This window comes from Gavia stellata, chromosome 27 (genome assembly GCF_030936135.1).
Source record: "Gavia stellata isolate bGavSte3 chromosome 27, bGavSte3.hap2, whole genome shotgun sequence".
Classification (NCBI taxonomy): domain Eukaryota; kingdom Metazoa; phylum Chordata; class Aves; order Gaviiformes; family Gaviidae; genus Gavia; species Gavia stellata.
In genome coordinates, this window is record NC_082620.1 from 2,953,712 (window position 1) to 3,057,812 (window position 104,101).

The 104,101-nt window shown below is 40.9% G+C and overlaps 1 protein-coding gene across 3 annotated transcripts; it reads right to left on the bottom strand.

Annotated features, from left to right (window-relative positions):
* Nucleotides 1-35,566: 35,566 nt before the first annotated feature.
* Nucleotides 35,567-98,149, bottom strand: PRDM2 (PR/SET domain 2). Of its 3 annotated transcripts, XM_059829939.1 has the most exons (9): nucleotides 98,119-98,149; nucleotides 89,359-89,476; nucleotides 88,412-88,515; nucleotides 84,693-84,845; nucleotides 78,369-78,495; nucleotides 56,293-56,403; nucleotides 50,464-54,838; nucleotides 36,996-37,131; nucleotides 35,567-35,689 (listed from the first exon to the last, which is right to left on the bottom strand). In XM_059829939.1, exons 1-8 carry the CDS (start codon nucleotides 98,125-98,127, stop codon nucleotides 37,023-37,025), a joined length of 5,106 nt encoding a protein of 1,701 aa, XP_059685922.1. In that variant the 5' UTR covers nucleotides 98,128-98,149; the 3' UTR covers nucleotides 35,567-35,689; nucleotides 36,996-37,022. The 3 variants fall into 3 exon arrangements, with proteins under 3 accessions (XP_059685922.1, XP_059685924.1, XP_059685923.1); XM_059829940.1 differs by lacking the exons at nucleotides 35,567-35,689; nucleotides 36,996-37,131 and adding an exon at nucleotides 47,335-48,523; XM_059829941.1 differs by lacking the exons at nucleotides 78,369-78,495; nucleotides 84,693-84,845; nucleotides 88,412-88,515; nucleotides 89,359-89,476; nucleotides 98,119-98,149 and adding an exon at nucleotides 59,847-59,875.
* Between the last annotated feature and the right edge of the window lie 5,952 nt (nucleotides 98,150-104,101).

Genomic DNA, 104,101 nt, shown 5'->3' on the forward strand with positions numbered 1-104,101 from the left:
GTTGATGCATTAATTTCATGCAGGCAGTAACAGGAGCCTTTTGCCTTTCTGAAGAAAGTCCTAAGTAGAGGGAAATTTAGTTTAGTTTGCTGAGCCGAACCTGACAAAGTGTAGATTTTCCTCTCTTCTTCCCTCGTGCCCTGCAGGTCCCGCAGCCGCTGGGCTACCAGCCAGCCCAGGTCTGCTATTCCCAGCCATTCCTCCTCTTTGTCTAAATCATTTAACGTTTGCTGCAGCCATGATTTGAACCTAGGTTGTTCTCCAATTAAGACGGGGAAAGAAGTTGCTGCTTCTCCCCAAAAGGACCCCCTCTCTGATCGCGCCAACGCTCTGCCGCTGAGGGTAACGACGGGCAGCGTGCTGTCCTGCTCTCCTGAACACCACTTATTGTCACAGAATCTGTGAAACAGAACGTATCCGTTCGGTACTGTGTTCATACACAGTGCGCGTTATTTCATTCCTCTTCCTTCTTAATTCAGTAAGGTCCAACCATTCATATTCTTGACTTCTATTCCCCAAGCTCAGCTATGCTTTAACTAGAAATGTGGCTTTAAAACTATGAATAAGGAATTAATTCACTACTTCTCACTGGCAGGCAGGTGTTTTGTCATTGTAATTATTCATGCATCATTATCATCTCATTCTGCCCTGCCTCGCACGTGCAAGGCAGAAGGGGGATGGACAATCATTAACCCTAATCTATTTTTCTTTTCTCTCCTGTCTACATTCAAGTCTGCAGTGCTGCTTCAACCATTCCCATTTCTCCCCCGGGACTGCCAAACAAGCCCCTTCTCCCTCCCACCTCCCTCACTCTCTGCCTTCTTATAACCCATTTTCACCTGTTTTAGAGAGATGACCCCAATCTACCTTTCATCCTCAGTAGGTGACTCTATCTGTTCTGGGACCTCTCCAGGACTTCCCCCAGGTCATCTTACTTTAAATGCTTTCTGCAGATAAAGCAGAAGAAGTGGTTTGATGAATTTATTTCTCCTGAACTCTGCCACTGCAGGGAGATGCTTAGGAAATGGTTTCTAAAAATATTAATTTGGGCGATTCTTGCTATCACATCCAAATTTCATAGTCCACAGAGTTTTTCAAACATTGCACTGGTCCTGCCTACTCTGCTTTTTTTCATCATACATAAAGTATACACCAGGATTAGGAATTACAATAGCTCAACTGCTTTTCTGAGAAAAGTTAAGCCTGAATTAAGCATCTCTAGGAGAAATTTCTCATCACTACAAGAGGGGCAAAATATAAGAAAGCACTGGAAGGTATGTACTAGTCTCAAGTCCTTCAAACATACTGAAATTACCTCACACCAAAGACTTGAGGTGTGCTTGTAACTTTTTTTTCCTGACTGTCCCTTTATACTGGCTCCCCAGCTACAGAAAGTATTTTTCCATGTAATATACACATTAGCTTCCAGCAGAGAAATGTAATTACCATAATAAGATTTCCTAAAACTTGGCTTTTATGTTGTCAACTGCATTAAAATTTAAATCTTGTGCCAAGTTCAGAAAATGGCTCTAAAAACGTAAGAAAAATATACAGTAAAATCAATATTATTAAGAGTGAAATGGACTAAACTGGAGGCAATCAAGCCTTTCATTCCATATGAAAAAAATACTGTAAAGTTATAATAAATTACTTTCATTTTATTGCTTGGTAAATTGCTACAATATCGGTGTTGCTGTAGCAGCATTGCTCTCACCAAAGGAGCATTTCACCACTTTGAGTACGAATCTGATATTTGCATTTCTTGACGATGCATCTCATGCGTAACTTATCCTACAATGTTAACACATGTTTTAAAACCTCTCCTATGATGTTTTTCCTGGTATCATTTATTATTTAGACACTCGACCACTTCTTCCTAAATCTTCAGGCCACTTCATCTCAGAACGCGTAAAATCCTGTTGTCTTGGCACGTTCCTACACCAGTTCAAAAGCAAAGCTAGAAAACTATGGGTAGGCCTGTTTCCTTTCTTAACAGCTTCACTTACGCTCGATTGCAGATCACGCTGATGGTACTAGCTTGATTTATCAACAGTTTATCAGGATGCATTTTAGGAATGATGAAAATTAAGACAAGTGATCAAACTACCAAGGTTTAAGGATGGCATTTGGTGCGATGTTGGTATCAGCCCCATGCTCTGTTGCACCAAAGCAACACAGAGAGCATTGCCCGCGGATTTATGTCCACAATTTCCTCCGCTCTCACTGCAAACCCATGCAATAGTTTACATTCTCGTTCTATTACGCTCATCACAGTGGCATTTGCACATGCACTGGTAGCTGTTTTCTGCCTCAAATTAAACTGGAATTTAATAGTTTTGTGTTTTATGCATTCTGGACAAAATTTCATCAGCCACATCGAACAGTAAGCTGGAGGGACAGGAATGAATTGAGCTTGGGAGGGAGGGATGTCCTACTTCCACCCAGGGACAAGCCTCTTCTTGCGCAGCTACCTCTTCTCTCTTGGTAAACACAGCACCCTTGCAGCGCTCCCAGGTTTAAGACCATTTATTCTTTCCAAAATCTGAGCCAGTTCTGCCATAAAATTAAGGTGGTAAGATGTTATTGTTCACCCTTAGAGCATTCCTTCCACTGCCTTTGCTGACGAGTGAATAACTATTTCCACACACCGACAGGTCAGCTGCATAGCACTCAATCCTAAAAGAAAATTGCAAGAGTTTTGCCTTGAGGTCAAGACAAGAAAAGGGCAGTTATTGCTAGCGAAACAGCAAAAGGTCCTGCCCAGGGGTACGCAAAGAGCTCATGGGATCACACCACTGTCTCCCAAAACCCCTCCGGCAGTTGCTGGGTTTTAGCAGTCGACCCTATGGCCAGAGGATGGCATGGGGCGGTGGAGCAGGACTTCTTGTTGAGAAAGATTTCATTTATCCACAATAAGTAGGCAAAAAGGGATTGACCACAAGATGAGAGAGGCTGAATTATTTTTTACCCCTGCATAAAAATACCAGGACTTAGTGACTGCCCGGACAAGCTTTTTCGCACCGTTTATGTGACCGGGCGGTTTGCCGACACAAGAGCCCTGCGCTGCTGGCGAAACGCATGCAGCCTGCCTTCCCGCTGCGGGCAAGCAAAAGAGAAGGGTTTTTTTTTTAAGTAACAACTTGTTGCATTCACTTCTTTCTCAAGCAACAGTAGCATTCCCTTAATTAACAAGAGAGCAAAGCAAATTGACTTGGCGCAAACACTGCAGGTTTATCAGCGAGCAGAGCTGCGGCGTTACCTACTGCTCCTCCGCAGGCGAACCTCGGGAGGCCACGCCACAATCCCTCCGCAAACCCCACAAAGCTCACGGCGGGTTTAGGCTCAAAACCCCGTCAGACAGGAACCCCCAGAGCAACCCCGAGCCTGGATCAGCCAGCTCCAGGCAGACCGCGACAGTGCGTAGCTGCCGCCTTCCAGGCACGCCGGCCCCAAGGAGGGGAACGTAAATGCAGATTTTCAAGATTCTCACACTGGGGAGGAGGATGCAATGGTAAAAACGTTTATGCAACAAAAAGATTCCACACGTACTGCAGATAAGAAATACAGTGCTACTGCCACATTGTTCTTTCCCTTTATGCATCTCAAAGTTATATATAAGAAGATTAAACAAATACAGAAACATTAACTTTGTCACCAATCTGTAAAATGGGACAATATAATCATCCTTATTTTGCCTACAGGACAGCAAGGTACATCAAGACGGAGGTAAAACAAAAAACAATCATTTTTTTCTGAAATATTTGGAAAATATCTGGCTTGTCTGAGACTATCAGGGCCTGCATTTTCCAAGGACTTCGCGTTAGACTGAGTGTTAACTGATTTCCAGGGCACAACCGCAAGGAACCTCAGGTGTCGCTGCAAATTTCTCAGCACTTCTGCAAATAAACCGCACTAAAACTGACTGTTGTGTTTGGATGGTGTTGTAGGTTTGATTACATTTTACTTCATACAAGGACATACAAGTTTTCTAGAGACAAGAATCTCCCTGTTTTACCCACAAATTTATAGCCAAGAGATAATGCAAAAAGCATACCCACTGAATTCTCCACTAAAGCTCTCACTGAACACAGCCACACCTGGATTTTAATCCCGCAGGCTTTTGGAAAATAAAGTGATGGCACAAGAATTCAGAGCTCCTGGCATTCTGTCCCCTAACAAACCCATTTTAAAATAAAAATAAAAGAACCTCTTAAGTGACAAACTTGCACTGTAGTTTCAATTGGTTTCAGACAGAGATAAATTGATGTTCTGCCCTTTCTCGGGGGTGCAAGATGGAGTGATTTCCTTTCCCCTTTAAACACCAGTAAGTGGATGTGACGTTCAGTCAAGATCTTGTTGACACGCAAATATTCCCCACGCAATTACAGATCCGGCTCGCTCAGCTGCTGCTCCTGCATGAGGGATAATGACAAACCGGGGCGGGTGAAACACTTCACATGCATTTAACTACCGAATAAAACTGCTACTTCACTTTTTAAATCCCAGTTGTATCGTAAATCTGGTCCTTTCCTTCCTCTCTTTTAAAAAGCACCAGCATCCGCTCAAGATACGGTTTTAAAAGGAAATTTTCGTCCTTGTGCCGCACTCGTTCATTAATTATTTACCAACACATTCAAAATACAGCAGCATTGATCACAAATTTGTGATTAAGGCTGGCTTGGATTTTGCACTTAAAGCAGACATTCACGTTCTTTGTGTGTCCCCCCCCATTTTATAATAGCAATCCTTCGAATATTTTAAGAATTTACTAGAATAGTCAGCAATTAGTTTAATGTGTGTGTCCTTCCCTGAGCGTGGCTGTTTCTTGGCTGCCTGATTTCAGTAACAGATCGACACAGACTCGGATATCAACGTTTTACTGAGAAAAACGCAGTTGATTTTAAATTAGCATTGTTCCCTCTAATGGCTATGATCATCCGCTGTGCGAAGGCTTCTCTACCCCATCATTGCATTCTCTAGAGATGATACTGCAGAAAGATAAAAGGCCAGAGGGTAATTATGCTGCTTTTCATTTCCACTGATCTCAAAGCAGTGTGTGAAATACATAAATGCCTCCTACACACAAACGTCAGATCTGAAGGATTACCTGGTAAATACAGAAAGAAAAATGTTTGGTTATTTTTCAAAGATTAATATTAGAAAAACTCCTTTTATCTTCTTCTGAAATGTTTTTCCTTTTGCAGCTAACCTATTAACTTGGATGTAGAAGCATTTGATACCAGATACAAGTGCCTGTCCTTAATGTATAGATACATTTGGAAGTACAGCCAGAATTACGATGGCCATTTTTGCATAGATTCTCCCCAACCTTCAGACAAAACTTGCTAAGTCTCCAAGCTAAAATAATTGACCTCAGAAATACCTTATTCTGACTTCCAAATCAGAAAGAAAGGTCCTAACGTTCAAAGCTCCTCAGACAAGGGCAGGTTTGGGGAGTTTTTTCCTGTTTTATCCATCACGTCAGTTAAAAAGAGTCCCAGCTTGCTCATCCACAGCTGTACGGCCGATGTTGCACCACCAGGAAAAAAAGCAGGGTTTGGTGGTAAACCAAGCAGCTCAGATCTCTAGCGAAGCTGACAGACTTTTGAATAAGGAGGTGCCTTTTCCCGTAGTTGTTTTGGGATTTACAACTCCACTTCGAGAAGCCAAAACGCAGCACTGCAATTCCCAGGCCAGCTGTCGAAATGAGAGAGGGGAATGTATGCAGAGGCACATACGCGGGGAGATCCATGCCCATAGTTTTAGCGCATCAACCAAAAGATATTGTTGTCTATTATACCATAATGGTCATAATGTTTTCATCCATAGTCACGCAGATGTTGTTCAGGCTTCTTACACCTGCTCCTCTGCAATTCAGAATTATTGAACAGCCCCTAAAAATAAAGTGCTCTTCCAGAGAGGGGAGAAAAGAGAATATTGCATCTTCCTGAAGAAACAAAAGTCAATCGGGTTTGCAACCAGGAATTGTAAAACTCTTCTTTTTTTATATAATGATTCTTTTACCGGCATATCTGGAGAGGATAAAGAATAGAAGAAAGTTTCTCTTTCCTGATCGCATTACCATATGGAGTAATTTTTCCTTGACATCAAGGGGATTTCTTCTGATAAGCTTCTGAGCAGAGTAACGGGCATTTGTGTCTTCGACAGCAAAGGACAAACTGAGTTTTTAAAATATGACTGATTTTTATTAATTGGCATCTCATTTGTTCCCTTGTAAAACAAAGTCATGAGCACATTTGCAAAGTCTCTCCAGGAGGACAAGAAGGTTAGACTGAAGAGCGTTTATTTTGGATTGGAAAATAGGTCACAGATAATTATTCCAGATCTTTCTTATTCCCTTTAATAACTAATGTCTGTTACAAGGCTACTACTGTCAACGTGACCAATATGTTTCTATTGTGATACATAGAACTAAAAAAAAATAAATAATTAGAAGTCCACATTTGGGTCAAGTAGGAAAAAAAACAAGATGGAAATTCAAAATTATCCACATTATCTGTAGTTCTTTACCTGGCAAAATGTACATTTGCATTTCTTGCTTGCAACATTTCAATTTCTTTTTCCTGGACTAGGAACACTGAAAACGTGGGGCTGGAATTTCGCTTTCAGTCATGGATCTTTCCCAAACATGCTAGAGACCCTGTGGTATGACCAAATTTAAGATGAGCAGCAGCTTCTAATCCCTGGCTAGGTAAGAGGAGAATGAAAAAGTGAAAATAGCAACCATGAAAGAATTATATTTAAGAAAAAATGAAAGTTGTATTGATTTTTCTTACAGTTATGTGAAATGATCTAGTGAATTAAGCAAAGATGACCCTGGAAGGCAAAATACATGTCTTTTATGCCATAGCACAAACCCCCTTGTTCAGCGTAATCTCTCTTTGACCTGGGGAGGGGGACAGGGGACGGAGCCGCTCCGCGGGCCCCGAAAAGCACACACACCTTTTCCAGCCACTGCCATGGCACTGCTGGTGAACTCTTCCAGGGATTTAATGGACCAGTGAGATCCCAGTGCTACAACTGGAGTGCCTACAGACATTGCAAGTAATTTCCAGAAGCATTAGAGAGAGTTTAGGATTCTCAGCGCTTCTAAAAATAAAACACGGTAACTAGATGCAACTCACTTTTTTTTCAGAAGAGGAAAAAAAAAAAATCTTCAGTTTTCCTGGTTCTATTCTTTAAAACATGAGATTTAACACTGTTTAGAAACCTCTACGCTGCAAATCATGTATGCAAATTATTACATAAATGCTAACTTCTCGTAACATCATCCCCTCCTCCTTTTTCGTGTGTAGTACGTTGAAAGACGGATTTAGATTCACATTAGCAAACTCCATTTGAATTTCCAATCAGATACAACGCCAAAGTTTCTGCAGTTTTACTGTTACGCATTCAAGCGTTTCTAATGTTATGTGTGTTCTAGACATTTTTAGGAAGAAAGATGGAGTGAAAAGTAATGAAATGAAATACTTCGCTACAGCTCAGAACTTCATGCTTGAACGGACTCCAAAACGGAGAAGGCTTTGCCTTGTCTTAAAGTAGGAAAAAGCATTTTAAATAAGCTCTTGAACTACGCAGCTTGCACATCCGCCACCCAAAGTAGCCTCCAAAAGCTACAAGACTCAGAGCTGCATGGTCACTGCCAGGAATCTTTACAACCACGTATATTTTTCCCATACGTATTTCCCGCGCAGCCCGTGGACGGGGTGTACAGCCATGGCAAAGGACAAGCAGCATCTGCTGGGCTAAATCTGCTGGGTAAGGAGGGAAGCGCTGTGGTTTACGCGGAAACAGAAGAGAGTGTCTCTCCACCCATGGTTGAGGATTTTTACCCACCGGTCTCCGAGTATTTACGGCTGCAAAGCGCAGCTGCGCTGGAGCCGGCTTGTCTGCACTGTCTCACCCTGAAACATCCCTCAAGACTTCGCGTCGTCTAGTTTATTCACACTTCAAAGAGGACACGCTACTCAAAACGCAAGTTGGTTTATACTAGACACTTGTACAGCCTCTCTTATTACAGTGTGAAATAGATGTAGCTCAGCACTGCAGATCCTATTTTGAACCTCAGGACCTGCAGCACACGGTAATTCAACAAACTGCAAAAAGGCATTCGGGAGAGCTGTGAACATGGAGTTCCCACGTCTCGAGCGGCTCTGAGTAAGTTATTCTGATGGTGTAGAAAGGGAAGGAGATGCACATCCACAGGTAACAGTACGCAGATGGCTGCACAGCAATACCGCACGGACGTAAAGCGCATTTTTTACCAGCATGGACTACATCTCCAAAACCCACTTTACTTCCAGGCAGCTTGTTTTCAGAGCATCGCTGCAAAAGCAGGAGTGTAAATTTCTCTAAGCAGGAAAGAGCCGTTCCTTCCAGAGCTCCGATTTTACGCGTCATTCAACAAATAACATCTCTGCTGCCTTCCCTGGCACCCCACCGTTGGTGTTCCCATAACAACAGAGGAGACGGCTCCACCAACACTCGCTCCGCTCACTGCTCATTTACAACCCAAGCAGCAAAGGGGAACCAGATCTGCTAAAATACTTTCAGGATCTTCAAGGACCAGAACCTTACCCAATAACTCAGTCTTGCAGAGGGTGAAATACATCTGCAATAACTCTTTTGTTCATCCGATATCCATTTAAGGGGGTTTTTTTTGTGTGAATGAAAACATAAGCCTGTAAAAGCCAACTAAAAAAATCTAGGTGCAAAGCTGGGGAAAAAAAAATATTCAGGCTGAAAAAAAAAAAATATCTAAAAGACCCCCAAAAGTTTTGTAGCCTTTAATTTCCCCTGAATCACAGTGAGCTTTACAGATTTAATTCCATCAAGTAGTTTTACAACTCTCTACGTCATTTTCTATGTGGAATAATACAGTACACAATAACACGGTGAAGCCTAAAGCATTGTACAGAAAAACATAAATCACGCCATACATGAGCTGTAGGGGTGAGCCAGAAGTGGTGAAACAACAAAGGATATTTGTAAAATAAATACAAACAAAGGATGACCTAGTAAAGTTAATTGGGAATTCAGCAAGGAAAACAGCTAATACTTGCTCAGAGAGTCTTGCTTTTCCATAAAGGTTTGGGATTTCCTCCAAGGGCTGATATATATGCCTTGACAAAAGGTCTGTCCAATTTGGTCATATGCCCACAGACTGAAGAGCTAATTATGTGTAAGTTTACTTAATTATTCATCCATTTACTAACGACACCAGCCCTAGAAAATATGGCAAGTGCTCTTCTTCACACACGTTACTCTCTACTATAATGCAACAACCCTAGCAACTTCTTTCTCATTGTATGCTTATTTCTTTTTATGAAAGGAAATAACGGCACCACAGCAGATACTTGAAAAACATTTCACAACACGTGCAAAAATACACCCTGAAGGGAAGTATCTTACGGTGGACACGCTTCTTTCCATGTAGCAAAACAAATGAAAGGAGCCATTCATCAACCTAACAACCCCCTCCTACACCCAAGAAAGTCCAGGGGATTTTGGGTTTCAGGTTGTAACAAGAGTGACTTCCAACAAACGCCTATCGTTCCTCGTTTTTGCTGTAGTCCATCACTAGGTCAGTTCACACTGTGCTGTGTTCCCTCCCCACAGCAGGCTGATAGGGGACTGTGGGTGCGTAAGGGGAATGCGGGCTGTGCACTGCTCCTTATCGCATTGACCTTTCAATTGCTTGGCACTTTGATTAGCTGTTCTTAGCACGAGAGACATAAAAATGCTGTCACGTCTCGGTGACAAGACTAGAGAGGGCTGAGTAGACCGCCAAGCCACAAAACATCATCATCTAGATGATGCGTTAGAATGCTAATGGTTTAGATTTGTAAAGGAAAAAAAAAACCAAACTGGTAAAGTAGGTAGAAAATAGCACATGGAGTTTGTTTCCTAACAAGAAATGTCATCACCAATTCTCAGGTTGCTTATGGAGAAAGGTTAGCCTGGCCTCAGGTGCGTGTGCTGACAAAAAATAATCAGGAGGTCAAAGAAGCACCAGCTGATCAGCTTGCTTCGCCCTCAGCCTGATCCCACCACGATCCCTCATGCTGCCGCCCAGGACGTCCAGCGGCCCCGGCGGATGTTGCGTGGACACCCCCAGCTCAGCCCGCGTGGCAGGAGTCGCCTGACGCTCAGCTTTGGAGTCAGGTTGCTGTGATTTTAAGGAATACGCCAGCTAGTTGGAAGAGTCCTTTCTTTGGAGGTGTTCAATACCACTCCTCGCTGGTCCAGACCCAGAAGACACCAAGGCCTCCTCACACACGAGAGTCACATTTCCCCTAATTCTTTTTTTCCAAAATAATAGTAATAATAGTAGTAGTAATTGTAAAATAATAATAATAATAATAATGATGATGATGATGATGATGGTGCTATCACAGCTAGCTAAATGCCTGAGTATCTCCTGCATGGATGGACAGAGCCCAGTGTTGGATGAGAAACTGCAAGAGATGCCATGCTCTGTGCTGGCAAAGGAGGGATGAGAGAAGAAGTTTCCAGATGAGCTATCAGTGTGAAAAACTTTCAGGCTGAGAGCTGGCGGCTCTGTCTGAAAAGTGGAACAGTACCTCTGTACCGACCAAAAATGAGAAACATCATTCCTCAGGTATGCCATGTGTAAAATGGGAATAAACAAATAACATTTCATCAAGAGTGTTGCGATATTTATTAATCCCTCATGTTAGTTGAACTAATTAATAATGTAAGAGTTACTGAGAGCAATTCCCCAACAGGATTACCACTGAATTATGGGAGTAATTGTTCACCAGAACTTTATTTAGCTAAACCCTCTTCTCTGGCAAGAAATTCTACGTGCAGCTCACCCTAAGCTTCAATCACATAATTATTTTAGGGTGACTTATTTCTGACCTGGGTAACTCCATGCTTCCTTGAGGTACTGCAAGCAACGCGAAGCAATAATTTCATTTTCCCTGCACTTACTCATGACACAAAGACTTTTGCCATTTCCTTGGTCACACTGTCCTTGCATCGATCCTAAATAGGCACCAGGCAAAACCCTGTAATAAGCACCGCGCATGTGCTCTGGGCCAATTTGAGATCATCTACTCTAATATGAAACTGAGTTAAATCAAACTGATGCACTCCAGAGCAATTTTCAAGGTTGCCTGGGACCTCAAATAAAACTTTTACACAGGGCACAATTATATAAAAACTCATTGATGAATTTGGACTGATCCCCAGAACATGAGAGGCCTTTGGTGTGACTTTGTAAGAGTTACAGTTTCCCAAAATATTTTTTATTTCCTTGAAACACCTTTTTTTACAGCAAAATGGCAGACAGCAGACCTATTGCTAAGAGAAGACTAATTTTTCTTTTGGATTTTGCTGTTCAGTTTGGGAGGCTTCGACACATGAAACTAGGTAAATTCTCAGAAAGGAAAAAGCCAGAGACGCAAAAGCTCTGATTTTCAAATTTTGATTTCCTTTTTTTTTTTTTTTCTAATTTTTTTCACTGCAGGTAAGATCACCACCCCATCATTCATACAGCTGAACGTTTCTTGGGCTTAAAATCTCAGGACACATTTGCTTTATACCAAATGTGGCCTAATTGATAAACCAAATGCTGCTGCTTGTAATCATCAAATTACATTAAATTAGCCTAATTAACCCAAAATGAACCAAAATCTGTACAGATTAGCTAACCTGAAACAGCTATCACATCATGGAATTAGATTTCAGCCTGTATCTGCCAGACTCCTTCTGCTCACGCCCTGAGCCCCCCATCTTTGGGATGACCATGGGTTACCAGCAAAGCGGAATTAAACGGACGGGCTGTGCAGCCGTATCACTGCAGGCTGAACGGGGGGATGAGAGGTAACCCGGAGCACGGAACAGCTTCACTCGATACCACAAATTACGGAGAACCACCAGCAAGCAGCTCGCGTTGAAGTGTATGGCCACCAGCAAGAGCCCGGCGACGGCCGGGAGATCGCGGGGCGCCCGGGAAAGCCCTGGCGCTGCTCGCGGCTGTGGGGTGGTGGGTTTGATGCAGTGCAAACATTTTTACATCCATAAACTCAGACACATTTGAAGTGGCCTAGAAGGGAGCTCTGCTTTGCAGCGTACTCTGCCTCCCTCTCCTGGCCTGTTCCCAGGCATTGTATACATGGAAAACTTCGGTGGGAAGTTAATTGAAAGCAGCGTTAGCCAGATTAGGGTATTTGTCCATTTAAGATGCCCAAAGCCTATAGATGAAAACAGTGGAGCCCCGAGGAAATCCTTTCCGTCATTAACCTACCGACCCCGCGCTGAGACTTGCAGAAAGCAGATTTTGCCATGGGCTGGCAGCTGTAACAAACGTCCGACAAAAGAAGAGATAACAGACAAGCCAAAACACCAATAATCCCTGCTCAAGATCACAAGCCCGGGTATCAAAGCCTAACAATTTCTGCTCAGCCTTTCTCAAAAGAAACGATTGCAATCGCACTCTCTCATTAATCATTTTAAACTTATTACAAAATGTACTCCTCAAGGGAAAGAGGAGGGGGAAAAAAGCATCAATCTTAAGCCACGATTCCCTAATTCAATCAACCAGAATGAAAGCAGGAAACCTCAAGTGAAACGTTATCAAGCACAGTGAAAGTTAAGCGTAACAAAATCCCTCTCTCCCCAGGGAAACCAGAACTTTCCAGGAGTGCAGTCAAACAGCACTGGGGCATTCCCAGGTAACAGGGCTCAACTGGGTTATAAAAGCTAAAGGGGAAGGGAAAAAAAGAAAAACCAACTAAAAAAACCTGTTCTCCTTACAAGGCAAAGCAGCAGCTCCAGCCTGCATTTGCATTTTTATGTCAATAGACATAAATGTATGCCTAACTGTTGGCAATGTTTGAAGTATCAAACTTCCAGATGTATCTGGAATAATGTAAAGTGCTCAGGATCAACAGGATAATTAGCATTAGATGCAATTAGATTCATGCAGTTGGATTCTTGGGAATTTTATTTGTTTTTTAAACTTGCCTGCATGTACTTTGCCATCAAAGCTGGAGGGTATGTTGTCTTTGTTTTTTCCCACATGGTGAACAATAACTATTAAATGGGAGAAAGACCCTCACGAAACGATGGCACTCATTTCAGCCACCTCTGCTTCTAAGGAATAGCAAATCTTAAATTAAAAAAAAAAAAAAATCTCATTTCTGAAATGTCTTTTCTGGGGTTCCTACATGTGTATAAATCTTTGCAGGAGTTAAGACAATTTAACCAATTGTGAATATTAAATTACCCTTCTAGCTCATTTACAGTTTGCCTTGAAGATAAAAGCTTTTCTGTACAGAAAACAGTTTTTACAGAAAACAAATCCTCGCTTATCAATCCAGGTAGCCGACATTTATAATTCTTGATGCATTTGCTATACTTACTTTATTTACTAAAGCCCTTGTTCTCGGGGCGGGGAGCAAGAAAATCTCAGCTTTCAGTTAAGAAATTGCATCTATTTATAGAGGACATTTGGAAACATAAATCCAAGCCCAAAAAGTCTTTTTCCTACTTTTTTTTGTTTTAAGCAACCAACTCAGCTGGGGCTGCCCATACCAGTAGGCTGACTCAAACCCATGGGAATTTGTGATGGTGGCTCACCGGGTTTCAAGTGAGCATGTTATCAGCATGTTAACAAACATCCAGCAAATTGAAAGATGAGCTCGTGAAAAACAAACCGCTCTCCAGTGCCGCAACAGGCCACTTGAAATGTATTCCCCAAGAGGAATATCAAAAAAGAAGCGAAAAAAAGGAAGGCAAGCTTTATGTTTCTTTGAGAACATTTGCGCTATCTCTCAGAATACATTCCAAGAAACAGATTTTTTTGGCCCAAAACTGCTTTTACTTAAGAACAGGCGCGTGATAGGAGCTGAGGACGCGTACAGCGGCGGCTCAAGGAGCTGCTTTCCCCCCGCACGGCAGCGGGAGACACCAGCCCAGCAGCCGCGGGGCTCAGCACCACAGCAGAAAGGACATGTATCAAAAAAATACCAGCTTCTCTAGAAAAACAGAATTCTTCCAGTTGTGGGTACCGGCCATAGCCACGCACAGATTGATGGAGAGCTGCGTCTGAGAGAGGGGCCGGATCATTTGGTGAGATTTAAAGTCATGGGCAGAGCCCTTCGAGCACACTGAGCCGGAGACCTTTACCACAGCAGGGAAAATAAGAGAACTCTTGGCAACCTGCTGATGGAACACCCAGCGAAGCTGAAAACCTTTTTAACGATTACTGGAAGGAATATGCCCAGAGAGACTTTGCTACCGCCAAATTAGGAGGGAACTTTGCAGACAGACCGCAATTCACTCGGAGTGCAAATCTGCACGTCGGGGCAGGGTAAATACCTGAGCTAGCGTGGGTGCTCAGAGCCCCAACTGCAGCAGCTGGGAAATAAGGATAAAAAGGCTAAATTAACCTGCCCAGAGCCCTGTGCTGCCGCAGCCAGGTCACTCTTGATATTTCCAATTCATTCAAGGGAACCGAAGTATCTTTGCACCACACTGCACCTGCCCCGCGTTCAGGAAAGCATTAAACCCTTATTTAAAGCCTATAGAAATTACACGTACGCTCCCAGTTAAGCACACAAGTACTGTTTGTCATGGAAACATGAGGTCTTTGCGTCAGACATTTGTCAAAGCAGCCTTGAGCATCGAACACAGAGCAATAAACCCAAGGGATCCTCCGCGTATTACAGCAACCCTGGCAACCACTGCTTTGGAAGATTTAAGCAGGGTTGGAGGGGCAGGGAGGATTTGTCCTGCCTTCCTCTGCTGTGGCAGACGGCAGCTGGAACAGAGAGCTGTCACCTGTAATTCCCAGCCCCTCCAGATATCGCTCTGGTCGGATCAAGCATTACGGAAAATACCACGTAACTGGGTCCTGGAGCGGCAGCGTGCAAAAATGAATTACATCCACCGGAGGCGTGGAACAGATGGAGAATGGTATAGGAAGAGAGAACAATCCATAGGAATCCTGCAGGCTTACTTTCCTTGTGCACAACTCGTGCTCGTGCTCGGAGGACGGGCAGAGCTGACCCTTTTTCCTCTCCCTGGCTGCCCAGAACAGAATATCCCCTTGCGCTGGGAAGCACTGGGAGGGCCTGATGCTCTGCAAGCTTTTGCGTTGCCCGCTCTTGCTGCTTCACCTTTCCCGGAGGTGTCACAGCCACCACGCCATCAGTCAGCAATCCTCAGGGCTATTTTTGGCAAATCTGAGGCTGAGCTGTTTAATTTTGCAGCCACTGAAGCACACTGTACCTTTGTTTCGGTGTCTGCAAAAATCAAGCTAATAATAAGCACCTCTAAGATAACCTGAACTGCTCAGATGAGGGGCAGAAACTATTTTTATCCATGCAGAAAGATGCCGCAGGGAGAATGAAGTTTCATTTTGCTGCAAGCCCTGCACACATTCAGAGCAGTAGATGCCTTTTTTTTTTTTGCCAAGTCTTAACAGACACATTCTGAATTTCCTGTAATTTACCTTAATTACTTTTTTAACCATTGAGATGAGCGCAGCAGTTTCGGCCTCCTCGGCGGATGACGGTCAGTACTGTGCACACAGAACGTAACACACCGTGCTGCGGACAGCAGGAACCAGATCCCTGGATCCAGCAGTGGGTCACAGCACCGCGCGCCGCTGCTGAATGTTAAGCACGCGTACAGCAGATCACGTAGCATAATCGCATTGCTCAAGTAATTGGGTGATGAGGAAAAAAAGGAATAGTAGAAATACAAATAAATTTGATTACCTGGAACTTACTCTCAACACAACAGGCGGCGAAGCCCAACTGGCAGAGCTTGTACCGGGATGAATGAATTGTATAATGAACCAGGCTTGCAGCAATTTGCTCCAAGGTCACCATCTCTAGCTGCTTTACCGGGAGCTGTTAAAAAGTGCTTTTTGGATCAAGTCTTACAGAATGATACTGCAAAAATGCCCAGATGTATCAGCTGATAAGACAGTCCTCATTTGCAACCCACGACCCTTGGGATGCAGCGATATTTTCTTTCTCTTCTGCAGAAAAACCATCGGTTTCTCTATCCTAACTCCTTTTCTCTTTACACAGAGGTTCAATGACACGAGGCTTTCATTCCCAAAACTAACGGAATTCAAACATAGTTCCCCATCTCATATAACTTCATATATTTTATTTCATTCAAAGTCAGGGTAACGTATATATATTTCAAGAGTATTGTATTTTGGCTCTGTAGGAATGTTTTGTTTTGGAAAGCCTCAAACATTTTTAATGTCATCACTGCAGCCATTGCATCAGTCAGGATGATGAAGTACAGAGGCAATACCTCAGCCCTGTTCGGCTGATTTCCAAATTAAAACGTTGATGGCCTGGACATGTTCTAGTAAAATGCTTCCATTATTTCATATCAGAATCTAGGCGACTTAAAAATATCCACTTACACAATTCTCAACTAGCTATATCAAAAATCCCCACCTTCCATAAAATAGGATAAAGCCACAGTAAAGGCAAATACCTTCCTTAATGCCTTTCATTCCACTTTCCTTTTAACAACCCATGGCCATTAAAATCACCTCCCAGACCTCCAAAGAAAGAAAGGATAACTAATTCATGTTTGTAGCTGCAAATCTCATCATATGCATGTTTTCAGTTCATTATTTTGGTGTCATAAAAATATGACGGCCGCTTCCAATTTGAAGGAATTATTATATCCTTACACTTTGCTATTCATGAACATTAATTGACAAAACCAAATTTGTCCGTCAGGAATGGAGATGAACACTACCCATAATTTAATCAGGAGGAAATCAGCTGGCAAGTGGTTAGTACGCAGATGCTGTAATAATTGAGTCTCTCTATTGAGATGACAGCAAACGATTTCTACTTAATTTATGCAAAGAGAAATATTTTCAGTGTTTTCTTTCTGATTGCTGTTGTTGGGTCGTGGGGTTTTTGTCAGGTACTGAATGGCGTACAGCAGTCCTAATGTTTTGGAAAAGCTTTTCCTCTCAGTTTGAAGAATAAACCCCTCCTGCTGTCTGTTTTATATCTATAGATGTAGGTATGTATACATAAGTTCATACTTATCAGTATGCCCCCAGTCACTGCCCCCTCCTCCCTCCAATGGCTTCTCTGGCCGTGGGCAGATGAACCACGTCTACGTGGATCCGCCCAGCCCAAGGGACTCTCCCGCGGGGCAGAAGTGACAGAGGAGTTACCCGGCCATGGGGAGGGTGGGAAGCTGACCCGCGGCACTGGGAGTCTCGCTCAGCTCCCAACCGCTGCTACTCGTGTGATCCGAGCCCAGAAGCCCAGAGTACTACTTTGGGGAGCGTAGCACCAGATCCAGCCCTGGAAATGTGGATTTAGCTGCAGCCGAAGTCCAGGTTTCCCCACTTCTTTAATACCCAGACACCCTACATTCCCACTTTCGGAAAACACTGGTTTTCTCCCCTCTTCCAAGCAGGTACGATCCGTCACCCTCAGGACACCACCCACTATTTGGCCATCGGAAACAGCTAAGCTGTAAGAGACCCCTGACCCATCGTCTCAGCCACGCGCCGCACTCCCAAGAGCTTGTCGTGTCTTTTAAAAACAAAAAAACAACCAAAAAACCCAACAAACCAGGAAAACCACTCACAGACAACAAACCCTCCAATCTCTTACACCCCATTTCGCTCACTGAAACGCGCCCTCCATCGATTTCTCGTGCGCTTCGCAATAACGTTGCTAAGGTATTAGCCCTTTGTGCCCCTGCCCTGCGGAGCCCCGGCAGCACCCCTGGGTCACCTGCGGCTTCCCAAGCAGAGTAGCAACAGCACAATATCTGTCATTAAAAGGAGAATATTGTAAAGCAGTAAAAGGTATGAACAGCAAGCGAACTCCATCCACAAGGCCCTGATCGCTGTTTTCCTCCTGGGGAGCACAGCGCTACCTAACAATGCGACGAGGGAGATAAATGTCACTTCTTTTTATCCCTAGTAACAGCTCATTCCACTGGGTGGGAACGAAAAATACTAGTGATCTTCCCATTTCATTTCTGGGGCCCCTTAATCTACTCAGCTCAGGCAGGAGCACGTCATCTGTCAAGGAGGATTTTTACTTATTGCTTTTCCGGGGAGAGGTAAATGACTTTTCCTCCTAGTGCTGGGGCTGGCCCCAGAGAGAACCAGATTATCCCGTTTTCCCCCAAAACACAAAACTCAAAGGGCTTTTGGAGCAGTTTGTTTCCGATACATTTCTCGTCATCTCAGAAAAACAGGGTTTTCATTTCAATAAAAATGACACCTCTTTCTACACCAACGCACACGGGGTTATTTAGCATGACAGCATCGCGCACGGGAAGTCGGCAGGGATCTCGGCTACATCTTCTCAAGCACCATAGCGATGAGCACAGATATTTATGCCGGCTGCTTTCCCGATGCTGAAGCCTGCCATAATACCAGGACGTAAACCCGGATGACAGCTCCACCCCGAGGGAACAGAAACCTTCAAGGGCGGGCAGATTTAGTAAAAGGCAAAAAAGCAACGTTCCCACCCTCGCTATTGAATTTCTATGAAATAACAGTCAGGCCCTAATTTTGTAACCCTGCAGTAATAATTTCCTATTCCAGGTGTCTGCGGGGCTGGCCAGCAGTCCAACAGCTTCTGGGACCTGCACGGAGCATCCCAAGTCTATCACCCAGGAGGAGCAGACCCTTGGGGATGACCGAATTCATCTCACCTCACTCACCTGGCGCTGCTCCTTATTTCCCCAAAACTAGGAAATCTGCTCCTGCACAGACCTAACTTGTGGCAGGCTAATTAACCCAGACTATTGCAATCATCTTTGGAAACAGAATTTCTTTGCTTTACACACACGTCTTCTCTTGGGAGAGCAAACAAAACAACTTGTTACCATGAAAAATTTATCACTGACTAATGCACGTAGGAAACCTAATGCGCTAAGTACCAAGGAACACGTTTCCAGCCCCGATTATATGTGGTCTCAAACCGACTGATCCAAGCAAATTTTATGCTGACTGTTTTCTCTTGTTGTCCATGGGAGGAAAGAGGAGCTGTCACAAAAGGTTTGCTCAAATGCTCTCGTCGCCGGAGCCTGAGCTCGCTGAAGTGTTGTACTTAAGGAAACCCAGGACCAGAAAGGATCGCAGTTTTGATGTGAACCCATTAACCCATCCTTCACCGTACATACATGGCAGAAAATAAGAGGGGGACACGGCTCCCTAAGTGCCTGATGGGCACTGCTGACCGCAGCTTTTGGGAAGAAGGTGAAACCGTATCACCTCTGCTCCGTTTCAGCTCCAAGGACAAGGTTTGAAAGCAGATCCTGTTTGGTTGGCGTTTAATTAAATCACGGAAAAATGCACGAGGGACTAAAGGACAAAAAATATGACAGCACAGATGGTAAACTTTCACCTCCTCAGCCTCATCTTGAAAGGTTAGAGACTTCCTTCAACATCTTATGAGGGGCTGAGATTTTCCCATAAATTCTTCCCCAATTGCCTGATGCATGCATTAGATCAGCAACAATATTAGTGACGCGTTCTTAACAAAGGACTTGGCTATAAAGGAGTTATTAGGCAGAGAAATGTCCCACATGGAAATGCAGTAACTTACAGACAAGCATTGATGTGTGGGTTTATTTTAAATACACTCCTTTCCCCTCCCATTTACCTACTCAGAGAAGCACCTCGCTGGTGCCGAGGAGGTGCTAAAGGAGACATTGCTGTGTTTTGAAGTTTTAAGATAAAGTTTCGCTCAATTTGTGCTTCACAGAAAAAAAAGAAAACCTTCGAGTGACAGGATATCTCCGTACAAACAGACACACAAATGCAATCTATAATTAGTCAGAGCCCCAGGTTTGGTTCACGGTTTAAGGCATATTTTTATTCAGATTCAACACATGTCAGATTTGCACTCTTTGCTACAAGGAGCCCAGTTCCAGAGGAAAACTTCATCCAAATCAGAGGGTATGTATCAGGCTTCTTTAAATGCTATTTTGTTTGTTTGAAAACCATATTCAGGCACCAGACGATGGAATCCTATGTTGCATATTCAATGTTTTGTTTGCAATAAGATGCTAGACCAGATGAGATTGCAGGGATTTCATGCTGCAGGACAAATGTATTGCATAGGTAATGCTGCATCTCTTTCCTTGCATTCCTCTTGAGAGGAACTGGATCAAAAGCTAAACTACAAATCTAGGGAGAAAAGGCAAAAGCTTTGAGTCACGTTACATAGATTTCCATAGAAGAACTCCTGTGAACTTTGCATCACGTCCTTAATTTTCTACTTGGTAGCCAATCCATTTGTGGAGCAACCATCAGAGTGGGATACGAAGTACACATACTGGATAATATATATGTAATTGAAAGATAATATGTAAAAGTTTCAGTGCAACATCTTAAAGTCTGGGTGATTTTCAAATTACTTAAGCTTTCTTATTCGTTCTGGTCACAGCTTGAACCGAGTTCCTTATTTCATAACCAATGAAAATTTAACTGGTAAGACAAAAGAAACTGGGAGCCTAAAAAATCAGCAGCATCTGTGAGCCAAAGGATTAATGGAAAATGACAATTAATTTAACGAAGCAGTGAGTTAGAGAATAATACATGGCAATAAGTCCAGAAAACTGCATTATGCTGAACAAGTTGCTTGGATTTCACCCACGTATAAAGAAAGTGGTTTCTCTGCTAAGCCTAATTCTTCAAGAGAGCCCTCAACTCTCCTTGAGATCAGGTCTCGCTCCATGTATTCAATATTTCATGGGAGGGCAGGGGGGAAATACCTTTCAAGTTCTCAGTCTCACTCATTTCTAAGTTGGGTAGTGCCAACCATAAATCTTTCAGACAATTTTTTAATTCAGAAACTGTCAAATGGAAAAAACCTAGAGCATTTCATTTTGGTTTTAGCAAAATTTATAGCATGGATCTGTGCCAGATTCAAATGCATGCTTCAACCAAGAAAAATCCTCCAGCATTGCCTGGCGGACGGGACTTTCAGCTGAGGTTGGGAAGATTTAGGGCCGGGTTATGAAGCCAGACTCTTTCTCAATGACTCCTTTTGGAAATCCCCAGCCTTGCAGTTAGGTTGGACCAGATGAAAAACCAACCAATCAACCTGCGCGGCTTGCCTGCGAAATGAAAACCTTATTCTCTGAGCAATCCTAGACAGGAATTACAGCCCCTCTTTTGAAATTACACTCTCTTGAAAGGTGACTGTGCCCCCAGCCAACACCAACAGGTCTTCCATGCATCAGGCAAATTTGATGCCTGCAACAGCAAGGATTTACTGCCTCGGGGAACTGGAGCTTTGTCAGCCAACTCCCAAACCAGGGAGTTCAGCCAGCTGCAGTCTTCCGATCCGCTCTATTCCCTGTGCTCAGTGCAAATAAAAAACCTCAGGTAACTGCAAGCAACACATCCCAGCAAAAAAATTTATTGAGGCATAGTAAGGTTGGTAAGGTAAGTGGCAACAGTACAGTAGGGTAGAATAGGAAGACAGCAAACTAATTCTCATAAGAGCATCCTATGTAGCGTACAAGTAAACAGCGCTTCAGAGGTTGAATAAAGATCACGTACTTGGGCAAAGGGCAAACCAGCTTTGGAGCAGGGCTCCCATATGACAACATACTCTTTAGGCTAATACTGTGATTACGAGAGCATGTCCTAGGATATTATGCAAATCTACAAAAACTATGCATGAATAATCAGCCAATTATGCAGAATCAGCTGCACGAAAAACTTTTCAAGTCTTCCATCAAGCGGGAAGACGTGCAGCTGGCAGGAGAAAAGTTAACTTTCAAGACATTCAGCATTTGTTTTTCGGAGCAAGTTACTGAAGAGCAGCGTGAGGCGAGAGGGGGCACACATTTGCAACGGGGTGCCATGCCCCCGCCACTCTCCGCCCTGAGGACAGGGGGTTTGTAGCAGTATCTAAGGCGTATTCTGCAAGCAGACCCCCGCTCTTCTTGCAGGTGCTTTGGGGGAAAAGATGCCTTATAACCAAGGCAGAAGTTATAGAAAACATGAGATCTTTCCAGGTGGTACATGAAAGTCATGCTGTCAAGTCCACGATTTATTTAGAGTTCAGCATTTCTCTAGGCACACAATTTGACATTTAGTTAAGGCCAGGACCTTTATCATTCAAGCACATCGCAGTGTTATTAAAAAAGCTCAAATGTCACCAACAACAGTGATGTGGTACTGGGTGTCTACGAGTCTTGCTGGTGAAATTTGGACCGTACAGGTCAGAACTTGACTCCACGGAGTTCCTCAGAAACTGTCATTGCAGAAGAATCACAGGGGGCAAGATCTGGTTTTACGGTTTGTAAAGGCACTCGCACACCCTACGCAATGTAGAGGCCCTTTATGGCTCTATCCCAAACGTCATTTTTTCAGTGGCATGGGACATAACTGAGTAATTGGAGCTTGGTGTCCCAAACACGCACCCACTCCTCTTCCCTTAGGGCATCTTTCCTGCCCACGTTAAAACCCCGGAGTACAGCGACAGCTTGGGCAGCCAGGTTTTGCAAGGCCCTATGAACACAGGCACATCCACCAACGCAGCAGCGGAAGTTCTGCTCTCAGGTACGCTGAGTAGATATTGTTACCGCCACACGAACAGAAAGCTCACACGGATGCAAGTCAGACACGCGCAAGATCAACTTATTCGCTTTGGATGTCAGTGACCTTCATGGCAGCCACCCTTACGTTGCACTGCACCTTGTACCTGAGAAGACATCTAGAAAATCCTACCAAAACGATCCATCAGAAGGAAGAAAATCTTATGGCTGAGTTAGTGAGGTGGGATTCACAAGCCCTAGATTCACAAGCTTCCTCTCTGGCATTTCCCTGTAAGAAGGGGAAAAGAAAAGCAAACAAAACTAAAATTACCACCCGTGTTTTCCCACCGGGTTGGTCTTACTAATTTGGAAAACAAAATGCTCACCCAGGACCGGGGCTTTCTCACACATCTCTTCTTTGTGTAACACCTGACATAAGGGATCCTTTGGCCTGATCCCAGGCCGAGTTAATTAATACCAAACCCTCTAGAAAAACTGCCTGACATTTCCTTGGAGGCAGCAGCATGATCGCAGGCTTGATTAGCTGAGTAGTTGTCAGCTAACGAGTCATTCTCCCACCTCAACTTGTGGAAGTACTGTGAGAGGCACAGCAGAAGTCGCACAAAGATCTGCAGCAAAACCCTAATACACAATATTTTGGATCTCACCATGTAAATAGAAACACTACGACCCAAACATCATTAGTTACAGCATCGGCTGAGAAGAAGAGGGAGCAAGAGAGAGCGGAGGGGACACTGGTGCATTATCTTAGCAAGTATGTTCTCTATCATGGACAGTAATAAGAAAGTGCCAGTGGGTCCGAGTAAAACGAGCCCTAGAGATTCAGAGCAAGTGTTGTTAGGGTATCATTGCAAAAACCCAGACTTTCTCCCCAGCCACAAGTAAATAAATCCATCCGTTCTCAGAGCTACCTGTAAGCAGGGATAGGAAAAAGAGGGCGAGTTGTGTAAAAGTCATTATGCCAATCTATTAGTTTTGGGAACCCAGGTGTGAAGGAGGATGCTGGTGCAAAGCCCTGGGCACTTAAAGGACCGGTGCTTCCGAGCACCTGTGCGGAGCAAGTAAGGAAAAGCAAGAGGGGAAAAACGTGTTACACATTCCCCCCTTAATATTCAAAAGGTGCAAACGACAGATAACCAGGCCCATCTGTAGAAACGTTACAAATGTATGAAAACAACTGGGAAAAGGAACAGAGCTTCCAGGTGCTATGGTAACACAAACAGCCAGGAAAAGCAAAAGGAAAAAACCCAACCGCTTCGTCCTTCGTAGAATTGAATAGCAAAGCAGAGACCCGCACACCTAGAGATACTCCGTACTGCAACAGTCACCCTCCAAAACAGCAAGTTGACCTCCAATTGGAACATCATTACTTTGAAAGTAGAAAAATTGCTATACATGTAGTGTACACGTCTAAACGTAATGGTAACTGCCAGGCGAAGAGCAGCTTGTCCCAGTCCACAGTAACCCAAAACCCGTAACCATCCCAAACCCTTGCCTCGTATTTATAACTATTTGGACACAAAGGTGGTTGTGGGAGAAGTTGAGGCAGGCGTGCAAATGCAAGAGGGGTCACTCCAACTTTCCCTTTGGAAAACACCAGGTTTTGGGAAGAACTTGGGAAACAGGCCAGGGGAGGGAGGACATTAAGGACATTGCAAACCAGGAGGCGAGATGCAGGCTGTTGAGGTTGCACACGCGCACATTCCTCTCTTACCTGCTTCCATCAGCTGGCACTGCTGCCCGAAAACTTGCGAGAAGGTAACGGGGCCTGCCGCAGAGCCGGAGGTCACCGGAGAGGAGTCCATGGCTCTCTTCGGGTCCTTTGCGTTAGTCATGGGGCAGAGCCCGGCAGCCGCGAGACACCTCCAGTCCCCCACAGCTCCTCAGCGGGCAGGAGGAGACCCCACTGAGCAACGGTGCCTCTTCCCCAGGCCGGAGAACGCTCCTCTCTCTCTTGTCAAGGGAGAATGACAGCACCTGTGCTGTCAGCAGAGCACCATCTCATTGAGACCTCTCTCTGCCTCTTCCAGGAGTTTTGTGGTGCCTCCAAGGCGGCTCTGGTGGCCTCAGGCACAAATCAGCATCAGGCAACGAGGACCGACCCCTCCTGGGGTCCCTGCCACGGTTACAGCAAACGTCCCAGGCTCCTTCCTCCTCCTCACGGAACCGGGAGGTCTCAATCCAGCGGCTGCCTCCTCCACCGGCTCGGGCACATCCCCGCTGCAGGAGCCACCGGCAGCTCTCCCGGTGCGAGGCCCCGGCCCGCCCGGGCCGCCCACCCTCCGCCCTCCCGTCGAGGGCGCTCGGGGGGGGACCGGGGCACCCGGAGGGCGCTGCCCCTCTGCGGGGTTCGAGCCCCAGCTTCACCCCCGGAGGTCAGGGGAGGCTTCCAGCGGAGGAAGGCGCTGGCGGGGGAGCCCCGTGCCCCAGACGGTCCCTGCTGCTGGGGGGCTGCCCGACCCCCGCCTGCCCGGCAGCAGCCTCTGCTCCCGGGGCCCCCCCCCGCCAGCCACCGGCGTCAGCCCACCCCCCCCGCCGTGCTTTAGTCCTTCCTTACAGCCTCCTCTCCCCTTCCCCCAGCAAAACGGGCGAGGGGGAGGAGATTGGAGCCGCCGTTAAGTAACACTCCCGCTGCCCTGCTGCAGTGTCCCTCCCTCCCTCCCCCTGCCCCGGCGCGGGCGGTCCCCGCAGCTCCTCCGGAGGCACAGGGAAGCGCTGACTCAGGCGGGGGCCGCTCGCCTTAACCCCCTCACGCCCGCTGGCGGGGACGCTCAGGGGCCGGGGGAGAGGAGAGCGGGCGGGGACCGGGACCGGGACCGGGACCGGCCCTCCCCCGCCCCGGGGCCGCGCTCGCTGCCGGGCCGCGGCTCTTCCGGTGCCAGCACCAGGCAGGGCTGTTGGCGGGGGACGAGGGGCCCGGAGGTAACGCCCAGGGAAGTCTGGCACAGCTGATTCATCTTCAGTTTAAAAACTCCCTCTGCCAAGGCGAGGGATGGTGACTCCAGGAGCTCGGCAGAATTTTGTCCTCCGTGAGTCATCAGTGCTTTCTTTGGGAAAAAGGTTAGCGCGGGGCCAGGGAAACCCACCCCGCGCCCGGGCTGGAGAGGGAGAAGGGCCGGATTAGAGCAGGGGGGAGCCCAGGGCAGAGCACGGCTGTCAGCCGCGGGCAGCCCCGGCGGGGCAGGGCCGGGCTCGGGGCCCCTCTCCGCAGCCCCCTGAGGCCGAGAGAGCCAAAGCGACTTCCCCGGGGACACCTGGAGAAATTTCAGCAGTGGGGGGGCACAGTCCCAGCGCCCGGGCTCGCAGCTCCGCCGGCGATGCCGCTGCACAGGGTGGGCACCCAGCCGGGAACCCGCGCTGCCCCGAAAATCCCAGCTTTATCCTCTGGTTGTACCTGCTCCCCCTCCCTCTAGGCCAAAGAAACTGGTAGATTTAGCACTTCAACAGCTGCAAAACTGGTTCTGTACTGTGAAAGCTATCGCCTCCCGTGAGATTGCTCCTTCCTATAATGATTTAAATGGGTTTAGGCTCAGATCACCTATGGCGGAGTACAGTCCAAACAAACCAAACAGAGACATCTTTGCATGTTCATTTTGCTAAAGACCCAGGAACAATTTCTGTCCTCACAAGACAACAGAGATTTAACTTGACCTTCTCGTCTCTTACATTCAGTCCACGTGTCTTCAACGTTCACGTATCTATTCCTGCAGCTGTCCTCCTTCTTCCTGACTCTGGCGCCTGGTCGCTCTCTCTGACCATGCCCGGCTGCCCAGAGCAAACTGCCCTTCTGGCAAAGCCTGCTCATATTTGAAGCCTACAAGAGCATGTTCTAAAACTATGCAAGATGTCAGGAAAAAATGATATAAAGAGAGTGGCGTTCAGTTGGGTGGGAAGGGGTAAGTGAAGAGCGAAGGCACTAGAGTCAGTTCTACCGCCAGCATCACCTTGCACAGCACGCACTCCTGGTCGTGTAGCAGGAAACCCTCCCAGAGCTGTTTGGCAACTTCTCTGCAAAATCCACTGCACAGCTGCATCCAGCTCTGAAATATTAAAGCATGGTTAAAAAAACCAAAACAAAACAAAACAAGAATTATGCAAGAGGCTACTTGAAAGTCCCTTTCCCCTATTTCCTTAAGAAAACTTTTCCAGCTCTTCAAGATTTTGGGGCTTTTAGTGTTGCAGAGCAATTCACAGATATATTTTTCCTGCTTACCAGTTCCATTACGCATTAGGAAAGTGCATTGAAGGGTCCTGAAAAGCAAAAAAACACCACCCAAAGGTCTTAGAAAATCAGTATTCTGCAGATGCTAAGGACTCTGTCACTGGTAGGACGGGTACCCTGGGTATAAGCAAGCTTTCCAGAGAGGGAACAGAGAAAACGGGAAAGTGTTAAAGCCTGCATACTATTTGATTTGCGGAGCATGCCTCGTAGCTACAGTGCTGGGAGACGGCAGGCTCGCCACCACCTCCTGCTCTCTGCAGGGTTTGATGGTTCTATATGGGGCACTGTGCACAGCACAGCGCGCCGCAGTGGTTACACAACACGCTGAGCAGCCACGCTTCGCTTAACACCGTTGTTCACAGCTTGCGGCCGTTAGATCCCGTCGGTACATGTCCCTAAAAACCAGAATGCAAGAACACAAGCCCTCTCGTTCGGGCTGGTTTGGGAGCTGCGTACCTGCTCAGCATCGATTACCTTCTCGCCCAGCGAGACGCTGGGAGCAGATCAACAGTGCGGGAGCACACCGGTGCCTGATCTTTACTCTGAGCAGCAGGCCAAGGGATGCTCCAATTTAGCTCGGTACACTTTGCTCCTAAGAAATGACCCGCGACGGGATACAGAAATTTTCCTGTGATATTTCCCACTTCCCCGCAGCTCACCTGAATTTTACTCACACAGCCGAGAGCTGCGTCGCTGTGCCCAGTCCCAGGCAGCACCCAATGCAGATTTCCTCCTCCGGGCTTCTGTGCTTGCCACAACAATCTGAGGGTTTATTTAACATGAACGAGGTTCCTTGAGGTCCGCCCCATTCTGCAGGTGTCATTGCTAACTCCATCAGCTACGGCAATTGATGCCACACAGAAAATAACTACTAATAAACCAGATAGATAACCTGACTTGAAGCTCATCTTTTCAGGTGAAAAAGATTAGGGTTAGGAATAATGTGACCCTTGTTAAGACACTGGAGCTCAATTTAGGAGGTGCTGTGCTCGCACGCAGTGAATTAAACATGTGCACGTGCTGCCCTGGCAGTGCGGGATGAAGGGGAAAGGGAGAGGGTCGATCCCTACCCCGCAGTACGTGGGAGTTATTCTGCTTTTCTGCTTCCTAACACAAGCCATGTGCTAAACCGGGAAGTTTCAGCTTCCTTTAACCTTAATGAGACATAAAAACAATGGCAGCATTCTCAAATACGTATGAAAAGACTTCCGTTGGCAAAAAAGCCAACCAGGTAACTCGATTACCTCTGCCAGCCCTTCTCAGAACACCAGGCGTTGCCTTCGGTGGCAGCCTGCCGGTGCCTGCGGGGCCGCCTGGTTAACGGGAAACCCCGCACACGGCAAAGAGCATCCGGCGGTACAGCGCTCCGATAGCCGCCCCGCGGCCACCAAAAGGGAACACAAAAGATGTCCAGCGGCTGCGACCACCTCGGACCGAGCTCTCATGAGCAGTTTTGCTCTGATGGACCTTCACCTTCTCCGTGGGAGTTCTGGGCGGTCATTAAGGCTTTCGGACGATCATGGGCTCTGAAAGCCTGTTTCTGGCAGCCGTCTCTAGAATTGAAAACTGGCTCTCTTTGTCTGGGTTTGCTGCCTGTGAGCTTTCTCACAGATAAAGCCTGAGCCAGCCAAGGGGCAGATTTGGCCTTGCGTGCCTTCCGATTACCAAGAAGAAGAGAGATGCGATCTCAGCTGGGCGCTCGCTTCCTTTTCAAAGGAAAAATTCACACAGGTAACACCGCAACAGACGAAGTGGTCTACTCCCCTCACCGCAGATCTACCAGACCACCGCGTGGGCATCCCTTCTTCGAAGAGCTTTGTTCTACCCCAGGTGGACGTCAGCTTCCCGGTCAGAGACAACACGGTTGTAACGTTTCTGCCTAGCAAAGGAGTTCACTGATGGAGCCAAACAGATCCGTTCATCAGGAAATTTCCCCTGATGCAGTATCACAAGCAGCTTAATAACACTGCAACTGAGTTACCATCAAACCAGCAAGTGTGATAAAAAGTGCATTTAATGCACCTTTATTAGCACTGGGTCTGGAACTATGGGTGTCTTTCCTGACATGTCATTTTATGAGGATGTAGCAACTCATTTTCTCCGCTCTGATGATCAGTCGCTCTGACAGGGAGTTCAGAAGTCCTGAGACGCAAAGGGAGTGGCTTTGTGCACCTCCAGCACCCAGTCCGCAGTGACAGCAGCGGAGGAGCAGTTCACATCAGGAGAGAAGAGCCTTGGGAAGTGCCAGCTTAATAGCGACCTGCTTCTCTCCCACGTCCAATTACCTCACTGAACAGACAACAATGTGCCGCATGAATGCGTACGAAAGGGAAAGAAGAAACTCGGTTAAACTCACCACACCACTAGAATAGGCGTTTCATTACAGTGATGTTTAACATCTCTAGAAATAACCTCTGCATGAAACGGGGGGTTTCACAACAATGTTCTTAGTAGCAAAGGATTCTGGAATGGAGGAGGATTCCGGAAAGAACACAGAAAGATTCATGACATGTCATCAGCAACGAAGGGTAACAAGTGAGAACTCACCTCTTGTGTGGCACAAGCCAGTGCTTCACTGTTACAAGGGATACACTCTGGAAAAAAAAAACCAATAAGGATTTTGGCATTTGCTTCCAGCACAGCACTGTCACAAGGAGGGCTGGCAAAATCGTTGGCTGGATGCACGGGGAAGCATGGATGCAATTATTCCTCCGCAGACAACACTACTGAGATCAGTTCTGGAACCTTTATGCAATTCTGGTGTCTGTGTCACACAAGGAAAATCAAGTGTTTTGTAGAGCTCACAAAGAATTTGAAGCAATGCACTCAAGGTTTGGCATCGGAGACAGGAATTAAACGTATCGCTCCCTTCCTTCAGATTACATCTCCATCAATTCTTGGCTGAAAGATAATGTTGTTTGGTTGGGTCTTATTCTTTCTAAAAAAATAAAAGTTTGAATATCACAGAAGAAGATGATTTAAGTGGTGCAGAGAGGAAAAGTCTTGCTCTAAAAGACTTCGAGAATTCTGCGGGTAATTTATCAAAAGTAAGACTGAAGTATGGCTTAATTAATGTGTAAATATCCTTGCAGAAAAGACATACCAACTATGAAAGGACTCTAATCAGTCAGTGCTAGGCACAAAGAGACGCTGAACTCAGATACAGACATTATCTGCTAGGACAGAGTACTGAAGGAAATAGTCTGGATATTTCACTTCCCAAGGTCGAAGTAAGATGCATTCCTAAGTCGATAGACCCCAAGTAAGCCTTAGTCACTGCGCCTAATGGAGAAAGCCAAGAATGAAGTTCAGGGAGTCTGTCAGTTAAGCACTCTGGCTGCAGGAAGATTCAATGTACAAGAGTAAATCTATTCGGTAGATGACAGGATGTATTATAAGGAACAATGTGTTTTATAGTACCAATTTTCTGACATAATGCTGGTCCCCAGTCCGGAGGGGTGAGGAGGAGATGAGTCTGGAGATAACACCCTCTCGCCTAGTTCTCTGCACAGCCATTGACAGTGGCAAAGCAAGGGGGAAGAAAAAAAAAATTAATAAAACCAACCCCGCTAAGCCCTCCTAAAGTCAAGGTGACCCAAAACTTCGCAGAGCAGTAAAGGGGGGGCTATTTGCATTAGCATCTCATATCTAAGATAATATTTCCAGAGCAGTCTAATCTTTAACAACTGCTTCTTCTTCTTCCAAGGCAGCTGCAAAGCAAGTCATAAAACAAATGCAGCACAGCTTGAAATTCTCTCCTACCCCCCAAGCACCTGTCTGCCCCCCTCCTCTTCTTCATTCGAGAATAAATGGCGATTGTGCAAGATCAGTAGGCCAGAACGTGCTTCTCGGTCAACTTCCCAGGCTAGCTCATCCCTGAGCCGAGAGAAACGTCTCTTGCATCAAAAGGCACAGCGCTATTTCTGTACGCCCTCGCGGGACCCGGCTGGGAGCATCCGCTGTTCATTTCACCCAGGCTGCTAGTCATCGGCCCCAACGATTTCTGAGCGGTGACCTTGGCTTGATGCAAGCCAACGGCCCAGGGGTGAAAAGCTCCATCGCTCATAACGCAGGGAAACGTTACCCAGCAGTGCCTGGCGTACATTTCTATTTCTACTGTTCTTCCACAGCTGACCTCTCTCACATACGAGATGACAAGCTGTTGGGGATCTCTGGTGCGATGTACTTGTGTCCTCCATGTCCACTAAGGGTTTTTTTTCTTGAGCACACACAACGCTCTGTATGTCCTATAGCCTTGAAGGACTATTTACAACCGGCACTGGCATCAAAGACTGAAAGAACCTAACTGGTTTTCATAACAGATTTTGAGAGGGGATTCTGTCACTGGCAGCGTCGTGCTGTCTGCGTCCTTCTGCCTCCTGGCAGCTGCAAGCAGCGCGATACCTACAGTGGTACAATAAACAGTATTAAGGCAGTAGCGTCGTTACGAGAATGTTTATTCTCCTTACCTGTTTTTGAAGTAGTCTTCTTCCAATAAAGCCACAGCTCTTATAAAAAGGAATAATTAGTGCTGCTTCCTGTGACAGCACAAGCAGCTGAAAGCAAGCACGGAGCTATTTAGTTAAAGAGTATTTCAGAAGATTCTCATGCAGGGAGAGACTTACAGTTCGGCAAAACCTGATCACTCAAAATGTAACTGAAACAGAGTGCCATTTAATAAAAATCAGGTAGGCTGCAACACGGCAAGAGGAGGCCGACTGACTTGCTGCAGGCAAGGCGATGCCCTGCCACGGTGACAGCAGCGGTTTTTTACTAACAAGGTCAGATTTATGATGCATAAGGAATCCTCAGATTTTCTGGGGCAAAAGAGCTATTTTTAGCTTATGTGAAATTAATATTAATACCTATACTGTGGCTGTTTGCAAACCTGTTTGTTGTACCTGCTATTGTTTTTAACGAACGTGGCTGAATTAATGCACCGGTGATGCATGGCTGCCCACCGACCACAGCGATTCCCTTACAGAAGTGCCAACTCCCACAGCCCTGGGCAGGGAGTAAAATTCCCTCTCAAGGTGTTGTGATGGAGCACACCCTTTAACAGAGACGAATGAAACAGGGACCACTTCGAGGAAGCAAAAACCCTCCCCACCTCATGCCCTGCTCAAACCTTTACCTCCCTATAGAGGAGAGCAGCCCTTGAAATTCATCGTGTTGTGCTGCTTCCACAACGCTGCAATGCTCCAGCAAGAGGTTTGGCTTTGAACGGAGAGTCCAAACTACAAAGGGCTTATGTGCTGCTTATCCAGGCGCATAGACCTGGAGTCTGAAGCTGTCAGGAGAGCTCGGTCTGCGGTAATCACCGCTCGCATGCGTCGGGCTTGATAGACCAAGGTGACATTTCTATCTCCTTCCTCCTCTCCTGCCACCCACCAGAAAAAACCCCAACCGTTCAGCCATTTCAGAGCTAGAATACATTGGATCTCCATTTTGAAGACTTCCTTTGCTGCAGTAATAATAAATATTTCCATGATGCGGTTTGCCACATTGATTTATTGTTGTTCTTTTTCTTTACATGGCGGACAGACAACAGAGCTTTCAGTCTTCCAGAGCGATGTTCAGAACCCAAGCACCAACCAGGTAATACCACGTCTCCACACAGTTTATTTTTCATAAACTTCTCAGTTATCAGCATTGTCGCGAGAGCGCTGCAGAGCTACCGGTGTCAGCCTCGCAAAAGCCTACGTGCAAAACCTGAGCTTTTTCCCCACCCTCTCCTTGAATTTTCACAAGAACTTGTGATATTAGTCAAGGGCAAAATTTCACGTTTCATCAGCAGGCACGGGGGAGGTTAAAAATTTGCTGCAAAACTGTGAAATTCTGCCTTGGGAAACAAAAAAAAAATGGCATACTTTCCTGAATTTACTGTGAATAAAAGATCCTCATCGTTCCACAGAAATGACACCATTTTGAACCGATTCTTTTTTCTGCAAGAAAAATCAAGTCCCCCACCCTCCCAAAAAAGCTGCATTTGTTATCTGAGGGAAACCGATGAAAAGTCTGGTGCAACCATGGGTGATTTCTTGTCAGTGGCGTGGATATTCTTCTGCCACAGCTTAGACCGTAATGGATCCTTCAAATAGTCCAGTACAATATAAAGCTGTGTGCTGTGGTCTCTTGATTAACACATGTTATAAAACTTTAAAAACGGAGCATTTACAACCAGGGACATAAAGACGTGCTTTTAAAATTGTAAATACATATTTACAGGCTTGTGTGATAAACCAGAATTTCTCTGGGGAAAACGATCCTATATCACAACAATTTACACACTTCTCTCCTTGAGTTTGTCAGTTATTATAGTTAATACCACTTTAAAAAAAGCAGCAAAAATAAATTGCACAAAAGTGACCTCTAATAACCTCATTGGTATGCCATAAAGGCACTAAACTCAGCAGCATCCGTGCCAGAAACTCTGTACTTAATTTAACTTACTGTTGCTGGAGGTTGACTGGGTCTCAGAAGAACCGATTGTTTAAAGCAGGATCTGGGCTGCGTGGCAAGAAAGCTCTTCCTCAGCAACAATCTTCAAGCGACCAGTGAAAATTTATACAGTAAGTGTGATCTTCGACAAAATGCCTAACAAAGCTGCACTGGGGAAATCAAGGGCATATCATACTGCTGCTTTAAGACAGAGTATATGGGCGCTGGCTTTTTTAGCACTGTATATTCATTTTTCAAACGATCTAGATGCTGTCCAGCCTCACAGGAAGAGAATTCCTGTTGGAAAGAACAGGGTTTACCATACTAATACCAGTTGATGAGAGGAAGGAGAAAATGTGGAGAGAAAACAAGAAGAAAGATAACGTGCAAAACTAAAGCGAGCCAAAGCCATTAGAGCACTGTATGTGCACGCCAGCTTCTTTGAGATGCACGTAAGGCCAGGAAACTTCATCTCTGTGCTATTCGATCAAGATTTACCAAGCTGCCTAGCAGATTTGGATACTCACTTCCAACTAGTGGCAATGAATAATGAGAATCTCAGTCTTCTGAGGCTGCTATGAAAAAATTCAGCCTTCGTTTGGAATTAGTACATCACGTATTTCAAGAGGAAATTATTGCTAGCAAAAAGCTCAAGAGGGGACAAATCCTAGAGACTCTCCGCTCTAGGAAAGAGCCAGAGCAGCCAGCAATGGCACAAGCTCTCCCCACAGAGCCTGCGTCTCAATGATCTCAGTCTTGAGCTGGAAGCATCACTTCCAACATAGGAGGGGATGTAGCTTTTTATGGCTCATCTAGTTCTCAGCATCCCAGCCTTCCCCCAAACCACAATTGCACTTAGAAAGCCTCCCACAGGGGTTTATCCAGAAAAATCTGTAGCTAGATAATACAAGATCCTGAAGACCTTTTCTTTCCAACTCAAACAACATGTAGCTAAAGCATTTTTATGGTGAACAAAACCAATGGGTTTAGTTTAAAGCTTCTGTATTCATTTTGAACAATTTGATTTTCATCAAAACTATAAAAAATTAACTGTTCTCAGCAATTTCATACATATATATTAATGTATATGTCATATATATATGTGGATATATATAAAATTGATCCTTTTTTTGACTTTTTCAGGGTGGTGGGAAGGAGCATCAACCGGGCACTTGTTTCTTCTCAACTCATGTGTGCATACACAGACGTGTGCTTATCTGTGTGGAGTGCAAAGACAAGGAGAGGAATAAATTGACCGAAATAAGGGGGAAATAGGGCGATTGACCCCCTTGGCATCCTTGAAAAATCCCAAATCCGGATGCTACGTTAGCAGGGATCCTGCAACAACTTGTCTTGACAGAAGGAACCCTTCGTCTCGGAGGTGAAACCTGCAGCGGCCCGGAGAAGCACCCCTGCCAGACGACGCACCTGCATGTGATTGTCATCATTGTGGAGCAAGAGGTAAGAGACCTTTTTGCACTGCATTTTACCAACTGACCTGTATGTTTCTGCAACTTGTCTTTAGCGGCTGCCAGCTACCTTCGTGGATGCTCTCTCTGCAGGACCACTGAAACTAAACATGCTTGTATTGAGAGTCGCAAGCACAAGCTCCGCATTTAAGGAAAAGCGTTGCTTGATACTGCACAGCAACTCGCGTGTGTGATACTCTCACTAAAGAAATAAATCCTGACCGTAACAAGAGTACCAGACTGGCAACAAATGTAATGGCAGCTTCTGAGAAGCAGATGCTCGTCCCTTTATGAAACCGGGCTATCAGTGCAGTTCACAGAGAGCACTTAACAGGTGGTCTTCCAACAAACCGTGGGTCCTGACGCACTTCGAAAGCAATGGCATCGTGCCCGTTAAAGCTAATGGTACAAAGTCAAGAGACCGGGGTACCCACAGACTTCAGATGTGGAAACCTCAGCAAAACCTACCACTCCCTTCAGTGGGTTTTTGTGGGATGCCCAGTTCTTTACCCGTTAGGATGTAAAGTAGAAACTAAAATGATGTAACAGTCTTTTCAGAATTTAATTGCATAGTATGTTAAACCCCTCTGTGTTCTACCAGAAAGAGGAGACTCACACAGACCCATCAACCCTCTGAACATGGTTCATCTGCCTGCAATTGCCTGAACATTTCTCCATGCTATTCCGCTGGCTGCTGATGCGCGGGCTCCACGCGGTGGGGGACCCCGAGATCACCCTCTCGCCAGCATCCACAGTTCATCACTCTCTGGAGAAGGCAGGAGCCCTGCTCTGCGCTCTCTCCCTCCGGAAGGAAGGACAATATGAGAAGCGCACCATTGCTTCCAGCAGAAGAAACCGCTGTCCCTGTTATCTATGGAGGAACGGTCTCACCTCATCTGAGAAAAAGCAGGAGAGGACAATGCTTGAGGATTACTTCACCTCACCTTTTCCAGTCAAAAGTTCCTAGTACCTGCAAATACACAGAGAGTTGCATTTGATCAGAGTCAGCTTCAAGATTAAGCAGTCAGAGTAACTGCCCCGTTACGCTGAGCTGGAAGCAGGGCAAGTCATTCCGCGAGTGCTGCACAGGAGAGACGCCCGTGATTTAACTTATCCTTGGGTTTCCCACAACCAAACGGCCTGCGTCGCAATTAGAGATGTTAACGTCTCATTAGCAACCACTCCTGTTATTCGGGAGGTGGTAAACTTCAGAATTTTACTCACTTTTCCCCCAAATGTTGTTTTTTTGAACATATTTAACACAGAATAAATTTCAGGCTGCAGCATCTTGGTTTTGCTGGCGCTCATATTCACCTTCACCTTTGTAACAGCGGTAAGTATAATGTTCCTTAGCCATTACATCAGTACAAAGGAGGCGATTATCTGCACGTTACACGAGGGGAAACGAAGGAGCAGAAGACAGTGTCTGGTTTAAAGTCAACCAACGGGAAATCAATTCAGCTTCACCAATAACACTGGACTAGATCATTAATTTGTCCAAGCCCACGTAGCTGCATTACACCAGTTTATCTCACCACAACCCCAACTGATGTTTTTGCATGTTATCCTGGCACTGCAATTTGCATTGTAATACTGGTCTCTGGCATTCAACCAAAGCAGGCAGCTGTAAGACATGTTCCCAGGCAATTTTTTTTTTTTTGGTCAGAGTTAATATTTGTTTGGCGTTTACCTATTCAGCCTAAAAGATCTCAAAGGACTTTGCCCACTACTACGACCAGATACAGACAGCACTGCTTCCGAGATGGGGACAAACCCCATCCTTACAGAAATTACCACCGTTTTCAAGCTCCCCACATGATCCAGAGGAACACCACCTCAGGTCTTAAAAGCTCATAAATGAAAGAAAACTCTCCTCCCGTCTTCCACGAGGCTAACGAGCTGGCTCTGCCCTAACAGATCCTTTGGATCTAGCGGACATAAGCACACATCACTAGAGAAAACCTCATCCCTTGTGCTTGACTCAACTGAGAGGCCCCATTTCTGACATCGGGCACCTTGCCCTCCCGCTTCACGCCTGCTATCCTACCAGTGACCAGTTCACAGAATGACAGGGATTGGAAGGGACCTCTGGAGATCACCTAGTCCAACTGCCCCGCCACAGCAGGGTCACCGAGAGCAGATCCCACAGCGATGCAATTCTAGTTACAACAAGACCAACGACGACGGGGGTTTTCTGAGGCTGGGACAGTATCTGTAAAGCGCTTTGCACTCCCAGCCTAGAGAAAGACAGGCTTGGCATGACCGCATTGCTGTACCTGCTTTGGTTGGACGTGCAGGAGAGTCTATTCCTTGAAGAAGTGGGACGCAGTGCAGTTGGGTTTCTTGCATTGCCTGGTGCTGGTGTTCTGCGAAGAGGAGGAGGGACATCTAGAGGCCATGCGGAGCCTGTAACTGGACAGAGAGGCAGAAGAAACTCATACACATGCCTCAGGGTACGGGGGCAAGACCAGCAGAGACATGCTTTAGGGCCCTGTAGGGTCTTCCATAAGTGATGAGAAAAAATAACCCTCCCCTCCACCCACCCTGCAAGTACCGAGAGCCGCTTCTGAAGGCAAGAGGGGGTTTTGTGCCTTCTTGTGAACGTACCCTGTTAGGTTATTTAAGTAGGAAACAGACAACATCAACTGGAGCTAGCACCCAGCCTCCCACCCGATGTCCCAGACCCTCCAACTGGGACAGACAGATGAATCCACCGTTACGTACAGAACAACTACAAGAGCCACAGTCTATTTTCTCAGGACAGTCCATATCAGGTTTTAAAATACATATTTACTGCAAAGGAATTTTACTTGGTATAAGCACAATACCACATCTGGTCATTTTTCCCAAGGCCAAAGCCTCCAGCACACTTTTGCCACTCTCGCACCGGCAGACTTGACACTCAACGCATACGGGTCGCTACAGTCAGCGCTACTACGGTGCCTTTATTGCAGCTGATACGTTATTTCACTTCAAATTTTAAACCGACTCCAAGAATCCCGAAGTGAAAGTGACAATCAGAGATTTTAACTGACAGTATTACATCTCCGACGATTGTGATTTCAAGAGGAAAGCCTGAAAACCTCAATGAGTCAACGCAAGTAGAAGGGCTTATGGCCAATTCTGAACATACAACCTCAGTTCAAATGTATACCCAAGCTAAACTTCCTTACACTAAAAGATAAGAAAATCCCCTATTTGTTTTTAAATTCAGCACCTTTTGCTATCTTGCACATACTTGTACCTCCTCGGTGCATGCAGATGCGTGTCCGCTCCCCCTCACACCTGCGCACCCCCATACTTGCGGTAGTTCCGTACCTACCTCGCACACGCAAATTCTTCAAAAGTCTAACCAAACCCAACTACTTATGCTCTCCCAAGGGAACGTCTTCTGAAATATAATTTTATTGCATAACAACATGTCTAAGAAAAGTTAAAAGTTAGATTTTCCTCCAGGTTATTTTTAGAGTTCAATATACACCCTTTAAAGGAGATTTCAGTTATTGTTTGTCCTTACATACAGATTTTGTAGCACAGCGTAACTGCAAGTTAGACGGAAAGAAGGGCAAAATTTTCCATTACAACAGAAAAACCAAACCACAGAAATTTTGAAAAGCAATTCAATTATTTCCAAATTAAAATTTGTGGTTAAAATAGTCTGCCAAAGTTTTGTTATTGTTATATGTAAATCATGCTCTCCAGCCTTTGTGGATTTAATACTGAAGCATTCAAATAGTGTGTAAGAACCAGAAAGTGGTAATGAGGAAGTCAACAAAAGCCAGATTTTGTTGTCCCATATAAGGACTGTTACCAAGGGAAACAGCAGAATATCCAAAATAAGTTTAGTTTGTTTGGCTTCAGTTCTTGACTATAAGAGAGAAATTTTAGTTTCTTTTTATTTATAATGTTTCCATTTAAGTAATGCTTAATGTAAAAAACCCTAATTACGACTTGTAGAAGTTCTTCTAGAATCAGTAACATCTGTGTGCTATTGCATGCGATGAGCCAATGCCTAGATCCTGTGGGAAACTTCGGAAAAAAGCCTCAAATCCAAAGAGACAAAGCATCTGAGAAAACCTGACCTGCATTTTCAAATGCACACCCCTCGTCCCCCCAAACCAATATGCCGAAGGGACCTTTCACCCCCTAACCTCACCCAGCTTTAACGCTAACGGATCATCGGCTTGTTATTCGGAAGTTGAGGATTAGAGGGAAAAAGATAAAAAGAGATTGTTTTTCTAGCTAGAAAGTGGACTCGAGTTCTTAACAGAGTTGTTACTGGTGCCGTTCCATTCTGCTCCCCGCGAGCCGTGCGTCGAAAGCAGGCGGCAGAGCGCAGACGGCGGCAGAGCAGCGACGTTTGCTCTGCGAAAGCAGCTGGGGAAGCGGTGCCATCCTCCGTGCCGATACTAAACTGAAGCGGATCGATAGCTCTGATTTTTGAGAGCCTGTTTAAAGAAATGGGGGGTGTCTGGATGTCTGAGGAGGAACTCCCCGGGCTCGCAAGGCAAGCTAATCGCAGGGGGGGCGGGGAGCTGAAATACCCTCATCGCACAGAGGGACGGTTTTTGAGATTGCTATTTTTAGCCCTGTCACTTTGCACCTGCTTTCACCATCACCCATGCCGGGGAAACTGGAGACAGGGAAAAGAAAAGGAATTCTTAGAGGCCCTGTGCCGACGCAGCCGAGCAATAAGGACTTGACGGGGAAGGGGCCATGGGGCTGTACCCCGGCCCCGTCGCACCGCACGGCCCGCATCCCGGACCAGGCAACACACCCCGGCTACACCCAGCCCTCTCAAGCCCGCTGTTTAGGAACAGTCCTAGCTGGAAAAAGAAAAAAGCAAGGAGGAGAAAAAAAAAAAAGAATGGCATCAGAAAACGTACTATGCTTGCAAGAAAAAGGGCACAGGAACCAAGCGTTAGGCACTCTACGCTGAGTGTTCTCTGTCATCCAGGGCTTTTAAATCAGGATAAATGGTCTTGGTAAATGTACTAGCTATACCATAAAGTTAAACCAAAAGTTAAATGATGCCTTTTTTTTTTTTTTTTTTGCATGTAGACAGGGCCTAAATCTTTCTCAACTGAAAGCACACCCTAACTAGAGAGACAAAGCACTGAATTCGGTGAGACTCACCACAATAAAAATCCACTAAATCCCAGGTCTTACAGTCTTCCATCCTTGGATCTGAAAGTGTTTTGTGGTATGAGTCAGTCCCACAATCCTCATTTTTCAGGCGCAGAACTGAGTCAGAAGGGAAGCGATTTGCCAAGGTCACCCAGAAAATCTGCAGTCTGAACGCAGAGGCAGGAACAAAGGCAAAGGTCCCGCTTTCACACCGCATTAGGGTTCCCCAAGTTAAATCGTCTCCTGAATACTAAAGAAGTTTCACCTTATTTGTCGAAACCAAATTCCTACTTCCATACACCTTCCTGGGCCACTGAGCCTTGAAACAAGCAGCACATGCAAACTAGAAAGCAAGTAAAAATGCCAAACGCTGGCACACCCCCTTCCCTCAGACACTCTCAAAATACATTTGGTATTTTTAATGCAAATTACCTTGTCTTCTACCACACTTGCACAATTAACAGTCTTCCAAGTTGCTAGTTTAGTTCACAAGAAATGTGCCAGAAAAATAGGCCACGTCACTCGTGGGAATGAAGGCTGGATGATCCAATAGGGATGCTGGTCGCTCCGGTGAAATTCAGTGAACAGAGCAAAGTCATGGCAGTACATGATAAAACATTCAGGTAATTTAAGTCCCCATTCTTACCTCAATTAAAGTGTGTTTTTCTTGCAGGGCTTATACTTCTACGGTCCTAATCTAAAAAATCCCATGCATATGGTCCAAAATTTCAGAGAGACACGCACACACTCCAACATATCTCCTAACAAGAGACGTGCCAGGGACTTATTCTATCAGAAGTGTTTACTACTTTTAAATAACACAATGCCTAAGCTGACACAGACTGCCTTCTAAAATAATTGCCTGGGACGAAAGAAAAATAAAGAGATGTGGATGTTTAAGCCTAAATTTCTGAATTAGGCTAGGCAATTTTACAGGCCAGAGGGCAAGCAAGGGGGGGCCGGGAGTGGATAACTGAGATTTCTGGGCTTTCTGCTCTCAGTGAGAACTAAAACATCGTGTTGCTAACCTAAGTGGCATGTACTCTCTTGCACTAGCATATTGCTTAATGGGAAAGTAAATACACAAAACAAGGACTTGGAAAAACATCAACCACCTATTACATGAACCGTTTTGGTTTTTTTTTTTTTTTTAAACTGAAGCAAAGTATTTAGCAGGACAAAAATGTCTGTGGATAGAATTTTGTTGAGGAGGATGTCTCTCTCTACTGCAGAAGAGTTCTGCGTCTGTATACAAAAAAATGGGGGAGCAGCAGAAGGCAAAAAGGATCTTAATGTGCCCTACTGCAGCTATTTTGAGACTTATGTGCGTTTATTTATGAAAGCGGTGAAAAAGCTGGAACACGCCAGGATTTTATCTTGCAATCACATGATGCTAAAGGACATAACATGAATATTACGATTTTATGGTCAGGCCTTCCACGAATCTAAACTGGAAAAACCTGTTACTGAGATCCTTCGCATTCTCAACTTTCAAGAAGATACCTAGCAGCACTCTCTAACCACAGCGGTTCAAAGAACTTACTACCTTTAAAGTAACATCGCTCCCCCACAATAACTCAAAAATGGTTTTGTTTCACACATGTGCTCTAGAGTTCAAGTTTCTTCATTGTTGACTTAGTTCCAACTCCCACTGAAATCCTGCTTCAGACCACATTAACTTCGGGGGTGAACACCAAACCAACATTGAGAACTGCTGAAAAAAATCTCACACCGTGCCTACGACTCACATGGGGGACTACCTAAAATTAATGTATCAATACCATTTTGCTAAAACATCACTAGATTTTCAAAAGCAACGAGTGATCTAAAGAAGCCACTTCACTTTAAAGGGATTCAGCACTGAGGATGGCTACTGAGCTCTTTCGGAAAATCAGCCTCCTTGATGGTACTTCGAACTGAGCTCGAAGAAATTATTAGTCACTTGAAGAAATCTTGGTCAAGGTCTATAAATTTAGATGAACAGTATCACATCAGGAATTTATCTTCCCGCCCTTTTAAAGAAGCACAGAGCATTGTACGAGCCAAAAGGTGAAGAATGTTGGATTAAAAATAGCAGTACTCAAATACATCTCCTACACTGTCAAGAAATCTGATAATTTGATAAAAAGTTTGTACCTACTGAATCACATTCATGACAGAGGAAAAGAATGCGAAAACTTTATCACACGTAGGGAAGACTGTAGTTGATTTTTATTTAGCTTTATACAGCAACGGTTACTCCAAATGAGTTCAAAACGATTACTGAAGGCTAGCAGAACTAGTATGACGCCTCAGTCCTGCACATCTCATTACATAAAAAAGAAACCACAGAACAAAACGTGCTTTTGATTTAAAGACAGCTGAGTGAAAGCATTTGCCATAATGAATGGGGAATACAACTTCAGTCAAACTCCAGTGACAGCGGAGTTTGAGGGTGCAACTCTTCAAAGCAGCTCAATGATGGAAGAATTCATTATTTCTCATCTTCCTACCTCCTTCCACACTGCAATGTTTAGCAGAAATCACCGCAGCTAAATGAAATGCTAAATAAATCCTACCATCAAGTCACAGTTGGAACATGACTAACTGCCGACTCGCACACGATCTGCACAAGAGGGAGTTTGCTCAGCCTGCCCGGCACTTCCCAAGCCGGTTCCCTCCCAGAGCGGCACCGGAGCAGTGTCAGCGCTCACGGTCCAACACCGAGCTGCAGGGAGGAAAACAGACTGAGCTCACTTCTCCTTCCCCTTGCTGCCAGGCCTTCAAACGCCCTGAGCAGGTAGCACATCCTCTGCATTCGACAAAATCACCTCCCTGAACTAAAGTCCTGGCGTTCACTTTACCATAGGCATTTAACTTTGCTGAGTAGCATTGCCTAAACTGCAGAAGGAACTGAGGCAGGCCCAGGTATGAGATTATTCTTCTTCGACTGGCACAGGGCATTGAGTAGTGCAAGTCTCAGTTTCGCCGTTCATCTGAAAGGCAGCACACCTCCAGCGCATAAAGCCACCCTGAATGCTGAGCCTGTCTTTCTGAAAAATGGAACATCACCCGCTGAAAAATCAAAGCTGTCTCTCACAGCCCTTTGGCAGTTTCTGGGAGTACTGTCATCCAAAACATGACTCAGAGACCCTGTTTGGCTTGTGAAACATAAAAGTCTTACAAAAAATAAGCACAGATATATATATACACACACAAAGTGCATGTTGCTGATTATTATACTATGTTCCACAAACCACTCAAGCTTTGAATAAATCAGGAAAATGAAGCAGCTACCTATCTCTTAAGAAAAAGCCTCCCTCCAACTTGATGCCTGCTCAAGCTTCCCTTTGAGTTTCAGTGTTTTACTGCCTTATATCTGAAAAACAAAAAGCAGTATTTCAATGCTCTTTTTCAAAGGCTTGCTTTCAAAAGTACACTCTACCAAAAGCCTTTTTAAAGACTTACTACGAGAAGTAAACATGCAGGATCAGCAGAATGAAAAAGAAAAGCGATGAAGCATGCGTGGACGCAGTAGTCAGAGGTGAGTCAAGAGCAGTAAGGCTTCCTCTTGACTAAGGAAGGGGTTTAGAAGTAGTAAGCGGCTGAAGAGACCGTGGTCCAGAGACAGAACAGGACTAATACCTCCTGCTCCCTTCCGAGTACTGCCAATGAGCTCATATTGGACACGGGATGCCTCACACCAACAGCTTCCTTTCCCACTCCTGCTCTAATAATCTATTTGCATTTTAAACAGGCGGGTGGGGACCCTTGCCTGACTCTAAGTGATGAGCACAGAGTAGGACCTACTTCAGCTACAGTCCGAGTGTTACCTTGCTATTAATGTCACTCAAAGAGTACCTACAAGACATTACTTAAATCGCAAAATCAAGATCCCAAAGCAAGCTTAGGAAATGTCAAGCCATTCATACGTATGGAATAAAGACCCATCCTTAATAACATTAGCACTTCTTATCGTCTCATTCGGTGTGTAAAATGGACCATTAACCATACACTTAATATATCACGCCTTTCTAATAGTGGGTTTTTTTGCATCTTGCTCTGAAATAGAATTATTTTCCTCACCTTCTCACTCTTCCAAAAAGTACTGGAAGGTCCTACACATACCATCTTCCATTAGAGAGCTGCTATTCACTTTTAGAGCAGCTCCACCCTATGAATTGACATGGTTTCTACCAAAAAAATACAGCATGCAACTACATAATTAAAATGCATCACACAGCATACATAAACAGGAAACTACGGATTTTTACTCCAATCTAAGCTTTTTTGAAACCTCTTGAGCATTTGAATTCGTACTTTATTCCCAAGTGTTTACTAAGACATCTCTTTTGAGTAGCCTTTAGCTCTCAGTTCACTAGATATTGCGTAAGTATCCGTCCACAAAGTTTAGATGAAGCAATCCACTTCAAAAAGTAATTCAGATTATTGTGGCTGTGTAGGTGAAGCTTTACTGAGTTCCCACTAAACTTCTGTAAGATTTGCATATCCAACTGTTGAGCTCTTTTCAAACCTCCAGCTACGGCTCAAAAGACCAAACATGATAGGGTATTAATTCTACAGGTATCATTATTCTATTTTTAAATGTACAGGGGTGACCCAAAAATCAGCTTTGGTATCAAAAGTATCTTCAGTTACTATTATGAAATTTCATGCTAGTCCCAAGAGTTTCTTTCTAATTCTTTACCAGTTTGATTAAATGGAAGATGTGGAAGTTTACCTCTTTTTCATAATTCACTTACCACAAAAAGCTCAGATCCAAACCAGCATGCACTTGTTCAGAATCGATCCTTTAGCTCATTTTCATCAGGAATAGAAATAGAGTATCATGTGACCTACACAGATCACACATTCAGTAAATAAAAGCTAGAATTAGTATGTTAGGTCTTCCAAGTTCTCTTTTTAAGGGCACTCGCAAGCTGTTTGTCTGTCACAGGTTATCACTGGCAACTCAGCTTCTTAGCTGAACTTGACTCCAGTAAAAGCTGGAACTGGCCCCATAATTTTGGAAATGAAGAAGTCACAGACGTCAGTAAGCGACAGCAGTGCTATTCATTTCTACATTTGAAATTGGGAATTTACACATCGAATCGCCAGGATCTAGTTTTCTGTGACACCTCCCTAAAGACAATCAGCAGGAACTAAACTAGAACTTTCAGTAAGAGGCTTACAATACAACACGCCAACAAAACATAGTACCAGAAATACACTAACCTACATCAACTACAGGTAGCTTACACAAAGGGTCAGGAGCTTGCAGAGCAAGGCAGGCAACACTACATGGACTGCCTTGTAATGCCTAAGACTGAACACACTTCAGACATTCTCTGATAGAAGCTGGTTTTAACTCCTAGCAAACTGGAAAATAAAAAAAAAAGAAGGTAAACACAATGTGTTAGCTCTCCCATCTCCATACACACTTCAGCATTACTGGGTTTATTAAACTGACACTGCATTTCATCTTGACCAGCACGTCAGTTTGTCTCTGTAAACAGGACAAGTTTAATTGTTTTCATTGCCTGTTTGGATGCATTTCAAGAAACATCAGCACTTTGTGGGCATCGTTACAGCTTTATTGTTGCATTCAGATCATAAAGACGCAGTTATAAAAGCCACAGAAATTCAATTATGCAGCTGAGATGCAATAGTAATAGTAACTATAGAAGCTGTACATTTCCTATCTGTGATGAATCGCCTATTTAGGAATGAAACTTCTTCCTCGATGATTAGCTCTCATCTTGGAATACCGCTCTCCATCATACAGCACTTCACTTGAGAACTGGTGCATACGAACGTGCGTGAACATCTCAGTGTGGCAACGTCCTTGGGACACAACAGGATTTAATATCACAGCAGAGAAACAGTAAAGACAATGGCAACAGGATTTCTGCCATAATATTAAGGAATGAGGGAAGGAAGCTGGTTTATTTATGATCAGTTCATGGCTAGACATCACTAATAAATCCTTACAAAGTGATCAAAATACCGCGGCTGCAGTAAGACCAACTACCAACTCTTACTTCATTTGTCGGTAACAGAAGAAAAATGTGAAACGACTAGTTAACAAATTTATGTCCCACCCGCAGCAACTTCAAAACTACGGGAGAGTTCCTATCTTTTTTTCATGTTTCCTAATTCTTATAAAATAGCCAAATACAACCATGGGTATGCAAAACAAAATGTTTTCTCTTAGGTAAATATAGTAAAACCTAATCAATACGAAAAACCTTCACTGTGGCCATCCTACCACCTAATCAGTATAATTGCTGCTGTAAGCTAGACTAAGAATTCACCTCTTTAATCGTGATGCAACTATCAAACTGCAGCGTATATCACAACGCAGATGTGCTTGCAACAACACCCAGTGAACAATGTTAGAACTTCTGCAGCATTGTACTAGATTTTCCCTATCCGATAAAATTCAGGGAAAACTTTGTTATGGAGAGGATAACACGTTCAAGGAATGACATATCACATGAGAAAATAAACAGGGAGTTCTTGCCAAAGGATCTTACTCAAACAGAAATATTAATTTGAATAGACAGCTTAATAAAATATTAACTTACTACTGGATTAGTAGTGAACATGCTAAGAAATTAGCTACTGTGATACTGTTAGTCTTAACGACATTACACTATTCCATCCAACTGCCACCCTAAGATGGACACAAGATGCTTCCAGCTCCGCTGCAGGAGGCAGAATGCATATCTTGGTGGCAGAATATAACATTCCAAATATTCTTAGAGCCAAAACTCTTTACACAGATTTTTTAAATTAAGCTATTTCACAAGTTTAAAGCATATAAAAATAGAACATTATAATATCGGAAAACACGGAAATGGTGTGTGTAATTTTAATTCAAATAATTTATATTTATTAACTGTGTCCACAATTAAAAAACATAAACCTAAGATAACTCAGAAGTGTCAAACTGGTATAAATTTGTTTGTGAATGGGGTGTAGACAACTGAAGGATGCAAGCACACTTAATCCCTTCTAGATGTACATTGTTTCATTTTTCCTGGTACATCTGGTTTCCATACAAAAGGCAAGTTTCCCACAAGTTTTTAAAAAGTTTACTTTATTGGTTACAGTTATATAAAATGTGGCCTGATAGTTCCATCTAGTTGGTCATTAAGTGCTTGCAACACCACAGAGACTCTTTAATCCATCTGCAACTTAAGATGACTGTATTGATTGCATGCTGGCAAAGAAAACCCCTCTTCAGTTGCTTACCTGCATCGCCAGTATCTTCAGCAAGCCTACAACGTTCAAAAGCAAGGACAACCCCACTTTTATGTCAAATGGTAATTTTTAATGTTTCCATTAGAATAGTCTTTATAGCACTCTCCAAGAGAAGAAACAATATAACTAACAGCAAACTTTAATACAGGAACAAGCTCCAAGATTAACAACCCAAAATGAAAACAAAATGAAATTAATGTAAAATGTAAATCACATATAGTACAATTGAAGTGTCCAAAACAATTTAAATAATTTTAAATATTTTATTTTTTAAACTTGCTACAAATGCTTTATACAATATTTCAACATAAAGTCCCCATAACAGAAATGTAACAAAATGGGAATGATAGTGAAAGTGAAAGTTAAAGTGGCACAAATTCACCAAACAAGTATTAAACTACAAATTTTAAGAGGTAGATTACTTTTTAAGTCAAGAACAAAAAATAAAAGGGGTGGCTGTATAAAGAAACTAGTCACTTTCCATCAATTCTGTCATTAATCTTGAAAGCTCTATGAACACATGACAAACTGCATTTCCATAAAAAGCTGTTATGAACAACAGACCAATTTCTTGTCTTAAGTTATTAGATAGAGGTGTACGAGGTGTACGACTTTTTAGAGTAATTATATATTTAACTTTCAAAATATACAGGTATGTAGTCCTGGTCTAGCCTTCTTACCGATAAAAAGATACACTGCATTCATTATATATACGGTATTTAGAAATTGATATCGTTATTTCATTGCTATATAAAGTTTCATTTGCGTGTATAAATAGGAATTTGGAAAATCCATAAAACATCCAAATCAGGCTTTTTCCCATTGTATGCTGGACATCTAAAAGACTCAGAAAGCGAGGAGAAGGTGGGAAGAAAAGGGAATTTTGTCATGCTAGGTTGGCCTCTACTGATTCATTTAGACAAAAAGCTTTAAGAGACTTAATACACGACAAAAATACTTTGAGTGCAGCAACATTTGTTGTCCCTGAATCTACACTGAATTATTGACAAAACCAAGGAATCTGCTTTGCCAAGTATACAACCAAACTGCCTGCGTGCCATTCACTAAGGTACGGACAAAATCAGGATCTAAGCAAACAAGAGAGCAAAAGATTTGGTTTAGCTAATCCCACTGTTCCTTTTGATGGTTTCATGTGAGTTTTGTTTTGTTTTTAAGAGTACCCTTCTCTTATCTGAATCATCCTGTAGCCCAGCACACGTGGCAGGCACGAAATAAGAAAATCTATGCCTGACACTGAGTGTTAGCAAGAAGCCTGCAGGCAATTTTATGATTGTGAGTCAGCTTCAGCTGGTTTCGCAAGCTTGGTGGATTTCACATCCATTGTCGTAGTGCTTATCCTAAGTTGAGCATGCAACAGCTCTACCATGTCATTAAGGGATTTTTTTGTTTGGTTTGTTTTTACAGGAGATTCCTAGAAAATAAAAAACAAAAACTGAAGATAAATGACAAAACAAACCATTTATGAACGGAGTATGTTTACACAGAAAAACTGAAAGATGAAAAACAAATTTGGAGACAAATATTACATGAAGCAAGTCTTGAAACAATATTAAGAATTAAGATTTCCTGGGGGGGTGGGAACAACAGCGCCTACAGAGCACAATCGAAGTTGCCTGTGCTGACGTTAGTGTACGAAGGCAAAAAAATTCTTCAGACTATATATACTTGATACAAAAAAAAGTTGACTAGACAATCTAGATTTACGAACATTATTTCGGAAACAAAAAAGAATTCTTCTTCTAGCATAACTATTCATTAAACCAGTAAAGACTGCAAGCTGCCAAAGTAAACCAACAGTATTTGAGACAGTCACGGAAATCTCACCCCTAGGTAAACTGTTATTTACCCCAAATACTATTAAACAATTTCCATATGCACAGATGTCCAAGTACTTGGTTATTTTGCTTAGGGTCAAATGATTAGTTTAGATGGAAAGATGTGTCATTCTGGCTTCAAATTCTACTGATCTGTTCTGGCATCATGTAAAATACAGTTTCACACGTAACACCAAGAGAGCAGCTGACAGAACTAAGTAACATGAAGATGTTTATGTCCCAAGAGAACATGCCTGGTAGACAGTTCTTGTTCCTTCAAGGCTTTTTTTTTTTTAACACCATTAGTCTCCAAATTCCAGTAACATTTCTCTCCTTCAACACTTCCTAATTTGGGTATTGACTTGAAGTCAAATTCCTCTCTAGCACTTTGAAATAATTCCGTTATATTGAACCTCTGCGAAGTATTTCCTCAGAATCTTCACCTAGGAGGGCTTCACCGTGAGACCCACAAGCTGCAAAGAGTTTGGATTTTGACGCTTGTTGACAAATTCTGCTAGGGGACACCGGTTCTGAAGGATGCTGCCAGTTCCTCCCCCTCCTCCACTATCAATTACTTTGATGAAAAATACTACCCTCAGCCATAAATCTGGCGTTAATCACAGCCACGCACTGCAATTACCAAACCCAAACGAACTCCTAATTACCAGTGAGCTTTGTGAAAGTTACTTGGTAAATCAGACACCCGTTTCCAAGAATAACAGGGCAGAAGCTTCCTAATAAAAGTTATAAACACTTTGCAAAAAATCCTACTGATCTGAGAGACTACATGAAGACGTAAGTCGGGACTCAGGCACATAGATTAAGATTTTATTTATTGAAGTATTACCCTTTCTTGAGATTAAAATGCTTCTTCTCAAAAAGAAATAGAACTTTAATTATAAAATTTGTTTATACTGAAACATAAGAGCATGATACTGCCAATAAATTTACATGTTCATGTAACTTTTCTTACACATCTATTTCCCTTATATTAAGTATTTAATGATCTGACTCAGTATGCACAAACATTTTTGAAGTATTTGGTCAAGGGCTTTTTTTTTTATATGATATGCAGAGAATGCTTTTTATTAAAAACCAACAACGCAAGTTATTTTAGCAAATAAAAAATGCAGTCATGATTTTTAGCTTAGCAAATCGCCATAAACTAAACCTAGAATGATTTTGGGCCACCGTACATGTCAGATATCAAATACAAGGTCGTCGTCTCCCATAACATGAAGTTTAATGACGTTACGTTTATTTGCACTCAGGCACTGACATTTTTTTCCAGAGTTTTCAATTCAGTTTATAATTAAAGACGTTCTCTATACAAACTATGTATTATTTCACGACAACATGACAAAATGCATCAAGTATGTACATCATACCTTAGCGTGACTGAGCTACTTAACCACGTTTTAGGTAAATGCAACCTTTTTTTATTGAAGTATGAGAAACTCAAAAAAAGACCAAGAAAATTGGCAAAACAGCAAGCAACGTGTTCCTGTGTTGTTTCAACTTCAAATTAAATGCTTACCTGAAATCTTTTAGTTCTTGCTTTGTACTGCTTTCATCTCTTTTGTTTTCCGCTGCCTCTGCATTTGCTGCCTGCTGTAGGCTTCGTGTAATAGGTCCACCAATCCTCTCTCTAGATTTTATAGTGAATCTGTCTGCCTTTTTCTTACTTGCCACAGCAGATCTACTTGGCAAAACAGCTTTATTATTCCTTTGTATTCTGACGTGCAATTTCCGGGATGCTTTGCTTGAGATTCCAGAAGAATTGTTCTTAGCGACCACCTTAGTTTTTTTCCCATCAACGTGGGACATTTTGGACACTCTTACAGGACTAGAGTTCCTCAACGACGAAGATGAATTTGGCTTTTTAGATCGAATGGGAGGTACAAATTTAACATTTTGTTTTGATTTGAAGGATGCAGAGGGCAGTTGGATTTGTGCAGGTCCTGAGGTTCGTGCTCTTGTCTTGCCCAAGTGAGGCTGCATGCTTTGCATTTTGATTTCTGCATCTGCCGTTCGCCTACGCTGGTTGCCGCCCTTTTCACTGCTCGCAGGTGAAGAAGAACTTGCACTTTTTTTTGAAAAATTCTTTTTAGAGGAGGGAGAGATGGGTTTTTTGGGACAGCTATACGACGCGTGTTTATTCAAACTTCCAATATAAGTAAACTCTCTGTTACAGTAGGGGCAGATGTGAGAATCTGACTCGGCTGGATTATTTTTCAATTCTGCCTTCTGCTGGGCAGATTTCTTCTTCTGCAAGATAGCTTTCTGGACAAGCTGGTTTTTCTTTTTCAATGCACTTATTTTTAGTTTATTTGAGGACATTTTGCTAATCTCAACATTGAAATTAAGTCTTTTAGGCTGACCCATCCGTCTGAAGGCATTCTTTCCAGGGCCAGCTATAACAACCATGCCATTCTTAGGCTGCACTGTCTGTTTCAGCGGTACTGGATTTTTTTTAGGTGTGTACCTCTTTTTATCACTGGCAGATGCACAGGCCAATATGTGTTTGTGTAACTCAGGCATGTTATCAACACTCTTCCCACATTTTGTGCATCGAATGGCAGTAGTAAAAGTCTGTGGAATATTGTGGGTAGTGAAGTTTGTTGCAGTAACTCCAATACCCATAGGATTACGATGGTGATACTGAAATGGAGGTGGTTTAAAGCTTGGGTAGTGTTGATTGAGGCCCATACGAACATCTGGATCTTTAGATTTTACGCCAGAAGCCATTATTTTTATAGTAGTATAAAGCTCTTCGGAGGAATCATTTAGATCTTCATCTTCCTCCTCTTTAGAAGGTTCCAAAGAATCTTCTGGCAGGCTCTGCATGTGCTCCACGTTCGCCTTACTGGGGTCAGTAAAATTCTGGGGTCTCAAAGTCCCACTTTCAAACTCATGATGTGTGCACTCTTTGTCTGGATGGAGATCCCGCTGATGCTGTTGCAAATTGCACAAAAAAGCAAATTCCTTTTTACAGACGGAGCAAACAAAGATATTTCCTACTCCATGAAGCAGAAAGCGATGTTCCGACAAGTCTGTTTTATCCCTAAAAAGCTGTACACAGAATTCACATTTGAAGGGCCATTCTTCAGCATGAATGGATAAATGCTTCGTTAGGTCTTTAATAGAAAGAAAAGGTGATTCACAAACATTGCACACAAAGCTTTTATTGAATGTTTCCTGCACTACTCCTGATTCACTTGAAGTATGAGGATCTTCTCTTGTTTTCTGTTGTTCATTTTCAGCTTCTTCCTGTTTTATTATCGGGAGAGTATTTTCAAGATTATCAGCAGAAGAAACAACAGAAGAAACTACAGAAAGAGGAGGTGGAGATGGAGATGATGAAGATGAAGAGGAGGAGAAAGAGGAGGAAGAGGAGGAGGAAGACGAGGAAGAGAGCGTAGGAGGACCAGGTGAAGCAGCAGAAATAAGAGGTTCAACAGAAGGAACAGGAGATGGAGAAGGAGAAACCGTAGGTGAAAGAACTGGTAGCGGGGACTGGGTAGTAGTGTTAGAGAGTGGTGACGGACAAGAAGAAGTGTTGGTGGCACTGGCAGACACATCTGGAATTGATAACGGCATTGTTGGAAGAAGGGGAGGAGGTGATGTAGCAACTGTTAACACAGGCGGGCAGGGCGGTGGGGAAGGAGGATTGGTGGGTGTTAACAAAGGAGGCAGCTGGCACATGGAAGGTACAGCAGATGTCTGCGGCACAGGGGAAACAGAGGAGCTAAGGGGCTGAGTGTCAACAGAAGACGATGCAGATAGACTGGGATCCATGTCAGGTTCCGCCTGAGGCTCCAGGGATTTGCTGGGGCTTGCGCTCCTGTTTACACTGAGTGTGCTGTCTGTGGCTGCATCCGTTCCATTATACTCGTTCAGCAGAACCTTCTGTAACATGCAAGTGGTTGGTTTCTTCTTTTTAACACCACTACAGGTTGGCTGTGTGGAATTTTCTCTATATTCCCTAATTTCAGCATCGCTGCAAGGCTTCTTATGCACACTTAAATCTAAAACAGATTCCCAGGGAACCTGATTCTTATTTTTGACATCAGACCTTTGTTTCACACCACTAGATAAATCCAGTGGCTGCTGGTTGCACACATTGCCAAAAGTCGGAGCTGCTGTCCAGTCTTTTGATATTTTATAGTCTTCAAAGCAAAGAGGGCTCAAAGTCTCTTTTTCCTCCCTTCCAGTCAAGCTCCAAGCAGGTGAGTTGCTGTGGCTTTCTAACTTTGGCATTTTTGAACTCCGAATATTATCATTCCACACAGTTTTTCCCTCACCTGATTTGACAAAGTCTCGAAGTACTGGACTGTGCTGCGGAGAACTGGGAGGAGAGCTGGTCCTCCTTTTAAATCTACTGGATACTGGAGGCAAAATAGGCGATGATGTAACAGAAGGTCCTAGTTTAGGGATTTCACTTGGCGCAGTTATCTTCTTACTGTCCTGTGTCTGAAGAAGCTGTTTTAATTTTGATGACAAATAAACACCTTTTTCTTTATGAAAAGATAAGCTTTCTGTTGAAATGCTAAGAGGAAGATTTAAAGAGCTAGTAGGAGTTACAGGTTCTGGGTCGATTTCAGTTTTTATTTTTGGTACAAGAGGAGGGCTGGCAGTTCTCCTCTTTTTGGATTCACTGCTCCCACTGCTAGAGGGTTCCTTAGCAGGTTCATTCACATGAGTCTGTGTAACCTTTATATTTGAGGAAATTTCCACCGTGACCGGACTGATTATACAATTTAGTCCATATAAGTCTGCAGAGTTGGACTCCATCTGAATCACATCACAGTTGCTAGTGCTGCTGTTGGACTGAATTTTACCATCAATGTAATAATTTAAATTTTCAGAGATATTGCTGGAAATATCCATAATATAGACGTCATCTACTTCACCTTCCTCTTCTATTTCTGTACTTGCTATATATACACTCTGGACTGGCGGGGCCTGCTCTGTCTGAAGCGGTGGCTCTTCAGTAAAGAATCCTTTTCTTCTGACACCTTTGGGAATAAGATGACGCTCATGAACCCTACGCTGATGTCTCCGCATGTTCGTGTGAGTTCCAAAAACCTTTTTGCAGTATTTGCATGGATGCAATTCTTTGGGCTCCTTATTTTCCTCAGCAAAAGTGGAGTTTGACATTTCTTGGGAAACTTTCTCAGAATCCAAAACAACAGAGTCTTGCACAAGACTGGAAACGTTCAGGTCATCTTTAAGACCATCATCCACAATTACTTGGTTATCAGCAACATTATCCAAGTGTTGTGATGACGTTAGTGTTAAGAACGGTTTCCTTTTCGGCCCTGCCTCGTGGCGTCGCTCATGTCTTCGCCTGTTTATCTGAGTACCAAAGGCTTTCCCACAATATCGACACTTGAAAGCGTGGTTAACAGTAGATATATGGATGTGCATGTGGCGTTCAAGTCCTTGCTTTGTTGTAAACTTCCTCTCACAATGCTGACAGGGAAACATGAACGTTTCCTGAACATCACCATTTGATTCACCTCTCGCTTTTGGAATTTTCACAACAAGTTTTTTCTTTGGAGAGCTTTCTGGAGAGTCTTCTGACGTACTCTTTTGCTCTTCCATAGAGTCTAACTTTTCTTCACATATCAAAGGCATTTCAGCATTTTCTTTAGGCAGATTGGTATCTTCTATCTCCTCTTCATCTTCCTCTTCTTCATCTTCCTCGTCTTCATCATCATCTAAATCATCTGACACACAGTTTATTGCTTCTCCGTGTTTCTCTTCAGTCACCATTTGTGGTTCACTGGTAGGACTGGGGATCATCAGCTTTGGAAGTACATCTTGATTTACCATTTCCTGAATCACAGCTGTTTGTTCCAGGGACAGTACAGCAGAAACAGAAGGCGTTTCATCTTCCTCTTTATGACCTGAAACACAAAGTATGAAAAGAAAAGCATGAGACATTTTTACCAGACACTTCAAAGTATGCTACACCTTTCCTCTACCTTTTCCTCTAACGCAACATATCCAACATTTATGACTCAACACAGTACCACTACTTCTCACTGTTGTGATTCAGTACTGAGAGTAAAACTGTGTTCAGAAATTTCCTTTCTGGAACTTCAGCAAAATGTAGGCAACTGCCTATACTTAGAGAATCTTTGGACTGAACATTGTGGCCAAGAAACCCAAAACAGCCTGAAAAGTACCAGAACATTTCAAGGTAGACTTCAGAACATTTAAAGAAACCTCAAAAAACTTCCACTGACTTTTCTTACAGCAAATAAGTGTCAGGAAAGTACTGCAATACATATAGATAAAGCACATAGGAAGCCCGTCAAGCAAATTTTGGACTTCGACCATTTTCCCTGAATTATTAACAATAAAACAATCTGGATTTGTACTGTAATGCATAGCAAGGTGTACCTTGTATCTGGCACAGTACTTTCCATTCTTTATATCAGATTTTCTATTAGCTATTGCCTGAACAGCTATTTCCTACACTCCTGAATCAGAGCCTGCATGCATCTCTTTTATTGGTGTCAACGGATTCTTTATTCACACCTCTGCACCCTAGTCTTACTTATCTGCTGACAGATATATCCATTGCTAAAGAAAATAACTTTGCTGCCAATTCACACAACGTTGCATAAGTGGTTACATGTATAGAGCAAGAAGCTCCTCTACCTTCCCTAGCTGTGGCATAAGACACCTGGAACAGTGGTGCACATGTTGTGCAAGCAGAAGGGACAACCGAGTGAAGGAATGGACGAGTTTGGGTCAAAAGAAGTTCAAGGAAAGAAGCCTGAAAGAAATCAGTACCTATACAGAGCTTTAAACATTATTGGTTACACAGCAGTGGCAAGTTTTACATTCTTGTAAAACAGACAAAAAACTATATATTTAAAATATCTTTCAGGCATTTTTACACAAATACTATGTGAAAAAAGCCAAGCCAATTTATAAACAACCTTTGCAGACAATCTTCAGGACAAACAGCACGCTTAGCGAGTCGGTGCATTAATACTGTATTTTTTTTCCCTTGACCCTGACTTCTGTTAAATAGCAATAAAGAATGACTGTATAACCAAGCTCCAAAAACATTATTTTAGAATAAGGACTCTTCCCTACTATTCAAAGGAGTTTGGATTTATGTCTAAATTTTACAGTAGACTAATTTTTCCTGTTGTCAGAGTTGCATGTCTAATGACACACTTCTGATACTCAAGTTCCTTATTAATAAAAAAGTCTGGGCAAACAGCATAAACACGTTCACTTTGCTACACTAACATAACACACTGACATACTAAACAAGACAAAAAGTGTCCTTCAATTCAAAAAGCTAGTTAGAAGGAAAAAAATAAAATACTTGAGAACTCACCCTCTTTAGAATCCCTCATATCTGCAGAAGTAGAATCCAAATCAGCCTTTTTCTGTTTTGTATCCGCTGCCTTCTTTCCCTTGTTTTTCCCTTCCTGAGTCTTCTTCTTTCCTGGGGAGAAAAAATCCAACATTTATTATTCCTGTTCAGCAATTTTTATTTTTCACATTTGAGTGGCAGAATTAAAACACTCATCTTTGGAATATAACACACTTCTGTAGAAATGCTATTTTCCTGATGAATACACATGACAGACGAGTAAAAAGGACAGCATTCAGATAAAGCAGTAAGTCTCTAGAGCCTAGAAGAAATTAAAAGATAACAATGAGTTTCTAAAAACCTAAGACTCCAAAATACTTTACTCACTTTCAAAGTCAGAATAAACTGTAACAGAAATGTATTGTCCGGAGTTAACCAGCTCACATCATGCAGTTACCCAATACCTTCATACGGCTATTAAATTACTGTATCTCATACAAGTATACGGAAAATACGAAATTTCTTCATATACTATTAATCCTTACTGTTAATTAGAAGACCTTATGAAGCAGAAACCTATAGAGGCTTCTCTACTTGTATGAACATTCTGAATAACGATTTGAAGCGAGTTATAATAAAAGCAGTGAAGTAATAACATTATGAGAAGACTAAAAGCAGCATGATCTTGACCAACAAGGCAAAGACAGTAAAACCAAATTAGATGGAACTGGGTAACAGTAAAATATAAAGGTATTTCATCATGTCCACTCACACAAACCAGTTTTCTAATGCTTTCTGTAAGCAAAATTAAGAAGCACGTATTAGTTGCACAGGGTGATGAACACAATGAAGATGATTAGGGCAAAATGGCATTATGTGAAGACCTGATCAGTGACACAAGATGTAAAGACATTGAAAAATTCATTTACCAGTGCACTACAAAGTTATACTGCTATTTTTTCCCCAATAATCTTAAAGACTCAGTCCTATAATATATCGAAATTATGATTAAGGACTGTGTAATAACAAATGAAACTTCAAGGCCTTCCAACTCAGTTCATTGCAAAGACCGTATTCTCCATACATAATGGCTATTTTACACACAACACTGCGGTTGAGACACCAGTCTCCTCTGAAACGTCACACTTCTACACACCACCTCTTAGGAACGAGAATTGTCCAGAAGCAGCAATCCAAATTCCTCCTTTGCTCTCTCTAACACACAAAATGCTGCTTTTTAACATACTGACCCTTCCCTCTAGTCAGAAGTGTGCATCATAGCCTTAAATCCATTTCTTACTTAGAAACACATTCTTCCAACTCTCAATCCTGTCAACAAGTTCGTCCTTTTTTTCCTCAAAAATATTTTTCACATCTTGAGCCAAAAAACTGAAATGCCTTTTAAAAAATGTTCCCCTATTCAAACTGAAAATTTCCAAGTATGCACCCCCTCCAACAGAACAGATTAGAGACAGATCAGCTTTAAAAGGAAGTGCTTGTTTTTATTTGAACATTCTATTCTATATAAATAATTACCTGTATTTCATCTCAAGGAGCTCAGATTTCATAGGCTCTCCCCAAATTCCCATGTGTTTCAGTTTCATGTACATAACTATCCTTTTTATACTTTCTTATTCCAATTTAACAGGTTTTTGTCTGAGAAGCTGACAATAGTCACTCAGAATGCATTTTTGTCACCTTTGGAAAATACACATGTACCCTTCCTAAAGTGAACTAGCAATTATCTCATAACATCCTCAAATATAACAACAATCCCTGTGTCTAAACCTGCCATAATGAACCACCACTGGTTTATTTGACAATATTCAATTGTATTTTACACCAAACACCTGTAAGTTGTCAGAAGATTTAGCATATATTTTGGTGTTCACACAGGCATAAGGAGTTCAAATGCCCATCTTTACCTGACAGGCTACTGAATGTCCAATTTGAACACAATTTTTTATTATCAGCACCTCTAATGTTTGTAATTACAACTGGTAGTACCAAGATCTGACTATGAAGGATTGCAAACAAGTTCCCAGAAATGTCTGCCAAGCCACCCGAAATCCCTCTTTGAAATGTACAGTAACACAATCAACAAACAGTTCCATTCCTAGGTAAGAGGTCTCAATGTAAAATTTCAGTACATTCCTAGAGAACCAACCATGCATCCAAATACATCTCAGGAGCGACGTAACACAACATGTTTAATTGCTAGAACCCTTTCAGGGCTATCAACTTTTTTGCAGACTGCTTGTCATTTGAAGACCAACTTCAATATCTTGACTTAAATGACAAAATTCTAGAGTCATCTCTCACCTCTGCAGGTAAGACTGGAAACAAGAGGGAAAAGATTGGTCCACAGGCCCCTCTCATCTACGCCGAACTTGGCCACGGTTAGAGACATTAGTTTACTAGATGGTGCAGCGTATGACGGTATTGCAGATGAAGTCACTGGGCAATTCTACAATCTAATTCTACAGCAGCACTGAGTTTCAGCATAATGACAGGTTACTGTAAAACCCTTCAAACCAAAAACCAATTAATTCTTTCTTATAACAAGATTAGAAATATATTGCGCTCTTTAAAGTGTGAGGTGAAGTATGTAAAGGCAACAACAAAAAAAATCCCTCATAAGTGCTAAAGCATTCATAGGTTTTCCAAAGTGTTGTCTATTTATAGAATAAAAAATTGTAATACCTCAAATCCAAACATAATCTAGGATGTCACTAGAATATCAGGATTTGTACCCAAAATTTAGTTACTTAAGTCTCATACTTCCTTATGCTATTGATGGAAAGAAGATCATTTGCAAGTTCTCTCACCACCCTCCTAAAAAAAAAGATGCAACCTGCTCACGATGCAACCTGCTCACTGATACAGCTGGAAAAGTTTCAAGTTCTTGGCCTTTAAGTATAAATGCATTTGAAGAGAAGATTCATGTAGCACCTACTTGCCCTTACTCAGAATAGCGAGCAAAACTGCTTGCGCACATACATAATTTAACATGCATCAGATCAATTTCTGACACATATCAACTAGAGACACCAACCAATTTTTGATGTTTTCCTTTTACCAGCTTTAGTTTGTTCATTTTCCAGGCTTCTTTGTCAGGGTTAAAAGAATCCCCTATACTGAAGCATGGCTATGACTGTCCCAAATGCATCCATTCCACAGCCCTGAATGTTCAATAGCCGATGCCCAGGAAAAGAATTTAAGAATAGAGTAACAGTAAAGCGATACTTCATTGGTGTGCTCTCCCAGCTTTCACGTATCTGGAGATCAGGAACTTCTGAAGATACTTAATAGCTTTTAACAGACTTTCCTCCACAAGTTCTCAAAGTACTTTTTAAATCCATGTAAACCTGAAAGATTTGCATCATTTTCTTCCTGCAGATTTTCAATGAAAAACGCAACCTACTATTTTGATATAAAGGATATCAGTGAGTAGCCCAAAGTCTCTCTGTCCCGTTTAAGATGTCAAGAACTAACAGAAGCCTGCAGGAGGGGGAAAGTGCCTCAGAATACAGAACCTGGTGGAAGCCTGAGTATAAGTACACACGTGCACTTACCATCAGGTTCCTGAAGGGTCCTACATGGCTGCTACTGCCAGCTGGATCCTCCACTTGGTCTAAACAAGAAAGATACAGGAATGAAACACAGGGAAAGTGAAATGGAAACAATGACAAAAGAATAAATGAAGGGCAGAAGTTAATATATGTGTATGTGCATTAAAAGAATTGCAAAAGAAAGATGCAAAGGAAAATGAATGAAAGAAATAGATGGAAAGTAGCTACTGGTCTATAGTGACAAAGATCAAAAGGGGAATGCATCAATTGTCTTGCAACTTCGTTTTTAAATATGGTTCCTTTTTCTTCCCTTTCCTTCACTTATGGCGCAGAGAGGTCAGCACAAGCATTATCTGCCTTTACACCTTTACAATACTTGTATAACATTTAGCACAAACATTGCAACAGGCACAGAAGATCGCATGCTACTGCCAATGTCCAGATAATCGGCTGATACTTATGCTATAGTCCCACTTATTTCAGAGGCATTCAGATAAGAGTAAGAATTTAAATAATCTTTACTTGCCCGTACTTCATTTTATTGATCAAACCAAGACATCTCAAAACTACCTACAGTTATCTGTGCTCATATTTTTGCTGTTAACCAAAATACTAATGGAACTGTAAAACCACTGAGTTGCTTCTGGTGGGATGGGATAAGCATACTCAGATGCCAGGAGGGAAAAAGTTAAACACAGTCTTTCCATACACTTGGAGCTGAATTCTATAATTAAATATTGCTAAATTGTAGAAGATGCTATTATCTTTAATAACCTGTAAGTGCAGCACCAAACATGTTCTGTTAAGATCATAAAGCAAGAACACTCACATCTGATCTCAAACACTGTTTTGATCACTTACAAGAAATACCAAAGACAGAGACTTGCCTCCCTAAAAATCTTGGGTTAATGAGGGAAAAGTATTACTGGTATGAGTTTCCGGTATTCCTTTGAAATTTGTAGTCAATAACTAACTGCAGCCCAGTAACCTATCTACCCCATACCTCATCCGTGCTGTTGCTTAAAAATACTGCAGATACCTTCCCAAATCTCAAGTCCCCTGGAAAACAGTGGAGAAGCTATCTCAGAGAGCCCTTGAAAAGTATTCTCAGAGCACAGATGAGTGCAGCCACCTTGAAAGGGTATGGCTAAAGGGAAAAGGACAAATTTACATCTTACACTCTGACAAACAGTGATCACCACACAGCTTCAGGATGTGAATTACAGTGTAATAATATAAACCTGCTAGTCAAAATCCCTTTGGGAGTGGTTCAGATTAGGGAAAGTCTGCATCAATCCCACGCAGTAGTTGCTACTATTCTATAAATCAACTTTTTATTTCTTTTTTCCTCCTATTGAAAAAAAAAATATCAGTATTTTGGCATCGGAGAGAATGAAATAAAGATTAAGTGCATATATAAGCTAAAAAAATCCTTACAGAAAATTCAGCAGAAGACAACTGCATGACCATTTCCACATCATTCTGAGTAATGAATCCTAAAATACTGATGCAACTTCATTTTTAATTTGAGAAACAGTTTGCTGTGTACCAGAATTCCTCTGTTCCTGTATCCAGAATAGTGCTAGATGTCATGCTTTTCAAAGTAAAGTCCTTAAACCTTCAGGCATCTGTAAAAACCTGGCTAGTTGTTTGTTCTGGAAGACAGGCTAGAAAAAATTAATGCCTTCCACACACAAAAAAGCCATAACCAAAATAACAGCATAAATGGCTCCAAAAAATTAAACCCAAGTTGTGCTGGCTGGAGGAGCGTGAAAAAAATGCAGAAATATGTTGCAGTGACTTCTTAGAATCTTGTCCAACTGTGAATGTCACAGCATATAAATGTTAAAGACCCTACATACTTAATAAATGGAATTGATTAAACAGTAAAGTAACTAAGCACCAAAAAAGTATTGAATTCAAAATGCTCATTATGAAGATGTGAATACTAAGGCTGTTCTTTTTACATTTTCCTCTGTTCACATTTAAGTGTCTTCATTTTGCTTTTTATTTTTTTAATTCTACCATTAGCCACAGTTCATTACACAGTGAAATCATGTTTACAAACCCTTTCATTATTATCTACCAGCACCTGCTCAGACAGCAAAGCCAAATCACAAACCACTTGGCTAAATAAACGGCAACATACCTATGTGTTCAGAGCTGCTTACAGTCTCTGGGAACAGCGAAGAACTCTTAACATCTAGGGAAAGCTGGTAGGTAGGACATGCCTTATATATATATATAAATATATGTATATGAGGATTATTCGTGTAATCATGGGGATTACAGAAATTTGCTGAAAACATGACCTCGAACCCACAAGGTTCTGCAAATACTTTATTTCAAGATCTAAGCCAACAGCCACATTTCAAAGCATATACGGCAGTTCATTGCATAGTTATTTATTTTTGAAGAGGGGCTGCATGTTAAGCACTGCAGACTTACATCTCCATCATATTACTGCGGCAAAGAATATTTGACTCCCAGCACCCACCACCTCACAGCCTATGGTACTTAAACCATTCTTCAACTGCTGTCCAAAGTTCCAAGTGATCTAGAATAGGTGAGGTTATTCCACTACATTGTTCAAAATGTCACACTGCAAGTTAGTGGAGAAAGAGGAAGCAAGAGTAAAAATAGTAGGGGTAAGTCACAAAGCTAGTAAATATTAGGCTAGGAATAGAAAAGATGACAACCTTGAAAGAAAACACCTCAACAATTCTGCTTTATTAAAACAAAATTACTTAAGTATTATGACATCAACTCACAATATTTCTTACATAATATTACTGTTAATACAACAACATACCAAAGTTGCTTTTAACTACTTGTATTTAAATATTGCTTTGAAACTTGATTAGAGCAAGTGTAGCTGAAAAACTCTGAAGTGTACTTCTGAACACACACACACACACACACACACACTATTACCTGGGGAGGGAATGTCTTTTGAACTCAAAAGCTTCCAACTTAAATGAAACCACTGCCCACCAAATGCTTTGGGGAAAAATGCTCTTGTACCGGCAAGAAAAATTACTGCAGAACCCAACAGGATGCCTCCCGAGGCTCAGTTATTCAAGTGCTGCCACAGAACAGCTTTGGTGGTAGATTTTTTTCTTCCACAGACCGAAATGGTATGAGTCAAGCCAGAAAAAAGTTTTTATTTTTATGTTATGGTTAGTGTAAGATCTGCTACACTAGGAGCATTTTCCAGTTCAGCTAGAGATGCATCCCACTTGCTGGTGTACACGCACACATAAAACCCTTTCTAACACCCTCTGACAAAATTCTTCCCCTAAGTAGGAAGGTACCTATCCCTCCGATTCAAAAACACAGACTAAGTACGACAATGTTAACCGACTTTTCCATTTTTGAGACTAAATCTTTCTAAAAGTGAACATTAAAAAAATATGTAAAAAGGATGCAAAAGCAGCACATTTTTATTCACATTCCAGCAATTCTAAGGGTGAAATTCAAGTCACACAAGGCACAGCTCAATTTTTGAAATAAACATCTAATTAAAGGGGATGTCAATTAATGATACTGTGTATGTAGCCATTCAGATTTAAGAGGCCTATTTCAACAATGCTGTCAAGCATGTATGAAAACATGCAGAAAAAGTCAACATTTTAATGCCTTTATTACCATGTTTTCCTCAATCCACCATTATTATAAATAATTGGCGGGGCATTTTTCTTGCAATACCATTATAAAGTTGTATCTGATACAACTAGTTTATGTCAGCATAATTTTAGGTACTGTTAAGCAAATGAAACACTAAAATTGACATGAGCTGTTTCACAGTGTACAAAAATTATCACAACGTGATTTTTAACTTCTGACTGCTGAGAAACATGAGAATAATTTAGAGCTACAGAAGACCTTAGTTCTGCAGTGTCAAAACCAAATATATCAAAGAATTTTAAAGGCAGAGAGGCACAATACATGTAGCTATAATCTTTGGAAAAAAATTGGTAAATCTTGAAAATTATCTATAGCCAAAGTCCCATCCCTGTATAATAAAACTGGACCTTCAGCCCGTGTTGGCCTCCCCATTCTCTGCTGGATTGCTTCCTCCCACAGCTGGAGGCTCATGTTATCTGTCAGGCCTTGTGCTTCGCACAACCCCGCCACTGTTCTTACGACAAAGCCTCGGCAGGGCACTGCACTTGAACTGCTTGCCATCGCCGTGTAATTGAAACGCCAAGGGCTGACCACCCTTGTCCTGGGGCAGCTCTCCACATCCTTTCAGCGCAGGCTGGTAGGAGAGGCACACGGTCCGTCCTGCAACAGGCTCACATCTGTCAAGTGATACTGAAGGTCTCCAGGAGGGATCTTTCAAAAGCAAAAGTTATAGAAGCAAGGTCTCTGAAGAGAAACTGCATTGTTTTAGACAATATATTTTCCCTCGCTATAATTCCAAACTCAATAACCAGTACTACTATTACTGTTTGAAGACCACAAAGAGCAGCAGCAGAGATAAACGGCTGCTTGACATCAAGAATAAAAGCAAACACAGCAAGCAAAGGTTCTTCCGTAATTTTTTCCAGCAGAACTTGCATCTCCTCTTCCTTAAAAAGACACTTTCAAGCTTACACAGTAGAAGCAGGAAAAAGAGGAACAGAATAAGCATGGAAGAAAAACTTCACAGTAACTCTATTAATATCAAACTGCCTGTTGTGTAAACATATTGCTACACATTAACCATCACTTCACATACAAACAGTAGCATTTTAATCACTGCATTTTCCAGCCAGATTATAAATGTTGCAATAAAGTCTCGCCTTGGGAAGATATTTCAATACACCTGAAGACAGATGCACATACACCTAACTTGGTACGTGTATTAAAATACATTTGTACCAAGCACTAAATATCCATTCTGCAGAAGGGAAATAGAGCAATGCATTTACAGAGATTGTTAACATGACATTTGCATAACAGACAAACTTGTTGCCATGGAAAGTGTAAGAAAATTCTGAGCTGGGCTATTTAAAACACCAATTTCTGCAAGTGTTTGGCAAAGTCTCCACTTTAATGATAGCACTGAAGATCATGTTATTGTATCTCACCACAACCTTCGTAAATTATATAATAATCAGTACAAGAAATGTTAGCATGGCATCATAGGGTATGCCATGCCAACATGAAGAAATGAAGCAACAGTTTGGAAGAAGCAAAAGGGAATATATTGCCATTATATGGAGTTCTTCATGAGCCCAGAAAAGCTTAGCTGAAGCTGTTCACAAAATTCAGATGAACAGATTAAAAAAAATGAGGCTGACAAATCCTAGGAGCACAGGAAGCCTATCTGAAATGTGTGGTATTACACCAGTCCACAAAAATTGAAATAGGAATTGTCTCCAGTATTCTTCATACACTTCATGTTTTGTAAAATTAATTCTGTACCATCACCCTCTGTAAAAAAAAGAGGGGCAAAAAGCAGTTTATAATACCTGTTTGCAATAGTATGCCATCCACATTTGCAGCATCTCATTCAAATCCTTAATGTTATGCCTCCTGACTAACATAGTTATATATCAGTGATAGGAAGTCTTAAGTTTATAGACTAGAAGACTTACTCATCCATAACGACTTTTGTAATTGTTAGGTGACATTCTGTACTAAGTATGGCAAACAAACATCCACAGGGTTTAATTCTATGCAATTTCAACCCACACAAGAGCTGTGATGAAACAATTAAGTGTAAATAATTAAACACAGAGCTTTTATCTTAGCAAAATTTAAAAATGTTATTCCAGCCCCATGCCAGTATTTCTAAAACTAAAACAGCAGATACAGAGTACGCAAATATGCAATCAGACTTGCTCTAGAATTTCTCAATCACTCAACGTAGTTGTGTATTTCTACCTCCTACCCTCCCTAATAACACAACCTCCCACCATTCACTACAAATTCCTAGCAAGTTACTTGATAGCTAACCACAGCTACCATCGACACAGCCAACCCATTACAGAAAATATGATAAACATTCTTCTCTGTAGTTATATTCCATTAGCTTTTATTTTGCTAAGTATTAAAACAAAAGAAGCAGCAAAAGAAATGACAGCTGGCATACAGTGTTTCCAGAAATAACTGCTGTTCTCTATATTTAGCCAGTTTTATGTACAATTCAGTTAAAAACAGAGCATCCAATTTTGTATTTAAATACAAAGAATTAGTCAAAGCCTCAGTCTCCACTTGAACAAATATGAGCTTTTACTTGAATCCAGAAAATGTTGCTTCTACATTCACTATAGCTCTCCCTGAAATGTTTTTCTGACCCTGAAATGAAGCTACATTCAGATAATTAACAAGTAACATGCATTTTGACAGCATCGTTTGCAAGATAATGCAAATGAAAGACCTCACATGACTACTTATACCACAAAGTTCAAAGTGATCTCTGTTAGATCAGCCTGCCTTTATCCATAATAAATAACTCAAATATTTGTCATGGCCCTACGGGGATCATTAAACATTTGAGAGGGTTAGATCAAAAAAATAGCTGGGTTTTTTAGCTAAGTTATCTTTAAAGTTAACTACTTAGGACTTTACCTGCCACTTTATTCTGCTGTTTGACAAACGGGGTATGTTCAAATTCCGCAGTGGTCATACCAATGAGTCCACATGCAGACCCAAAAGCTAACGCCCTTCATACACTGCTGATAAAGGTGGTGTTCTGCTATCAAGAGCGATTTTGCTCCACCATGCCAAACAGAACTCTTGAAAGGTTAGTGAAAAGCTGCAATTACATGGAAGACCAAAAATGCACAGTTTATCCAAACGTTTGTCCAGACACAGGCTATGGCTTTACTTGGAGAATGCAGCTGTACAAGGGCTACGATTCCCAGGAAACAGGGCTGCCTTTGTATCTAACCGGAGCACTGGGATTACTGTAACAGGAGTCTCTAACCCTGAGGAAACAGGAGCAAAGCCTCACACAGATGTAGGATCCGGACAGTGCTGCTACCGCCAGATTAAATCTCCCATGGATAAAATTAAACCCCTCAGAATTGCTACAAGGTCACACTCAACATTTTTTTATTTACATTCACTCAAATTGGTCCTCTGTTACTCGTTTTCACCCAACTGAATCCTTTTGTTTACCATACCTACAACATGTCATTTGTCAGAAATTTTCTCTAACAAAACAGTAAAGTATTCTCAGTAAAACCAGCCCCTTCTGTTCTACAATGTATTTCATCCCACTCCTTGGCATACATTTCTTTGTTTTCTTTCCTCCTTTAACCTCTTTATTCTCTTACTTTTCTTCAGTACAACTTGCAGAGGTAATCTTTACTTTGGGGAATTCAATAGGGAAAACACACATAGGGCACACATTTTTATTGATGAAATTTTTTTTAATGTTATCAGCAGCAATCCAGTAGATCTGCAGTAGATTCTTATCTTGCATTTCAAAAAGGGAAAATTACTCTGGAAAACATATTCAGTAGTATTTCCCACAGCACACACTCCCTTATTGCCCTCCTTTTACCAGCACACTCCAAAGTGCCCAGATACCAGTTCTGGCATCCAATGCAAGCTTGCCTTAAACACTATTTTCTTCTGTACGGTTTTAAAGGCTATTATTTACTGCAAGCATAGTATTACTAAGTTCCCTGAGCTTTTTGCTCAGACACTAAGAATAGGGATGAAAACACTGTATGTCAAATGACATGCGCTCATATTTGTACAAGGTAAGGAAAACAACATGATTAACTATTTAAGCAGAGGTGACAAAAATGGAATTACCAACTACCTACTACAGTAAATACATAGTGTGTTTCCATTAGTCCCCATTACAAATATTATAGCACTGTCTGAAGTGGGTCTCCAACCTAACAAGGAACATCTTTAGTTGTTAATAAGCAGCTACTGTCAGGACACATTTGCAGGCATGAAAACTTTGCTTCTCTGCATCTGTTAAATTTGGAAAGCCTCATGTCCTTCCAACTTCAGAGCAACAATCCAAGGTCATATGGCAGAATATCACTGCAGGTCCTTTCTAATATATAAAAGTAGATAAAGGAGGAGGGTAAACATTATGTAAACTCATTATTTTAATATACAATATAGTCCCTGAATCATTTTTATCTGCTGAGAAACTGTGAAAGATTTGCTTAGCTTTCTCTGTGAAACCAAGTGCTTCATTCATTTCAGCTGCAGCCCATTGGTATCTTAGAGAAATGCTTTTCAGCCTTCTCTGATAACAGAGGATATACTGAATTATATTTCCAAAGGAACTCCAACTGTAATGCTCCAGTTGCCCAATCAGTGCATTTCAAGATGTAGAAAAGAGTACTAGAGGACAACAGCAACAGTTGGCACTCATGTTAACAGAGCCAACAACAGAAGTTACTACATTTATAGTTTGCCCCAAACCAGACGACAGCAAACTGGTATCTGCTTAATTTATGAAATGAAGAAAGGTCAATAGGCTCATAAAGTCACTACAGGGAATGGCAACTTCCTCCATTTTTCAAATAAAGTGAAAACAAATCCCATTCAGAGCACAAATGTATTTGTCTTCTGCTCAGTTAGCTGCAGCATTCAAGATTAACCTGTTTAGATCAAATTCGACTTCAAAGTTGTAAAGTTTTTTTAAACACATCTTTTCATAGCATAAAAAGTCAAATAAAACGGAATACAAAAATAAAACACCACTGAAAAGTAACTTGGACATTTTCATTTGTAGGCAAGGAACCAGAAAAAACATAGCTCTGGTATACGAGAGTGGACAGACTGGAGGCTGACACTTAACAGTTAAGGATTTGGTAGCTGCGAGCGAAGTTTCGGCACAAAGTCCACTTTGCTTTTGCAATCCTTGACAAGGGTCCGTAAGATCTCAAACACTGGACTCTACCTGCAACTTGAAATAGAACACTCTACAGAAAGTCAATTTTTTACTTAACTCGCTGAAACTTAGCATGACCTACTCCTTGGTAAAAGCCCAAGACAACTCCAAGATTTGGCAGCAATATCACACATTTCCATTTCAGAATATGACTCTATGGCAAAGGCGTGTATTTTAACATTCTGATACAAACTTACCACTAAAGATAGGTCAGCTATCATTGCAGTTGAGCTGCTTGACACCAGAGCTTACCACCCAGTCACTTATTTCCAATTTTACTGGCAGCAACATAAAGAAGTTCGCATTGGACCTGGCTCTGAATAAGGGCAATGCATGAGAAAATCTACCAAAATTTATATCAATTAGGTCACTTTCAGAAACACTAGGTCTTTCCCATTCAACAATCAAATTGTTTCTTACGAATTGCCAAATAAAACAAGATTCATATTTGACTAGACTCAAACAAGGCATCTGGCTCTCAATGCAAGTTAGAATAGATGTGTATCTGACTACCCATTTCCATGGCATTTTGCAGTAATAATAATCAAGATGATAGATTTTCAGCTATTATAATACCCTCACTAGAGTAACTTTATGTCAATCATCACATTAATAATACTGCCTCTTTGAAGTTCTAAAGCATTAATCATAGTCTATCCAACACTCTTGCAGAACTCTGATAGAAAGCATGACAACAAAATTAACTCTTAACAGCAACCCTGGTAAGCTCATAAGTGCTTCTGAAGGTTTCATCCTTAATAACTTACATGCACTGGTGATCCAAATAAATATTGTGCTTGCTTAGTCCAGGGGAAAAAGTTTATAAAAGGTAAGTAAATATTTGCTAGTGAGTATCTGACAGTCAGACATTATCTAATTTCTTAGCTACAAATGTTAAAATACCAATGAGTCTTATTTCAATAACTGTGAAACCCAAGTAAAAACTTAGACTGCTATAACATTTCCTTGAGGAACTTTACACAGCAAGTGTAGGCCAGTGAGAATTTTTCAGAACAAAGTCATTCCTGTCAATCTGTGTAAGGCTCTTAGCAGGAATAACAAAACAAATTTGAAGGTTTGACAGATTAAAAAAGATTAAATACACTCTGGTCTGACAACTCTTTTTCCTTTTTTTTTAATTTGGAAAATGTACTAAATAGTTAACAAGTGGAATATAAAATTACTTTGGTATTTTGCAGTTTCGTAATCCGGTGACATCAGAATTTCAGAGACACTTTACAAACATGAATTACCTTACAAAGTAAGGAGATCTCACAATTAAATAAAACAGCTCTCAGCTACACACACACAAATGGGGTCTGCATCTCTTCCCATAAATAAAGCAGCTATCAAAACTTTGTATGCACGTACTTGAAGTTAAGTTAAACGTGCTTGTTTATCACTGCATAATAAATTGCACAGGGCATCCGTAGACAGGCCCTCAGTGCAAGACGCTCCCTGTAAACAATTCAAGTAAAATAAATGGTCCATGCAAAATTATGGTAAATTGCAATAAAAACAAGCACTAAAAAAGTTTAGTACCATTAACGTTACAGAATCAATATGAATAATATTGTTCAAATGGTTTTGAAAAGATGAAGCATAAGAAGAAAACATCTAGAGAAAGGCAGTAAAAATGATTAAGACATATGGAAGAGTCTCATTACAAAGAGAATTTAGAGCCTTCACTAAATTAAGACATGATTCAAGCTACAAGTAAATAAAATAAGAATGCACTGAAAGTCAATCATTGCCTTTACCTTGTATCCACTGTAAAAGCCAGAGTCTCCAATTAAAAAACAAAAAATGAAGTAGGAAATTGCATACGAGGGTAAGGAAACCTTAGAAAGAGCAACAGTGTCTGGTAAATCCTTGACTTGATGTGAGACAACACAAAGAAATTTAAGAAAGGACTATTCATATGAATAAAGGTCATCCAGATTTCAGTGAGACAGCAAACCCAAATACTTTAATACAGGTAAGACAGGGAGTAACTCATTGAGTTTGCTCTCTTGTATGCTATAAGCAACAGGACAATTCTAAATCACAAAATATGTCACTTAAGGGAATAAAAGAAAGAAGCACTTGTTTCACTCTGCAAAACAGTGTCTATTCTCCTATTCTGCAGGAATTCATCCCCTCCTATTTTTTAACATAGCCAAATGAATTTATCTCAAAGCTCTTCCCTAAAATAATAATCATCAGATTTTCTCTGCATCTTCTACACATAGGCATTTAAACAGTTTTGTGATTCAGAAGAGAACATTCTAAGAAAGTTTCGGAAAAATCCTAATACAATAAAAGATTTCTACAAGGAAAGTAATATTTCAATAGAAACTTCATAACTTTTAGCTTATTTCCAGGAAAATTAAAAAAGTATTTTCCTAAGAAAGGAGGAGAACTATTTCAAAACACACTAGCTTTATTTAAAAAAACTAGCAGTGGAATACCAAGCTTTTCTTCCAGGTCACTCACTGTTTCAAAGGTAACCCTGATCAATAGAAAAAAATTCATTAAAACTGGAAAGCTGTCTGGTGCCTTATTTCACTTCCCACTGTAGGTTATGTAACTGAAGACAGCATTAGCAAATTTGCTAGGAAATGCTGCAACTGTGGTCTAGATGTATTTAATTTTAACTTGGAAAAAATAGTATAAGGAAGTATGGCTGAAAAAGCAAAAGCATAAAGAAAAACATGAAACACTTTAGAATTTGAATAACCAAATAACTCAATGAAAATACTTTTATTATGTTAAATAAATATATACATTTGCTCTAACCAGAACTACGTTAGCAGCTAGAAACACGCCAACTTGTTTAAATCATGAAGGCCATATTGTTATTTTAAGGACAAAACCACACAGAGATAAAGTAACAGAGTATGCAAGGTGCTGCTTGTAGTACTTGTTTTAACAGAGATCTGATAATCAGCACCGAGTCCTTACACTGCGTTACCGACCCTCTTCAGGCCCTTTGCTAAATCCTTCTTGTAAGAAGTTCTGCTTTCTTAGTGGCATCACCGGTCAGATGCTGGCGTAGACAAAGCTGGGTCCCGTACTGCAAACGTCAGGACCTCTGATCCCACTGCCAGTACCAATACGTACCACGACACCCCAAGCCCAGTGACAGTCCCACACTGCCAGGAGAGCACTGAGAGCACCTGTGGATTGCCAGCACCAGCTGCACATGGGGAAACTTTTAGGGGAGTGTATACACAATAGCACATCTGAGGCTTCTGAAGAAGAAACAAACCTTACAGCTTTCCCTAACCTTATAATTAGAGCACATAAGTAAACAAGTTTCCCAATGTTCAAACAAATAGGATACAACCTGACTAAAGCAAAAACACCGATGTTTTTTAATAACTTAAGAAATATCTGAATGTGCTAAGGCCCCGTATTTCCAAAAATTTATTCTGAGAAATAGGGAGTTTAAGGGGTCAATACATGCAATTTAGTGCTGAATTTTATTTTTTTACCTCTGAAATGAAGGCTTATCTTCTCCTATTCTTAAACCCGTAGGCAGGAGCAAGGCTGGAATGAATCATACCAATTTCACTCTGCTGTTCAGGAAAGCTCAGAGCAGCAGCTATCATAGGAACTGGGGGCGTTGCTGTAGAAGTGAAGATGGGCATTTAAAGTAATACAAGTCTCCTATTCAAAGGGCCCCATTTATGAGGGATAAAAGAAAATTTCTGCTGGTTAGAAGACCTCAAATACATTAGATATTCACCAGACAGAAGCTGCCGTAAGAGATGCAGTTCCCTTGACATCCCAAATGCAGCTTTTTAACTGGAGTTACATAATTCTTCTCGTAAATCAGTGTGATTTTCGGAAATCAAAGTAATCTTCATTTTAAGGTTTTGTTCCAGATAATCTCGTTGACCTTCTCCTTCCTCCCCTGTCTTTTCCCAGTCATTGGCTAGGAAATTTTGAAGCCTACCCAAGTTTCTCATTAAATCTATTGGAAAGAGAGCTTACGTAAGAGTCATTTCACATTCTCCTTGCTACAAACGTACAACTTACAGAACTTTAACATCCTTCTCTAAGCTACATTCCAATTGATACACAATCATTTTTCTCACAAGCTCTTTTCTGTTTGGAAATAAACTTTTAAACTTATTCCAAGTGCAAATCTAACTAATAAATTCATGTAACTTACAAAACAGACAATCAGGGCATCATTTGGCCATGATTTCCATTTGTGATGACATCCAGATGGCAATCCAAGGCCTACCTTTTGTAAACAGGATGCATATTTATGTGACTGTCAAATACAGCTAATTATTTGGAACTAAGTAAGAATGCCTATGAAAGTATTAACAAAAAACCTGCAAGGATTTCTACCATCACAGAATTTAGCCTGCTTTTTTCATCTTTACATTCCCTTTTCTCCGGCAGCAATTTGACACTGTTTCAGCAATAGTTAGGCTTATAGACAAAAGAAACCCAGTGTAAATTTTATTATGACAGCATTTATTTAGAATCTGTGAAGCAGAAGCCTAAAGTTGCACTTTGCATTCAGACTGATGTAAAACAAGGCATAATAATTATTTATTACAGATAATTGATTCATAATTCACCCACCTTAATCTCACACTATCTCTAGGACAGTACTATTTACTAAGAGTTACCCTATAGTTCATGCTCTCCCTGAAATCTGATAAGAACTATGAGAAATAGCAACACTATGATAGCAGTAGAGCCATTTAAGGTAGTAAAGTTTTAAAAGATTTATTAGCAATGGTTTGAGACTTTAAAACTGTGCTACAATAAATAATCACCAGGGGCTGTCCAAGACATAGGTGAAACTGATTCAGGTACTTTGCCTGCTCTACAATAGAGGATTCTATTTTAAGAGGTGACACAACTGGATTTTTTAAGAGGTCATTTGGTTTCATGACAGACTCCCACTCAAGTTGCCTTATGCAGCATGTGCTTTCCGTAAAATGAAATTACAGACTTCCCCCCCGCCCCGATCTTGACAGCCTGACTTTGTACAGAGAGAAGATATGAAAGAGGCACATGCAGTATTCATTCCAGACAATAGTACGAATTATGCACTGGGGTTTGCTGCCTAGATAAAGCATTAAGTGAAACACAGCTAAGACAAATACACTGGTTCCACACTGTTTAGCTACCATAGAGATAAATAAGCACAGGAGGAGTAAAACAGTGCCCTCTTCTCCCTCCCCCCAAAAAAGGTTTGGTTTTTTTAAAAGGTATTATTCACAAGCAAGTAGCAGAGCAAACTTTTATCCTGTGTAACATCAGTCTCTTTCTTTCTCGGAGAACAGACTTTTGATCTGCCACATAATCCATAACAGAAACCGCCTAGATTATACTAGCATTGTTTGATTACACTTTGGAGCCTACTTAGCACCTTAAAGCAGATTATAGCCTGATAAAACCACTGGATATTTTTTATGTATGAGCATCCTATTTTTTTTTTTAAATACTTTTATTTAGTTAGTGAAAAGTTACTTTTGAAAGGAAGACTGAGTCTGAAGCCAGAGACTCCAAAAGTGTTGTTCTTGAAGGAACCACTCATCTTCAATATTACTGCTTACTACTACTACGTTACTACTATCATATATAAAGGAAGAAACATCCTGATGAGGGAAAAAAGAATGTCCGCACTACTCCTCTAATGGACACATGAATTCAACTGCAAAGTGAAAGCCAAGCTGTTCTCTGTTTTCCCTTAGAAAGGGAATTAATGACAAATCTTGTGCTCATGCATTTGATTTGAACAAATTTTCCTACAAGCTTGGCAGGCAGGGCAGAAGCATATTAACTACAACTTGAGAGAAGCAGATGATAAACGCTTAACAAATAAATGAAATTCCAGAAAATGCAAAAGCAACATAGAATCTATTACATCATTTTTCTGCTAGTCACTGACCATGCACCAGCTGCTGGCTCTTAACCATGCAGCAATCATGTCAAACATAACAGGGGTTGGCTCTGAAAAATTTTTGATGCTACCCATGTTGACCAAGTTGATTTCTTCTTTGGGGTGGTTGTATCCCCCCCAATACCCTTTTATCCTACTGAATTTCTTTCTAAATCTCAAATGCACTCATCACCTTAGCAACAACACGCAATGTTTCAATGCATAAAAATAAACTAGTAAGACCTGCCTCTTTTCCTCAAGGACTCCTAAGCTGCTGTGCATGATAAAAGAAAGATGGAAAGGATTTACTCCAGCTATGAAAACCTATGACCAAGCCAGGCAGCAACTACTGAACATTAATACCTGAGAGATGTAAAGTATTTTGAATGCAGGCTACAAGAACAAAAAGATGCCAGGCATTGAACTGCTGAAGAAGTTGTGCAAGTAAAGAGCAGGCGAGTTTTGAGAAACACAACTGAGGCATAACCAAGATCCCACCTTCTGCCAACATGTTAGAGAAGACTGGGACATAGAGAATGCCAGGTGCCTTCCTAAATATGCTCTAAAGGAGATTATGAACCTTGTGTCAGTAATCACTTGCAAACAGAGGTCAGATCAAGGTCAAGGAAAACAGTTCAATCTGTACTTTGTGTCCACCCTAGCCTTGGTCAGCTGCTGATTCTTAAATGCCATCTCAACCTTACAAATTTAGTAAGGCCTACCTCTTATGGTAAGGCAGTCTGAATCGACAGCGTGTAAGGAATTGTTCAGAAATAAAAGAGTATTCCTACTGCAATATGAAAAGTTTTACAATCATGAAAGTCTTGACTGATCCGGCAAAACACATCACATTTTTAATACCAGCGAAATGGTCACCTCTTCTGATATAATCAGACTTCATTAAATAAGTTGCAGAAACAAGACTCTTTGTCAAATGTTAGCTATCTTAACTGTCCAAGGGCAAGGCCTAAGATGCATTAAAAATTCAAGAGGGTATTTGTTTTACTGAATACAGAATAATTATGAGCTATTTAATAACTGCATGTTTTGAATAACTAAATTATAATACACTTCGCAAATAAGGTCTTGTCTAGTTGTTTCTGAAGTATTAGACTGTCAGTTTCCTTTCTGGAAAATGTGTTTCTAAAGGACACACTCATTCACAATTGTTTATTAAGTTGGCAGTTCTTATTTAGTTCTATTTTCTCCTCAATGTGTAAGACGACAACCTGCAACACAGGCCAAAAAAAGTTTATAAAAAAAGAACTAATTGATCTGTTTAGATAGCTAACAAATTCAAATTTAACAATCCTCCGGAGGAGCTCCTCTCTAGAAAGTTTCCTAAGTTCGTATTTAAGCTAAAAGATTACCTTGTACTGACTCCCAATTTTTCACATGCATAAAGTTAAGTCACAACACCTTTCTCCTCCCTCCCCCCTTGTATCATATAGTTAGAATTGTTTTTAAAAAATTCCTTTTTAACCCTGCTTATGACAATCTCCTTTATTTTCCCATAAACTTCAACCCCGGGCCTAAGAAACTTCCATCCTCAAGAGATATAGCTGAATCTGCAAAGGAAGAGTTATCAGTAGAAACCATTTTGAAATCTTAACTGCAGCTACTGCTATCAAATCAGCAGAAAAATATTATGTTTCTTATAACAAAATTGCTGTGAATTGCAAATATTAGCAGATGTTACTACATATACTGAAATAACTTGAGAGTAAATGTAGAGGAGTAAAAATAATCCCAATGGAACCTACTAAAAATAGAACTATACAATTTCAAAATATGCATGTAGTAGAAAAGAATAAAGCACATACTATGAATTGACTTATCTTTTACAGCATGGATGCTGAAACTTTAATCATAACGATTCAAAGCAACTAAATACTAAGAATTTGGTCTTTTGGCTTCATGATGGAAGAGTATAATTCCATAGATAAATTATTCTTGGCTATTCTCAAATTCTTCATCTATATTGTGTTTGGGGTTGGTTTTTTGGTTTTTGCTGGGGTCTTGTTGCTTTTTGGGGTTGGGGTTTTGGGGTTTTTTTAGTATTTGTGCACCTTGGTAAGGAGCTTCAGTTTATAAAACGGGGAAAAAGACCTATTGGTCCCAATTATGACAGTCTGAAATCTGTAAAACCCATAACAGTTAGAACGTTAAAGTTACAAAATAGCACAAACCCAAAACCCAGTAACCACCAAATTAGGTAAAAATATCAGTAAACTATAACTTTACAAATGCAAATAAAACTTCTATGCCATGAAAAATTACCTTACAGATTATTCTGTCTGGCTTTTCTGATTTGTAATATAATCAAATTCTTTCAAGTTGTTTTTCTAGCCTTTCAGGTAAATCACAGGCACACAAGTTCTATTTGCTAAGATAATGCACATTTAGGAAAAAGCATAATACAGCCTCTAATTTACCAAGCGTTACTTATATATGTGCTAAATATGCTTTTCATTACAGGCAGCAAAATAAAAATCAGTGCTTGAATTTCAGCTTGTCTTAGCTTAACCTACAAATTACTGTTCGAAAGAATAATCACTTGTGTTGCACCACTGCTTTCTCCCAGACCCCTCCTCAATCTCTGAAATAAAAAACCTCATATAATAACTGTTCTCCTAAATGTTTGAGCTTGTTCCCAATGTGCGTTCCACAGTCAACTGCATTACAAGTACGATCAGGCCCTAAATTAAGTTAAAAATTCACAAATGATGCCATTTAAAATATTATCTCCTTTCCTTCTTTGGCTCGTTTGACACCTTCAGAGAATTCCAAAATACACATATTCAGTACAAGAGGAACCAATACCCTTGTGCAACAACTGTAACTACATCCCTTTTATATTGACTCCCCGCAAGCGATAGCTTCTATTGCGATTTTGGCCTAAAACGGTAGTCAAAATGTCAGTTATATAAGGCCACGCGTGGAGGCACACGCACTCTGAAAAATATTGCTACTGAATTAATCATGGAAAAAATAATGGCTGTCTGGTTTGACATACATATTTACAGAACGACTAATGTGTATACCCCCCCCCCCCAAAATTCCTCTCCCATCCTTCCTCCTCCGCCAAAGTCAGCCAGAAGTAGTCATTCACGCTGCCTGCAAAATTTCATAGCCAACAAATCACCAGCACCCTAAAAATAACATTAAACTCCCCAGCAAGTAACAAAGCCGTACTTTTTCATCCGCACCGGCGCCGGGCTAAAGCAAAGGCACAGCCCTCGCGCGGAGAGCCCCCCCCCCCCCCGGGACACGCCGCTCGCCAGCGCTGCCCGCAGTGACCGAGGCGCAGCCCCACCCACACAAAAAGTTTGCAGTTCGGGGAGGGTGACACAACCTTGCGCGCTGTTGCGCAAAGGCCACCCCCGGGCCCCCCGCGAGCCCCCCGAGCGCCGCGGCGCTGCCCCGCGCCGCACGCAGACATCTTCCCCTCCCCGCGCAGCGCCCGGCTGCCGAGAACAGCCCCGCGCCTCGCACGCCGCCCCGGCCAACTTTTCCGGCCGGGCCGGGAGGCACCGCGACTTCCACGTTCCGCCTCGCGGCCCCCCCCCGGCCCGCCCTCCCTCCCTCCCTCCCTGCGGCTCGGGAGGCGGCGGCGGGGGAAGGTCACGGCGGCCGCCGCCGCCGCCCAGCCGGCAAAAGTTTGCGGGTCGCCCCCCTCTCCCCCGCCGCCATGCCCGGCCGCCGCGGGGCGCGGGCGCGGCGCGGCAGGGAGGGCCGGGGGCCGCGGCGCGGCGGGCGGGGAGGGCCCTACCTTTCTTGGCTTTCGGGGAGTGCCGCCGGCTCCGGGCGCTGGCTCGCTCTTCCTCAATAGCGGCGGCTATCTCCGGGTCGTCCTCCCCATTGTACCACACCAACAGCTCCTCGCCGGGCGCGATTGGCTGCCGGGAGAGAAGAGAGAGGCGCGGCGCCAATCAGGCGGCGGCTTGTTGGCGGCGGGCCGCGGGGCGGGGAGCGGCCGCGGCGGCGCCGACGGCGGTGCCCCGCGCCGCCCGCGGCGCCCCGCGCGCGCAGGGCGCCGCAGCCCGCGCCCCCTGCTGGCCGGAGGGCGCGCAGCCTGTGCAGCGCCGAGCTCCCCGCCCCGCCCCGGCTCGGGAGCGAAGTAAACCCGCGCAGAAACGGGCCGGTTCCCGCGGACGGGCGGCACCGGAGCCACCCCCCTCCCCTCCCCGGCGGTGGCGAGGAGGCCTCGGCACCGAGAAACCGGCCTTTCCCGCCAGTATTACTAGTCAATTACACAATAACACGCAATTATTAAATAGACGTGAAACGCCAAGCTGGAACAGCCCACACTGAGATTCGTCTCAAATGCTGACGTTGGTTTAAATCCACGCAGGCCGGGCTCGCAGCAAGGAAATCCCCCGTGTTTATTACCACTGCTATTTACAGTTCAATTCTTTCCAGGGAGCTGTCGGCGTTACTCCAGCTAAACACACCTACCTTACACAAAGCATTAAATAATGAGTAAAACTGCTCAGTCATCCACTAAAGTTGGAATTTGGACCAAAATCTAAAGATAGGGGAAAAGACTGTCGCGGTGAGTTAAAGGGAATACAGGGGAAAACAGATAATTACTACATGTTTGACAGATCCACTTAATCACAATAATGAAACATTTGGTTGCCATTCCAAATTCATTATTTCTGATTTCTTTTCTCCAATCAAAAAATGCACAGGAAAGACCAAATTAGCCAAGCAGGCATCACGGCAATTACTACCCGCATTCCCAGCACCATCAAACGGATCAATACTAGTTCCTCTGGTTATTTCGTATGCTCCGTAAAATATTACCAGACTCAAACTATAAGTCCCCAAGTTTGCAGACTAAAGATGTATTCGCACCTATTTTTTAAATCTTCACCATTATCCCTCCACTTCCCGAAGCATTCTATCCAAAACCAAGAAAAATCAACTTAAATGCCTTCCTTTACCTCAACTACAATCCCCCCTCTCTTGCCAGGGCTTCATGAACATTGGGCTTGTGGAGATAAGACCCTATTTTTAGAGTCACTATGTTAGAGCAAAGGGTATCCTTAGACTATTATTTCAAGTCTGAAGCCAAAGGGAATTTTTGTATCCAGAACAATAGTAATATTTGTTTCTTCTAAAGCACCTTTTTTAAGTGGGTCTCACAGCACTTGATAAAGACAATAGTTATCTTTAAACCCCCAGACACTGGAACAACAAGAGATGCAAGATCCCAACAACTACGTTAAGTGTTTGAGTTATAACATAAGCAAAGCCTACGCTTTGGCTTTCTTAACAGTTCTGGAGGCCTGAGAGGATAAATAGTGGTAAACCTATTTGCATGGTCCCACTTTGCAGCTGTTCAGCAGCAAGGAACGAAGAAGAGTTGTCTGATGCAAACAACTTATCATCTAAACAGTATACAAACTCAGAGAAAAGCGCTGGCAATGCAAACACAGGATGATAACGAGCATGTAATATGTTAACTGCGTGGCTGGAACTAACATTTAACTTGATGAATTTAGTTTTGGTGTAGCTACTCTAGAATCTAAATTAAGCCCTCTAACCTTGTACTTCTAAAAATGAGATACGGCAGCAGCTTCAAAACCAGAGAATTAAAAGAGCTCCCTCACCAACGATACCAAGGAGAAAAGGACTACACTGACCAAGTGCCATTTCCACCGCTACTCTGACACTAGAGAACACACGGCCGTCTCTTACTGATGACACTCTCTAATAACACCACCAAAATCCAACCTCCCCCAAACTGTTTCCTACAGGCTGTTTGTGTAGTGGTGTCACGTTGGGATAGCTTGGTTAAGAGAGGTATGAATTTTGGAAAAGCTCATGAGGTTAAAAACTCCCACATGCTCTTTGGTGCTTTATGTTTTAACTGCAACATTTAGCATTCCTTAATCTGAATATTTTCTGTTCAAAAGATTCAAAGTTATTTCAAAATTTGTTATTTTTAAGAGTAACATCCTAACAAGTTATGCCCTAAGAAGTTCTAGCACAGATTGTCTAAAATTCAGTTCATCGTACATGTACAAGCACTGCAATGTGTCTTGTACAGACTGATAGGTATTTGCCTGTCTGGCTGCCTTAGAGTATATGTTTTTTACCACAGACACTGCATTTTACTGTGGTGCTGTGCTTTTGCACCTGGATGTGACCTTATCTCCCCAAATACAACCACAGTGGACAGTTTCTAGCATCACTACTTGCGTGCATTTTTCACGCTGCATAACCCTATGTTACACTGCATTCCTATGTAACAGGGAGGTTATTGAGTTATTATAAACCTGTTTGACAAAACATTCTTCCATAAACAAATTGATTTCACCTTACTCAAGGACAGTTTCACAGCCAAGCTTATTTAGAAGACTTTTTGAAACTGAGTTTTCACTGCAATTTTACTTCTTCAAGAGTTACGAAGTCCTGTATGATGTGCAGAACAACACTATTCAACTAGCTCGTTTTGTTAGCAGAGGCAGGAAGAACTTCTGAAACCCCATAATGAGTTTAAGCTGTTTCATCGAAATACCACAACTCTCATACACGCATCCTGGGGAAAGCACATGCAAAGCAGCCTACAAATATCCTCAGTTCTTCAGTAGAGATGAAGAGAAAATGGAAGAGAAAAATACTTGCTTGTGCTCACTTAAAGGTTCTATCCTATTACTATTCATTTACAGCAGAGAACAAGGAAGCTAAAGCTCTGTGCCGTTTTGAGGTTCTTTTACACCAAGCAAATTTGGACTTTGCTTATCTTAGCAATGAAGCTTAGAAATCAGTCTGTTTAACTTACAAATCAGAAACCTACAAAAAGCTTAAGAAAACCTTGGGAAAAAAATAAATAGCCATAACGGTATTTTAAATGGTTTGAGGTAAAGCAGAACAAAATGACATACAAGCCACACTGATTCTCCTTTGGGGGTAAATAAATCTGTGCTGTTTATTCATCACCAAATGGAATTCCCCTAAATTTATGAATTATGATAAAGATCAGGAAGGAACCATGTGTACATACCTGGGCTGGTAAATTTACTACAGTTTTGAAATGGCAGTGTATACACCATAACACATTATATGCAGGAAGAGAAGGACATTTAAGGTGTTATTTATTACATCCTTCCTTTTGTCTCAGTTATCAGTAAGGTATGATGTGAATCCAAGACTGATACGGACTCTACAAGAAGATCATCTCTGATACAGAAGGTGAGACAAAAACAAACCTTTAAATAAAAACCAGACATATAAGCAACCGTATTTTGTAAAGAAAGCAGAAAACAGCACAATTTTTTTTCCCAAGGTATGAATTTTCCCTGCAGTTTCTAAGGTAAAGGATGGCAAAAACTGATACAACAGACAGTATTTAAATGTTTTAATGTAGTAACTTGCCCTTGAGACCACACATTCGAGATCTCCTCTTCTACTTTATACTTCTATGCTGTCAGTTACCTGCAGCTCAACTTTCAATTTCTTCACACTAACTTTACTTAAAAAGCCTGGTTACTGTAAATTTGTCACTTTAAATCATGAAAAATAAGTTTACAAAACACTAGACAAAACAAGCTTTCTTAATGCCTTCCTTTGGTTTTCATATTCTTGGAATGGACAAGAAATTGAACAGAATATTTTATTTAAAATATTCCTATTAAACTACAAGAATAGTCCACTTGGGCAATTAAGAAACACAAAATGTGACTTTAAATCTTGACCTGATTTATCAGTACGCTGACTGAATGTTTAATGGTAGTGAAAAACTGTCCAATTTCATGTCAAGCTTTCACTTCAAAAATCACCACAGATTAGCAAGATCAGAAGTTTCCTTATGTATCACTTTTTAGAAAATGTGGGATAAGAGAATAAAATACATTGAAGTAGATGGTTCAAAAAATAATTGGAATATTGGTATGTGGTTTTAACAAACATTCACTATTACAGATTTGTAAGCTTTTTCCCCTCAATACAGAGCAAAGTTAAACTTTGCATTATAACCTACTTTTGCATAGTGAAGCAACCCAGACATTTCTACAGCCACCTCTGAAATTACCTGCCAAGTTACCTGTGCCATAGATGCAGCGACAATCAAGTAACAGCAGGAGCGCATCACGGAACGATGGCTGCAATGCTTCGTGGACTAACTTGGTCCTGGAAACAGTTTGCTTACTTCTGACCAGCATGAAGCTGGGATTATAATACAAGCCATGCCAACCTGGCTCGTGCAGAACTGGTTCGAGCCTGTCCGCACTGCATTCCTGGAACTAAGTCTACAGGGCAGAAACAACTCGGTGGTTCTATACCAGCTCAGGTCCCGGCGCCCCGCTTTGAGCAACACCCAAGTCCAAAACTACTCAGAGCTGCTGTTTCTACACTGGCCTCTAAGAGGTACAGTGGCAAGCCTTTGCGCAGAGGCAGCCTGGGGGTAACGCCATTTCTGATGGAACACTCCCTCCAACCAACGTACAGTGCAGACACCAACATGAATTTCCAGAAGCTTGACTGGGACTGGTATTGCCAACACTGAACAGACGCTAACAAACAATCCCACAGCACACACCTATCTCAGTGGTTGCCACAGGGGCAAATAAACCTTGCTGAAGATGGCTCTTTGAAGAACCTCGCATCCCAAACTCAAAATCCCACGCTGCAACAAATCCCAGACAGATTTTAAACCCAATAAAACTGATCCTTATAAGCTACTCTAACAGTCTTCAGAAAGAGCTGCTTGGCAACATGATATTGTTGGCAAGGCCTCGTAGGATAAAGTTCATCAGGTCGCAAGAGAAGACAGTCAAAGGACCAAAAGGATATTTCAGATGTTGAGGCAAGGTATTTGTTATTCTGTCAGCAGTGCTCAGTCTCTTTTAACGGTACAATCATTTTCCAAAGTGCAATATTATCCATCAGAAAACAAATTTGAAATATGTGAATGTCTGTCTTTATCAGGATTAAAACCTTTGCAGAAAAGATTAAATGAGAGAGAAATTTAAAATGTCAGAGTAACTCCAAAAGCACACTTACGTTAATGAACTAGCATGACTATGGGCAAAGGCAGAGGCAACCCAAGATAAAGTGTCTAGAGAAAACTAAACTGGCTACAGATTCACATCGGGAGCCTGCCCTCAGTGAATAAATAGTCTGGCTGGCAATAGCCAACCTCTACTCGAATGCTATCTCAAAGCTATTAGAAAGTTCAGAAAATGTTTAGAAGTTGGGTTTTTTTCAATCTAGTTTGAGTGACCTAATATAACAGTTTTACATATTCCTATACTGCCCTATAAACTTCAAAACTGCCTGGTACCAACTCATTCTTTAAGTGAAGATCTGTTACTTACAGATGGTGTTGGGCTTACAAGGAAATGTAAGAAACAGCAATAGCTTAACAGCAAGGCTGCATATACCCCAAAACCACAAAAACATTTTAAATAACAAAGTCAAGCTACATATACTCACTGCTAGTAGGTTATTGATCAGAGATTTAAATAATACTTTACAGCCACAATATTCTAACACTAACATACACTACCATTACTTATAGTTAAACCATTTTTTATCTTGGTTTCGGAGATACAATGCCCCAGGAATTAACACCCTTTTTCCTGCCTCCCACTCCCTGAATAAAACTGGAATGGTATAAAACCAGGAAAATCTGTTTCATGAAGCTACCTATAAGAGTGTCTTGACAACCAATCTTTGTCATACAATGCAAAGACCATAAAAATAACTGATTTCCACAAAAAATCCTCAGTAGAAAGTGTCTCAGTATCTACAGAAATAGAAAAACATTTATTTTATGTAATCTGCTATAGTTTTTCATTCTTGTTTCTATCAAATTTGGTGCTGCAGCAAATCATTAACCAACAAGATAGACTTCATGTTCATACATATCCTATATTTAAACAGTAGATCTTAATGTCAACTGTATTGGCACAGAAGAATTTAGACCAATGAAATGTAGCATTTGCAATATTTTAATTATATTTCATAAAATGTTTCAAACTCTGTTTAATACAAATAGTAAAAAAAATTAGGATTTGAATAAAGGGGAATAAAAGGTATTAATAAAAGGTAACAGAGCAGTAACTGATTCTTCAGACACTGATACCTTTAAACTTTTGTAGTATATGGTCCTGTTGATCTCCAGAGGAAACAGATTTTGCTCCTTTCCTGAACGTGCCCAGTTTATATACCGTAGCCAGTTCCCTTTCTTTGGATCAGTTGCATCAACACACATCCATCCCAAGTTTGGGTAATACACCTGCGAGACAAAAATGGCATTAAGCAAACGGACAACTGTTAACACTGAAGTGTACATGCACTAAAACACCACACATTTTAATGCTATAGAAAGTAGTAATCATTGTCTAAGGACAGAGATAACACAGAGGAGATGAGCAGAGGTAGGGGTTGCACTGGGGGGGAGTGTTGCTGGTCTTCTGCAATCTTTTTAGTGGAACTGGTACAATTGGAAAAAATAACTTTTGGCCTGCAAGCCCTTCTCTGAAGGTTTTGGGCTCAAAAGCCAAAACACTTAAAATATTTTATGCTTGCTTTTCAGTTTGGCAAGCCTGGAATGATTGTCTAGATTTTGTGTTTAGTAAAATGACTGATTTTACGATACAAAGGCAATAGAGCTTTGTTTTTACTATCTGATGAATTGGGAAAAGTAACTATATAGAAGTTACAAGCATTTGCTTTATTGGAATAATAAGGGAAAGCATAATTTATATTTTATCTTTTTTCAGGGTATCAATGAAAATCTCAACCTTTCAGAAATCTTGTGATCACCTTAAAAAATTGACCATGTCAATAAACTTATGCATGTTCCAAGATGCTGCGTAAATTCTTTGGTTTCCATTCTTGGAAAAAAATTTAATGCCTACTCCTGGTTTACATTTCAAGACAGCTTGCAATAAAGCAAGGTTACTGACATCTTCAGTATTTTCTGATGACGGGCAACTCTCCTTCTCTTTCAAGACATGTTATGTATCTCCCACTTCTCTTATTAGAATGCAAGTTTATTAGAATCCAAGTTAGATGCCTATAAGAAGAGACAGCAGTGGATGCTCTACATTTTTTTCCAAACCAAAGAACACTCCACTGTTCGGCAACTGGAACTATCATTTTTCCATTACTTTGTCTCAGAACACAGGCATATTAACAGATACACAATGTTTCAGAAGCACTGGGCAACTCACAGATTTTTAGAAAAACAAAAAAGGAAAATATGTGCAACTTAATTATATCTTATTATTTGCGTTTTTCCTTTTGGTCAAATCTATAAATATCAGCCTCTGCCTGGAAGAGCTCCTTTCAAAAACCCAGCCTCCCTAGCTCATCACCTCCTGCAACGTTCACTTAGCACAACTTCAGATAAGGAATATAGTAAAATTCCAATTTCACCATAACTTTCCCATTCTGTTACACAATGTTGTAGCTTTTTATTGTTTCTGATACTTACTTTATAAGTTAATTTTAAGTCTTTTCCAACTGTTTTACATTTTCAATTTCAAGTACACTTCTACAACAGCTTAAAACAAGAACCATTTAATATCTACAACAGCTTAAAACAAGAACCATTTAATATATTTGATTTCTTCTGTGTTGATATATTGTTGATTTAATAAAATAGAATTTTATCAATAAAGGTAAAGTTTCCATAAATATACCAAAATCATCTCCGTTTCTTTCCAAGCAAAGAGAAAACATCTCCCTTAAAACTATTTCAGCATGGATTTCATCAGCTGACTTTTGAAAGAAAGTCCTTGCAATATGAAAACGTAAACAGTTTCACAGACCAAGACTGTAAAAGCAATCCTTTTGGTTAAAATGGAAGAGCCAAACAATGCTGTGGAAAGAGTTAGCAGATATGGAATATATGGCAAAACATAATACTTCATTAGGTTTTTTTATATATTACTTTATTGTGTTTTCATATTACTTTATTGCAGGTTTTGCACAAAACAAAATACATTATTACTTTTCAGTTAAAGCTTCTAATTTACAGAACTTTGTTTAAAGGCCTTGTGCACTGTGAGAAAGGAAATAGCTCCAACTCCTCTATATAACATTGTGACTTCAAGTGATTCCTGTAAACCATGATCATATTCAGCACAGTTGTGCCAGTCATTCTGAATTGGCAGACAGCATTTCCCTCAGTTTTCAGTCACTTGTCGTCATTTTTCTACCTGTGGCTTTTCTCCAACAGAAAATGAAAATATGTTCAAGTCTCTACTCCTCTCCTCAGACACAGCAAGCATACAGTGACATACAAAACTCATCTTATTCAGAATGATACTTTAACATGATAGTTCAAAATTATTAGAACTGACTGGAGATGCCAGCTTTTAGAAGCCTTACTTTTTCTTCAGACTAACTTCACTAAAGAAACAAATGAGATTCTTGTGGAAAAGGTTGTTCTCCTAGTTGAAGGTCCATATACCTAACTACTCTCACACACCACCATCCTTCTACAAACCGTATTTTCCAATAGTTACGATTCTGGAGTGGTTTCAGATCCTGGCATATGGGGCCAACTGCTGCGGTCTCATTTTATCTGCTTTTTTTTAATTCCAAAATCAGCATTAAAGCAATGCACAATTACTTTTCAATCTATCGCCTGCATTGCAAACAAGGAGACTTTGTAACAGCTTGTTTGCGACAACACAAATTTTAAAAATATTAAGACTTACCCAGTGAGAACATTCAAAATCCAGCACTGAGAAAAACAATTGCAAGGTCAATAATTTACTTGACTGATTCAATCTCACTAAGTGTTCTTGTACCGGATCAAAACTGGAGATACCTTATGCACTGGAGTTTGTAATAATCCTAGCTCAATGTAACAAACATTATACTTGAACTCTTTATTACTTTCCTGAATGTGAATTTGCATTTATGGGGAACTGTTACAGATCAATTCCTCTGGCAGGGCTTAAGATTAAGTTTGTATGTATAGCCAGTGTTTTATGCAGTTCAATTTTTGCAGGCCAGGGGCCAGAAGGATGACTACTATCAGTATCTTTAGCCTAAGTATCTGTAAACTAGCAAGTTCTGTTGCAGAACATGCTATGCCACAGTTCCTCTATCCCTCCCCTCCTTGACCATTCACTTTGCTAAAGCCATTTGCTCTATGTGTCTTCAGAAAGGCTGAAGAAGTCTTTGGAAGTAGTTATGAACTGCCTTAAAGACACTGTAGATAGGATTCAACAGATTAAGACACCTACACTTTGAAATCTACATAATAGCCAAAGTCTTATGACTACCAGTGGAGCTTAGAGCTATTCAGCTGTCCAGACAGTATTTGCTTCAAGGCAAGCCCAAACACAAGCAGCACAAGAAACACTGCAACAACTGAGAACTTTTAGAAAAACTCCAAAAGCAAAACCAATTCCCATAACAAAGCTGGTTTTCAAATAGCTAAATGAGGAGGAGTGCTGTGGCTTCCTTAAGAGATTCCATATCCTCCTAATTTCCCTAATTTCATACGCAGCCGACAGCACTCAGTTGCAGAAGGGATATCACTCAGGGTTCAAGCCAACAAAGCAAAGCTTTATCAGCAATAGACTCTTAAGGGGAGGTGTGATCCAGAGACATAAGAAAATTAATACAGCAATTTCAAACAATGCCAATAGTTTAAAGCTCTAATTCAGAATGTTTGCTCAACCCAAGTGTCTACAAATAAACATTTGTAATGGCAGTCAAAGATAGATGGCAATTATTTCATATCATGGCTCTTTCTAAAGTCTTAGAAAAATTAAAGGCTAAATACAAAATATTGACCTAGCAACAGATACCTCTTTCCATTTACAAGCTGTTTCTTACCTCCCACATGTATACATTGCTTTTAACTTGAGATCTTTTTTTCTTGTCACCAACGAATGGTCCAAACTTCTTGCCTTTTAAAATTGATTTTGTTGCCCAGACACCTGAAGAGACACATATCAGTAGTTAAAACTGGTCTAATTTAAAACATTTAGAATTGGTTAAAATATGTGCATCTGCCCACAAATTTATTGACAAGGTTTAACCAAACTGAACATGGACAGCATTTCACATTTTATAGCATCAAAACTAAGAACAGTTTGACAAATAATTGCTAATTAAATATAACATTGTCATTCAGACCATGCTAGATCAGGTTCATACTAGAAAAGATTAACCTTGCTCCAAGGAGCTTATAACCTGTTACTAACAGTAATGCATCTATAGTCAGGCTTATTCCTCAAACTACTAGCTTTCAACATCAAGTATCCAGTCTGCAATTCTCATTTCCAAAGTTCTCCCATGTTAAGCTTCTTTAACAAAGAAGCCAAGTATTTTGTGCATATTACTGAAACAACACTTTGTTCCATATAGCAGCTTTCAAATCTGCACTGAATCGGTTCTTGTAAAATGAAACTTTTTATACTGATTGGACAGTGCGATGCAGCATTCTAAAGTGCCTACAGCAAGATAGTTGCAAAACACGAAACTGGTAAAGTGCTGTAAGTGAAAACAAACCAGTGAAGTAACATGTCAGTATTTTCATAAGCTAATCTATCTGCATCTTGGTCCACCTTTGACCCCAATTCTGACATTCTAGGAACATCATCTTGGGATGCTGGAGAAACTTGGAAGCTGTCCACTCTTCCCAACGGATATTATTTCAGATAAATGCACCAGACATCATCTCTACCCAGCACAGGAGGGCACCAAACTTTCACAGCAACTGTAATTTATGTGAGCTAGTGTGAAAATCTTCATTCTCTTTCCGCAGCTGTAGCACTCACCAAGCCGTGTCTTGTCAACAGCAGATGGGAAGAGCCTCACGTCCTCAGGAAGCCCCCTAAGCACATGCTCAGGTACATCATCTAAGGTCTCCACAGCAACAGTAGATTCAGTTGTGTTCTACAAGTCAGAAAGCCAGAAGGGCCATGACCATTAACAGATAAAAACAGTAACACGACAGACCATCAACCCATATGACCTACAAAAACTCCTGACTTGAAATTAAATTTCCAAATTGCCATTTCAGCTAGGGTTCCTTCCATCAACATGCTAACATAAAAGTATCTTTTTATCAGATCATTCAAGTTTTCACTAGTATTTTCATTACACTTGTTTATGCTTCAATGCAGAGTTCTAAGACCACATTAGAGATACGTATAAAAAACACTGATACCTAAAGTTGCTGTAAATATTCTTTTGCTTTACTTAATGGATGTCTTTTGATTACAAGCAGTATACAGTGAGTAAATCTAACTGAAAGGGTTTTCATGTATCTTTTCGGCCATTTGCCCTTTCATTCATTTTCCTTGGCCTCTCCTTAAAAACAAATTCAAAATTGAGTTACTTGGAGAATAGAGCTAAAAGTATTTTATTTTTCCTGTCTGAATATGACTTACCTGACAGTACTACTATATTATACCTAAAGATGAATGAACAGAAAAGTACTGTGGTTCTATACCTTGGAAAATACAGATATTTTCCAGAACATAGTTTTCATGAGTTCAGGCTTAGTGTTAGCTCTTTGAAACAGCTCATTAATATGGTAAAACTCATTTATGGAACAGTTTTCAGTTGCATTATTTTTACTGATCAGTTATGCCATGAGAAACTACATTTAACAAGTAATTAGGTCAGTAATAACATTGTTACATTCTACATTATGTTGAGACAACATTCCTTTGTGTTGTTTCTGATTAAAGTTCTTCCAAATTTCAGATAAAATACATTGTAAAGTTGATCCACCTGCCCAGTCTATTATGCTGAGACTTTCTTCAAAAGCGTACCACATAAGCGTTCATAGAAACAGTCCTAGAGTTTTTCTATCTATGACTTATCACTATAAAAATCTCTAGTTCCTTAAACATTCTACTGAAGCATTAGAATTACTCTGATTACACAACATATTTTTTAAAATAATATTAAACATACTAATTAAACTAGAAAACTCAAAAAAACATGTAGCATGAAAACATGCTAGATCTTATGTAACCTGTCTGGAAAGTCTAACTCAATTAAAAAGTAAACAAAGTAGATTAATTTTCCCTTTAAATTACAGACAGCTACAACAGACCTAATCTAACATTCAGACCTAATCTTTTCTGAAAATAAGCCACAAAAAGTTTTCATTATGTTTCAGCTGTATGATAGATCTTAAACAGGATCTCTTCTGCTAGAAAATGCGTCTGACTGCTCCTGAAAAACTAGTATACTTAAGAGCAACACATGATGCTTTTAGTAGAAATCTTTGTTAGCTGTGTATTTTTTAAATACGGAATAGTCAGAAGATGCAAGAAGTTGTTAGAAGTGTTTCAGGACATACATATCATTTGTCCAAATTTTACTGTTGAAACACATTACTGGCAATTAATGTAACGAAAGGCAAGTGAACTGCCATGCTAAAATACACCGATTAAAACAGTATGCAGCAAAACAGCCATAAAGCAGGAAGAATAGGAGGTTTTTTCATTTTATTTCATAACCATCCTATTGACATTTTTTTTAAAATCCTGGGTTTCCTACAAAGATAAAACAGTAAAAGCCCCTAAACCAGAGGTATAATGCAAATTAATTCTGCACTAAAGCATCAGCAATTGTGTTCCATTACCTTTTCTTAACACCTACACACTCATCTTCTGCAAATTCTGTTTCAAAACGTAGAACAAATGTGGATCAAATAAACCTGCTTGAGCCAGCAAAGCAGTTTCTCCATTATCACCCTCAGCAAGTAAATGTCAGTAAATGTTAGTAAAATCACATAGGCTTGATTGGATCTGCTTCAGAGGCATGGCATGTAGCTTATCTTTACTGTAATTGACAGCATTAATGAAAAGGATGACTGGAAAAACATTTATGTTTTATCAACCATCCATTTCATTTTCCATTTGACTTAACATCAATACCTGTCCATAAAAAGTAATGGTGACCAATAGTTAAATAATTTTTTCCTTGCTATTAAAGGCATGTCTATTAAAACAGAAGTAGGAAATTAAATGCTAAAAGTTGTTAAGTGCTAAAAATATTTATTTACATTCAACACACAACTCTAAGTATTTTCCATTTTCTACGTATTTTTTAAAGAATCCTTAAATTCTTTTAAGTGAAAACTGAGATATACTGCAATTTTCCTGAGTATACCCTAGTTTTGTACTATTTGGGTTCATAATGAAAGCAAACTGGTGTTTCAGCTTAGCATTTAAGGATCTCTCAAAGTTTCAAAACAAAGGGCAATTCCAGCTCCAGAACACCTACGATCTGAGGGTCCAGACCTGCTCATGCAGCCTTCCATCTTCCCTTTTAATTTTATCAATCATTTCCTAAACATGCACATAGAAGTTCCAAATGAAGCAACTGTGTATGCCTCTATGCATAAAGGAAAAAATGGTGTAAAGCTTCAGTTACAGGAATAAATTGCCTAGAAAAACACAAGTGATGACTTTGGAAATACAGTGCAATGCCAGAACATCAGCTACCCACCACACTGAGGATAATTTCACATATATTAGCAATTCTTTATTTCCCCTTTTCAAATTATGACTTCCAAGCATACTCAATCTAATCAGTCCCCAAAAACCAATCAAAATAGCTTCTGGTATTGTCTTACGTGAAAACGTATCACTTGTGAGAAAGACTAAACAGTGACTTTAGGAGAAAAACTTCCTCAAAGTTCTGAGAAGCACATACAGTTCACAAAAATGAAACGTTATTTGTTTTACCTATTGAATCAAGGATGTTGCAGTAAACTAACTACTCCAATATACATACTAGAACTTGCACTTGGGATACACCATCTTTTCTGCCATCAACACGGACATATCATATACTACCCAGTACTGAATGTTAGGAGGACAGACAAGCTACCCTGCACATACTGGCGACTGGTAATGTGCATTATATCCTTACGGTAGAGTAGCTGACATGAGGAAGCTTGCATTTTAATGTACTTCACAGAGCTGCTGCTGGGTCTATTGTTTTTCTACTGCTGTATTTACAGCCTACAAACATGCAATTTCACTCCAAAGATCGATGTTAAAGAATCTGCATGTCAAGTTTACTGCTCTGCAACAAACAGAATAAGCTAAAAGCAGCTTTAGAGAGAATAAAGGGTTTTAAATCATGTGATAAAAGTTATTATTTCAGTATCCTAAATGTTAATCATAATTCCTAAATAAATCAACAGCTCAGAATCCTTAACCAGCAAGTTATAATTAATACAAAAGGTTTTAAGGTATTTTTATATTAATGTTTGAAAGGCTATAAATGATTTATGAATGTCTAGTAAGCGATTAGTTCCATTTTAAGGAGCCTACAAGGTTCAACAGGCTGCTTATAGTATTATTCACACTATTATTTGTATAACACAACAGTAAACGCTACTCACACTTGTCATTAAACAACTAGCTCTTTATTACCTAATTATAATCAAAACCCCCACTATTCCCAATAAAAATGACCAGAATTTCAAAGTTACAAGCATGCACATTTTCCCATAAAATCTGTCCTCATTATGAAAGAATTGTGCTTGGTGAGAACTAGGCATATGTTGAACCATGTGCAACAGCCCTAAAAAAAGTACCTGCCCTCTGACAGCGAACTTTGATCATTCTGGTCAGGAACAAAGTAACTGGTGGTGGTGGCAGTAGCTACTCTAATATGAAAGATGAAGCTCTGAACACAGTTTACAAGGTGTTAAACTAAGAAATAACAACAACTTGAGCAACACTACAGTTGTCCAAGTAAACCCCAACTTTCTGGAAATTATTCTCGCTTTTACGTGTAACCATAAAGCAGAGATACAATAGTAGTTTTCATAATTTCTGAGTAATACTCAGAGCATTTTCCACTGAGCACTTATGAAATAAGCTATGCTGAAAGTTTACTGGAAATATATTTAAATGCACCCCTACATGCTACCAAATTTAAGGTTTTTCTCTCTAAAGCAAAATAGCTTCTCAACCTTTTCTACTTAGCACCCACTCTTTGTGAGGGTGCTGCATATGGCAATTATTCTCTACATTTATGAATGCGACTTGCTGAGTTAAGTTTCAAGAACATGTCCTCTGCCAGCTTTAACAGCAACAACAAGAAAAATTATAAAACCGGAGTCATAGCAAGGTTATTCTGTGGCTGCCTTGGTAAGCCCTAACAGCTGCACAGACACATCCTAGAGAGCTATTTGTAGGGGAGAAAGACCCCCAAATTGGAAACCGTGGAAGGAATAGAATGCCAGAAATCCCTTCGCATCCAAAAGAGTGAAGAGACCAGGGTGGGGGAGAATCCTTGTTCTTTAGTTATAATAGCTGAAGTCTATTCAAAGCAGAGCAAAGTTTTATTTTGCTCTTCCAACAATCCAAAAACAAAAACAGTAATGAAAGAAGTCTGATTTTCAGACATCTGTTAGCCTTGAATTGATACGCAAGAAGCCATGTCTCATCAGATGAGAAAGAAACACGCTCTTCTCAGCATATCAAAGAAACCTAAATATCTTTCCAGTACATTACCCCATGATTTCACTAGGGGAGAACCAAGCCTATTTATCACAGCGGTTTCTAACAAATTATTTATAGGCATAGATGAGGTGGACTACAGAGAGTGAACAAGCCAGCTATCAGAACGATGCACTTCAAGTTTCAAGCTAACAAAAGTGGCGTGTTTTCTTGGTTGGGTTTCATTTTGGAGTTGGGTTTCCTTGGGGGCTTTTGGGTTTGTTTTGTTTTTTTTACAGCCATAGCTAGATGAGCAGTTAAAAATCTCAAGCCTGCAAATAAATCTTAACCTATCACAACTTTAAAAATCAGACTCAACTGATTTAGACAGAAGTGTACAGCACTGTGTCATGTCCTCTGATGTGTCTGGAATATTCCTTAATAGTCACACCTCCTTTTAGCCACAAATATCCCAAACCTGTTCCATCATTCAAGAAGTTTATTTGCATGGAGCAATACACAATCAGAACTTTATTTTGCATCTACCTACATAAATCAAAGATCAGCAGCGACGTTCAGAGAACACACTCAGACTCATTTCACACCTGTCATATTAATGGATTTCACAAGTACCAGAAAATTGGATATGGCCTAGGACATAACAATACATTTCACACCTCAAACGAATGGTAATAAGTAACCAAATACTATAAAGTAAAATAAACAACAATTTAGTTCAGTCAAATCAGTGCAGTCTCATTTTATTTGCAATTTAAATGTAACTACTTAAAAGATTTTCCAGATCACAACTTGTCCCCAAGGAATGTCTGTCTACCAAATGAAGAAATACAGTATTTCAATCACTTTTCCACCAACACTTAACAATCACATTTAAATTGATTTTACTGTTTAAAAAACTCACCTCTTGATAAGGATAGTGTACTGGCATGTCCTACAGCCAACTTTTGCATTTAACTGAAGTCCTAATATGGTATTTTTCACTCACTCCAAGACTGCAATTTTGAATACAAAAAGCACTTGAAGCTTAATACACTTAAGCTTCTTACTCTGAAGTTCAGAAATATTACATTGCTAGCATTCAAATTAGCCAGGCTGAAGTGACTTAAGAACAATGCCAAAAAATCATTTGAGGGCTGAAGGGGTGCCTTCACTGAAACTGTCTTTTCCTGTTTGCATTGAATTCAGAGTCCAATCACTTTGACAGTACCTTTCAACACATTGATTAAGCAATTTTTCACACCACTTTCAATATAATTGTACCTATAGACCAACCACAAATCAAACTATAATGTTACAAGTAGTATTTAAGCAGAGTAGAAAAAGTACCTGCAACAAGATGTTTACAGGTGATCAGAGATTAGAGCAAAAAGGAAAAAAGTCATCCTGAACAGAGTAATGAATGACAAATATTCAGTTAGTGTCATGTTTTGGTGGAAATAGGGTTAAGATAAATGAAAAGATAAAGGAAAGAGAGAGGGACATGGCAAAGAGGTTAGAAGAGGTAGTTGTGAAAAGGAGATGAAGTAACTAAGGAAGATTGCTGACACAAACAGCCAGCTAGCACAAGATAAATCAGAAGCAAAAAGGTGTCTGCTTGTCCAAGACCTGTATCTGGCTACCCCTCTTTGCCACAATTTCATGGTCTGTGCTTAAAAATTAAAGTTGTATCAGAAATATTTGAAATAATAATTGAAAAATTCAGCGGGAATGGGGGCAGGTGTCATTTGTTAATATATGCCTTCACCGTTTTTAAATACCTACCCATGCAGTTTTCCAGGTAGCACACAACCATCTTCCTACTCTTAATGCAGTCTGAGATGCACTAAATGCTACCAATCAAAACCCCATAGCTGCTTGGTTTTTTTTAAATAAAGTATTCAGCACATTCTCATAAAGTAGTTTACATATTAAAGGCAGATCTTTTTAAAACAGAGAATGCATACTGTCTATCCTGAGACAGCAGTCTTCCCAGAAACCCAAAAATATTAATTCCAGCAACAGCTGCTTTTTTTTTAATCCTTCTTCTCCTTACTACAGGGCAGCCATATCAAATTATTTGTGAAAAGGTTTTCCTACACTACTTCAAGATTTCTATGGGATAAACAACAAAACTAGCAATCCTTTCATATAAACTAAATTAACAATAGCCCAATTAGTTCCAGGGTCACTGAAGTCACACCAAAAGCAGAGATAAGCAGAATGAAAGAAATATGAGAACAGAACACTTGAAAGATGTTTGGCATCAGGCAAAAACATTTCTTATACAGACCTGGCACTACAACTTGTCAACAGTGAATGAAATGACAAGGGCACTGCAAGAAAAAAACACCACAGGGTTGATGCTAAATACACACTTAATATGAATGGTAATTGAACAATAAAAAGCAATATGAGCTCTGTACACTTTGGAAACTAAATGTGAAAGCCAGAAACACCAAGGACTCTAAGCTACTGTAACTACTCCCAGAGGCAGGGTCATCTCATTATTTAATTGCAAGATGACATAAATCACAGCACTGCATAAGCAATAGTAACAGACACAGTAAGAAAGATGAAGACTTTGTTTTCATACAGCACAGAAAGCTTCATTCTAGAAACAGATCGGGGCGGGAGGCACGATGACAGACAGGACACGAGGGGACACGGACACACAAATGGGAAGGAAACAGCCAATGCTAACAATTAAAGATTACAATCTACAGCCTTCAGAATTTTAGCAGAATCCAAAGCTTATCAGAACAACTAATAAAGCAGGATTATTACTCAAGCAGACAGAGCAATAGGCTGTTTGCTTCATGCCACTGAGTGCATTCAAAACAAATCTTACAGGTGAAAAAATTTAAGTCTCAATAGAAATAAATTGTGAAGCAATAGTTAACCTAGCTACTAGACTACTAATGCTTCAAAGTGTGCTAATGCAAATGTTATTTGATTATATATATGGTAATTTTTATTTGTGTATAGATATAATACAATTATGTATTTTTACAATACATGTTTCAAGGCTTTGATAGAGATTGCATTTTGCTTTTTACTTTTTAAATATGCACATACATATTGAAGATTTTTTACTTGAAATCAGAGGAAAAAAGCAACAGGAAACATCCCACCAATCAATTTCACACTGTAATTACTTATATTATGTATATGCTTCTATAACTTCAGTGAGAACATACTTCAGCACAGCGCTAATTGTATTCAATGCTGCTATTGATCAAATAAGGGCATAAAGGGCAATAAAAGCATTCATTAGATACAGGCATCAATAAAAAAGGTATACAAAGCATTTTACATGACTGTGTACCGTGGTTGTTTCTGGCTAAGAAAACTGTTCATAGCCAACTCTTTTAGCAAATTAAAAAAGGCATTCCTTCAGTGTAGCATCCTATGTTCACATTCCCCTGCAAAGGGACTTTGTAAGGTCATCCAAAGATGATCTTTTTCTGTAAGTATCTTCAAGTAACACAATTGTGTGTGATAGACATACAGATGTATAATTCCTACTTGGATAGACAAACGCAACATGAAATCATGTACACTTGGCACCGATTAAAACAACACCCCCCAGTCAGGATATTCTCACATCCATATGGTAGAGTACTGCATCACAAAAGAAATGTGCTTTCCCAGCCTTTCCACTTGATTCTAGGGGAAACGCTTAGGGTTCCAGAAAAGTGTGAAACTTCCTGATCAATCAATTTCTGTGACAGATTGTTCACTGCACATTTGAAATGCTAAAGTGGTTAAAAAAGGTTAAAAAAAAGGAAGCCTTCAGTTTTCAAGCCACTTTTATAAGGAGCTGAATTATTACCAAAAGCCTCACGATGAAACAGATTTTTCTGGAGAGGTGTTCGTGTAAGAAGTGCCAGCAGTAATAACTCACATGCTGCTAAAGGGAATTCACACACAAAAAACTTAAATCCATGAAATAAAATAAATCTCACAAGCATATGCGTTGCAGAAAGGAGAATTATGAAATTTAATGACACTGAAGATTTTAAAGAACATTTCTTTTTTAGTGGATGATTTACTTTTCTTATTAATAATTAACTGTTCTAACATCTAAGTATTTTGATAAAGTCTTACATTTATACTCACCTGATTCATTTTGAATTCCTGTTGTGTTCTGAAAAGATACACACAACAAAGAAACTCCTTTGATTACATGAGCCCTAAAAAGAAAAACAGACAATTGTAACACGTACCTACCTACAAATTTATACTGAATTGAAAGTACACACAGACCTGTAGTTTCTCTTCCTAAAGCATTTGTCACAAAGCAGCATATGGCTTTATAAAAAAATCCGCTCCAAGCTATAGTTTCGTTATTATAGCTCAAATGTATATGAATAATCTCAAGACAGATATCTATCATTAATCTTTCTCCCAGTTTTAACCGATGATGCAACAGAAATATGCTCCAGTAGGACTGTTTCATTTGTTTTCAAAAACAAGTTAGCTTGTTCAAGATAGAGTACTTTTAAGAACTTTAGGAGTCAGATCTCTAGAATTTACTATCGAAGCATTATCAAAGACCTTAAGTGGATTTCAAATTAACAAAAAGCATGCTTTTGCGTCTCCACTCTCCCCTATTAGAAACAGGAAATTGTTTCTTAAAATTGTGCCTTTTATTAAGATATTTTATTACACGAACGCATTTGGCATTCTTGTTTAACAGAAGCCTGAGATTTCAAATGGTTTCCAACAAAAATTCCTAGTTCAAGTGGGCATCAAATTTAGAAACTCATGACTTAAGACAAAACTAATCAGAACGATGCCATATCTTAAGAGTCTAGTACATCAACTCACTTCCTTCCATTTTTTTTTAAATACATACCAAAAAGCATTATGGCTGGAAACACTATCCTTCCTGATGTCATACAGAATTTTCAATAAATGAACAGTACCCTTTTTTGAAAGTTAACTGGTACCTAATCACTTCAAGCACTTTATTCAAGTACTGCTATTTCTTCCCTCTCTTTAGTTTTCTAACAATGATTAACTGACTTTTTACTAAGTACTTTGTATAAATACTAACATTTAAAATACATTCAAGCAAAATATACTCCAAATAAATTTCATATAATCCTTTACATCTTCACACTGTAAGAATCCTTAATGTTGCATAACAACAGTGAAAATACCGCCAAGCTTCATACAAATGCTGCATTGCTTAAGAAATTCATAAGAAAAGGAAAAACTTCCTTGAAAAGGATATCTCTATTGTATACAGCTCTTCCAGGACTAACTCCTTTTGTCCTGCTCTTTCCATACTACATTAGCATTTAGACAAAGAGCTGAAACATCTGTATTTCAGTTCCAGTTTTGCAACTGGTTCTGTGGGATTCACAGTTTGCCAGCAAAGACCAGTTACGGGATAAGGAGCTCCATCTGCACAGCTTTTAAACACGTGAAGAAAAGCATTCCTTTTGCAATGTACTATTACAACTTTCTAACTTATTTCAGTAAGTCTGTCAAATACAAAGCAATTCCTACGAACAATACATCCCAAGCATTTGATTTTCTAAAATTTTCTCTAACACTGACAGAGAACATAGGCAACACCAAGAAACTCCCGAACAAATAGGGAATGCTCCCCAGGTTACGTTACTAGTTACAGTCACTCCTGAGATCGTTAAATCTTGCCATGACGATAATGTCCCTTCGGCTCTAAGTTTCTCCTGCATTAGCACACAGTTGTTTCTCACACATTTTCCACATACCCTTTACTTCCCTCAGCCTTGATAGCTTAACTCATTTTCCCTCCTGACAAGTATGATTTCTACTTCAGACACTTTTACGCAAATGCTTTGGGCAAATGGCTTCTGAAATTTGATCCATAGACTGCCTGTCATCTGCTTAAAGTCGCCTTAACACATGGAAATGCTGATTAAAGAAAAAGCGAAAGTTGGAGTCAGTATATAACTTCTGTACTTGAGATGAGGCCTGAAAAACAAAAATCCAGTGCTCTTTTATTCATTGTTCATTGGGACAATACCCACACAATGTCAATTTAGAAATGAAATATTTGGGATAGCAAGAAAGGCATCAAAACATTTCCTAGTGTGAAAAACAACTTATTCTTAGTACCAAATATCTTGTTTTTCTATACTTGGCTACAAAACAAAAAATGATTACTCACATAAAGACAACAAAAGCAAGACCCTTTTACTGACATGATTTTAAAGCACAGCCTGATGAGCTGCTATGGCTGTAGCATACAAGTTTAAGCGGTTATTGTCTCCAGCTGCCTATTTCTACCTTTTCTCCTTCCTCTCACTGAAGATTATCAGTCCCTCAATGACACGGGCTTAACTGTTCACATAACCATTTTCTATCATGGTTCTGGAAAGTGATTTAGAAAACCTACTGTAAGAAGCGCACATATGTTACACTGCACTAAATGACAGCCATCTGACATACATACGTGATTTTCAACACTGAATAAACGAGGAAGGCATTTAACCCAGAACTCTAGGTATGTAAAGGCAGTAAGGATTTGCAGAGGGATCTGGACAGGCTGGATCGATGGGCTGAGGCCAACCGGATGAAGTTCAATAAGGCCAAGTGCCGGGTTCTACACTTCGGCCACAACAACCCCAGGCAACGCTACAGGCTTGGGGATGAGGGCTGGAAAGTTCCCCTGCAGAAAAGGACCTGGGGGTGTTGATCGACAGCCGGCTGAATATGAGCCAGCAGTGTGCCCAGGTGGCCAAGAAGGCCAACGGCATCCTGGCCTGTACCAGAAATGGTGTGGCCAGCAGGAGCAGGGAGGTGATCGTGCCCCTGTACTCGGCTCTGGTGAGGCCGCACCTCGAATCCTGTGTTCAGTTTTGGGCCCCTCACTACAAGAAAGACACTGAGGTGCTGGAGCGTGTCCAGAGAAGGGCGACGAAGCTGGTGAGGGGTCTGGAACACAAGTCTTATGAGGAGCGGCTGAGGGAGCTGGGGGTGTTCAGTCTGGAGAAGAGGGGGCTGAGGGGAGACCTTATCGCTCTCTACAACTACCTGAAAGGGGGTTGCAGAGAGGTGGGTGTTGGTCTCTTCTCCCAAGTGACTAGTGACAGGACTAGAGGAAATGGCCTCAAGTTGCGCCAGGGGAGGTTCAGGCTAGACATTAGGAAAAAGTTCTTCACTGAGAGAGTGGTGAAACACTGGAATAGGCTGCCCAGGGAGGTGGTAGAGTCACCCTCCCTGGAGGTATTCAAGGAGCGTGTGGATGTGGCATTGTGGGATGTAGCTTGATGGACATGGTGCTGTGTGGTGTTGGGTGGGTTGTGGCTTGTTATTGTTGTTGTGTGGCGTGGATTTTGTTTTGTTTTTTTTTTTCTTTTTCTTTCTTTTCTTTTGTGGGTTTTTTGATGTTGTGTGGGTTTTTTTTGTGGTTTTTTTTTTTTTTTTTTTTCCCCCCCCCCCCCCCCCCAGGTTGGACTCGATGATCTTACAGGTCTTTTCCAACCGTACTGATTCTGTGATTCTGTAAAGCACTGTCTTACAGAGCCAAACATTCAGCACCATCACTACTCAGCCACTAAACGTAAAGAATTTGAGAGACAACAATATCGATTAAGTGATGGGTTGAAGGGGTCAATGCTAAAGGAAAGACCTGTCAAGCTACAAATTTCCTCTAAGCTCAGCCTTCTTACCTGAGTTAAATAAATCAGTAAAAAATTTGAAAAGCAAATACTTTTTTTTCACTTTGTTTCATTTGAGCAGTAAAAACACACTTTTCTTGTATTTCATATACTAATTCAATATTATTTTGCTTAGAATTAATATTGTTTTCAAAGAATTTTCAAAACAAAAAATAAGCCTGGTATTTTTATAAATTTTATAAATGCTTTATTCAGCTTTTATAGAACTGGTTATATCCAAACCTCTCAATGGTATTTCTTAGGAGAATATGACAAATCTTAACATACTGATGTATTTAAATGTCCACATAACACAGTTTATGTAGATTCTTAACAGACTGCACTACTCTGTACTCTTCCAGGTACAAGTTACCAGAGGAACCAGTTGACCATAAAATACAATTAGATGAGAAATTAAGCTACGGTAAACCAAAAGCTTCCACAAGTATTTATAAAGCTATTAATTTAAAACACACACTTCATCTTAAAATTTTATATCTGCAGTTCTGACAAGTTCCCTAACTGAAAAAATGCCTGAAAAATATTTCCCTACTTTTTCTCTCCTCCATGTTACCTATTTTGTTAACAATGAACTCAACTATGTGGAAAGCAAGATTAATTGCACTGGATAAAAAAAACTTAAAGAGTATATACAGATTTATGTACAGTCACTAGCTTGCTTACTACCTAAATGAAACATGACAGAAGAACAGAAGACAAAGTATCTCCAACACTAAATTTGGGGTTTAACTTCTAGTGCACAAAGTTTAACAAAGCCAAGAAAACATAAACCAAATTCCAACACTGCTGCATAAATATTAGGTACCCGTATGATCAATGACTACCAACAACATATTTACTATCTTCACTGCAAGAAGAAACAGGCTTTCACTTCCTACACTAATGACGTTTTAGCTACACATACAGTCAAGTCCAATGCAAGCTTTTCCAGCAAAGCCCCAAATAAAATGATACTGCTCTGATTTGTCATCAGGGGAAATGTGATATATTAAGTCTAAAAAAGTGATGATGACCATATTATACCAGTTTTAAAGTTAGCAATAGTCTACAACTGTGTTAGTACTTTTAAAAGGTCACATCAGCCACTCCATCAATTGGACATAACTATTTCTATTCAGCCTTTCCTCCAAACTCAACAGCAACACATACTTGCATCTGTCAGTCAAAAACCCGAATTTCGTTAATAACATCTACCACAGTAAACCTTGAAGATTCACTGAAGTCTCTAAGAAAAGATAGATAAAGGTTCTCTGCCAAAAATGAAGCATGCTTACCAGTACGGTAATCTGGATTTTTAAAATTAATTTCCAGAAAACATTGCCAAGTCATACTTGTTTCAAACCACTACCTACTACTGTATCTCATGAGTACAAAAATACTATGCACTTTCTCAAGACATTAAAGCATCTGGGAAACGAACCCAAGAGAAAAGATCTACTGCATCATAATAACCTTAGAGTTTCAGAGAAATGTATTTAGAAAGGCTCATTGTTAGGCAACAAATTTATTTAGATGACAATATACAAGGCATTCATACTTAAGGAAACACTGTGGTCACTCTAAAACAAAATGCTTGAAATAAAAAATATTTTTACCCTATTCCTGAATTCTATGCTTAAGAACTTCAAATATTCCCTTAGAAAAAAATATAACTTCCTGGGAAGAAAGTTTGCAAACAAGAGCAAGTAATTTTATACAAAACCAACACTGCAGATAGCCTTTTTCAAACTAAATCAGATGATACTTCTAGTAAGCATTTCTAGGTTTTACTACATAGTCTATCTTCTGATTTTAAGCCATGTTAATAATTTCTGTATGTGGGGGTTTTCTTTAAAAAAAATCCCGGAATCGAAAAGCACTTTGAAAGAGAATGTTGCTTTCAACTCAGAGAAAGGAAAAACCAGGCACAAGAGTATCAATCCTATTCTGGAAGCTGAAAATGGGACACGCATTACATCACTGCTCCGGTAAAAACACGTTCATTACAGAACCAGGAACAAAACTTGAAAGTCTCAACAGTCTGCTTGCCTAATGACCAGGGGTTCAGGCTGGGATACCGCAAGGCTCTTTGTTTTAGTTTTTAGCTGCAGCACATTATTTTATATATATATTTTTTTTTTTTTTTAACATCAGGACATTTACATTTTTTCAATTCAATACTGAAATACTCTAATACACAAATTTTCAAGGTATTAGGTGAAACAAAGCTTGCAAAAAAATTTAAGTTCATATTAACTCTGAAAGGTTAAAATACGTATTTGACAGAAACAAGAAGCACCATCTATAGGCACTTAATTGCAAAGATGTTTTCAGTTACTCAAGACAGCCAGAATACGAACAGAGAAAAAAATGGGAAAACAATGATTTTCTGAACACTAAAATCTATTACTTATTGTCCATTAAGAAAAAAGGCTTTGCTTACTGCC

What these genes read in the sequence shown, in the direction of transcription:
- PRDM2 (XM_059829939.1), bottom strand. An exon ending in TATACTACAAAAGTTTAAAG is followed by an intron (nt 78,496 to 84,692) that starts GTATCAGTGTCT and finishes CTCTCCCGGCAG; the next exon opens with CCAATCGCGCCCGGCGAGGA. An exon ending in CTCCCCGAAAGCCAAGAAAG is followed by an intron (nt 56,404 to 78,368) that starts GTAGGGCCCTCC and finishes TTTTCTCCCCAG; the next exon opens with GAAAGAAGAAGACTCAGGAA.